Below are 144179 nucleotides of genomic sequence, written 5' to 3' on the forward strand. Positions count from 1 at the left end.
GCCTTCGCCAACATGGCCTCCTTGAGCAAGCAGGCTCCTTCATGAAGCTTCATTTCCTTTACGGGAGTGGAGTAAGTATCCCCTATCTCTCCATCCAGGATTTTGGGGGAAGAGTTACTGCCATGCTGGACAGTGCTTGGACTAGACTTCTATGCAGCGAGTGACCAGTGGATGGGAGTATGTCTTCAGTGGCTAAAGAGGCAGGGAGTGCCCACCTTTCTTTTCTCTGCACCTGACTCAGCAGCAGCAAGGAGGCCACCCTGTTCCCTCCTTTCCACTGATTCCTCCAAACCTGAGCCAGGTTGGGGGGGTCTCCTCAAGCAGCTGCAGAAGTACGTGCCCTACCAGCGTTCTCTCCCAGGCTTCCACCCCCGCTCATCCTACCAATCAGGCCACATGGCCATCCACCCTGCCCGAGGAGCCTGGCTGTGCAGCAGCCTCACAGCACACGCAGGGCTCACACATGCTCACCTGGTAGCCTGGCACGCAGGCCTGTGTGCTACCGTGGCCAAGTGCCCACTCCCGGACACGGTAAGGCCAGTGTGTAAGCCAGCAGATGGCAGAAGGTGGGGGCCAGGCAGGGGCCAGATCTCCTGCTGGTGCTGAAGGTGAGGGCTGGGTGGAGGGAAGGAAGCTTGGCAGGCAGGCAAGAGATGCTGTAATGATTTGTCTGTGGAGTCCTGTACAGAGGATCCTGGATGGGCTTTCCCTCGGCCCTGGTCATGATACTGAGGTTGTCAAAGGTTGAACTGAAGCTTACAGGTGAGGATGACTCTAAGAAGGAGAGCGCAGAGATGCCATATTTTGTTTCCAGGCCTAAAATCCATTTCCGTCCCCAAATAGACTGAATCAAATTTTACATGTGTTCTGCTGTCCCTGGGGCTAGTGGTATCCCATTGGAAAGCTGAATGGAAACTGTAGTGAGCACTTTGGTTTCTTAAAAAACCCAGTTATGTTATGTGAATATGCTTTTTGTTTTGTTTTGTTTTAACCCCAGGTGTGGAATATGGGGCTGCTTCAGATTGACCACAGAAACTATGGGTTTTTGTTTGTTTGTTTGTTTGTTTGTTTTCTTCTTCTCACGCTCCAGGAGAGGCGTGATCTTGCCAGCTGAGGACTGGAATTCTAGCAAGGATAGCTTACATTTGGAATTCTAGGGACTCTTCAGAGGGCATATAACGCTAATGCCCCAGAGGAGCTCTGGTGGATGCTGCGTCCCCTGCTGCTGCCTCTTCAGATACTGGTCCCTGATGCCGCTGGTTCTTGCTGATATTTTTGCTATTGCTCGTTTGCTGTTTGCTGGATTGATAGTTGCTGGTATTCTGACCACAAAGATTGGACTTGCCCCCAAGGAATCTGATACCCCTAATCAACAGGGAGTAGTCTAAAGAGGTCTAATGTTCTTTCTCACCTATTAGTGTTAGGGAGCTGGAAGGGATTGGGGTGAAGAAGGGTGGACAATATAAAAATAAACAAACAAACAAACAAAAACAAAACAAAGCCTGGTCATAAGTGACACCTAACATGGAGCTAGGCAGAATGGGAAATCTGATTACTAATGCAGCTAAGTTCTCTTCCACTTTGCTCCCAGAAGGGTGGCTTCTTCTTCTTCTTCTTCTTCTTCTTCTTCTTCTTCTTCTTCTTCTTCTTCTTCTTCTTCTTCTTCTTCTTCTCCTCCTCCTCCTCCTCCTCCTCCTCCTCCTCCTCCTCCTCCTCTTCCTCCTCCTCCTTCTTCTTCTGCTTCATCTTCCTCTTCTTCCTGTATTCTATCTTAAAAAGGTTTGAAGAATGGCTAAACAGTTTGAAAAATTGCAAGTAGAAATGAAGGTATCTGAGAAAAAAAATGGATGAAAAGGTTGTAGAGTTGACTAGACAACTGGAAAAGTTACAGGTAGAGATGGAAGCACTTAGCATCAGAAAAGAGAGAATAAAAGGGCTTAGACTCAGTGACTAAGCAAAATAACAGTATCATCTTGCAAGATGGAGACAGATCAAGGTTCTGCCTGGCATTCCTGTGCACTTTTGGTTTCAACTGCCTGTTGTACAGCTGGGAGGAGAGGGAGGCAGTGCAGGGTGAATGGACCTGGGGTTGTACATTCCTAGCTTTTGCCAACACAGCCTCCTTGAGCAAGCAGGCTCTCTCATGAAGCTTCATTTCCTTCCTGTTAAAGAAAAACAGCCTCTTTCAAGAGAAAGGGTTAATTTCAAACTAATTGGGACACCTGGGGAGGCGTGGCCTAAGATTACAAATCACCATCAATTTTCCCAGTAATTGTTCAGTACATACCTGCTGATGGTGCTTATCATTATTATGATGAGATAGATAGATAGATAGATAGATAGATAGATAGATAGATAGATGGGATAGAATGATAGATCTGGGACATTTTAAAGATGCTATTGTTTCCTACAGATGCACTTCCCTTTTATTAAACAAATACTAAGTAGCTGGGCTACCCAAAACATAATTATTCCCCAAGACTCTAAATGTCTGGTAACAGCTGTGCTGGAGGCCAGTCAGTAGTTACAATTGATAATGTGGTGAAAGAAGGAAGTCACAAATATTGAATAATGAAATAGAGCACTGAGAATGAATATTGTTAAATATTAAGTGCTTGGTGAAGGGCGGTACTCCGATTTACAAGAACACATTTGATATGATGATGCTATTATGGAACAGTGTTGCTTGGTGGCCGTAAGAACTTGGGATAAAGTTGAGGAGCCCAGGAAAAGGTCTACTTCATTTACTAAGATGTACAAGACTCTGGAGAAGCTTTTGTAGACGTTTTGCAAAGATTAGTTTCATCTGTGAACAAAGCTGTATCAGGCAGGTGTTGATAGAGACCTTGGCATTTGAGAATGCGAATGCTGAGTGTAAAAGAGTTGTTAGAACACAAGCATCTCGTAAGCATCATGCCAACATCATAGGGCAAGCCATACCTAGAGGTCTCAGATATCAAAACGACCAGTGCTTTAGTTATGGTGAATTTTGCCATTTACAATGAAACTATGGGCAAGCTGCTGAAAGTCTCGGATCTCAAAATTCCCAGTGCGATAACTGTGAGAAATACAGTCCTTTTCCCAGAGAAGGGAACAAGTTGTTTCTGATGCCAGTGGGTTCTCAGAAAGAAGACCTAGGCTTCCAGGGGCTTGTAGATGCTGTGGCAAGTGATATCGTTGGACCAATGAATGCAGGTCCAAGAAAGATATTCAAGGTAATCTCTTGCAGTGGTCAGGAAGCAAAATGGGGGAGGTGGCTGCCAGCTTAAGCCCCATAACAAAAATATGAACCATTTCCCTCTGGTCAGCCAGGAGCTACCAAGCAGGCAAAACAAACTACAACTAAGTACTGCTGATCTCATGCACACTACTGAAGGCAGTGCTGCTCAAGGTTTGGTCACAGATAAACTTCCTGCCATATCCCTCAAAATTCAATGTTATCAAAGAACCACCGGCATTTATGGTCCTTTGTCTTCAGGATGAGTAGGAATGAGCTTGGGAAAAAGTAGATTAACTTTCCAAAGATTCATTGTGTATTTAGGTACTATAGATGAAGAGTTTGTGTTACAGTTTGGCTATATAGTCCAAATGGGCTTGTAAAAGTTGACAGATGCCTTTCACCTGCTCAAGAATAGAGCAGAAAATTCTCTTTAGTGGATTTGTGCACAACACTGCACATTTCATACATGTGCTAATGCAGAAACGTATGTTACTTTAAAAGTTTGTGTTTTCAGAACAAAAAGACCAGATACCAACAAAAGCAAATCAAATAGTCCAGGCGATCCAGCCTCGTGGACTGTCTCAGTTCCTGTTTCCTCAAATTTGCCTCTAGGACAATATCAAAGCAGCTATCCCAATTGGTCCAGCCTCACAGACTGTTTCAGTCAGGACTTCAGTTGAGCCCTAAACTTTCCTGTCCCACAGAGCCTGAACAACATGTGAAACAGCCAGCTCTCCTAGGACTTAACCAACATCCCAATTTTCTTAGGGACTCCAAAAGATGTCTTCACCCCAAGACAGCAGGAAGCAACTTTAAGAACATGACACCCTTGGGGCTGAAGAGATGGCTCAGAGGTTAAGAGCACTGTCTGCTCTTCCAAAGGTCCTGAGTTCAATTCCCTGCAACCACATAGTGGCTCACAACCATCTATAATGCGATCTGGTGCCCTCTTCTGGCATGCAGGCAAAACACTATATATGTAATAAATAAATAAATCTGAAAGAAAGAAAGAAAGAAAGAAAGAAAGAAAGAAAGAAAGAAAGAAAAAGAACATGATACCCTCATTCCCAATAGGTGGGGTGAATAGTTTTTGGTCATTCAGTGGGTTAAGGATATTTGTTACCATTTAGAGGGTTGTACCCATTTAGAGATAGGTAGGTGGTCCTCAAACACTTCAGAGTTCTACAGAATATGGCATTTAAGATGTTTTAGTAACAAAAGGCTTTTCTGACGGAGAGACACATTAGTTCCAATCTACTTCAAAAAAGATGATGGGTACCAAAGAACCTCCACATGGAGTTTGACTCAAACGTGGCAAAGCTGACCAATGGGGGAAAATTACCCTTACATTGACTGCTGACAGCATTCTGTCTGAACTGTGGACAGGAAGGAGGACACTGGGAAGCCTAGTGGCCAACTTTGCACAGACAAGGTAGGCCAGTCCTTCAAAATTCCTGCTTTGTTTTTCCAAGCACCCTTGGAAAGTCTGTCCAATATTCTGGGCCTGTCAGCCAAAGATTGGATGCCCCAATGATACAGAGGAACCTTGGGTGACTGCCTAGGCAACCAGCAGTCTCTGTCATTTCTATAGTTTTGAAAGCTGCTTATTGTGCAGTTCCTTTTTACTCAGGTAAAAATGTCCTTTTCAGGTCTCTAATAGGGTTAAAGACTAGAGAGTTATAGTCTTATGGTTTTCTTTATTATCAGATACAAAATAAATCTTATAAAATCTTATAAAAGAGGTATGTATTTGTAAAGACACTAAAAGCTTAAGTTGTGAAGCATCTAAGAAAGTGTTTTAGGGTCTAAGAAGATGTTTTAAAGGTGGTAAATACAAGTTATGATAAGAAAGTGATTTAAGTACAAAACTTTGGAGTCACCACGATAGGATACGTAGTGGAATACATTCTCCAAGGTCGCCAAAAACAAATGGACTGGACATTGTAAATATCATTCCTACTTGATAATTCTCATAATTGTTCCTATGGTATATAGTGTATTGATGTTAGAAAAAAAGGCCATCGTTGGACTAAAAGGAGAAACTGTAGTGAGAATTTTGGCTTCTAAAAAAAACCCAGTTACGTTATGTGAATATGTTTTTGTTTTAATCTCAGGTGTGGGAGATGGGGATGCTTCAGATTGACCACAGCAGCTAACTATGATTTGTCTTGTGCTCCAGGAGGGGTGTGATTTTTTTCCAGATGAGAATAGTTTACATTTGTAATTCTGAGGGCTCTTCAGAGAGTATATAATGCTAGAGCCCAGAGGAGCTCTGGCATCTGCTGCTACCTCTGCTGCTGCTGCTGCCGCTGCTGCCCTTTCTGCTTCTGGTCCCATCTTTCTTCTTCTGACTCTGCTGCTTTTGCTGTTTTCTGGGTTGCTGGTTGCTGGTATTCTGACAACAAAGATTGGATTTGCCCCCAAGGAACCTGATACCCCTAATCAGTAGGAAGCAGAGGTCTATGCTGCTTTTCCCTCTGACCTTTTTTGCCTACCTAGTGTTGGGGTGGTAGTGTAAGGGATTGGGGTAGAGAAGGGTGGAAGATGTAAGAACCCAATAAAGTCACCCAAAAGCCTGGTTACAGGAAACTGGAGCTCCAGGAGCCAGTAGCTCTGCCATGGGATCAGCTTGCTTCATTCTATCAAAGCCTTGGCTGGTGCACTGGGATGAGAAGAGCAGTTACAGTGTTGGCGTTGTGGCAATGGTTAAGATAATTCACTTGACTTTAACAAACTGAAGGGTGCTTGGAAAATAAATGGTGAGATCAGCCCATGTGCCTTTAAGCTAAGAGTAAGGCAATACAAAGGTCAGGGACATGGAAGAGCAGGCTACATGAGCAGAGCCTGGGGAGTTTAATGATAGAGGGAGAGGATTCTCAGGGGCCAGTTAACAATGGGACCTTGAGCTCCAGAGCTGACCTCCCCGTTCCCAGCCATGGGGCTGTTAGAAACTCTGGGCACCACTGTCTTCACTGCAAGAATGGAGTGAGATGTGTTCTTAGCCTTAGACCAGAGAATGGTGCGAGAACAGCAGCCCAGATCTCAGGAACCCTACGATGTTTCAAAGCTGTCATCATCACAAGAGAGTGCAGAAACCAAAACCTACCATCCTCAGGAAACTGCCCTAGTGTGAAACGTAACAAACACCATAGTTACAATCAATGCTACACTAGTTTGGTCCTCAGAATGCTCTACTGCATTGGGAAGGATGGATTGGCTGCTATTTCCCCTTCACAGGTTAAAAAAAAAAAATGGAGGCCACGTTGTATCAGATACTCACCACATAGTTTGAAGTTTGGACACCGACTCTGATGTTCTCACTGTACACTTCATCCCCCATCGCTGAGGCCACTCTTGGCTATGGCTAACCTATCCCCTAACACTAGTAGTAGAGCAGCCTGCTAGACATCTCCTCTCCAGGGGAGGCCAGTGTTCCTTCCTACCCAACGTCTGCCCCTTCTCCATGTGGTTCCTAGTTCATGCTGCTCCAGCCCCTCTGGCCTCCTTGATGTCCCTCAAAGTCCAAACTCATTTTCTAGCTAGCTCTTCCCAGCACAAGGCTTTTTTTTTTTTTCATCATTGTGACCAAAATGGCTACAGGGCAGGATTCTTTATTGTGGCTTATGGTTTCAGAGAGGTCAGTGTCCATAGTCTCCCGGCCCTGCCCAGTCGGACTGAGACCCATGGCAGTGGGAGCCCATGTGGGTACTGTTATCCACTTCTTGGCAGACAGAGATCAGAGAAGAAATGTTGGAGTTTGTGAAAAGTTCTCTGTTGCCCTCCCCCCTTTTTTAATTTTCCATGGACTACCAGCTCATGGGATGCCAATGCCCACATTCAGGATGGATGTACATCCTGTTAATTCTCAGTGGAAACACCCTGTCTAGCTCACAGGTGATTCTGAGAGTCACTGAAAATCAAAGCCAACCATCCCACGGCCCCTTCTACCTAGGAGACCTTCTGCAGTGTCTCATGGTCAGCTCTTCATTGATGCCTTACCCGGCAACCCTTACTTGGAGTGCCTCAAGTAGGTTTCTTTCTTCTTCTTCTTCTTCTTCTTCTTCTTCTTCTTCTTCTTCTTCTTCTTCTTTTTTTTTTTTTTTGGTTTTTCGAGACGGGGTCTCTCTGTAGCCTTGGCTGTCCTGGACTCACTTTGTAGACCAGGCTGGCCTCGAACTCACAGTGATCCGCCCGCCTCTGCCTCCCGAGTGCTGGGATTAAAGGCGTGCGCCACCACGCCCGGCTGGTTTCTTTTTTCTTTAGAGCTGAAAGGATCTTGTTGGTCTAGTCCCCTGGCCTTCTGGCTGCCTGCACAAGAAATGGGGCCAGCCATGGCCACATGGACCTGCAGGCTGAGCATGCTGTTTGCAAACACCTGATGCAGTGCCCAGCCTGAATCCTTGTTTAGACACTGAAGGGACAAAGACCGCAGGTATGGGACACCCCACTCCTAGCCTAGCTAAGGATCCCCAGGGATTGAATGGATGGAACTTTCCAGAAGCCAGTTGCCAGTCCTGCTACTTCCTGTTTTCTCTGACAACAGAGGAGCACACACTGGGTCAGTGAGACCTGCTGTGGCAGCAAGCTCTCTTCTAATTTCAGTTGTCATTGAATCCTTGTTTGTCCTCTGCAGGGTGCCCCAAACTCCAGGTACAAAGTCCCCCAATGACCAGGGCTACTGTCTCTGCCTGGAGCTCCTACTCCATGGCCCACAGAAGCACCAGCAGGAAGGCTCCCCACTGATGTTTCCAGGGACCACCTCCAGGCCCAGGCTCCAAATTACAAAACTGCCTTTTTGGAAGCAGAACAAGGAGGTCTTTGGAGATGTCAGAGTCCTGGAGAGAAGGCTTCCTTACGCTCCCAAGTGTCCAGCTCACACAGCGAGGCAAGCTTGGTGTGGGCAGCATAGCATGGGCCTGCTCTGTTCTTACTGCACCCCAAGTTCACACCCCAGGGAACCACATTTTATTCTATTTTGGATGTTCTCTTCTTCCTTTGATTCTCTTCCCTCCATGTCTCCCCTTCGTTTCAGAGTGACCCTGCTAAACAGTATAGGTCTAACTAGCGGCTGTGCGATATCCGGACCCTGGACTAAACCTCAGTTTTCCTCACTGTTAAGTGGGAACGATAGTGCCTACTTTTCCTCACAGGCCTGTGGTACCTTAACGTGACAACACGTGAATCAGGACCTCACACAGAAAAAAAAAGAACCTAACGCATTTCTGTGGCTGCTGTTGCTACCTTCAACTAAGGAATGGATATTTACTAAACTAAATTCAACCCCAAATCTCAGTGGCTAAGACAGCGAAGGTGTGCTTCTTGGTCACGTCCCAGTTTCTTGCTGGTGTCATTTCTAGAGTGACTGGGTGATCAAGATTCCTTTCACAGCCTCAGAATCACATTGACTCATTTGTTGAAAGAAGAAACAAGAAGCCAAGCCTGAGTCGGGCACCCACCCTTGATTCATTTGCTGGAGCTGTGGCACATGGTCTTGCCTAGCTACAGAGAATTCTGGGAAATGTAGTCCATCTGCTTGTTGGGGTGGGATGGATAATTTGTTTCAGGTTATTACCCCCCACCTTCATTATCAAAGCTGCCCTGGCATCTAGGAAGCAAAAGACAGAAAGGTCCCAGGGTCCTGCTTATCCCCTTCAAAGGCTCCAATGGCCTCTAGGTCTCCCACTAGGCCACACCTCCCAATAGTGCCCCAGGCTAGGGGCTGAGGACTTTTAAGTGACATTCCAGATCCAATTCAGGAAGATGGTCGGGCCTGGAAGGGACTATGGTGAACCCAGGACACAGATATTGGCTGAAAAGGCAGCAGTTACCCCAATCCCAGCTAACCTAAGAGCCAATGTGACCCAAGCAACAGACTGGAATTTTCATGTGCATGTTTCCAGTTCCTTGTATGTAAATTTAACATTGCTTAAGACACAGTGAGCTAAACAAAACAAAATAAAACAACAACGACAACAACAAAAACCACACACAAAAAGACAGTTGGAGAACTCTCACAAGGTGGGCAACACAGAACACCTGTTGTAAAAGTCGCACTAACTCCCAGCTTTCAGCTGTGTCAATGGATGGAGTTGAAAGACATGAGCATAGCCATTTCATTGGCGCCAGCCTCTAAAGCAGTGGTTCCCAGCCTTCCTGATGCTGCGACCCTTCACGCAGCTCCTCGTGTTGTGGTGACCTCCCCCCCCCACCGTAAATTTATTTTCGTTGCTACTTCATAACTGTAAACTTAGCACTGTCCTGAATTGTGATGTAAACATTTTTTGGAGATAGAGGTTTGCCACAGAGGTCGTGACCCACAGGTTGAGAACCACTGCCTGGGACTGTTCAGACGAAAATGACAAGTATTTATTTCTGTTAGTTCCTTCCCTTACCCGTCCAGTTTCTATGACTTGTCTTTGTCCTGGAATATGTGTGCTTGTGGTTTTTGGAGGCGGGTAGCAGGGTGCTCAGGAGTGACTTCTGTAGCTATAGCTATGGAGGCTGAGGGTGCACGGGCTCTGCAATCATCAAGCCAACGACTAAGGCCCAGCATCTCAAGCTAACCCAAAAGCCAGCAGGCTCAAGAGTCAAGGATGGATGGATGGGGTTCTTCTTGGGCGCAGAGGGCCAGAAAAGACTCACATCCCAGACGAAGGCGAGTTGGTGGGAGGGTTCCCCTCATTTAACTTTCTTGTTTATTAGCTGTCAGCTGATTGCTGGAGGCCATCCAGACTATGGAAGACCGTCTGCTTCTGCTTTGCTCAACCAACCGCCTCTAGCAAGGTTTTAGTCACAAAGTTCCCCCACAGCCACGCCCACAACAGTTGGCCTAGATCAGTCTAGATGTCTGGAGAGTCACAGCCCAGACAAGTTGACACAGAAACCAACCAACCAACTAGGCTTTACCTTCTAGTCCTCTGAAGACGGAGATGGTGTGTTTCGGCTGACTGTTCTGAACTCCACTCACCACCAATGTGCTCTGTGACCCCCCCACCCAGCCCAGGTCAGTCCCCCACGTCCACAGCCATGAGGTAAGTGAACTAAATCTCATGTCCCATGAGGCCTATTCCCACTTAGCAGCTTCTGCCTTGGAACGAGAAAGGGCCACGTTTACCAGACGCATCGCTGTGGCTTTATTGAGTAATTTGTAGAAAAGCTCCAAGAATAATTTATTCGCCCAGTGGTGTGAGACAAGGGAGAGAAAATCAATAGCACAGTGTCTCAGTCATTTTTAATTTTCTAAACCGTGAAGAGATCGTATTCCGTTTCAGAGTACTTGCAGGTGACTCAGTCGGCTCTGTGTCTTTATGGCCCACTTTCAAGAGTGCCTGGAGAGATTCATTTGGGGCCCAGAAAACCCTCAGCTCCATAGAAACTGCAGGAAGGGGCCTCCTGAGTGGGAGGGGCCATATCCCCCAGGCTTCTCCTGATGGCTTGGAGGGGCTTCGGAAGGAAAGCTGCACTCTGCCTTATATCAGCTCAGTTATGCTGAAAAGAAATTTAAAGGCTTTTTCTCTCAAATTCAATCGCCACCTCTTCGGAAACACGAAGCTGTTGTGTGGCTCCTCCTCCTCCGTAAAGGTTAATGCACTGGCCAACATCTCGCTCAGTTTGCCTTGCTGGTTGACTGCAACGTGCAGAGGCTCTCCACAGAGACTGTTGTAAGTCACCCATCCTGAAGGGGGAAGTCTGGTTGCTTTGTTTTCTGTCCCCGCCCCCCGCCCCGCCCCCAATCCCCCACAAGCTGGCTGGGAGACAAACGGAAAGGCCTTTCATTCAAGAGGCGAGCATCAGCTCTCACACTCACAAGAAGTTTGGAGAAGGGGCCTCTTCAAGCCTCAGTGGTCTCATCTGTACAATGGGTTAGGTTTTATCTACTTCCTCAGTAGAAGTCAAGGGTCTCGTAAATTACTATCTCGTCTGGTAGATGCTGAGGTTATGAGCAATAGGAGTCAACTCCGGCTGCTTGACAAAAATCAATCCACTGGAAGCTTATAGTCCCCAAGACTCTGACACAAAGACTAGACAGGGCCGGGGCAGGCTAGTCAGTCAGGGCCGAGGCAGGCTAGTCAGTCAGGGCTGAGGCAGGTTCTTGTGCAGCTGTCGTATCTGTCGAGTCTCAGCTCCAGCTTTGGCATTTTCCTCCATGGTGTGGGTCTGTCGTTTCCTGAACTCTGACCTGTTGAACTTTGGTGGTGCAGGTCACCATGGGGGTTCTCCTCCCCCCACCCCACCCCCGCTCATCACTGGTTCCCCAGCTTGCCTCTGCTTAATTTCTAAGGGCATCCACCATTGTCCATGATGATATAATCTTAAGACCCTTTGCCCGGTCACATCCCCAAACTCCCTTTCTCCAAATAAGGCCACGCCCGCAGCTTCTAGATAGACATATGTTCTCTTTGGAGGGAGACACCATTTAACTCACTACAAACAGCAACATTAGCAAAATTGTCACTCACTTTCAAAATTACTAGGGGAAAAAAAAAAACCATACAGCTTCTTCCATCCAAGGCCTCTCCAGAAATCTCAGCAACTTAAGGCATGTCGAGGGAGCGTGTGGCCGGTCCAGGTTTCCATGGAGAAAATGCCAGGAGAGAATCTGGCCCTGCTGACATGGGATCATCCATCAATGCTCCGAGAACAATCATCCTGGGCTCCTGAGCAGCTGCTATTACAGTCGCTCTAGCCTGCATCCCTGCCAGTGTCATCTTGTTCTCGAGGGAGGGACGGCAACACCATACTCTCAGTACCAGACTTGGCCCAGGATGCCCCGGGACAGGGTACGTGGACATGCAGCTCATTTTTTTTTCATCTCCCAACTATTTTTACCTCCAGAGATCCAGGTAGCTTCAGGGATGCTGCGCCACACTGATGACCCATTTCTCGCCGCTCCTCAGAACCAGAGCTTTCAGTTCCATGTCCTAGGAACAGTCCTGCACACGGCAGGCAAGATTTCCTCTTTACCCTCAAGGACTGGGTTTTCTAACCCTTGGTGGTGGTTCCTCTTCATTGCTAATCTGATTGGACTGAGAGACACTTAGATAGCTAAGTCACACCTCTAGGTGTGCCTGTGATTGTGCACCAAAGACATTTAGATCATGTAGGCTTGGACCTACACCATGGATTGGTCCTTTGATAGGTTCATATGCAGTAATGCCATTATGGTGAAGTGGTTAGAGGGGGTGTGGCCTCAATGGAGGATGTCGGTCACTAAGGCATAGCTTTGGGCTATCTCTTTTCGTCCTGGCCCTTTCTTGTGTCTTCTTTTCTGTGTCTGGGCAAACATGATGTCAGCTACTCCAACCCATCATGCCCCTCCCTGCCAAAATACGCTGAATGAGCCTTCTGAAACCATGAGCCAAAACCAAGCCTCTCTTCCTATTGAATGCTGGCAGCAGGAGTGTTGCCATGGCAATGAGAAGGGTGCTTCGTACAGCTGCTTTCCCATACACTGAGCCACAGCCACTCCTCCTAAGGGAAGCTGCTGTGTGAGGCTAAGGCAGCCATACCTAGTGTTTGGGAGATGAGAGAGAACACTTCGAACAACCCCAGGGTCGGCTGACGGCTCCGAATATAGAGAGGAAATCCCCCAAGTTCCATCTCTGGTGGCTGATTACATGTTATTATGTGAAAAATCAGATAGCAAAATAGCACAAAGACTGCCATCCTATTTCAAAGCAAACTGATGTGGATCTCAGAATGAAGCCCATTAGGTGATTTACAGCAGTTGTCCCTAGGCAGTGAGATTATGGACTATTTTTATCTCCACCGTTTTCTTATCTGCGTTGTCTCAGTGGTCTCCAGTAAGCATGTATCACTGTGGTAATAAGATTTTTAAGGTTTTATATATATAAGAAACACACACACACACACACACACACACACACACACACACACACACACAAATACCAGCATCTTGCAGTCACACAGTGCCTTGCCAGGTTTCACATCTCTAATCTGATTTCCTATCTGTGGGGTCAGAAGGGCAGATATTTTTATCCCCGGTTTATAGATGGGGACTCTAGGGAGCAGAAGATGTGAGCTATGATAGGCCCAAGGTCTGAGAGCAACCCTAAGACCCGAACCCAGGCGGGGTTGCCAACTCGCAGCTCCACAGGCCTTGCTCAGGCCTGAAGCAAGCCAGCTATGGGTGGCAGTGCTAAAGAAGGTTCCAGAAACTGAGTCCTTGTAGTGCCATAGGAACAAGCCAAGAAAGAGAAGGGGGCCCTGAGGTTCGGCTGGTGACCCCTAGTCAAGGTGAAGGCTTTATATAAAGGAAGCCCAAGATGTAAGCTGCAAAATGTCACTAAGGAGGGCAGGCACATTGTCACCTAAGTCGGGAAACTGAAGGAGAGATAAACCTGTTTTTTAGGATTCCAAGTGTGGGATTGGAATGATCTCGTGAGAGAACAGGTGATGTTAATCCACTAGAAGACCGACCACCTCGTGCAGGAGCTTGATTGTTGCCAGCTATAAAGATCCTGTGAGCAGACTCTGGGAGGAGATATAGAAATGAGCCCAGAACTGGAGGCGGGGCTTTTTGGAGACTTGGGATAGTTTTGGCTGTTCATTGCTGCAGTTCGAGACGCTCCTAGAGAGAACCGCTTGAGGGAAGGCTTTGGGGCTCCGGTTCCTGCTGAGGTTCTGGGTTCTGGTTACTCCAGGTTCCAACAGAAGAAATCCTGCTGATTGTGCCAGGAGAATCGTTCCTCGGAACTGATATCCTTATGGTTTTGTTATTGTGTCCATTAATCCTCATTTCCTATTGTTTTGGTTAGTTGGGTTATAAGTTGTTAATAAAATTGAGCATACAGGAAACATCGTAAGAGCTCTTCTCCTTTGCTCCATCTGCTGCCTTAGGAAAGGCTGAAAGGAATGCTCTCCTTCTCCAAGTCCACATAGTGGGGACTTTGGAACTATGCCCCTATCTCCTGCCTCAGCATGCTCTCAACAGGGGGCTCTCTTCTAAAGAGTCACTTCAGGGACCCCTGCATTGGGTGTTTTGCTCCTGCATTGTCCTGAGGCAATATCTCATAAATATTACAGGAAACAAGTCCAATTGCACTAATTAACTCCCAGAGACATAGCGCACCCGCCTGCCCCACCCCTACCCCGAGTTCTGAGCCACCTCATGAAGGGAAGAGAAGGTAGGAAAAGTTCAAGGCAGGGTGCAGATGAACAGGAGAAAAGCGGAGGCGCGTGGCTGGCTGCAGTTCTGGTTAGAAAGCGTTGTGTTGTAAACACGAGAAAGCCAACACAAAACCACTGGGACAGAAAGGGCGATTGATGTCAGAGACACATAGAGACATCATCTCAGGTGACCGGATGGGGTCACAGCTGGGTCTCAGGGCCAACTGGGCGAGAGCACTTCCCCACTCTTTTCTCAGTGTGTCTTGTGTTTGTTGGCTGTCTTCTTCCCTCCTGTAGCCCAGCGCCTGCCAGGGCTCCAGGTTCTTAGAGTCTCAGCCCCTGACGCTAGTGAAAGGCTCAACTGCTCTCCGTCCAGTGTTCAAAAAGTATCCCAAGTAAGGGATACAACTAGATGGCCTGGAATCTGGTGTTCAACCCTAGACCTGTCAACACAGCCAGGACAGCTCAGTCTCGAGCCACACCTGGGAGGGAGGCGGAGAGAGTCCAGAGAAGCATCATTGTTTGCTTAAGCTCTTGAATTGATTTCTCATGTCTGAAAACCAGCTTTGGTTCTGATCTCTGCTGAGCTCCTTTTCCGCAGGATCTTTGGCCTTTACAAGCACCCTTATGCAGCGGCCGTCATCACCCCAATTATCAAAAGAGGTTGAGACTCAGACAAGTCAAGTAAATTGCTCAAGTCAAGACCAACAGAGCCACAGTTTAAATCCTTTTTTTTTAAAAAAATCAGAGTATATTTGCTTTCTTATACCATGTTGTGTCTTAATTTAAGAGGCATTTGAAGAAGTCTAACTGCATGCAAAATCCTGAAAACACTCTCTAGAATCCACTTGGGGTGGCCACCCTCATCCTTTAGACAGTGTACAAGCAGAAACAGCTACACACCAGGTACAGGGGCCACACAGCACTCCTCAAGTGCTGACTGTGCGCTGTACTCAGTGCTAAACATTTTCAGATTGACCCTCCAGGCGTGTCTATCTGACGCCACAGCTGTTAGGGGTGCTCGTTTGCATTTCAGTTAACTAAGGTGAAGTAACATCATAAAAAATGGCTACCTTTCAAAAGTGCTCATAATTCCACGAGGTGACTAGTTGTCACGTTGGAAAGCCCAGATAGGGGACAGTACAACGGCCACAGAAGGTTCTGTTGGTTGTCACTGATGCAGAAGCACGGGGCTTCCGGGTTTGCTTTCCATTCCCAGTCCATACTCTGCAATACCTACTTGAGAACCGGCGGGATCTCAGTGGTTATGTGAACAAATGACTGACTGACCGAATGACCATCGTCGCAGATAACTTAGACGAAATTACGTGTTCAATTAGAACTTCCTGCAAAACGCACAAAGTGCAAGAGGCAGTGTGCGATGCCTGGTTCTCCTGAAGGTAGCACGCGTTCAGGTGTCGTTGGCGTAGGGGAGGCACAGAGCCACATAATAACCGCTTTGCCCTGGGCAAAACGTCTTTTTCATTCAAATGTCTACTTTCGAACACTCAGCAACCTTAGAAAACGAGACCGTTAGCCTCGTTTTATAGATAAGGAAATAGGATTTTAAAAGGCCACGCAAACTGCTTTATAATCACAGAGTTAAGTACATTTTGGAACCTTCTCTGTCCATGCCATCACTCTGCCAAGGCTGCATTGCCGTTTCCTCCCTGTGCCACCTCAAACAGCTGCGCTTCTGGCATAGTTTTCAGATTCCGGGTGAACTTGACTCTCTTCCGTCAAGCCGGCAGATGTTTTGTTGCCTTTCAGTTCCCCCAAGCCCAAACAACTCCATCACACCTGGCCCAAAGGTGAGTCTCTACACAGGTCTGCCGCGCCTTACCGAGGAAAATGATGACTCTTTTGCGCCCCCTTGTGGCCAGGTGAGGCATGGGCTGAGACGAACAGGGCGGCCCTTTTGTGACTGCAACCTGGTGGTCTTGCTGTACGGCTCTACCCTTCTAGCACACGGGGCTTGGCGTGATGAGCAGATTTGCAGGGCCTTTGCGGCTCATTAGCTAAGTGTGCGCTTTCGAAAACCCAAATTACCTTTCCATCAAGGGCTCTCATCTTTTAAGTTTCTTGAGTGCTGCTTTGTGGAATAACTCTTTTCTTACTTGTTTATTTATTGCTTATATTTGATCAAAGCATATTATATTATCAGGAGCTCCCCTCCCCCCCCAAAGGTCACTTTCCACAGGCTCAATTTAATTAACGAGTGCTGACTTGAAGATGAGACAAAAGGTCTTCCTTAGCCAATCTGAGCCCAAATAAAATCATATTAACATTTCACCTTTTGTTCCCGTGTAAGAAAAGCCTTTGGTACTTTGTATCAAAAGCTATTGAAATCACTATGAAGGAAAGAAAGAACAGGAGGAGACAGCAAGGAGTCAGGACCCACCCTCCCTGACCTAGCGGGAAAGAAAGAGGAAGAGAAAGAAGAGGAGACAAAGAAAGAAAAGACAGAGGAAGGGAAGGGCTGAGGAGGGAAGCAGGGCACACAGCACTAGACTTTAAAGTCAGTCAGGGAAGGAGCCCAGGCTGGAAGCCTCCTGCAGGCCTCGTGTGTGTGTCATGTTTGCCTATCTGCCTCCCACTGCCCCTGGAAAGACGCCTGGTACTGGGCAGCAACTCCAGTGTTTGTCAAATATTAATAACAGCCCAAGCAAGCGGATCTTTCCTCAGCGCACTCTGGATGCCGCAGCAAATCCCTGCTGCTCCCGTGTGACCCTGAGCAGATTCATCTGCAAGCAGGAGGACAAGGTGCCTTACCTGGCAAGGGGGGGGGGGAGGTTGAGGACAAGAATGCAAAGGTTGGGGCGCGGCAGCAGCGGCACACCCACCTTTGAGGGCGCCTTCTGCAAGCACCTCCAGAGTCCGAGTCACAAGCCCGTCACCTACTCACGCCCTTCACTGACACAGATGAAAAAAACAAAAGGAGTGAAAGCAAGCAAGGAGACTACCATCAATGGAGCAGAGGAAGAGGAGAGGAACGGAGAAAGCCCGGATATGAGAAACAATGCCATCTCTATTATCTGAGGAGAAAATGCGGCTAGGCGGTGTACTTCAACATCTCAAACACCTGTCAAATCCTCACGGCTGGGAATAAATAGCATGTGATACAGGAGAAGCCACCCCACCCCCCGCCCCACCCCCTGCAAAGGGTAAAGGTCACCAGGTGTGAGTGCTGCCCGGAAGAGTTTATTAAAGCCCTGACAGGTGAATCTCCCCCACGGATTTAGGGCTTGTCAACAGAGTTCCCTTCGCAGTGATCCGCCCAGGTGGCCAGACAGCCGGTGCAGGCCCTCCTCCCTTCCCTCGCCACCCCCCCCCACCCCCCCCAGTTCTACTAGAGACAGCGGAAGGAGGCTAATTACAGATGTGTCTTCTGTCTGCAAAAGGGACATGAAGTGCCTTCCTAAGGTCGCGTGTGACGGTGTCTACAGGATGGGAAAGCTGACTCCCCCTGGCTAGGAGCTAGCGAGGACGCCCAGACAGCCTTCCAGCCTGTTCTGCTCTCCCACCCCAGAGGGGCAGAGCAGAGACTGGGTGATTCCATGTGTCTGCATCCATCCTAAGGCCACCAGCTTCCACCTGAATTGTTTGGTCCAAATCCAGTAATCAGACAATCTGTGCTTATATAAGACAAATGCTTCGTCTGTCATTGTTGTGCTGGGCCAACGGCAAAAAGCCCGATCTCTCTCTCCCTTAACGAGCACAGGCGTGTGGGACCAGCAAAGCTGAAGGCAGGTCCTGGGGCCTCCCCCCCCCCCCCCCGGGGGGGGCGGTCTCCACAGCTCTCTGCTCTTCTCCTGCCTCCCTTGTTCATGGCAGCACGCCGTCATCTCCGTCCTCTCTCCTCCTGCTGTGGTCATCTTCACTTCCTGTCAGCATCCTGACAAGACAGTCTGCATGTTTTGTTTTGTTTTGTTTTGTTTTATTTTGTTTTGTTTATGAAGACATGATTTTGTTTTTCTTAGCCTATGTTAATTTCGCAAAACAATTGGTTTCATCGTGGCATTTCCACGCACCTACACAATGTGCTGCCATCTTACTTTCCGACCATGGCACTCTGCTCCACTGTGACACTCTTCAGTGCATGGAAAAACAAAACAACAAAACAAAACAAAAACCATGTCCGGGATCTTTAAGGGTGAAGGGACTATACATCAATACTACACTGGAGATCTGTCACGCCAATCAGAACAAGAGGAAAGAATAATCTTGCACACTGATGCTGGAGACAGAAACTGAGGCAGCCAGTATGAAGTCAGTATGGAAAAAATGCTTAATGATTGACAAATGGAACTACCCCATGAGCCGGCTCTCCCACCCTTCCGGGGATATACCCAGTCAGGAGAGACTCTAGCACACCACGTCACGCTCTTTGTGACTCTGTCTCAACAGCTGAGATGTAGACCCAGTCTAGGTGCTATGGGTTTTTTTGTTTCGTTTTGGTTTGGTTTTTGGGTTTTTTGGGGTTTTTTGCTTTGTTTTGGTTTGGTTTGGTTTTTTTGTCTATTTGTATATTTTGGGAGGTTCATTGCCTCTGAATACAGACATGATAATTCCGACACAGAAGTTTCCGTCCTCTGGTCCAGAGACTTCTGGGAGAAGTTGCTTGTCAGAGAATTTCATCTCTATTGCAGAGGAATAGAACAAAGCACAAAGGAGGGTGTGTGGCATTCATAGGCAATTGCTTTGTATATGCTGTAAATATTTAAATATTTCTTTCTTTTTTGTTTGTTTCGATGGTTGGTTTTTCAAGACAGGGTTTCTATGTGTAGCCTTGGCTGTACTGGACTCGCTTTGTAGACCAGGAGAGGCCTCCTGAGTGCTGGGATTAAAGGCATGTTCCACTACTGCCTGGCTAAATATTTATTTCTTAATGAAAATATAATTAATATCATTTCCCCCTTGTTCATTCTTCCTCAACCCCTTCCATACAACCTCCCCATGCTAGCACTCTCTCTCTCTCTCTCTCTCTCTCAAAGTCATGGCCTCTGTTTCTTTGTTATATGCATGCATACACACATATACATATTTATTTCTAAATACATAAACACAGTTTGCCCATTCCAATTAATGTTACTTGTATTCTATTTTCAGGGCTGATCATTTGATTCTAGATAATGAATGGGTGAGATCTTCCCTGGGGAAGACTATTTCTCCCCTTTCTGCATTTCTTAGTTGCATATAGCTCTTTGTCTAGGGTTAAGGTTCCATGAGATCTCCCCGCATGCCATGGGAGCCATGTTTATTTGTATTACCATTGTTCAAGTCTTGCTTAGGAAGCTATGTTGATGAGATTTCATGGGTGTAGCATCTCTGACATTTCTAGGAGACATAGCAGACACAGTCTCATAGCAAACTCCCTGTTCCTTTAGCTCTTCTAATCTGTCAGTCCCCTGAGTCTTAGATGCTGGAAGAGTATTGCAGGTCTATCTGCTGAGACTAGGAACCATAAAGCTCCTTGTTTCTGCATTTTGATCGGTTGTGGTTTGCTGTGATGGTCTCCATTTATTGAAAGGAGGCATTTCTCTGATGAGGGTTGAGACCTAGACTCATCTGTGGGCGTAAGATTGAACATCTAGAAGGCGGTTAGGAATTATGACACGTTAGTCAAGGAGTGGTTGTGAGTTCTCCAAGATCCATGCCTTCGCCAGCCCTAGGCAGTTGGCTATGTTTCCATCTTACTGAGCAAATCTTAAGTCCAGTTAGAGAGCTGTTGGTTACTGCCAAGGTATGTGTCCCACTATTGCACCCTTAGGGGCTGTCCTGCCAGGCTGGTTGCTGTTTTAGTTCATAGGCATCACAGCTGGGTGGGACTAGCAGTGCCTTCCCTACCTTGGATGCTTGTGTAGAACCTTCTGGTATCATGAAAGCTAGTCCTCACAGGGGAGGCTTTCCAGTCAGATTGTCTCAGAACCTCTAGGTTCTAGGTCTGAAGTATATAGTGTCTTCAGCAATAGGGACTTAACTCCGATCGCTGGGAGCCAACCAAGGGCCACAACAATAGCCTATATTCTGGACGTCTCTTGGATAACCCTGACCAACTACTAAAAAGGGGGCTTTTCATACTTAGTGTTGGAATTACAAATATTTCTTTAGTAAAAGGCAAAAGATTTATATGCTCTGAAGAATGGACAGGACGTTCTCCACAGTTGAGTGGAGAGTGGGGTCTGACTTTCACACGAACTCTGGTGCCCCATATGTGACCACGTCCCCTGGATGGGGAGGCCTGGTGACACTCAGAGGAAAGATAGCAGGCTACCAAGAAGAGACTTGATACCCTATGAGCATATACAGGGGGAGGAGGTCCCCCTTAGTCACAGTCATAGGGGAGGGGAGTAAGGGGAAAATGGGAGGGAGGGAGGAATGGGAGGATACAAGGGATGGGATAACAATTGAGATGTAATATGAATAAATTAATAAAATATAAAAAAAATAAATATTTCTTTACTGCCTGCTATATGTTTAGTCCAAGTCTGGGCATTTGGGAAGCATCAGTAAACAGGGATCTTGACCCCTGTCCTAGAGAGCTGGAGATTCTACAGGAGGGACTGATAAGCAAGCAGTAGGCAGAAGGGCAAGTAACACAGCATATTACACAGTGAGAGACACCATGATGAGAAAGGATAAGCAAGATCTAGGGATCTGAAGTATGAGGAACAGGAGGCATCCATCCTGAGTGCTGTCGGACAAGAGGAGAAAGAGCTGCCTGGGCTGCAGGTGGGGCAGCAAGGCAGGGGCCAGAAAGTTTACCAAAGTGGGAGAAGCCTGTCTCACATGGGCCTGTTCCCATGAAGACAGGCAGTGCTCCAGTGGGTAGAAGCCGGAGAACGGGCAGGCTGAGTGAGGGACTTCGTGACTTAGCCTGGCTACAACAGTGCACCTGCAGCAGTGAGTTAGACACACAGCGGGGCCTGCACGTTACATACCAACAGTTGTCAAAAGGGATCTGCTTTCTGTACCAGGAGGACTAAGGTCACCAATGACTGGGACTGAGTGCTAAGAACAGAAGCCTCGAAGCAAGTGGGGACTATGGTGCTGGCAGGACAGCTCTCCTGGATGAGAAAGAGGTCTGCTTGGCTAATGAATTGAGAACAATGGTGTCACGTGTCACTTACAGTAAGATGTACTTAAGCTGAGGCCCAAGCTTGTTGCACTGCAGTGTGACAGCCTATAGTGACGGCTATAGTTTGGGTATAACTTGTCCACACCAAGCTCAGCTTAAATATGGTAGATTGGTAGAAGAGGTCTTTAGGAGGTGATGCCTGGATTAAGACATGGAATACTGGACTGGTTCTCCCCAGACTGCGTAGCCCTTACTTACCAGCAATGTGTACTGTTACAAAGTAGTCTTCCCTTCAGCCTTTCTTGGCATACCTCTCCTTGGCTGCTTCACCACTCCTGCTATGAGATGCTACCTACCATGTTACCATGGCAGCATGTGGTCTTGGCCAGATGTAGTACCTGACCCTAAGAACCATGGCCCAAATAAACTTCTTAACACAAATGTCCTAATCCTAGTTTTTCATCTATAACCACATGAAATGACAAAGGGCTATGGTAAAGAGCTATGGCCTAGAACCTTCTTGCCATCTGTATATCTTGTGACCCCCTCCTTACACCTAGCCAGCCCCAGTCTAGCTCTAGTTATGAATCTTCTGGAGACTCTCTCTTTGTATCTTCTACCCCGTATGCTGTAGAGGGCAATCACAAGAGCTCCCTCCACCCAGGCAGAAACTGAGGCACAGTAGAACCCCATGACAGAGCGGAAGTCATCCGAGACTACTCAGAGTGAAACCTCAAGGCCAAGGCTTCCTGACCCTTGCTTTTCTGTTCTTGGGCCAGGTAAGAATCTAGGAGGAGCTGAGGAGCAGGGACATTCCGAGTTAAAGGCCACACGTTCTTCACGAGTCTTTGACCATAGGGGCAACCCACCACCTTCTACACTAAATGCACTAAGCCCAAGAGAGACAGAGAGAGAGAGATGCTGGCATGTCCTGGGAGAATCCTTTCCAGCTCCACCTCTCACATCCCACCTCCCTACATTGGCCCAGGCACACAGACCATATGGCAGCTTTTGCTAACAGGCCAGGCTGCCTACCCCCTGCTACACATGGAGTGTTTCCCTGCATGGAAAGTTCTAGCTTGCCCCTGTTACCCGATCAGATCTTGGCCTCGGGTTGTCTCCCCTGATTTCTCAGACAGGTATCCCTGTATGTGGTCCTCTGGATGGGTCCATCTTTCCTTCTGAGCTGTAAGCACCCCCAGGGGAGGGTTTTTGCCCCTCATGCCTTTGAAGCTGGCAAGCCACACTAAGTATTAGTGAACAGTATGAATAAATCGTCAAAAGCTGTACAAAAGGAAGGGCTTTTTGTCGGCCTACATTAAATGGCAAGTCTACCATCTCCAGCTTAGGTGGATTTCGCAGATCCTCTCACCATTGGGGCTTGATTGCATTTTAAATAAAAAGCCCCAGTCCCTAGACACCATGGCAGCCCACAGCAGAGCATTTCTCCCCCGTAATGAACTTCCCTGAGCATTATTGCGGCTTTAAATTGTGTTAATCAAATGGGAAGTGGTAAGCGGTTTCCCTCCCGTGTAATCCTCCCTGAGCCGAACACCCTCGGTGGGGAAACAAGAAGGCTGACAGAGCAGAATACAGGATGGATCAAAGAACAGCAACAGTCGTGATTTGTGTTAATTTTGCATGTACAAGAACGAGCCTTCCACGTGCCTCCTTTATTTGAGAGAGACAGAAGCAGGACAAGGATGATCTGTCCCAGGAGAGATGATCAAGAGACACCACAGAGGCCGAGGGAGTACAGAGGGCCAGATATGATGCCAGTGGCTCCTGCACCTAAGGTAGGAAAAAAAAAGCCCTTGGCCAAACTTCCTTTTGAAGGATCCCTGTTTTCGGGGCCATGGGGGTTGGCCACCGCATCACTTCCTTTGCAAGATGCAGCTACTGGTTTGGGGCTCAGACTACCCATACTCCCCTCCTGCACAGTCACTAGTTTCTGCAGGGCAGTGGTCACGGAGGAAGGCCTCAGTGCAAGGGGAGAGCTCAGGCTCAAGAAGCGCGAGGCAGTTTGTCAAAAGTCCGCTGTTCCCACAGTCCTGCTGCATAGAGTATTGCTGGACACAGCAGAGTCCTGGGCAGACCAAAGAATACCAATAGCTTTGCTCTATTTTCATTTTGCATGTGAAAAAAAAAAAGGCCACGAATTACTACTTCCCAGGCATTCTCTTCACAGTCAATGGCTCTTCCAGTTTCTCGGCCCTTGAGGGATGTCCACAAACAAGGCGTATTGTTTTTGTCATCACTGTGGCCAGGCAGAAGCTACTTAAAGGAGTAAGGGTTTAATTCGTCTCCCCATTTCACGGGTGCGGCCCATCTTGGTGGGGAAAGCAAGGCGCGGTTTATACAACAGAACATGCAGAGTTTCCTCACGCATTGGGAGTGCACAAAGCAGAGGCCTTGGGACAGAACCAGAAGCACCTCTGACCTTCAAGGCTAATCCCAGTGACTTACTTCTGCTATCTAGCCACAGCCCTGAAGGTCCCAGAACCTTCCAGAACAGTGCAGCCAGCTGGGGACTTGGTGGTTACCTATAGGCCACAGGAGACCTTTCATTCACTTGGTGGTGATCAGCATTCTATAGTAACCGCAGCGTCCATTAGTTTGCCTGGTTCTGAGTCACGCAGACTCTTCAGGGAAGATCTGAGGCAGGTTGAAGATCTTAGTTCCATCTCCCATCCCAGGCGTTCCGGAAGTTCCTCTGGAACAGCCCATCTATCTGCAGAGCTCTTGACAAGACATGCCAAGGGCACCGGAGAGGAAGAAGAGACAAGAGAAAAACAAGGCAGCCCAGCAAAGCGACATGGAGCTTAGCCCAACTCCTGCAGAGCCTCCTGCCAAACTGTGGGACACTCAGAAGGGCGCTGAGAGATTCACTGCCCAACGGCCAGGACGGTCATGTCACCCAGCCCCACTGCTGAGCCCTTCCTTCTCTCTTATCTGCACACCGCCATGATGAGTGTACCTGGATGCACCGGAAGGGGAAATGCACATCCCTAAAGAGCGTGTGAGGAACAGGAACGCAACTCACAAAAGCGAGCCAGCCCAGGTAGCCACACACTTGTAGTATCCGCACCCAGGCCAAAGCAGGAGGATCCTACTGGTTTCCAGACCAGCCTGGGCTACTTCTCAGGATCCTTGGACGACATGTAGACTTATGTACAAGCAAATGGTTTCTCATGCACTTCTTTTACAATGAATCTAAGCACTTTCCATTCGCCAAGTGCTACGCTCCTGCACACACTCGTGCACACACCCATGCATGTACACACACGAAAAGCAACAACCTCTTCCCAAAACAACAACAATGAAACAAGTGGCAAATCTTTTTGCGTCGTTAAGGCCACATTTCAGGGGGAAGGGCGTCACGGCCCGTCATCAGCCCCTGCAGGGTTAACAGCTTGCATTATATCCCTACTGCTTGGATTCATGTAATTTATTGCACTAGTTTCATTACTTAGTAGTTAAGGTTTTCTTTTTATGTCAGAGAAAGAGGAAAAATACTTACTTTCTTATGTGAACTTTCATAAATACCTCATTTGGGAAACAAACAAAGTATAGAAATATGGAATAAAAGGGTAGGGTCGTTTTTACCTACAGCCTATGGCCTGAGATTCAAATCTTAAATCTCTTGAAGCAAATTAGAAATCTACAACAAAGATATCTGGGATGGAAGAGTTACCCTCAAATGCTGGTAAATTCACAGCACACTCATAAATCATTGGTGAGTCCCAAGGCAAGCTCAAGGGAAGTAAGAGAGCAGTTGGACAAAGAATTAAATAAATACAAGATACAGTATGCCAAATATATATTCTATAGTTTAAAATCACCAGACAGAGCTTATGGAAAGAAATCCCTATGTTTGAAAAAACAGTAGCTTTATATCAATAACATAGCGTTTATAACTTTAAACTAAAGCATTAAAGAAGAGAAAAATAAATACAAAGCAAACAGAAAAAAAAAAGCTGGAGATCAATGATATTAAAAACAGAAAAATGGAGAAATCAATAAAAACAGAAGGTAGTCCTTTGAAAAGATCAATAAAATTGATAAGTCCTTAGCTCGACTCTCACAGAAATAGAAAATACACAAATTACCATTCTTTGGAAAGAAAAGGTTTTTTGTTTTGTTTTGTTTTGTTTTGACAGATCACAAGCACAGTAACAACTAAGGAGAAGATATCACATACCATCCTACACACCCATCCAGCAGCGGAAATAAAATCTCTCACTTCCTAGAAACCCCCCAAAACTAGTAAATGACCAACTAGGTAGCCTAAATAGCCCTCACCCCCAACAATCTGAAGTTACAGCCACGACTTGTAAAGCAGGAAACTAAAGGTTCAGATGGATGCTCGTCAGATCCTACCACACACTTAGAGACTGAATTCTACCTAGGTTACCCTAGGAAGCACCCCACTTATTTTATAAGGCCAGCATTTCATTGACACCAAACCCAGGAAAAAATATTATAAAACCCAGCATCTTTCATGAATAAAGACACAGAAATCCTTACTCAAATACTAGTGACTAGAACCCAAGAAGTTATACAAATGGTGGTATATTGTTTGTCCCAGGAATGCAAGGCTGGCTCAGCATTTGAGAATGAGTTGTGATCTTAATAAAGTAGAGAAGAAACCACGTGGTCCTATCAATCGACATAGAAACAGCAGCTTTAACACTTAGTCTCAATCTGTGATTTAAACAAACAAACAAACAAACAAACAAACAAAGGGAAAGCCTTGGTAAGCCAGTAATATAAGGATCTTCTTTAAATGGATTTTAAAAATATTCTCGAAAATCCTACAGATAATGTCAGTTTGTTTTTAGAGCTTTCATCCTAAAATGGGGAACAAAGAAAGGACACTCCAATACACCAGATGAAAGGCTTGTTTTTCTATATATCAACTTTCTTTTCAAATTAAGCCATTCAATTCATCCTGTCTCTGTAGAGTCTCTAAAGAGGACACACGTCGCCCACGCTGTGGGTCCCTCAGCACACTGCTATACTCAGAGTAACACACAGTAGCGAGATTTTTTTTTCTCTCCCATGACTAAATCTCTCCTTTAATTACAACTGTATTTTAATTGTGAAACCCTTACTTTCCCATCTTGAAGTTAATCAAGATGTTTCTCTACATCTTCTTCTTCAGTTCCCCAAACTCCTCCTGCAAGATCCCGCTGCTTCTCAGTGGTCCACGGTGTAGGGTTACAGACGCCAGCCTCGCCAAGATGACCTGGAGAGTCCATGATGTCACTGGGGAGTCTGTGATGTCACTGGAACGCAGGTTCAGAATGCCTATATAGTTTTGTGTGCTCACCTGTGCAAGCAAGGCTCTCTTGAGGGAACCCGACACAGGCCAGAGGTGGTGTTTTAGGCAGTAGGTACCTAGCAATACAATGCTTGGTCTCCCTCTTCTTCTGTTCCACCTGCCTCCCATTTGCTTGCAGTTAATCTGCTGTGTTTTGTGGCCTGTAAACAAGCATCCTAAACAGATGTGCTGTCTGGATAAGAAACTGTGCCTCTTAGAATGGAAGTCCCTGGAAGGCAGGCTCATGTCTGATTGCTCATCACTGCACTGCATGCCCAAGCACTCAGACCACTGCCTTTAGCAAAACCGGGATAGAAAACATGATTGGTAGCTGGGTGTGGTAGTGCACACTTGTAGTTCCGTCACACTGGTACTTCAGGCAGAAGGATGCTGGGTTTCAGCTACAGAGCAGGACCCATCTACACAGCCAAAACAAAACCAAACGAAGCTGGCTATCATTAGGAGGACACACCTTTGGTTGGTTGATTGTTGCTAAATTTCCAGAGCCTGAAAAGCATCTAGCTCCTTATTGTCATGCATTCATGCTGCTTAGGCAAATGCACAAATTTTTGTTCTGTGTAGTGGCCTGGCTTTGTACAGGAGTCTGGAAATACAGCTATAAACCAGCCAAACAAGCTCAACTCCCTCGGGGCATTTGGGACACACAAATAATTAGCCTTAAGCTTGCTTCTAACAATCACTTGGAGGAACAGAGAACATTCGTCTGAAAATCCAAGGGCAAAGCAGGCCACTCTCCTCAGCATTGATCTGCCCTTTCTTACTGCCATCTGCTCCCTTCAGGATCTGCCTCCAGAAACAAACTTTAAAAAAAAAAAAAAAGGAGAAGAAACCAAAATAAAATTAAAGATGTCTCCAGATGCTCTGGCAGCAGTGGTGCCTTGGGTGAACATCCCCTGAGCCCCCTGGGACATGCTAGGAGGCTGGGGACATCAGGAAGAGACAGGTAGAGGACCAACAGTTTTCTGGATGTCCTCTTGAAGGGAAGGACTCAAGGCAAATCACAGCATCCCAGCTTGGAACTGGAAAGCATCTTTGCTGCTCTGAAGCTGCTGAGGTGCTACCTCCTGTCTGCCCCACAGCTCTTGCGTTCCTGAAGCCACCCTTCCAATTAATGGGTATCCATGGACCATCCCACCTGGAAGCCTGGGAACTACATCCATGGCCCCAAGTCTGGAGTGTAGCTTCTGCCTTTCCACTCCATCTCACCGGCATCGTGCCCACCTGCGTACCCAACACAGTCGTGGCATCCAGTGTCCCCAATCCTGGTGCGTGTCACAGTTCACTCTACACTGCAAGCTAGAAACTGCAGAGACCCCGCCCCCCAGGCTCTCCTTTCTCTCTGGTCCCCATCTCCTGCATATATTGTGTCATCTACCTCAGCCTCTGAAGGCCTCTGCTTCATGCCTTGCCTCTTCGCCCCACAGCCCCAGCACACCTGAACTGCCTCATCAGTTTCCCATGGATCTCCTTTTCCAATGCCTCTGTTCTGCCCCTTCACTCCTCATGCCATCCAAGACCTGTGGGGGGGGGGGCGGGGGGACAACCCTGATCCCATCACTTCTTTGCTCTAGAACTGGATGGCTCTTCATCTTTCCTTCCCACTCTTAGTTGTCCATCTCTCCTCCTCCTTTTCTGCCACACCCACCCATAACTCCTCCCATCCTTAGATCAGTAGGGTGCAAATGACATTATCAGGCAACGATTCATCTGTCTCCCACCCAGGGCTGAGCCTCTTGACAAAAAGAACCCTAACTGTTCGGTGGGTGACTGTTCTCTCTTTACAGTCTCAAGCTTCCCAGGGCAAACTATCCTGGCCAGCCTGGTGAGCTAGTTTCACAGTCTTTCTCCTATGGTTTTACACCCAGCTCCATCCTATATGGCTGCTATGAGTATGACTATTCGAGGTCCCGCTACTCTTTGTTCCTGACACCCGAGCCCCATGCATTCAGTAAAGCCCACTTCATGAAGGAAGTGCTCCTTAGGAACACTGCCCTTTCCGGTTTGCTCCATGTGTGTGGTCAGTTAACCTTTAGTCTGATTTACCTCCCATCATCGGTGCTTAGGACAATGCTTATGTCATTAAAGGGAATGTAAAAATAAAAGGAAGGAAAGGAGAGCAGGAAGGAGGGAGAGCAGGAAGGAGGGAGAGCAGGAAGGAGGGAGGAAAGAAAGCAAGGGGAGATGCAGGCAGGCTGGCCTCCCCTCTCTGGGGTTGCTGTGTCCGACTCTTTGTACTTCATTTTGGCTGATGTACTTTGTCTGCTCTGTGTTATGTAAGAACTCAGAGAAGGGAGAAAAATCGCTACTGCTCGAAATGATCAGAGCTGGCTTCTGGCCACAGACAGGACCAGGCAGAGAGCAATTCAACATCCTTACTGAGCCTTTCTCCGAGCAGTGGGCACCATGTATAATAATAATCGGGCCATTTATCAGACCAGGTCCAGTAATAACTGAGGTATATGTCTGGATGCTGACAGTACAAGGTTAAAATTCAGCCATGAAGAGTATGAACTGGAGGCAGGGGTGGGGGGTGGGGGGAGCGCTGGGAAGGGTAGACGCACAGCCAGTGTGAGCTGTAGAGTTGGATTGTTGCTAAGATATGAAAATCAGCCCATACTCATTTTGAAATAGTTTTTAACGTCAGCCCCTCTCCCCAAGAGGCCTTTTTGGAACCTCAGCTGCCTCAGGCTATCTTGAGAAAGTCCCAGAAATTGCTGCAGTCCAGCAACTAAAGGGTTAACGTGTGCCACAGCAGGCCCAGAGCCATAACTGACTGTCCTTCCTTCTGACTCCATAGCATCCTCATCACACAGGATTAACTACTTTGGATAATACTCCCAGAAAAGGACAATTGGGATGTCAGAGCGAGATAAGCAAGAGTGGTTTGACTCCAGGCTCGGGGCTTTCCAACCTGAGACAAGGTGTCCAGCCTCCTGTCACACTCACCAACATGTTCCTTAGTGGGGTAGTTATTTTTCTCCATGTTGTGACAAAATGGTTGATGGCATCAGCCTGAGGGACAAAGGGTTGATTCTGGCTGCTGATCACAGAAGTTTTGTGGAGGAGGAGGCACCGTGGAGAGATCCATGGCTCTGAGGATGGTTCAGTTGGTAGCAGCAGGGCCTAGCAGCACACTTTACTCACAACTTGGCTGACCAAGAAGCCTGGGCTGAAACCAGAAGCAGTTGTCACTTCAAAACCTAACTCCAGTGACTCACTTATGCTAGCTTGGCCAACGGTAAAGGTTCCACCATCTACTGTTTAAGAAAAAGAACCCGTGGGAGATACTTCACATCCAAACCATCATGTTCTGCCCTGAGCCCTAGGCAGAGTCTTGTCGCCCCTCCCCCCACCCCACCCCAGCTCCACCCTCATCCCCAAGGCTCCTTTCCTATTGCCCCAATGGAGAATGCACAGCCGCCTCATCATGCAAAGTGCACACAGTCCAATTTTAAGAGTTTCCATAGGTTTAACAAATCCAACAACTGTTCAAAAGTCCAAAGTCTCTTCTCAGATTAAAGGCAGGCTCAAAACAAAACAAAACAAAAAAAACAAAACAAAAAAAAAAACAAAAAACAAAAACAAAAACAAAAAAAGGAAGTCCTAATGGCACCAATAGCGAAGGCTCTCATTTCAGAAGAGAAGGGGAGCGGGATGCTGCCAAGAAACAGAACTGTAGCACTGAATGGCTGGGCCAAAGCAAGACTGAAACCAAGCATGGGGAACAACAGCCCCAACAGCCCCCGGCAGGCCTGCCTTCCAGGGCTTGTTGTGACATCACAAGATCGATCCCCAAACAGGCTCCAGGAAGCCTGTTCTACAGCCCTTCAGTGTGTACACATATGTCTCCCCTCACCCCTTGGGTCCTCTTCAGCCATTGCTTGCTGCTCTATTTAGCGGACATTTCACAATGCTTGTGTCTTTAATAACCTGCGCGTCGCCATCTAACTGAAGCTCTGTGGTACTTCACTCTTTGCCCTCTCAGGGACTCTCTTTAGGGAATCTGATCTAGCTACACGTTGCCCCGCCCCCCCCCCCTCATTAGCTTTTGTTCTTGACCCTGATGCGAGCCTCAGCGACCCTGTTACCCTTGTGTTCTGCATCTTGAGAAATCAATTCCACGTGGATGATGCCAAATTCTTCTGCCAGCACAAGATGTATCCAGCGCCCGCTTTCACTCTGGCTGCAGTGGCTCCTCCATGCCTGTTGCTCCATGCCTGAACCTGGGAAAGTGGTTCCCCAAGGCCAGCTTCAAGCAGGGCGCTCCTACAGTGACACTCAGTCCAGACCCCTCCGCCTGCTTTTTCCCCACCCCCAGGCACACTCCTTTTAAATGTCAGGCTTTCTAATGAACTTGCAGCTTTAGGCCCTGGAGTCTTTGATGCTTCCAGTCTTGCACTGAAGGCACCTTTTCTGTTGCCCCAGTTCAAAACGTACGACTTATTCACACTGGCCCTGATCACTTGACAATTGGAGCCACTTGTCGCTGGCTCTGCACCTTTCCTGCCGGCACCTTTAACTGTGTTCACGTTCCTTCTCTTCTCAAGTTGCAATTTTTTTTTCATGTCCTCCTCCCCTGCCTTCTGCTCGGAATTATCCCTATAAATCGATTTGAATGCATTGAGCAAGAACCCTGCCACAGCCTGAATTCTACGCTATCTAGAAATTTCTTTCACCAAACAAACTAGTTCATTCCTATTGGATTCAACCTCGCTTTAAAGATACAGACTTTTTTTTTTTTTAAAGCCAGGCCCTTTGTCCAAATATACCATTAGTCTCCATGGTACTTTCCCATAAGGATCTTGTTCTCCTATGGAATCTCATAGACCAGACTGCCACAGTCCATATTTCCATTGACATTATGGCTTCCTAAGCTGCCCATGCCTACTGAGCCCTGCCTCCAGCCTCCGAGGCCTTTGGTAGCCTATAGTGCCAAATTCCAACATAAATCAGTTTCTGCAGTTGTTTCATACAGCCATGAAGGAGCGCACTTCTACACACCAATTTTCTGTATTTGTTTTTCATCCCACTGTCATGACAAGTTATCCAAAAAAAAAAAAATCACCTATAAGTGAAGGTTTGCCTCAGCTCAGGGTTCTGTCCCTCACCACAGAGAAGGCATGGGAGCAGAAGCAGCTCGATCTGTTTCAGCAGGGGCCTCCAACACAGCTGCCCACATCTGGGCTGGTCAGGAAGCATAGAGAGATAGGGCTAGAACCAGGAGATGGCCCAGGCCTCAAGACCCACTCTCAGCATCCTATGGCTAAGTAGGCACGATCCTAAAGGTTCTGGTGCTAGCTACCAGCTGGGGACCTATTGGGGACATGCCACACCAAAACTATAACTCTTAGTGCAGCCTACTTGGTCACATCCTAGATTATTCACATTCAAATTCGCTTTCTTTCCAAGTTCAAGGGGAGTGTCTTAGTGATTTGACAGTTTGTTCATCATGATAAGCCACTTCATCTTTGTGCCATGGCTTCTCACAGATAGAGATATGGTGAACAATGTAGCAAAAAGCTCAACTCCAGGGGTTTTATTCATTTTTTCATATTGCCGCCAATTCCCTACATGTGATAGTCCCTAATAGCTTTGCCAAATGTTACCACTGGGGGAGGTCAGGCACAGGGCACACACCATCCCTCTGAGTTATTCCTTACAATGCCTGCGGACCTATAATAACCTCGATGATCATCTCAATTAAAATAACCTAAGCCCAAGACGTTCATTCTGTACTGACTGGTGGAAGTCTGAAAGATTCTCTATGTATTTAGAGGGCAAGGAAGATGGGGAAGACCCAAAGTCTCCCACTGAACGTCAAAAGAACTATTGATAAATACCACAGCATCACTGAACTAAAGGTCCTGGCAACCAGTCAAGGGAGCCAGGGCTGAGGTCTCACGTGTTAGAGCTGCCAGTTCTGTGGTCCCTCTGGAAATCTCCAGTTATCCTTTGGGCTGACACAGCCGTTGATGTTGCCTGTCCGACTGCCTTCTCCCCTGCAGTAGCAATGCACATCAACCAACCCCCACCCCCCCACCCCCGCTTCCCACCCCACCTGCTTCAGCAGCAGCTACCAACCACACAGCCCTCCCTGGTGGGAAACACACATAAGCACCAGCCTGCGAGGAGAGATCCTACTGGTGAATGGCAAGAGAGTTTGAGGCTGATGCAGAGAGACCAAGAGATACAAGACTAAGGAAAGATACAGGGATGGAGAGAAAACAACTTCATTTGAGCATCTGAAGGTCTCTCTTTGCCTTCTGGTTACAGGATACAGGATATCTTTGCATCTAAGCCAGGTCAGGTTGAATTTCTGTCACTCCTCCATAGCTTAACCCTTTATATGACCTCATGCTGTCACCCTGAGCTTATAACTCTAACTGATTAGCCCCAGTAAAAGCATCAAGTTCCTTCCCCAAGACCCAGTATTAAAAACAACATGTTTCTAACAGAGACAAACCGCAGTCCCATGGATGATAAATGGAACAAGGCTGCAGAAGGGTCATGCTGGGCTGAGATGCAGCAGCCTTGTTCTCCTCTACACACAGACCCTGAGCTGAGATCTTTGCAGGTCCCTCTGCTGAGGCAGCTGCCTCTTCCAAAAGATTAATATTGTTTACATGAGCTATTAGTCTCAATGCAGGGAAAGATGAGCCAGGCGGATGTAAACATCTCCATCTCCATCTCAGAGTGTGAGCTGCCACTCTGGAGAGAGCTCAGGGGCAGCTTGCCAAAGTCCTCCTGAGTACCCAGGTGTGGTACGCATGCCTATAACCCTACTATTTAGGGGGCTGAAGTAAAGAGAGTCACAAGGTCAAGGCCGGCCTAGACTATATAGCAAGGCCCTTCCACAAATAAAATAAAATAATGGAAATACCTAGGCACCACGGGAAAGGAGGGCGTGGCCAAGGTCATTCCTCCAGGAACCTAGGCTAGTGAGCATGAAGAACAGACGTGAAACAGTGAGGGTAAAGCACATTTATGGAACCAGGATGTCTGTGTTCAAAGTCTCCACTCGGCCAACCTTTGAACATGCAGGGACCAGAGAGACTGCAGCTGCGTTTCTTGGGCAGGCAACCTAACTTCTATGGCCTTGGTGCTCCATTTTCCCTCTTACAACTTAAGCATAACAATGACTCTTACCTGTGGCAGAGTAAGGGCTGAATCAGGTAACATGCAAACCAAACTCCCGGCAGAGAGTATACAGTTGGCAAATGACCCCAGGTACTGTTATCACCATCAACCTGTTATTGTGATTGTTTACCAATGCTACAGGGAAGACTTCAGAATAACCATGGAGGAGGTCGAAGGTCAAAATTCTATGGGACTATGAGGAGAAAAAGCTTAACTAGGGTTGCCATAGTGCCTTCTTGAGGAAGTCAAAGATGAGTGAGACCTTGATAAAGATGTGGTAGAATTTCTCAGAGCCAGAAGTCAACAGGCCAAAGCAAACCAACCACAGACTTCCTGTTCTAGCCACCCAGAGGCACAGAAACAAGAACGCTGCCCCAAGGGCTGAGGAAGCCAAGAGCTGAAGTGTGTTAAGCAGATGCCCTTGGCCTTGTGACTATGTCTACAACTTGATCCTGGATCCTTCTGACCAGAACTTTGAGTCCAAGAAAGCTAGGATCCCAAGGCCCCTGCCCAAGCCTGTTGTTCAGAGTTGTCACCACCAATCTGGGCAGCCACAGCACAGCACAGCACAACCCTAGCCTCAACGCCTGGTATTGCCTGGCATCCAGCAAGGTCTTGGCACACACATAAATAACCTTGAGCTGTAGCCTCTACAACTGTAACAATAAGTGACACACTGACTTTACACCAGCCAGTCATGGCTAGTTAACTCAAAGAGGTATTCTGCTCTGAGACCCATGCCAGGCTCAAAATGCTGAGTCAGCATACCCAGGATCGCTTTCATATAGGTTCCTCTCTATAGAAAATGTATGCTTAAAAAAAAAAAGTAACTGAAAATTTTCTGTCCTGTTGCTGGCCCCCTGGCAGCAGCAGCAGGAGGAGGTGGCTTCAAGTCTGCCTAGAGAAACTACCCATTTCACACCTGCCCCAGAAGAGGCTCTGGTTCCTGTTCTATCCAGTCTGGGCCCCCAAGGGAATATTCAGAGCCCCGGGAGACAGAAGCAATATAAGACAGTCATTTCTCTCTGAAACAACAATTTGTATTTTCATCTGTTTGATACACAGCCTAATACTTGAATCAATAGGCCAATGGAGATTCGCCCAGTGCAAGTTTAATAAGGAAAAGAGTTTTTAAAAAAGAGAGAGCGAGAGATGTGCAGAGCTAGCACTATTACCTGCAGGTGTGTTAGATGGGAGGGGCGGGAAAGTTGGCTCGTTCTGTTTTCCCCAGTGTAATGAAGCAGAAGCCAAACCTGAGTTGATTATAATCATATAGAAATGGGAGCTTCTGGCTGTTTTCCACCACCCCCTCCTGCCCCTCCCGCCCCTGCCCCAATCAATACAATGAGTTTCATCTTTTCTGACGAGAACTCAACTTCCTGGCTGTTTTTGCCATCTGAGTTTCTCAAGTCTGGTCTGGCTTTGCAGCCAGGCAAACCAGCTCCCAAATTGTAATCTGGTTCGGGAATCCAAAGCAAAGTCCCATTGCAGAAGGTGGGGAGCAAATAGATCAGACACTAAATCCGGAAAATGAGAAAGCCTGACAAAGCTGAGGGTCCAGAGAAGCAGCTCAGTGGGGGGGGGGGGGGGGTAGTGGGGTTAGGGTGGGGTGGGAGGGTCTTGCTCTGGCAGAAGCCCTGGCCTTGCTCATGGTATGTGTGGTCAAGCTCAGCTCAAGGCAAAGGCCCCGGCTCCTTTTCAAAGAGAAGTGTGGCCAGCAAAGCTACATCCCTTCACTAAATATTCAGAGTATCCACTGTGTGCTCAGCACTATCCTGGATCCCGGGGTGGGGGGGTGGGACGGGGATTTAGCTTTGATTCTGCTACTAGGAAGCAGAAAATAAGCAGATAAGCCTAACATCACACAATAGAAGGGCTACACAAGCAAAGCTTCTCAAGGGCTACTAGAAACCGGAAGTTGTGTTTAAGGAAAATAGGGGGCCTGGCTCAGACATTTAAGTGAGTGAGGAAGCAGCTGAGTTGTGCAGAGATCTGGGGGGAGGGGGGGGGCTTCCAAAGCAGAGGAACCTGCAAATACTAAGGCCTGCAGGCGGAAGCAAATTTGTTTAGACAAATGGAGAGGATAGTTTGTAGGGGGTGGACTGGTAGGAGATGGGTAAACAATTATTCTTAAGCCAGACACAGTGGTGGACGCCTGTAGTCCCAGCACTCAGGGGAGGCAGAGGCAGGCCGATCTCGGTGAGTTCAAGGCCAGCCTAGTCTACTAGTCTGGGACAGCCATGACTACACAGAGAGACCCTGTCTCGGGGGAGGGGGAGAGAATTGCTGTCAGTGAGTGTGCTGCAGAAACGTGTAGAGTTTTGAAATAAGGCGCTGGTGAGGGCAGTTGGTCTGACTTGTGTTTTGAAATATTGTCTGGCCAGTGCATACATGATGGGCTGTCGAGGGGTGGGTGAGGTGGCAGTGTAGTCGCTGAGAAGACCCTCAGGAAGCCATGCTGTGGCCCACGTGAGATGGCTGACAGCTAAAAGGAGCCGGGGCAGAGAGCCTGTGTGAAGTACACGGCTCTGAGTGCATGCAGAAGAGAGAGTTAGTGGGACAAGATGCTCTTCAGGAAAGGCATAGACAAAGAGATTCAAAGATGGTGCCAGGGTTTTCACTTGAATGGTTGACTGGTTGTATGCCTTGTCCATCCTTGAGGTAAGGAAGGCAGGAAAGGAAGTGAGTCCTTTTCTGGATGTTGAATGTTTAAGATCTCTGCCTGACACTTAGGCAGAAACATTAGGAAGACACTTAGTAGTAGTTCCAAGAGCTTGGTTGTAGGGTCTTAAGTTCTTGGGAGCCACTATCCACAACTGTGGCCTTAAGAATCTGCCTTCCATCTGGCCAGGGCTCATTTACTCAACAGCATTTCCGAGAATCTGCTGCACCCCATAAGATCTGGGCCAGTGTTGAGTCACACAGTGATGTGGACCAGTGTCAAGGATGACCTGCCTTGTAGGTCAGGCTGCAGGGGAGGGAGGTGGGGGTAGGGGAGGGGGTGAGGGTGGGTTCCTGGTTCTTTGGCATGTGGTAGGAACATGCAAATTCAGTTTCCGGATAAGTGGTCATCTCAGTAGGCATGCATGCTATTGCCTGTGGGGGGTGGGGGGGGATACTAAGTCATGGGTTCTTGTACTCACTTGAGGAAACGCCTTCAAGAGTCCTAACTCAAACCTCCTCTGTGTGTTTTCCCAGTGGGCACCTCCGGTGACATGTGGCTTTCCCTTGTGCTCACTTCCTACCCTCGCTGAGGCTCACTGCCTGTGCCCACTGAGGTGTTCAGGTAACTCTTTGCAATTGCACTGTCTGAGGAAAGGAGGAGTTGGGTCGAATTGCCAAACTTTGCAACTAAATGCCAAATCTGGGGACTGTAAGCAGCCAGCAGCCAGCACCTTTTAAAGGTGCCTTGGAGTCTGCAGCCAGATTGCAAAGTGTCCCTCAAGGGCATTCACTCTGGCCAGCCAGTGGCGCTCGCCCCAGCAGCCACTGTCTCTGGGGGAGAAGCAACAAGGGCAGAAGACACTGTCTAGCAGAGACAAGTTTGCTCATATTGCCAGGGATCTGAGAGGTGGCCCTTGGTTAAGATTTATTATTCCCCCCCTCCCCCCCCCGCCCGCCCGCCAGGCTCTCAAAGCCACACACAATACCTATTGATTGATGGACTCTCTTACCTGGCCAGAAAGACAAACAAAAACAGAAAAAACAAAACAAAACAAACAACAACAAACAGATACCCTCCCTTCTTCCTGGATGAAAAGACAGAAGTATATCTTCAGGACTCCATCTCAGGCTCTCCTCCACCTCTCCACCCCCCACCCCTCCACTCCCCCACCCCCCCACCCCCCCACCCCCCACCCCCCACCCTCCCACCTCCCGCAGCTCACTGGTTCTGTCATCATCCACTCTCCCCTGTCAGCTGCTTGCTGCCCCGCTCCCTGCCTGCCTCTAATCCTCTCCTCCCTGCTGGCAGGCCTCAGCTCTCTCTCCAGTCACCAGAGCTTTCATTTGGGCTAATCTTCACTCCTGACTCAGGTGGGTGTGGTGATGATAAATCAAAATGAGGGCACAGGCTGTCAGTAATGAAACAGGAGGGACCTGACAGGCTAATCAGCTTTATTAGCCTCGAGTCTCCAGCGAGTCTCCAGCAGCGTTTCCCTTTCCTCCCGCACATCCCTTAGGCCTTTGTGATGTCCCCAGCAAAAGCAGAGAGATGCAGCCACACTGGAGACAGACAAGCTGGGTGGCCCAGGGCTCTCTCTGGGTGGCCGCTACCGTTCTGGTAGGGATGGGTGGAAGGCAGAGGCTTTTCCCAACCTACAATCTGAGGGGCTGCTCTGCAGGCACCTCAAGGTTGAGGGGGCGACAGTTGAGGAGGAGTAAAGAAGGGACGACAAGGGAGAGCTGGCTGGGGAGGGAAGGGGGGCAGGTGGGAGGGGCTCGATTGATTCCTTGTGACATCACGGCTCTTGCTTCTAAACTTGTTTGGCAACCCCCTGGCCATGATTGACACCCTGGAGAGTCTCAGCTCTGTGTTCTCAGATGTGTCTTTCTTTTCCTGCAGAAACAGGACTCCGGTTTTCACAGCCAAAGCAGTCTTGACTTTTTAAAAGTTACGAAACATGCCATTTCACAATCGCTACATACGATTTCATCTGCAGTAAGGATTTTTTCCCTGAGCCTCACCAAGGTGCTCGCTATGTCTTCTCCACAGAAGGCTGGCATCAGAAGAGCACTGTCCACAGTTCGTCACGCCCATGCAGGAGGAGACAACCAGGAACTACTTTAAAGACATGCCAACACTAACTCAACACTATGTTAATTTTTATGAGCTTTCTAACATTTGTAGGTTTTCACAGTTTCAAATTTTCTAATTTGTTATGGCTTTTTTTTTTTAAGACTAAATTCACCTGTGTCTTAATTCATGCCTGTGTAAACTGTGTCCAAGGAGCTGACCAAAAACAGTTTAGGGTTTATTTGGGCTCAAGGTCTCAAAGGGTTTTTAGAGCAGGAAAAAAACATGGAAGTTCATGGTGGGAAGGGGGTGTGGGAGAGCCTGCTCACATCATGCCAGGCTAGAGAGCAGTGAGTGACAGGGACCAAAGGCCTGCCTACTGACACCCTCCTGCCAGCCTCATCTCACACCTTCTTAAAGGCTCCAAAGCCTGGGACCAGTGTTCAAACAGGAGCCTGCCGAGGACACTTCAGATTCAAGCATCGCTTGTACGTCTGGCTGTGTTTTGTTGCTGTTGTTGTTTTGAGAGGACCCAGTTGCCTCTGCTTCCCCACACAGCCCCATCCACACATGGATTCGCAGCTGAGCCACCGTAGACAGAGAAACGGGGTCAGGGGACAGGGCACGTAGCTTCAGTACCCAAGCATTCTCCATGGTGGATTGGGCAAAAAGGTTAGCTCTGACCAGGAAAATGGGTCCTGGTTTGCAGACTCGAGCAGCTCTGCCCTCTTTCCAGTACAGATAAACCTCATTCCCCCTGGTCCTCAGTTTGGGCTGAAGCCAAATGAACTCCGGCTGTGCGCTCTCTCTCTCTCTCTCTCTCTCTCTCTCTCTCTCTCTCTCTCTCTCTCTCTCTCTGCTGTATTATTACTGACATGGCAGGAACCACCCACTCAATAAGGCAAAACAAACTCCCACAAACTCACAAACAGCTCTGCGTGTCTGGGGCGGGGGGGGGGGGGGGGGGAGGGGCGCTGATTTTATTCCCTAATTAACAAGTCGTTCCTAGCCAGTCTGATGATCTGCCTGTCATCTTACTTGGATTTGTGGGCAAACAAATCCTCCCCAGGCCTTGGGTAAGAGCTCCACAGAGGGGAGGAGGGGATGTCCTCAGCTTTCTTCCCTGTTCATCCTGCCTGTCTACAGGAGGCTAACAGGCTGGCAGGGCTGTCTGTGTTTGGGCTGTCAAGGCCAAGGTGGCTGGGTCTGGGAAGGTCCTTGTGACTGCAAGTCTGCAGCCACGGTTTCCTGTTCTGTGAGTCGCTGCCAGAGCTCTGGACACGGGGAGATGGTGAGTGCTAGGACTGCTGAGGACTTGAAGGCAGCCTCTCCCGTGAAACCGGGTCAGGTGTCATGACCTAGCTTTCTTGCAGCATCCTGATGTCTCGATAATGAAGCTGCAGGATCCGCTGAGGAGAAGGAAAGGTGGCCAGAAGGCATTGTGACATCCTCTGCCCATTCAAACAACTGCTGTGTCATTGTCACACCTGGGCCTTTCTCACCCTTCCATAAGAAGCAAGGGGAGGAGCCTTGGATCTGCCAGGACAGGTTCTCACTCCAAGCCTGGCATGCTCCGAGACCTCTGCAGGGTTCTTAGGCTGGTCTCGTGCTACTTGGACTAGCTACCAACTTACAAAATAGGGAGATTTCAGGCTTTTTGAGAAACAGAAGATCTCATATCCCTGGACCTAAACTGTGTCTAGGAGAATTAGGAGCTGCCTCTAGGCATGACTGGAGACAAGGAGCAGGTACCCTCCAGCTCAGCACAGCCCTGTAGGTTATTTGTGAAACCTGCGACAGCTGCTAGTCTCTCTTGGATGCTGGCATGTCTCTGGTGGTTTAGTTCACGGTGGTGGCTTTAATCGCTGTTTGTCCCTGCTGAGTGCCAGCCCCTTGCACAGGTGTTTGCTGACTGTTTCTGCCCTTCTGTTAACCACTGAGGGATGCATGGGTGGGCGTGTAGGAAACATGGTCTGTAAGCCAGAGAACTCAGGATTCAGTTCCAGGGCTGCGGGGACTGACTAGGTGAGAATTCATGACATCTAGCTACCTGGGGGGTTGGAGTTGGGGGAGCCGAGCTGAAGCTATTGGTCCTGCCCAGCTGTGAAGTACGCATTTCCTGACATTTTCCTGTCACATCATCGAGTCCTTACCCATCACCTGGGAAGACAATATTATTTCCGGATGTTCAAAGATGCCAAGTGTGTTTGGGCTTTTCTGTTGTGCATTTCTTGTGCATTTCTGTTGATTGTATTTTTAACATTCCGCACAGATTCAGCCAAGCATCCTTTTAAAGCTTGGCACCTGCCCTTCTGGATGGATGGACTGCTTGGACATGGTCACAGGTCCTCTGCTTCAGGAAACAGGCCTGGTTCATGATCAGGGATGGGGCAAGAGTGTGTCAGTTGAAGACACAGTGAAGATTCCCCTTGGATCTCTGCAACTCCTAATGCATGCCTCACCAGTCAGTACTGAGGTCAAGAGTATGACCCATGGGCTGGAGAGATGGCTCAGAGGTTAAGAGCACTGGCTACTCTTCCAGAGGTCCTGAGTTCAATTCTCAGCAACCACATGGTGGCTCACAATCATCTATAATAAGATCTAGTGCTCTCTTCCAGCGTGTAGACATATATTCAGACAGAATACTGTATACATAAAAAATAAAAATTAAAAAATTAAAAAAGAGTGTGGCCCATCTCCTTGCCATCCTACAGTCCAGCAAGCATCCTGCCTCTGACCTTGTATTACTAGGAAATATTTGGGCCAGGAATGTCCCATGTTTTCTGGCCCATCAGAACTGTCCTGACACTGTTTTCCTCTAGCTTATTACCAAGCTCCTTCTATGAGACAACTCTATATGCTTGTGGTAGATCTTACAATTATAGATTAGTGATTTCTTCCATGAGTGTGAGGCCAGCTATCTCCATGCTTGTCTTTATAGGGCAATGACTTTCCTTCTATTCCTTGGGCCTGGCCTTCCAGTACAGAGTGATCTAGCTGATCCTAACAGACTGCAGGGTGTGATTTTTGTCTGGGTCTGGAGATCTGACAATCCAGTCTACCCCCCACGCCCAAAGACAAGACCCCAGCTGTCTTTGGGACTCCACACCAAAGGTCAGAATCCTGTCCATCCCTGGTGACTGACTCTGCCACAGAGGCTTGGATATGGATGCAACTGATGGTGGGCCCGTCACATCTCACCAGTAAGCATGATGCTCCTCTTGGAGTGAGAGTCACCCTGATTGAAAGCCATAAATCTCCTCCGAGTTCCGTGGCTGGCTGTTGGATTGCTTCCCTTGGCTTTTGGCATGAAGAGGAAATGTAAACTCAAAACAATCTGCAGCACATGGAATTTATCAGGCTCAGATCTTCAGGCTGGACAGGACCAGGAGCCCGACCCTGTTGGAGACCCTAGGTCACTCAGCTTCTGGAAAGTGTGGCTAAGCTGCAGTTTGGGTTACCTCTGACCTGTCCTGCTGACCCATTCCTCACTCCTGACCACATGGCCGCCACCTCCACTTGGGTGTGTGCTACCCCATATTACTTGGCCCCAATATCACCCAGCTGAACTGTCATCCTCAGGGCCTCTGACATCAGGTCTTTCCAGATGAGTGGGGTCCCCTTAGAAAACATAGACTGACGTACACCCAGGAGGTGGCTGTCACCTCAGAAAGCCATGCTCGCTCCATCATTTCCTACCCTTCCCACAGAATATAAGCCGGGTACCATTTCCAGACAGACTGAAATAAGGCAAGATGGCGGAGATTTTCAAGCTAGGGACTGGAAGGGACAACAAAGAACACAAAGCTGGAGCTCTTCTTACCCAGTGTCTTACCCTGGGGTAGGTCCTGGATGTATTCGTTTGTGTGTGTGTGTGTGTGTGTGTGTATGTGTGTGTGTGTGTGTGTGTGTGTGTGTGTTGTTTGTTTTGTGATTGGTTCTCAGTAGGTAACCCAGGCTGATGTCAAACTCCCTGGTTTCCTGACTCTGTGTTCCAAACAGAGAGATTCTAGATGTGGACCACCACAGGGTGTGGTGTATTATGCTGAGTAAGTTTTTTAAAAAATGAATTACAGAGTGTCAAATTCCTCCACAGCATAGTGTCACCACTGGTCTAATGTTTTTCTTTTGGGAAGAGCAATGCATTAGGACCCAAACATCCCCATGGGTTCTCATGTTTGCACACCTGGCCCCAGTTAGTTCCACAACAACTAGGAGAGGTTGTGGAGCCTATATGGAGCAAGCCTCACTGGAGGAAGTACATCACTGGGGGCCAGGCTCTGAGGGCTTATAGCCCAGCCCTACTTCCTGTTCCCCCTCCCTGCTTCCTGTTTCTAGTTAAGGTGGATCTCCTAGCTCCCTGCTCCCGCTGACGTGCATGTCTTCCCCATGATTATAGACACTCTATCCCTCTGGGACTGTCTGCTAAAAATAACTCCTTTCTCCTCTGAGTGGCTTTTGCTCGTGGGATTTTTATCCCGCCAACTGATACAGATATGGATCACTCACGTCTCTTCCTTTCTACACGTCTTCCTTTCTACACGTCATTCCTCCGTGTTTCCTCCTTTTCCAGTGTCCTCCCTTCCACGTAATTTCCCTTTGACGTTCATTTCCTTCCGTGTGCCCAGCCTTCCATGTGTTCTACCGCCGATAGATGTGCCCATGTATCACGCGTATCACAGGCCTTCCCTTCCCTGTGCCCTCCCTCTGTAGCCCTCTCTCCCTGCGTCCATCCTTCTTATGCCCTTTCTTCCTTGTTGCCTCCTTTTCACACACCGTCCATTCACCATTCTCCCTCCCATTTCTTCTTCTTCCCCTGCGACCTTCCCTTCCATCCGCGTGTCTTTTCTTTCATGTCCCATCCCTTCCCTGTGTCTGTGCTCCCTGCAGAGCAGACTTCTGTTTGCCTTTAATGTACCACCTCCTTCCTCACTTCTGTGGTCCAGGTGGGAATACTGCTCATGATGGTCCTGGCAAATGGCCACAGGCATCTCTTGCCTTACAAGAGCAGGGTCCCTGAGAGACACAACAGCCACAGCCACTCTGTCTAATGAACCCTTGGGCGCCCTCGTTTCTACACCCAACAGAGCAGCCTGGTTTTGCCTCCTCCGAGCTTGTGGCAAAGCTCTTCCAATGAGCAGTCCCCACATCCTTATCACAACATCTTTTACAGTTGATATCATTTCTGTCATCATCAGTCAGCTACTCTTAAGTCACACAAGACTCAAGGTCAAGAAATTAGGTTGCAGGAGGTTTCCAGGATATCTTCCCCCCAGAAACTGTGGCTTGGTCGCTGGGGCCTGGAGTATTGAATCTGCCTGGTCTTTGAGACCAAGAGACTCTGACACCAACAGGTCTGTCCCAGAGTGCTACTCACACATGTTGAGTCATTGGGAGCTCCCTCCTGGGTGTTTGTCTGTAGTCTCACACCTGCCAGGACTCTTTTCTCCCGGGAGTGGGGCCAGGACACAGCAGCAGCACTGTTGGACTGAGCTCCCTTCTAACAGTACAATTAGAAGTACACTTCATTTAGAAGTTGACAGGTAGTGATCTGACACAGCTAGACAGATCTCTCCTGGAAACTCTCTCTCCCTCTCTCTCTCTCTCTCTCTCTCTCTCTCTCTCTCTCTCTCTCTCTCTCTCTCAAGTAGAATCCTCCCACGGCATTGTCAGACAGCCTTCTGAGGGACCGTGTTGCTTCCTTGTCCCACTCTGGGCAGTTCTGGGGTCTGAGAGACCCCAGTTCTGAGAGAATGAGGAAGACTGGGACAAAGAAGTGAAGTGACGTGAAGACAAGAAGCAGAGACGAGCAGGTGACGGTGATGAGGGGAAGGGGAGATGCTGAGCGTCAGGCTGGGTCCTTTCTGAGGATGACTGGGCAACAAAGGCACCGGAGAATGATGCAGGTGGACGGGTCACCTAATGAGCGGACGTCATTAGGGACTGAGAACCGTGAAAGTATATGCACGTGGGGTTTGGGCTGCCAGAGGCATCTCCAGCCCTTTGTCCTCCAGGACACCTGGGAACAGTCATAGAGTACAAAGCAGAGAAGACAAAGATAGCCACCCCAACTGCAGGTCCCAAGTCAGACAGAAGGCAGGCAGGGGCAACATCTTCCTCTTTTTCCTCCTTTGCCAGCCCCAGGTGTCTCTCTCCAGCCTCACTCTCTCTTCCCACCGCCACAGCTCCCGCCATCTTTTGTCTTCCCTTTATCTTGTATCTGCATGCCTCGGAACTTCCCTCCGTGGTCCCTTGCCTCAGACAGCCCCTCTTTTTCCGACTTTTCAGTCTCTAGAGCTCAGGTCCAGTTCTCAAAAAAGGTCTAGGTGGACCAGCAACTGCCCAGCAATGTGGCAGCCCCAATCATAGATACCAGACTTTTCCGTGGTGACAGGGCCCCACTAGAAAGTTCTCCAGACAGAGGTGAGGCAGGTTGTGGGATAGAGGAACCCGTTGATCCCACAATCACTTCTATGAGTTCCACCTAGGGGAAATCTTGCGGGAACCCTAAAAATGTAGTGGTGGCAACTAGCAGCCGTTTAACGAAAGTGCTTTGAACACCAATGGAGGCTGAACTTCTGAGGTAGCCAGAGGGCCAAGTCTGTCACATCGATCCTCAGAGAATCTGCACCCCGTGGCTCCAGAAACAGGGCATCTCTGTGGTTCCTCCAAACCCTATAGGCTGTCTCTACAGTAGCTGTGTGGAGACTGGGGGTGAGAAGAAGGAAAGCAGAGCATTGTGGGAGTTGGGCTCAGTGGCTGGCCTATTGTGATGCTTTTCCGCTTAGCTCTTTGCAGCTAGTTCTTGGCCATAGTAAGGTAGTTTTTAAAATTAAAATACTTTTCCAAATTTACAATATTTGTTAAGATGGTGACTCTCCTAGGACCCAGCCCCTCCTCCCGGAGAGGCTGATCTGAGCAGGGTGAGGAGAAGCTCTGGGGACAGCGGACTCCCCGTGTTGTTCTACCCAGTCCCCCCGCCCCCAAATATACCTTTATTGTCTATAGATTCTGGCTTATTGGAACCATGCTGGCCTCAAACTTGTGATTCTCCTGCCTCAGCTTCCCAGTGCTGGGATGATATTCATCATGCCTGATTGGGTCTTATAGACATATAGACTGAATTTTGGTCATTTATACTTCCTGTTGTCCTTACTTTTATGTGTTTATTCTGTGGTGCGGGGAGTGGAAGGCAAATAGTCTTCTTCTGAGCTAACCTCAGACCTGTCCACTCCTTTGAATGCACAAATCTCTCTAGGCTAGCAGCACAGGAACCAGGCCATCACCAGAATCATAGTAAAGATTGGAAACACTTCTATTTGTGTTACAAAGTCCAGTCACCCAGGCTGGCAACCTTGGGGTTGGGCTTTCCCACTGCAATGACAATTACATCCCCAGAGCAGTAACCCCAGGCCATAGAAAAGGCATAATCTGAGGGACCAGGGCCCGAGTACTCTGTGCATTGACCAGGGGACAGCAGAGCACATGACTGCTGGGGGTAAGGCCAGGTGAGTAGGAGGGGCAGTGCTGTCAGCAAAACAGGCTGCTAGGAGTGGAAGAACTGTCCAGGTGTGAGCTATGCACTGTATGTGTGGTTTATGTGTGTGGTGTGGTGATGTGATGTGTGCTGTCTGTGTGTGTGGTGCATGTGAGAGTGTGTGTGTGTGTGTGTGTGGTGTATGCGTGTGTGTGTGTGCATGTGGTGTGTGGTGTATGTGTGTATATGCGTGTAGTGTGTGGTGTATTTGTGTGTGCCTGGTGGTGTGTGCTGCCTGTGTGTGTGGTATGTGTGTGTACATGTGCATGTGGTGTGTGTGTGTGTGTGTGTGTGTGTGGTGTGTGTGTATATGTCTGTGTTGTGTGAGTGTGTATATGTGTGTGATGTATATGTGCTTGTAGGTGTGTACATGTGCATGTGGTGTGTGTGTGTGTGTGTGTGTGTGTGTGTGTGTGTGTGTGGTGTGTGTGTATATGTCTGTGTTGTGTGAGTGTGTATATGTGTGTGATGTATATGTGCTTGTGGGTGTGTACATGTGCATGTGGTGTGTGTGTGTGTGTGTGTGTGTGTGTGTGTGTGTGTGTGTGTGTATCCCAGCAAAATCATAGGCCCTGGTGAGGGAAAATGGTCCTGGTATGTTTTTCCTTTTGTTTTTAATCAAAAAAGGGTTCTTTTTTAGAGGTTTGAAATTCTTTGATAATTTCATAATGTGTATACAGAATTTGATTGTTCTTACTTCCATTGCCTTCTGTTGTTCCTCCTGTCTTCTGGATGAAACTTTTCTTTTCCCCTAACAACCCCCTCCTACTCTGAAGCCTTTTGCTTTTTTTTTTTTTTTTTTTTTTCCTCTTGACCAACTGAGCTTAACCATGGTTGCATTAGCACGGGTGGCAACTTCACTGTGGCTACACCACTGAAGAAAGTGACACTCCTCCCCCAGCACCTGTTAACTACCCATAGTTCCTCAGCGAGCCCCTCCCCCATCCTTGATGACCCTGTGATAGGCCCAGTCTTGTGCAGGTAACCACAGCTGTAGTGAGTTTCATGAATGCCGTCGCCCCGTCCAGAAGACACTGTTTCATAGAAGGACCCTCCAACTTCTGGCTCTCCCATTCCTCCCACCTCTTGTTCTGAGCTGTCCCCTGGGCTTTGAAAGGGGTGATACAGATGTCGCACTGAGGGCTCAGCGCTCCACAGTCACTGCTCACGCTTTGTAAGCCTGAGTCTTTATCCTTGTCCCCAGACTGCCCAAAGTCGTCGCCCTGGAAACCCCCCAGCCTCTTCTTCCCCTTCCTCCTCTGCTCAGAGCTTTCTCTCATCCTTGCCCTCCTTTATCCTCTGTTCCACAGAATCACAAGCTCTAAGAGCATCTTCTCATGTGCCTAAGGGGAGCCTGAGCAGGTAAGGAATTTGGCAGTAAACGTGGTAGAGAGGAAAAAATTCTAAGGTTTCTAATTGGTCCCCAACTCTAGGTTTTCGTCCCACAAAAGAGTAGCCCAGGTGAGCCAGGCTTCCCCAGAATAAGATTTCTCGGCCTTCAGCATGCCATAGGCCACAATGGAAGATTTGGGGGGGGGGGGGCGGGGGGAGGGCAGGGGATACAGCCAGTGTTTGCTGAACTTTGTTGGATTTCTTTCTTCTGGTGACCATCTTGCAAGCTGGTGTCCCTGGGACAGGCCTTAGGATGTACTGTGCCGTGCGGTACTCCTGAGCCAGTCCTAGGCGTCCCCTGCCCCACTTCTGAACTGTCTGTCCAGGACGCGAATAGCCGCAGCACCAACAGACTGGCCCGGTCTTCTGAAAACACAAGCCTTAAGACACAGAGAAACAGACAGCACAGAAGACATCCAAAGCAACAAAAATGCTTGTTTTCATCTTTGCTTGGCTCCAAAACTCCGCGTTTAATGAAATATTTCAGGATGGGAGGGGTCAAGCAAGAAGCAATGTTTGTCTTTCCTGCCACACTTCAGCCCAGAGCAAATTAAGCCAGCAGCTTCTAGACGGGGAGACGTGATGAGCTACCCAGCAAGCTCTCAGGCTGGCTCCGGTAGAGCCAACCCAGCTGCTGTAATAAAGCCTGGGCAGGGCCAGTGAGGCTCTGGAGCAAATACCTCCTAGCTGTTATTTTTCTGAGTCTGCCGTCCACACACCCTTCCTATTCTTTTAATCTGGCAAGGCTGGTATTTTCTCACCTTTGTAATATGAGGAACAAGTTAATTAAAATCAATCCTGTCTGTTCTCAGACGGCCTTGCTTTAGCTGCGGCTCTGCCGACAGTGTGTTTGGATAACAGTGCGTGCATGAAGGTGGTTATTCGGAGACGCTGGTAATTACATTAATTTAGGAGGCATTAGCTAAGCCGAGCAATTAATTACAAGGTACTCGGCCTCCAGATAGCTGGAAGAAACAGGTAGAAACACCACCTCTTTTTTTATCTGGCTCTGAACTTGCAGAACACTCTACTAACCAACGCCCTTCCTCTTGCTGAGGTTTCTCTCGTTGTGACAAACACCCCTGACCAGAAGCAAGTCTGGGAGAACCAGTTGTGTTTGTTTTACTGGTTGAAGCCTATCATCAGAGAAGCCACCACATTCTTCTCAGGCAGGAACCTGGAAGCAGGAACTGAGGCAGAGATCATGGAGGGGTGCTGCTTACCGGCTTGCTCCCCAGGGCTTTCTTAAGCCTGATTTCCTACACAACCATGGACTGAGTGTCTAGGGTGGTACCGCCCACCCACAGCAGTCACTAATGAAGAAATGGCCCCACAGGTTTGCCTACCAGCCAGTCAGCTGTGGGCATTTTCTCATTTGAGGATCCCACTGCTCAGATGACTCTGCCAACTTGATTATTCCAAATTGACAAAAACAAACAAACAAAAACAACCTAACCAGCCCACTCACTGATGTTTGAATAGGTGACTGCCAGGGAGAAGCCTGGGGACTTGGAAGGACCTTCCAAGCCCTAAAGCAGGTATTAGAGAGCTGTTTGTACAATGTTAACTTAAGAGAGTTTTGTGGGGCGCTCTGACTTTATGAGAATTGGTCTTTTTGTTCTTATTTTTGAGACGGGGGTTTCTCTGTATAGCCCTGGCTGCCCTGGAACTTGCTCTGTAGACCAGGCTGGCCTTGAACTCAGAGATTCACCTGTCTCTGCCTCCCAAGTGCTGGGATGAAAGGCGTGTGTCACCATCGCTTGGCACAAGATCCAGTCACGTGTAAGGAATACTTGCAATATATCTCATGGCATCAGAATTTCCAGTTAATTGGTTTTTATCCAGTTTCCCCATAGAGTAACCATTCAGAAACAGAAATAGTATCCCATTTTTTCACTGAAGACACACACCAAGAAATTAATGTAGGTTTTCCCTGTAAATACAAAGACTGAATGCAAATACACACATCTGTAAACAGATTTGAAATGGGAAAGCAACCAGGAGCATCCCAGCTCTTGGGATGAAGAAGCAGGAGCTTCGGAGTTTGAGGCTGGCTGATGCTGCATCATGAAAACCTCCAAGAAGTAAACAACAACAACAACAACAACAAAGTCAGATGAAGACATAGCCAGATTTTTAAAAATTCAACACAAAACATCAGAAGTCTATGTGAGGAGCTGGCTGTGTGTTTCTGTCCCCATCATTGCCCATGGACTTTATTTCACCTGCTGAGTTCTGACCCAGACCTTAAGGCCCAACTTGGCCTTTTCTTTCCCAGGCATCTGACTGGGTGCAGAGGTTAGGAATCTGTAAACCTGTTTCTGGTCCAGGATGAACCGTGTGCTAAGATTTCTGTAGGCTGCTGGTCAGGCTCTGGCTTCAGAAGGGGCCTGTCAGATACTGTTGGCAGTACTGCTGCAACAAATGTGAGGCACAGGAGAATGAGGAATGGCCAGTCCTCACAGCTAAGCCTCCAAAGCCTTAGCTCCAGGATACTGTGCCCCCTCCCCCTGGGGGTTCCTGAGGAAAGATGCTCCTCTCTCTTTTAGGTTCTTTCTCCTAGAGTCATTTAGGCCTTCCTGAGACATTCTGGCTTGAACTACATGCCTGCGGCCTCAGCCTGACCATGGGTATAGAAGAAGCAATCCTTATTTTAATTAGCGTCGTTGCATGGGACGGCACTGTCATAAAGGACGTAAGGGATCAGAAGATGCTAGAAAAGAAGAGCTGGGCTTCTGTATGCCTGCTTCCTTTCCCTGCTGCACGTGCTCAGATCATTTACGTGCATTGACTTAAGCCAGAGTTCTGCCCTGCTGGGATCAGGCTGCCCTTTGAATGCTGCTTCAATGTTTAATACTATGTCTTAAAATCATTCCACGGTGGTGTATGGAAAGATACCTCTTCCTTTTTCCACATAGCGTTCTAATTGCTTGTTTGTTGGGGTTTTTTTGTTGTTGCTGTTTTTGTTGTTGTTTGTTTTTATTTTGCTTTGTTTTTCCGAGTAACCTTGGCTGTCCTGGACTAGCTTTGTAGACCAGGCTGGCCTCGAACTCACAGCGGTCCACCTGCCTCTGCCTCCCCGAGTGCTGGGATTAAGGGCATGCGCCACCACCTGCCCAGCTATTGCTTGTTATTTTGAGAGGGTCTAGTGGTCCAGACTGGCTTTTAACTCAAGCTCCTCTTGCCTCTGTTTTTAGATTGCCTGAGATTATGGACGTGTACCACATCATTCAACTTCATAGTATCCCAGCTTGGCTATGGCCACAGCATCTCATAAAGATCTCCTTGGGTAGGCTAGGTCCCTAGAAGTGAAATATCTAGGTGTTATGAAAATTGAACAATTCTCTGTCAAACTTCATACACTGGAGTCCCAACTCCCAGTACCCCAGAATATGAACTTCTTTAGAAAGACAGATGTCATAAACATAATCAGTTAAGAAGAAACTGCTGTGGCAGGCTTTACTCTAGGAAGAAGTTTTTACTCAGCCTTGTTCACAGAGAGAATGGCATATGACGCTAAGGGCCTGCAGGTGCTGCTGTGACAAACTAAGACACCTGAGAAGCTAGAGTGAGGCCCAAGGCAGACATGACTCTTCTGCTCTGAGTGGGACCAACATCTCCAGCACTTCTGCTGCCTGTCAGGTGATAAATGCTAATTTCTTGAAGCACTTCACTGCTTTGCCGGCACAGCAGACTCAACTAACATGGCGTCTGCAGCTAAGCTGGTGCATACTGCGCCTGTCTCCCTGATGCCACTGACTGCTTCCTCGGTCAGTGAGGCTTCAGACGCTATCAGATCCACAAGCTTTGCCTTCCTACTAGCAATGCAAGGAGCCTGGGGCTGAGGATAGAGCTCAGAGGTAGAGCACTTGTCTGGTTAGTTAGGCATTCTCAACATAGGGAAAAAGGAAAAACAGCCTAGCTTGTCACTTTCTCAGTCCCAGTGAGTCCTGGATCCATGTCTGTCCTAATTTTCCTTTTATCCACTTGGTATTTCTTAGCAATAAAATCCAGCCTGCTAGAGTAAGCATGGAGAACCACCACCTTAAAGAGTGTTTGCATTATAGGCAGATGGTGGTTTGAAGGCTCAGAGAGTAGACAACTTAGTTGCCATAATCTGTGGTAACCACTGGACAACTGCACCCTCTCTCCTGGTCACCTGACAGCACAGTGGCCCAGAGCCCAGGCTTTGAGTCAGGGCCTGTGAGGGCTGCACCTTGCCTTCCCACTCTGAGTTCCACTTTCTTGCCCATAGGGCTGGCTAACAGCCAACCTGGTAGACCTCTCTGACAGCATGCCCTGGTCAGGGCTTTGTGCTAGTCTCAACTGGACAAACACATGAACAGTCCTCTCCACTATGTCCCCAGATGCCTATTTGCCTAGCATGACTTTAAGAAATGAAGAAGTAAAAAATGAAGAGGAACAGCAACAAAGGAAAGATGATTTTTTAAAAGATTAATGATCACCATAATGGGCTTAGTATGGAAAGCCCAAGAGCATCGGCATCTCTGTGATGTGTTTTGAGAGAATGACAGAGGGGTGACCAGCCCCAGAGTCATGCACAAAGTAATGAAAGTGAGAGCTGCCGTGTGGGTACTGAGTTCTGTGACTGGTCCACTCCAGTCCACTGAGCCATGAAACAGCTAAGGCTGGAAGCCCAAACTTAGCCCCAAGGTTAACTTGTCCCAGTGGGACATCCAAGGGCCATAGAAACATCTGTGGGGATTGATGGTTTCTGAGTCAAGGTGGAGGTTAAGGGTTGGAGAACATGGTATCAACTTTACAAGTTACAATTGGCTTGATTTTCTGCTGAATCATTGGGAAGAGACACAACTGTGTAAATCAAGACCATCTGGGTGTCACATGATCAAGGCCAGCATCAATTGGCTCCATGCAGACATTTGTGGGTTTTGTCATCTGGTCTTTTCTCCCCTATTCTTGTACCTCTGCTTTCTTCTCTGTATTCTCACTCAGGCAGACTCTTTCTTCTATGTGGTAGAAAGAGGTTTTCTAAGCCTCATTTTATATTTTCCTATGGGCCACCCAGATGGAAACCACAATTTATTGTATCAAAATAACCCAATCAATAACTGTCAATAACATGTTATTGAGTCAACCTAGATCGCGTACCCAGTTCTGAATCAATTGCTATGACCCCAAAGATGGAGTTACTCTTCGTGACTAGGCCTGAGACACAGGTGCAGAGGGCCTAGGAAGCCTGCCCAATGTATGGAAGATGGCAAGGGCATTGCAACTGCAGTCACAGATAAGGCCATTGTCAGTGGTGGCAGAGCTCAGCAGATGGCTTGAAGGAAAAGGAATCAGATGGAGGGACAGAGGTATCAGTGGCTTTGCCGGGCCTGCACCCCTTTCCAGAAGAGTGCTTTCTAATCTGGACAGTTTTGAGAGTCAGACATGGGCACATGGCCTGGGGTGGAGTCTAGGAACCTGTGAGAAGATGCCAGGCCTCGAATCTCAGTTGGCCTCCAGCCTGGGCCAAGAAAGAGCCTCATAAATGTGACATGAATATACCCCGGTCTGGGCACTTGTAAGGCCTTTGTTCACAAGTGAATCCTAATCTGGCTATGTCATGCCAGGCAGGGAGATGAAAGGACCAGGGAAAGTAATCCTACCTCAGCTGTGAGCATGTGAGCATGTGAGCATGCATGGCAACCTGATTGATCTTAGCTGGCAGCCGTCAACCTTGCTTTCCCTGGCTTTGCTATTGGCCAAACATATCCTTGCATTTTCTTAGCAGACTTAAGATTAAACTGGAAGCATGTTTTCTATCCCAGCCTGTGCTTTCTAGAAAGAGGGAAGAACATTCTTTGCCAAGGCCTCCCATCTCCCCAAAGACAGAGGGATATAGATGTTCCCTCTGGCTAGGAGACAGAGTGAGAAGAAATCATTTTTTTAGCACCTGTCCAAATTGTGGTAGACTGTATTCGATGATTTAACTTTGTGGTTTAGCCTACGTTTGATTTTGCTCTAAGATTTATAGTAAAGCTGTAAAGATGAGTCATAGAGGTTCCTTTGCCCAAATAAGGGTAGAAATGACTACACTTGCAGCTCTGCCTTCCCTCCTGGGTCAGTGGCAGACATGGCTAATCAATTAATGATGCTGTTTCCCACTGACCCTAGACGTGGCCTTAGAAGCTTCGCCGTAGCCCTGCAGGCTATCTGAGCTGGCGCAGCAGATGAAAAGCATTTGCTCTTCCTGCCAAGTCAAGAGGACAGCCTGGGAAGAAGAAGAAGAAGAAGAAACAGCAAAAGAGACAGACAAGATTAGGTGCCTGGAAACACACACACACACACACACACAGACACACACACAGACACACACACAGACACACACACACACACACACACACACAGAGTTGCGGGCTCTGGGAGACAAGTGGTAGCAAACAAGTATGGGGAATGTGAAATAGCTGCAGAGAAAGTGTTGCTAGGAGACTTGCCACCTGGACTGTGACTCTCCAACTCTCTAAACAAGTAGGACGGAGAGCTCTGTTAAGGGGCCAGAGACAGCTAGAGATGTTGGGAGGACAGACACAGCCCTTGCTTTGCCTCAACTCAGTGACTAAGGAAACAGACCCACACACGTGACCAGTCCTCTCTGATAATACAAGCAGTAGTTAACCCTTGAGAGGCCAGTGTGTGTCAGGCACTGTGTAGTGTTTCTTCACTTCCTATATAGTACATTTTATATGTGCCCTGGTGGAGGCTCATGCATGCTAGTTAATTTATCAAGATCAAGAAGAATACAATGTCAGCAAGCCTAGTGCTTCTCAGGTCAATTTGTGTCTGCAGTAGAACCCTAGAAAGAAGAGAGAGAAGCTGGTCCACGTCCTTCCCTGTCTGGGAAATGTCTATTCTTTCACACTTATTGTTTGCTTATTATTCATTTATTAATTTCAATTACATATCCAGTGAGTCTTTATTGTGAGCCACTGTATACCAGGCATTTGGTGGGCACTAGAGGTGGCAGATGAACAACACAGGACTCTGAACTCACAAAGGCTTACTGGATATTACAGCTGGGTATGAATGTCTCAAAGACATTCATTGAAGGCAGAGGCAGCCATGTTTAATAGAGATGGTTCCTTGAGCGATGGCTTGAGAGCTGACCTCATCAATTGAGTAACCCACTGATGAGGTCATAGCTGAATGGACTGCTTGGATGTTGCACTTAGCTGTAGAAAGTAGTTCATGGAGTGGGGTGGGGTTGGGGGTGCTTATCTTAAAAAGTGTTTCGGGATCTTGCTTCACCACACTTCTTGTCAAGCACAATGGAGCCAGCCAACCATGAACACACCTCTGAAACTTTTGATTCTAAAGAAACCTTTTCTTCTTTAGTTTTCTTTTCTCGGGTGTTTTGTTATGGCAATAAAATGCTAATTCCCTTACTACGGTGGAAGGATGTGGCAGCTGGAATATCTGTGGAGATGAGGCTAGGACTGAGAAAAGAATAAAACCAGCGTTGACTGGGGCTCACGCTGCACAGCTAGGAGCTCAGCAGTCAGCTCAGCCCACTTTAGGTCTGGATCTTTCCTTTGTTGGTTTCTGTGTGTCCAGATGGGTCTGGTCTGGAGCCCAGGCTAAGGGCCAGTGAGAAGAGCTGAAAACTATGCCACAGTATGAACGGGTGACAGATTTCCACCACCAAGCCTAACATGTGTGGGGTGTGTTAAGCATCAGGTAGGTATCCACTGGGTCATGTGGATGCAGCAGGCAGCATCTTTGAAAGGCCTGACAAGGAAGCCCTTGGGAACTGCACAGGGTCTAGCCCTGGGAGACAGGCCAGAAGTGGGACCAAGGGAACAGCGTGCCTGTCCCAGCACAATAGTTGATTGGGTTTATTTCAGACACTATTTTAAGGATCTGGTTCAAAAGCTTCAGACAGCTTTCAAGTTCATTACAAGTTCAAACTGGCCTTGTGGGTATTAAGGGTCTTCTGCTGATGTTGGGGAAAATGGAAAATTAACTTGGCTTCGTTCGTAAATCTAAAGAGAGAGAGAGAGAGAGAGAGAGAGAGAGAGAGAGAGAGAGAGAGAGAGAGACACTGACTTGGTTTGAATGCAGTTTGGGCTTTTGCAGGTGAGTGAGTGGTTTTACCTCACTGATTCACAAGTTCAAGCCCCTGAGGACAGCACTAATGAGCAACATCAGTCCAGTTGTCCTCCAAACTAAGAGGCTACAACAGCCCAATTACCTCGACTCCCAGACCAAGGAGCAAGGTTCCCAGGGAAGGAGAAAAGGACTCCCGCCCTGAGAGAGCTCTCCCCAGTGACGGAGCAACCCCTGGGTCCCAGGAGCCTGGAGGATAAATGAAGCATGCTTACAAATGTCTCTTAGTGGAAGGTCAGTGCAGACAGTTACAAAATGGTGCCCAGGAATGCAAAAGGTAAGAACCAGGGGACCGGGAACCCCGGAGGCTAACTTGGACAGATGACAAAAGAGAGGTGTATGCTGACCTTCCGGTCCATTGACAACTGGTCATGCTAGCAGGTGACTGACGACAGCTCCTGAGCCAGAGAGTGGGTCCTTCAGAAAGGAGGAGGAGCTGGAAACACTCCAGGGCAGGGACAGTGCATTTAAATTAAGTCCACCTTTCTCTCCCTGCTTATTAAGGCCGGCAGCTCACTCTCCTGCCCCCCCCCCAGGGACTCCCTGCTGACCTGGGGGAGGATGCATGTGTAGGAAGGGCCATCAGGGCGGACGTCAGCAGGCCGAGAGCCCTGGAGGCTGAGGAAGGACTGCTCAAGCCCTGCTTGGGCCCTATCATGTGGCACCGAGGCACATTTGATGACAGGAAATACGTTGCTTTCCTGTGAAGCTGCTTCCCCCAGTTCCCTCATTCATAGCACAGAGGGTGGTCTTTGAGGTGCCTGCCTCCATCTTGCTAGCACAGTGCCTGTAGGTGTTTGTGTTTTTGTCTGTGGTCTGTCTCCCATATGAGGACTTAAGCACCTAAAACTAGAAAGATGGGGGGATGGAGGGGGGAGTCCCTTCTTTGACTTGTTGTTTCATCCCAAAGACATGGAGCAGGGCTGTATCCCTAAAAATGCTCAGAACTTGCTCAGCTAAAGGAAACAAACAGATAAGCAAAGAATCCAAAAGTGGGAATCCAAAAGTGGGTGAGGAGAGAGAGGGACCACCCATGCTGGGGCGTCTGAGCTTTCATGTTCCAGTCACCTGGTTGGGACCCGCCAATGACACAGGGCCTGGAGCAGGAGGTGGGAGGAGACATAGGGGGCACATAGCAGGACGTCACCCGAACTGCTAGAGTTATAGACTAACAAAAGAGGAAGGCAAAATGGAGGTGATGTAAGAGCATCTGCTGGTTGAAGGGTAAGGACAAAGGCCGTTGTGCTAGGACAATCTGCACCTGTAGATGAGGCAAACTTCGAGAGCCTTAGTCTTCTTGTCTGCCCAATGGGATAACAGCTCTGCCTCGGGCTGTCAGGAGAGTTAGGTGACAGTGTGGAGTGCAGCTTGGGTGGAGTCACCTACCTCCAGGAACTTCCTTACTTCCCAGCATAGATGTATCTTCACTCTGCACAAACCCATTTCCTTGGGAAGTGACTCAAATAAGAGGGAGAGTGAGAAATGGCTTTGTTTTGGGAATGCAGGGTCCCTTCTGACCCATCTGATGCCACACACACTAGACCTTGCATAAAAGTAGTTCCCAGCTCTCTTCAGGGGTGGACAATTCCAGAGGGAATTTTTACCAAACATCCAGGGAAGGCTCCCTGGCTGTGGCCACTGTGTCTCTGGTGCCAGGCTGTGGTGCCAGCCTTCAGGGGAGCAGCGTGGGAGAAATTCCCATGCTCTGCCTTCTATGTCATGGAAGCCACCTCCTTCTAGGCTCAGAAGATGCCAATGCCACAAGTTGGAAGATAATGAGGAAGTGTGTGTGTGTGTGTGTGTGTGTGTGTGTGTGTGTGTGTGTGTGTATGTGTGTGTTATCAAATAGAAAGCCTTGGAGAGAAGCTGTCAGTGACTCTGGCCACCTGCCTAGGCCTGGCAAATGGCACTCACAGGTTCATGGTGCTACAGCTGAAGACTTCATAGCCATCTGGAGAAAGTTCTAGGAGCTTGTTTTGCCTAGGACCAGTGGGGGCCAGATTTTCATGCTTTTGCTACCAGTGGGGTGAACTAAAGCAATGCCTACATTTTCATGGGGAAAAAAATTAAGCATCTGTAAACTCTCACTAAAAAGAAATGTCATTCCAAGGCCGGGTATTTAGAAATATTTTTTTGAAGTCAAAGTGACTTCCAATACTCTAGCATCCATCTCCCTGCTCAAAGAAACCTCCAGAATACAGGGAGCTCCTCATCTGGTTGGGCTCTCTTAGTCTGAGGTGGAGAGAGATGCTGTTGTCCTAGCTTGGGGGAAGGCATATGTCAGGGAGGGGGAACGAGCTGGGAAACTGCAGTAAGAAGCATGTTAATCAGCTAGGTCAGAAAAGAGATTGGGGAGGGGTGGCCAAGGCTCGAAACCAGGGACCCCTGGATCCTAAGGGGTCTGGGGCTGAATGGTTGGTATTTAAGAATGCATTTCTGTCTCTCAAGATACAGGCTGTCACTTCTCCTTCAAAAATACCTATCCTATCCCCCTGATGAGAGGAAACTCTGTCTGCCATTTTCTTCTGACCTGTGACTTCTTTGCCCTTCCAGAATGTTCCGCTGTGTGATGGCTTGGCCTGCTTTTCTGCGGAAGTCCCACAGTACACCAACCAAGGCACTGAAGGCTCAGGGTCTGGTACTCCAGGCTCATATTCCTACTCTGCCACTTTCAGACACTGTGATCTTGGGCATGCCTTGCCCTGGCTTCCTCCTCTATAAAGCAGGATTAGCAATGGTTTCATGTCATAAAGCCAGTGAGAAGAATCTATAAGTGAACTCAGGAGGAACACTCAGAACAATGCCTGACAACTGAATGCTTACAAACATCAACTACGACAAAAACCCACAAGGAACGCAAACTCCTACAGATGGGTAGCAGAAGCCTTTGATCCAGATGCTGAATATTACAAGGGGGGCACGGGGACCGATGTCATACAAGGGAATACACGGCTGGCCAATTTATTGGAGTGCGATTTAAAGAGAAAAGCCACTATGCAAGTGAACGCATCTGAGGACCTGCTGACCACATTCAAGAGAAAGAGAAGCTGCTTGGCTCAATAAAGACACCGAATGTGTATTTGAATCAGATCTATCCTTATCTAATCAGGTGTGGGCAGAGTTTGAGGTAAGAGGAAAATGGATTATGACATGGTTCTGACAGGGCTAGGGGAGGGACTGTGTCTAAGGCAGTCTTTTAGAGAAAGGAGTGGGACCAGGCAGCCTGTATTTTATACCTTTCTTCTGCTGTGTTCTCAGCAAATGTGCAGGAGAGCTCTAAGCCAGGCAGCTGCATCATATTTCCCACTAACACATATACATGCTTGCTTATCTATCTATCTATCTATCTATCTATCTATCTATCTATCTATCTATCATCTATCTACCTATCCGTCTATCTAGCATCTGACATCATCTTTTCTCATCTATTCTTCTATATCTCTCATCTATCTATCTCTATATCTATCTATCTATCTCTATATCTATCTATCTATCTATCTATCTATCTAATCTATTATCTATATCTGCTTCTATAAACATCAGAAAGGGACCTAAATCAAAGTAGAATGCTTTTTAGCTTTTCATAAACTCCTTGAATCCCAGTGAAGGAAAAGATCCCAGGAGTCATCTCTGTTTACTTGGACCCTATTCAAGATGCTGTCCCATATTCCCAGACAAATCGCCATTGCATGAGCATATCTGTTACTGTAAGCACCGGTGCACTAGCAGCCAGGGAAGCCCCTGACACCTGCAAAGCTAACCCAGCCCATTGCTGCCAAAAGAAGGGGTGGACGAGACCAGAGAGGTGAAAATAGCAATGTCTACCCCAGGAAGAGCATCCTTCCTGAAGACCACTGCCAGAGAACGCTCTATATTGTTGGTGTACTTTTAACCAACTATTTTTATTTTGCGTTTCTTCAATCTCTTTCTCCCTATTCCTCCCCAATCCCTTCCAATGCCTCAACACCAAGTAGGAAAGAAAGAAGGTTAGTGGGGAGATGGGGCATAGTTTTCCTTAGCTACTTCCTGCTATTTAGGGTCATCGGGCAAAGTCCAATCTTTGTTTCAGGACATCTGTTGACTTCTCATTTCACTGCATCAACAGTGACCAGGAACAGCAGGGGGAAGCATCAGCAGCTTCTTCTTTCTCAGCACACCCCCCCCAGTCTCTACTTGGGTCTAGCTTTTATCCTGACAAAACCCAGCAGGTCCCAGCTGACAAGCATCATGTGCCCTCTCAGGAGGCAGTTATCAGCTGTGTACAAACTGGAGCAGCCCCCATATCCACACCTGGAATTAAAACAAAAACATGTTTACATATAAACCAAAACTTCCACAACACTCTGCTAAAAAAAAAACAAAACAAAACCAACAACTCCAGAATTCAAATTCAAACAAATAAACAAATAAACAAACCTCACTTGGATTTTCCACCCAGTGCTCTTAACTTCATCCTCAAGAACAAGAAAGAAAGATCCTGATGCCAGTGAGGACGTGGGCATCAAGGAGACCTGGATGTGACCAAGCCATTCTCTTGTCCTGTGACATCATGCAAACTGCTCAAGCTTTTTGTTTAGTGTCCATGAAATGGGGGTCATCACACTACTTACCTGCCGTTGTCATGAGGAATGAGCTCGTCCAGCATTTAAGGCTAGACTTCAGCAGCAGCTTCTCTGGTTTCCAGCCTGAACAGCACCAGGATCTTTAGCCATTCCTGGGAAACATCGCATCCAGGGCCCACCCAATTGTAATGGGATTTGTGTTCTTTCTTTCCCCCCACTTACCTAATGTTTTCCTTTCTTTGGGCAATGTACTTTATTTTGTTTAGCGTGAACTGCCTCCCACTGGGTTTGGTTTCGTGGACTGTCACTGATAATTCACTGATTTCTATTCATTCACTAGACTAAGCATACACCAGCAATAGTGAGTCTCATTTGACTGGCGATATGGCCCAGCTCTTCCCTTTCTTCCCTTCCTTCGCACCACCCCCCTTTTCTCTCTCTCCTTCCTTTCCTCCTTAACTTTCCAGGAATGCTAAGAGGCACTAATAAATTCCATTTCTTTTTACTAGAATGCATCCCCATTGTTTACAACTGAAGAACACTAAGGATATTCACCCCCGATGGGATACTTAGGTTCATGGAAGGCTGTGAGTATCAGCATGGGTGAGATCAAGGTGCTGTCTTGGGTCTTAAGAGTGAGAAAGCCGACCAGGTAGTGGTGCTGCATGCTTTTAATCCCTGCACTTGAGAGGCAGTGGCAGGCCAATCTCTATGAGTTTGAGGCCAGCCTGGTCTACAGAGAGAGTTCCAGGACACACAGGAACTCTATCTTGAAAAAAAAAGAAAAGAAAGAGTGAGAAAGCATTATAAGCAAAGACTAAGGTGGGAGGAACTAGGAGAAAAACCCCCATTAAAACCTCTGTGTGGCTGAGGACACCCTGGAGGTGATGAGAAACTAGGAAACGTCCTTCCCACGATGAGTCAGCTGGGCTGTATCCCCATCTATCTGACTCTGACAAATACAACATCATGCCTAGAGTTGAGGGGACGAGAGGAGGTTTTTCTAACTGGCAAAATTCCCAGGTTTTGAGGGAGAAAGGGGATAAATAAATGCTAAAATTTGTTTCCTCAGAATGTTCTGGCCTCTATCCAGGCACACCCATAAAAAAAAAAAGTTGGCACCCACCCTCCAAAAGTGAGGCTATGTATTTCTCCAAACTGCACCCATAATTCCTAATTGAATGTCTCTCTCAAAAATTCATGACACGAAAGACTGAATTATTAAGTAAATAACATCATAAATGAGGAACATAACAGAGCTAATGGCTCCACTAAATAGCTTTCTTTTGTGCGGGAGCTCTCAAACAACTCCCTGAAGGTCCAGTGTAGCTGTATCCATGTATAAACTTCTAGAACGCTCCCTTCCCCTGGCAAAAAGATGGGACCCTTTGCCCTTCAAGTCTTGCTCTTTCTGGACTGGATTTTTCTTCCAATTAGGATGACTCCACAACCAACTTTCTTTTTTCATAAGACAATCAAACTTGGAGATGACCTCTCCTCTTATGCGTGTCTCATTGGGCTGTCACTCAAGGTCCCCTGGCATCAGTTTCTGCATCCTTGACAGCCTCTGACAGCTGTGAGTCAATGCTCCAATCTCCTCTCCCCAAAATCTGATTTTTACTCTTAGCTAGTTTGATCAATGTTTTAGAGAGTTCAGCACATTTCCTCGGCAATCTTTATATTCAAAGCCAGACCTCACAAACTGGGAGTGTTAGGTGTCCCCCATATCTGCCTGCCCCCCCAACCTATCATGTATTCAACAAAAATCTATGGAGCCCAGTTCTGCGCCTGACACTCAGCAGGATCAAGGGCATCCCAAGGCAAATGATAGGTACTACCCACAACCCATTGGCAAGGAAGAGTTAAGCAAACAGGCTTTTACTGACAAAACAGAACAACAAATTTGAATTTGTGGTGTAGAAGAAATGAAATGAGGTGTCCTAGAAAGGAGTAAGTTAAGATATCTTATTGTGGGCAGCGTGGGAACCACACATAGAAAGCTCTTAGGAAGAACAGGACTTGGACCACTAGAGTGCAGAATAGCAGCTAGTGTGCCTACCCTGGAGGCGGCCAAGCTGAGGTGGAGAGGAATGGGGGAAAACTTCTAGTGGATGTAGAATGACGACTCAGCCAGGCTCTTGATGGACATGTAGTGGTGACTCAGCCACGCTCTTGATGGACATGGAATGGTGACTCAGCCACGCTCTTGATGGACATGGAATGGTGACTCAGCCATGCTCTTGATGGACATGGAATGGTGACTCAGCATGTTCCTCAGATAGATATAGTGAGGCTCCTCTGAGAAGGGAGCTCCCACTGCCCTTTAAGAATGGTCCCTGGGAGACATAGAGGTTCAATGTGAGATGTTGTGAAGTCAAGGTCCCAGCTCCCACAGAAACCCTCATAGGGCTGTTGTAGGGGGTGAGTGGGATAAGGTAGGTAAGGTGTGACTATAGGTGTTGCATATGGGACACACTCATTAATGGTGGTCCTAGCTCCATCAGTGACACTTCTGTTAGAGTTTGTAAGCTAAAATAAAACAATTGGTCCCTTAGCCACAGGCCATAAGACTATGGTGTGAGCCCTTTCTGACACTGGGAGCCACATCCCAAATGTCTGCCTGGTTTGCTGGTTTGCCTGGTGGCTGGGCCATTCCTTGATCCTGGCATTGACTCAATGTTAGCTTGGTCCTAAAGACCTTGATTGTTTGATTGACAGGTTTCATTTTGGCCACATGCAGCTCCCTGCTTATGGGCCAAGAGTCTTTTCGGCAAACTAACAGAAACAGAAAGCTCAGGCAGCCAGGCCTCTAGCCAGGGGTTGGGGGGTGGGGGGGTGGGGTTCCGACTCTCTTCCCAGATGATTAGCCATCTAGCTAAATGAAGGTTGGTCCTGCTCAGGAGAAACCTAGGCCTGAGCAAAGGAAGCTCCAGGCTACCCCAGAAACAGAATGACTCAGGTGTTCTAGCACTAAGCATCACAGCCATACAGGAAGCTATGGCCAGGCCCTTAACATCTGATTCCAGTTAGCGTTACCTCACTACTAAAGGCCCTGCTGGGGTTATGTGACCTCTGACGTTTAGTAGAGCAAGCCTCATCTCATCTGACTGGTTTACACTGCACAGTGTGCCAGCGAGAAGAAACAGCAAGGATGGCCGCTCAGAGTCCCTCTGGCTGAGAATTCTAAACACAAAGGAGAGAGAATGCCTCTACTGAGATCACTTTTCAAGAACTTTATTGAAGCATAATTGATCTACAAAGGATGGCAGGTATATGTGTGTACCCTGTGATGTATCTGAACAGAGGCACTCACGACACAGATACGGCCATCACCGTCTCTCAAAGAGCTGTTTTGCTTTTGTTTTTCTGACTCTGTGTGTGTGTGTGCACGCGAGCGTTTATGTACAAAGAACACTTAACATAAGATTTATCCTCTTCACAGATTTTGAAGTAGACATTACAGCATTGTTAGCCGTAGGCTTTCGCCAGTAATCCAATTGTTTGTTTTTTGTTTGTTTGGAAAGGTTTTTTTTTGTTTTGTTTTGTTTCTTTTGCTGTTAGGGTCTGTTTGCTTTTGGTGCAAGGGGTGGAATCCAGGGCCTCATGCAGGCAAAGCAAGTATTCCACCACCGCGCCATACCCCAGCTGGTGGACTTTCAAGTCTTCTGTAAGCTAATGAGGTGACCTTTTCAGAGCTGCTGCACGGGACAGCTTCCTCTGCTAGCGCCTGGCAAGTGCCTTGCTTTGTGTTTTCCTGGCAGACTTCTGTTACTGAGGCTTCCATCCAGCTGCAGTTTATCCCTTCCTTTAGATAGTCAGTTGAGAGCAGTTGAGAAAGATGGAGTTCTGAGGCAGGGCGAATGGCCTCACGGTGGTGTAAGTGGGGGTGGGGCTAACCTCATGCAAACAGAAGCTCTTGGTCTGATTGCTACCTGGCTCCCAGGAAGAAAACTGGGTCTGAGAGGCTCAGCGACTAGTGTAGAGGGCAAGCCTGGAGCACAGGCACAAAATACAGATGCTTTGAGGCAAGGCTGTGTGTCCCTCCAGGAGAGACCCAGCTGCTCCTCACGCAGCAGTAGATGGATCTCTGTTACAGTTTATCTCCACTTTGCGCATGATGAAAAGGAGGCACCCTACCCATTAGGGAGCACGGTCAGAAGATGTCAGAGTGAAGACAACCCCAAGACTCCCAGGTCTGCCCTTCTTCCTGAGTTGCTTCTCTGAGTCGGCCTGGATCTCTCACTAGCACACATGAATATTCATATCTCTAGCCCCAGCCGCACCCCAGCGGCCAGCCAAGGGACTTCCGAAGCCTTACCTACGGGATGTTGGAGATGATGTGCAGGGTGGCTGTCTCTCTGCTCACCTGTCTCACACCTGCACGACGTTCTCCCTGCTTTGAGACTTGTAGAACAGCCATCTACCATCCTATCCTGTGTGTCTGGAGTCCTGCAGGGCATCCAAGATGAGTCCCAGAGGCCTCCAACCAGATCAAAGACTTCACTGCAATGAACATTTGCAAGAAAAGCTGTTTGGGCAAAAGGGTGTACTATGTGACACACTGTGACACACTGTGACACACTGTGACACACTGTGACACACCCCAGCTTTCATGGACAGATTTGTTTGTTTTCTTTCTGTGGGGGAGATCGCAAGGGCAGAAGGCAGATATGGAGAGACAGGGAGACGAGTGGGATTGGGGTGCATGATGTGAAATTCACAGAGAACCAATAAAAAAGTTAAGAAAAAAAAAAGAGAGAGAGAGAGAGAGAAGAGAACAGATCTCACTAACCCTGTTTAGTAGCAGGAAGGCTGGACAAGGCAAGTATGGTGGCCTGCAGTCACCACAGCCATCGTCTAGAGGGAGATTTAGGGACATGGGAAAATCCTCAGGAGGCAACAGCACGACTGTCATGAAGATTATTATTTAAAATCCAAATCTGGCTGGGCATGGTGGTGCACGCCTTTAATCCCAGCCCTTCAGAAGCAAAAGCAGGCAGATGTTTGTGAGTTCAAGGCCAGTGTGGTCTATATAGCAAGTTCCAGGACTACATACCGAGATTCAGTCTCAAAAAGATAAATAAAATAGAAGGCAAATCTATATAGACGAGTCTCCTTACAGTGTATTTATAACCCAGCGGCACAAAAGCGACACACCTCCAATAGAAACCATACTTCAGGTTTTGATTTTTGACCATTTCCTGGGCCAGCAAGATGCAATATGCTTTTACGAGATGTTCGTCAGCGAGGCGAGGCTCCCAGTCAATCTCGAATCACCAGGGAGAACAAGACCTCCGCCCACAGCTGCTGCATAGTGAAGCTGGACTTTGGGCAGGTTAGGTATCTTCAAGGCATTCCAACAAAATGTCCTCAATTCACAATGCGCTCTCAGGAAACAGACTGTCATAAGTTGAGCAGCAGTTGTGCCTGCAGACAAAGCTGATCACACACCAACACTTTATAAAAGCTTACCTCTGGGCTGTGGCCTCATAGATGACCCTCCCCCCCCCACCCTTTTATTATTTTTCCCCTTCTTTTCCATATCTTTCAAATTTTATACAGTAAACTAGTTGGAGATGAGTAGACAGTGTCCTCCAACAGGAGGTCGTCTTTGGGAAAAGTGTGGATGCTCAATCTTTATAAAACTATACATTTGAACCCTTTAGCATGACACGAGGAAGTGCATCAAAAAGCATCGGTGATCCTTCTGCTTCCACCGCCTTATTAGCCACAGAAAACCCCTTTCAGCCACAAATGAAGCTGTTAGCATGAGCAAAGCATATCCACACAGGAGCTGACTGAAACTGTTCGGATGTTTGTGCCAAATAATCCCCAGTGGGCTCTGGAGTCAGGCCAGAGACCGCTCCCAGGGACAGTGTGCTTGTTCCAGGTTCCTAGGTCAGGAAACTGACGCCTGAGGACAAATATGATGTATCAGGGTGGGTCTGCCGGAGAGCCCTCTGCCTGGGCTCTGTGTAAGCTGAAGCCTTGGAGTCTTGGAGTCTCGGTCTAGTCCGTCTCCTCAAGTGCGTGAGTGTTGGGAGGTGTGGGTACCCGGGCCTCCTGGGAATAAAGACAAAGATGATGAAGGAAACAGACCATGAATGGAGTCTGGGCCACGGGTCCTCAGGGAAATACTTGTGTTCTATCCATGAGGGTTCCTACAGGGACCCTTCATTACCCCAAGAGTAAATTTTAAATATCTTCACTGTAAAAAAAAGATGGGGGACGTGCTGGTTATATTTGATCATTCCATAATGTACACTGTGAAGACACCACACTGTACCCTATACATAGATACACTTGTGCATTATCACATAATTTTAACCCATCATATGTCCTACGACTGTATATGATTATTGCCGATTAAAAATTTAAAAGAAAAGCAAAGCTGTGTTTCAGATGTTAACTCGTTTACTAATGGCTCAATTCTGTCATCCTTCCTTGGCTGTGTCTCTCTCCTTTTAGTTGCCCTAAAGACAAGGGCATCTTGGTTTGTCTGTTAATATCTGAATATCCTATGATAAGACAGAAGGATCTTGTTCAACAGGAGAAAGAATGCGAAGACAACTTACTAAGAGACAGAGATGTGTACCCAGACCCTCATGGTCTGTGTGGTGCTGGTTGCTCTCATAACAATTTCCAAATGATGGTCCTAGCTCCCAGTCTGTTCTGTCTAGACCCTGCCTCTCCCTTGTCAGCTCTGTTTATCCAAATCCCAGCTATCCGTGAGGAGTGGGTCAGTTCTCCCTCCCCCAAGAAGACCTCTCTGACAGCTCTGGACTTGGAAGTGACTTCTGGAAAATTGTTTCATTTTGTCTTAGAGAAGTTATAGGCCCCCAAGGGGAACACAATTTCCCCCTGGTCATCCAACAAGGTCCTTTGTCAAGCAAGGGGAAAAGGAACACTCGGAACCCAGTATAATGTATGACAAACTGGTGTGTTCTCTGGATGCCCCCATGGAGTCCAGTCATTGGGGTGGACACAGTCACCTTGTCCAGGCTGCCGAGAACCACAGCTGTCAGAGTCTAGTAACTGGATCCTTTCTGGGGACCTGAGGATTCATCCTCAGAGCCAGGGACCTGTTTACCCAAGATTTTGCTTTTTCCGTGGCCAATGACTGGTGGGTGTGGTGATAGAAAAAAAAAAAGGCCACCCACTCTCTTATCTCTAACTTGGGTGGTTCTAAAAATCACCCTGCTTCCAGGGAGCTGGCCAAGTTAACTTCCCTCCCTGGCCCTGGCTGCCTTCGTCTACTGTTCACACCTGTGTCTCGCAGGAGCACTCACAAGCAAGTTTCTACCAGCTCCCATCTCAAGAGTCTGCTGCAGAGCCCAAAGGGAGACTCGTGGGCAATCCTGCCAGTTTCAGCAAGTGTGACAATGCGCTCAACAAGTCCTGGCTCCAAGCATGCTTTTGAAAGGTCAGCAGACCTTGGGTGCAATCCATTGCTGGAACCTGTGCTTACCTTCCTCGCCTCTACCTCACAGGTAACCAGAAAGATGTTATGATGTCGCTTGTCACATAGAGGGGAAAGCCCACGGATATGGCGATTCTTGCTATGGGTCCCACAGCTCATGAGCAAATGGGAGAGTCGGGAGGCTTGCAGGATACGGCAGATGGGAACCTTGTGCTTGGTCATTGGTCTGTGCGGACACTGCCCTTCCTGAAGAGCCACGCCATGCCTGTGCTGTGACACATGCTCACTAGACACTGGGGCTACAGGAGGGTGGATGAGCAAACCGAAGTCAGAGCAGTGCTGTGACTTGCAAGGCCAGTCCTCAGGGACTGTGTAGTTCCAGCTAAGAACTTCTCCTCTCCAGGCAGCTCTGTGCTGTTTACCTGCAGGCATTTAAAGGTCAGGGCAGTAATATTAAGCCACGAACTTATTATTTCTGCAGGAATGGCAGACTTTAAGGAAGCAGTGTGTGGGTGTGTGGGTGTGCGCATGCATGCACGTACTTGCACAAGAGGGAGACAGAGGGAGAGAGAGTTTCCTCCCAGCCACCTTGGGAATTGTCTATCCAGGTCTCAACCACCAGATCCCTGTGGTCCTATGGCCTTTAGATATGTAAATATGTCCATCCTTGAAGTGGATTTTGGTTTCTCCTTATCCCACTTACTGCTTATTTCTAGCAAGTCTTGACTTTGTCAATATGCCAGTCTCCCTCTGAAGTGGGCAAAGACCTAAAAACCCGTTCCCAAAAAGTACACAGCCTGCAGCACTGTGCTGGACATGAGACAGGCTTGAGAGCTGATGATGGGGTGTGGGGGTTGACCCTCCTTCCTCAGGGGATTTACATACCCTGCCACAGTCACCACAATGCAAACTCCAAACTATAACATGGAATTGGAAGAGGAGAGGAACAGGCAGGAGTGAGCCTAACCCCCAGGAGCAGGTATTGGTGTGGCCTGGAAGATTGCTTAAAATGCCACAAAACATCACTAGAGGAAGCAACAAAAGCACAGCTGTTAGCTTGGCCAAATCGGCAATGCCAGCATCCCATTCCACAAGCTTTGGGGTTCTCCAGTGACAGCACAGGGGGGCCTGGCACCTCATTCTGGCCCAAAATTGGTACCAGCTCTGGCTCTCTGACTTGTCTCATATTCCAGCCTTGAGACTTCTTCCTATTCTGAAGGAGAGATAAACCTGTTTTTTAGGATTCCAAGTGTGGGATTGGAATGGTCTCATGAGAGAACAGGTGAGGTTAATCCACTAGAAGACCAACCACCTCGTGTGGGAGCTTGATTGTTGCCAGCTGTAAAGATCCCATGACCAGACTCTGGGAGGAGATATATAAATGAGCCCAGAGCTGGAGGCGGGGCTTTTTGGAGACTTGGGATAGTTTTGGCTGTTAATCGCTGCACTTCAAGATGCTCCTAGAGAGAACCACTCGAGGGAAGGCTTTGGGACTCTGGCTCCTGCTGAGGTTCTGGGTCCTGGTTACCCCATGTTTCAGCGGAAGAAATCCTGCAGATTGTGCCAGGAGAATCGTTCCTTGGATCTGATATCCTTACGGTTTTGTTATTGTGTCCATTAATCCTCATATCCTATTGTTTTGGTTAGTCGGGTTATAAGTGACGTATGCTCGGTCACTAAGTTGTTAATAAAATATATTGGTTAAGAAAATTGAGCCTACACTGTTCCCCTTTCACACAAGACACCTCCCACAGTGCCTTCTGGTTCTATGCATGCCAGCACATAGATGCATGTATACATGCATGTGTGTATACATGGTCATCAACCATCAACAAACAGAACATTCCTATCATCTTAAAACATTCCTTCCCCTATGAGCATATACAGGGTGAAGAATTCCCCCTCAGTCACAGTCATGGGGGCGGGGAGTAAGGGGAAAATAGGAGGGAGGGAGGAATGGGAAGATACAAGGGATGGGATAACAATTGAGATGTAATATGAATAAATTAATAAAATATATTTTTAAAAAAACATTCCTTCATGCCAAGCATGGGGCACACACCTGTAAACCCAGCGCTAAGGTCATGCAGTAGGGTCATGAATTTCAGGCCAGCCTGAGCTATGTATTAAGACTGTGTCTCAAAAAACAATTCCTTCATGATCGTGGCCAATGAATCTTTCAATACATAGCTGTCCAAAATGTAGATGACCCTGGCCTGAGAACAAAATACACAAGGAAGAAACTGACAGAAACAAGAGAAGTCCCTAGCTACAGGTTAACTCTCTCTTAATAATTAATAGACTAATAGACAGAAGAGCTGTAAAGACACAAAACACTTGCGGAAAAGCCCTCAATAAGCTTGACTGGCTGACATTTATAGAACCCTGCAACCAGAACATGATGTTACAGTCCTTTAAACATTTACCAAGACACTCATATGTTAGATCATGGTGGTGGTGGGGGGAAGGCTTCAGCAAATTCAAATGGATTTAAACCATATCGCATCTGCACCATGATCACGGGGAAAACAAATTTAAAGTAGGTATTGAGTAAATATTTGGGAAATGCCCAAATATTTGGAAACTAAACAGTACACTCTAAAGGGTTTATGAGTCAAAAATTTGAAACTCAGAGGGGAAAACAGAAAATGCATCTGAAGTAAATTATAGTGAAAATGTAATGTCAAGCTTTGTATGATGTTGTTAAAGTGGAGGTTATGAGGAAATTCATATTCCTAATGTTTATATTAGGAAAGAGGAAAAAGTTTAAATCACTGAAACCATCAGAAGTCACTTGTTTAAAAAAAAAAAACACATTTGATAATTTTTTGGTGACGACAGAGAGGAAGGAGTGGGGAATGCATAGGCGAGGCCGGGAGGGGAAAGTCCAACACGAAGAGAATGAATGTTGGTCAAACATGCCAGAAGAGGCAGTACTACAGATCCCACAGAAAGCAAATAAAAAGGCACTGTGGGAAATTCTATGAACTAAATTTAAAAGCACAGAGCCAGCCTAAGAATGGGGGCACACACCTGCAGTCCAAGCACACGGAAGACTGAGGAGAGAAGATCCCAAGTTCGAGGTTATCTTCAGCTATAACGTGAACATTGTTCAAAAACAGAACAAAACAAACCAATAGTGGAAACGGACGAATTTCGCGAATTATCAAAACGTTGGGGCTGGAAAGATGGCTCAGCAGTTAAGAGCACTAGCTGCCCTTCCAAAGGACCCCAAGTTTAGTTCCCAGTACCCTCATGGAGGCGCACAACCATCTGTAACCCTAGTTCTGGAAGATCTGACACCGCTGGCCTTCAGAGGCACTGCCTGTGCGTGATGCATAGACACACATGTAGATAAAACACCTGCACACATAAAATAAAAATTAAAAAAATCTCAAAAACATCAAAACTCATGGAAAATGGAAAATGAGGATAATCTATCTTTTTTTTTATTTTTTTATTTTTTTAGGATAATCTATCTAACAGGAATAGAAGTTTAACTCTTTCCCTCAAGCCAGATGTGGTGTCTTATGACTGGAATCCCAGGCACTTGGGAGGTCAAAGCAGGGGAGATCAGAATGAGTTTAAGGCCAGCCTGGTTTGCACAGCAAGTTCAAGGCCAGTCCAAACTGCAGAGTGAGACCTTGCCTCAAAAAACAACCCAAATCCCCAAACACAAAAACAAACAAACCAACAACTTTCCCACCAGCTCAGTGTGACGAGTAATTGTTACAGTTGACATGACAGATCCTAAAGTCACTTAGGAAACCCATAGTTAGTGTTACAGTGAGCTTCACCTGTCTACTTGACACAGCCCAGAGAACTACATGAGAAAAGGAAACCTCACTTAGGGAGTTGCTTAGGCCACACTGGCCAATGGTTATGCATGTGAGGCAGTTTCTTAACTGCTAATTGCTGTAGGAAGGCCCAGCCCACTGTGGGCAGAACCATCCCTGGATATGTGAGCCTGGAATGTCTAAGTAAGGTAGCTGAGCAAACCAGAAGGAATGAGCTAGCAAGCAGTGTCCTTCCTGGGTATCTGTTTGAATTCCTGCCCTGATTCCCTCGAAGGACTGTCATGTGGAAATGTAAACCTTTTTATCCTCCAAGTTGCTTTTGATCAGCGTTTTATCACAGCAACAAGAGGTAAACTAGGATAATAACACATTAAACGATAAAATGTTCATGCGGCTGTTTACAGTTCTTGAGAGAAGCCACTACACGTAGATGGACAATATAAGGTACTCTTATTGAGGAGATATATTGATTAACCCTTAAAAGCCAGCATCCCACTATCAAAAAGAAAAATTCGAGGTACCTGGCACAGTGATACATGCCTGTAATCTCAGCACTCAGGAGTGGAGGCAAGAGAATTGAAGGTTTAAGGTCAGCCTGAATTACATAGTGAAACCCTGTCTCACAAAACAAACAAATACGGAGATTTGTGGAGAGATTTCGTGGGTCTAGTGTGGCCTCCAGGGAAAGGTCAAGGCTGACACCAGATGTGTCTCCCATGGAGATGCAGCTATCAGGGGAAATAGTGGGCCGGGGCCAGGAACTCAACCCCACGGGGTGCTTGTGAATGCAGTGTTGCAGAAATGATTTAATTATCATCACAGCCTTCCTACCCAAACCAGCTTGTGAAAGACGGGGAAGGTCTCCTTGGCCCTGATACCTTGGGGTCATCTTGAAGAGACTCGTTTTTGTCCATGGAGATGAAATTTCTAAATTGGAACTGCCCAGCGCACCCCCCCATCCTCCCACCCCCATTCCTGAGCCACGTCTCAGAGCGAGAATTCTTTAAGAGGAGACCAGCTCCTCACTGACACCTCTATAGAGAGCTCCATCAAAATCCTGCACTAGCCCAGTGTCCTTTCCTTGGCCACCCGTAACCAAGGAAACAAGATTCTATGGTAACAGGGAGGAGAGGAAGAGAGAGGCCTCTAGAGCCCTTTCGTGCATTCTTTCTCTCCTCTCCTGGAATCAAGGCAGTTTCAGGGCAGAGAGAACATGTTAGGGTTGGTGGCGGGGGTGGGGGGGGGTGGGGGTGGGAGCAGGGGACTGCTATCGCTTTCCAGGAGGAAGAGACCAAGGCACATGCATGGTTTAGTGTTGAACACCCACTTACAACCTGAAGGCTGGTGTGGCAGGAATTCTCAACCATGCCTGCCCAGGTGGAAGAACCTCCAGGATCTATAATAGAATGTCTCAAATACCTCACTGTAAGGGATGCAGACATTTTACTTAGATGCAGATTAATTCATATATAAGCAAAGCCCCAAACACTGAAATTATGGTATATGACCGAATTACAATTGTGTTGGTGTTTGTTGATGGCGTGTCGGGCTTGGTTTTGCCCTGCCTTTCTGCTTCCAACCCTCCCTCCTCTCATTAGCCCTGCTAGCCGGCTCTTTGGGTCTCTACTTCTCCAGCACCCTGCTTCTGTGGATTTCTCCTGAGATCTGCTTTCCTGCCTCCTCCCGACCCAGTGCACCTGCTATCTCAGGCTGCAGAAGCTTTAGAGAGTAAAAACTGTTTCTGGGGCCAGAGTACAGGTCTCACCCAGGCTGACTGCAATCCCCTCCATATAGATCACTTGTTCCTTCCTTCCAGTGACCTGGGTGTGGACAGGCAGGCTGGGCAGAGGACCTCCTGGCAGGACAAAGGAGACCTCCCTGTAGGAAGTCAGAGCATTAGAAACCACGATACACGTGATGATGTCGTAAATAATAAACTAGATAGGGCTCCCGCAAGTGTAAGGACAGCTGTCTTTGTGAAGTTTTGTTCTCTGGGTCTTGTTTCAGATTCTCGAGAATTCTCATCCGAGTCTAAAAACCTCATCACTTGATTTTCGCCAAGATGGTGCCAAAAGTGAAGAAGGAAGCTCCTACCCTTCCCAAAGCCAAAGGCAAAGCAAAGGCATTGAAAGCGAAGAAGGCAGTGCTGAAAGGAGGCCACAGCCACAAAAAGAACATCCACATGTCACTCACCTTTCGGCAGCCTAAGACCTTGTGGCTCCAAGGCAGCCCAAATACCCTCGAAAGAGCATAGCCAGGAGAAACAAGCATGACCACTATGCCATCATCAAATTCCCCCTGACCACCGAGTCAGCCATGAAGAAAGTAGAGGACAACAACACGCTGTGTTCACTGTGGATGTCAAGGCTAACAAGCACCAGATCAAACAGGCCATGAAGAAACTATGACATTGATGTGGTCAAAGGCCCTGATAAGGCCTGATGGAGAAGGAGTATGTTCGGCTGGCTCCTGATTATGATGCTCTCTGGATGTTGCCAACAAGATTGGGATCATCATTGGCCGGGCATGGTGGTGCACACCTTTAGTCCCAGCACTTGGGAGGCAGAGGCAGGCGGATCGCTGTGAGTTCGAGGCCAGCCTAGTCTACAAAGCAAGTCCAGGACAGCCAAGGCTAACACAGACAGATCCTGTCTTGAAAAACCAAACCAAAACAAAACAAAAGATTGGGATCATCTAAACTGAGTCCAGCTGGCTAATTCTAAATACACATTTTTCACCATTTAAAAACAAAAACAGAGCCGGGTGTGGTGGCGCATGCCTTTAATCTCAGCACTCGGGAGGCAGAGGTAGGCGGATCTCTGTAAGTTCGAGGCCAGCCTGGTCTACAAAGCAAGTCCGGGACAGCCAAGGCTACACAGAGAAACCCTGTCTCGAAAAACCAAAATAAATAAATAAATAAATTAATTAATTAAAAACAAGAACAAAAAAAAACACAAAAAAATCGTTACTCTTTTCTTTCCTTAAATGGGCATCAAAAAAATTTGTTCTTGGCCAGCCTGCCTTCTTGCCTGCCATTGTTGTTTGTTGGCTTTGTTTGAGACAGAGTATCACTTTGTAGCCAGCTAGCCTGGTTCTCAAAATCCACCTGCCTCAGCCTCCCAAGTGTTGGGAATAGAGCTCTCCAACATTTGTTTTGGTTGTCTCTTTGTAGTCCATGTGATGCAAGTGCTCTACCAGGAAGGGGCCTGCAGCAGACACAAGTGTTCACTTCACACCCACCAGTCAAAATACACTGAACGTGAGCCTCCCACTCAATGCCACTATTCAATCATGATAAAATAAACACACTACACACGAAGAAAATCCTAAGGATCCTCTGTAATCTCGTGTGAGTTCACTCAATCATTTCAAGTGACCAAGATCTTCCTCAGCTCCTCAGTCCCATTGGTCAAGTTTGCCTGCAAACCCAAGAAGAATTAATATTCGAGGACAAAGGTGTGACCTCCTATGGAGGTCTGTTTGTACGCTGTGGTAAGGAGAGTCCACCAGCAGGCATGTGGTAGCCGCAGAAATGTTTAGCTACCCAGCTCTGGAGGCTAAGGGCTGGGCTGCACGGCTCTCTTGAGATTGCGCCCTGTTCCTGGTCTTTGCCAGCCTCAGGAACTGGCTGGCTCTCCTCACATCCCAGGGCTACAGTGCATGGCCGACCAAAGCCTTCACCTTCCCACAGTGCTCCTCTTTGTTCGTATCTGTCTCCCAGTCTCCAAAGTCTCTCTTTTATTATGAGTCATGTTAGATCAGGGCCCCCACCCTAATGATCTCATTTCAATTCCAAAGCAGGTCACACTCACAGGTCCTGGTGTTAAGACTTTGACAAGTTTGGAGTCATAGATGTATAACTGGGGCTTACAGTAGAGAGGAGCTAGCAAGCAGGACACAGATGGGGAGCTTCTTCGGGACAGGTTGACAGGCAGCTCAGAGAAGCAGGGAGGGTCCGGTGGCCAGGACTGTCTTGTTCGGGGTTGAGAGACTCCGCTCCGAGCACGGACGGCTCTCTGCTGGCTGTGGCCTTCTGGTAGCTGCTGGTTCTGAGAAGTCCATCATCAAAGCGGTTCCGCGTTGTTGTTGTTTTTTTTTTACTCTGTGGTTCTCAACACACTTTGTTGTTTCTAGAAAAGAACCTACTGCTGTGGGTAGCAGGGAACCTCTGCGCTGGAACAGCGACCCCACTGGACTGTTCCTGGAAGAACAAGGACACGCCCTCCTGTCGCCGGGATTTTGAAAGCCACACAGTGATGTTTTGTTTCCTCAACAAGAATCGAATGTTTTGTCACTTGCGCTATTTAATTATGACCCGAGAGATTTGCTTCCATTACACATTCCGTCTGCAGTGCTTATTTAATTTTGGGATTAAAGAGACAGGGTGGCTATACAGTCAGCAAGTAACAAGTGTTAAACCTCAATAAATAGCATTTTAGTAATCGGGTTCTCAAATGCATAGATCACCTCTCCCTGCTCATTCTCTAAGAGAAACATTTTAATTATCTATTGACACGTATTGCACATGGAACAACCTTCTTTTTAGAAGATAAATGGGCTTATGGGCGAGCTGGGTTAATTAAAAGCCAGTGGAGTATTACAAGTGTATTTACTGGGGGAACGTTCACTGTAGGAGGGGAGGGAACAGCTCTTAACAGTTGTCAGAATTCTGTGAATGTATTGTTTAATAACCACTTGGCACTTAATTATTTCAGGGTGGTGATCACTTAAATCTAAACCAAGTACTGCTCCAGTTAGCTTTTCTAAATGGCTCCTTCTCAGTGGTGTTGATTTTCCAGGTCAGAACCGCACTAAGTGGCAAAATGTAGGCGATTGGATCAGAGGGGCTCAGGACCATGGGCCTGTCCCAAACAAGTTCTGTTCTCATGATGAGTGCCAGGAGGAAAAGTTCAATTCTTGAGGTGAGGACAAGTCTGAAAATGTCTATCACCAAAATGGCTCATAGTTCTAGAGGCTCCAGCAGAGCCTCGGGTACAGGTCACATATCATAAATAAATCAGTAGAGCCAAGCAAACCTCGTCAACCAGAAAGCGGAAGAGAGGATGAGAGGCCACAGTCCCACAGTCTCCAGTGAGTTAAGGACTTCCACTTAGGTCTCAAGTCCTAACAGTGCCATCATCTCTGATCTCACCATTCTGGGGACCCAATCCTTAAGATGTGGACCTTTAGGGAATATGCTTCCAGATGTTAGGGTCCCCCTTCTCCTTTCCCCACCTGACTCATTCTTCTAAGGCCCGTGGTGTGCCTCACTGGCTCTCTTTCCCCTGTCACAAGGGGAAGCCATGCATGAACTTGATACCATAAGAAGCATTAGCAAAAAGCACCAACCGGCCCTGTGATGAATACACAGTCAGCTCTTGCTGCTTGAAGTTGTGGTACCCAGGGGATGTTTGTTACGCCAGCACAACAAGACTCGTCCTGACCGCTGCATTCCTACGGCCAATCAAAGAAAGGGCTTATGTGAACACTTGACGATGCATGAGTACATGAATCGCCCAATGGACCTTCCTTCCCTGCAACCCCCTTTATAATATATACGAACATGAAGAACTTCTCCCTAGACGGGAAGGAGACCCAACCCTGGGCGTGCACTGGCGCATCACTAGTACTTGGAACAACTTTTGTCAAGGGATTGAAAAGATTCACAGGAGCAGGAGCCGCTGAACAAACATCGCGAGGGTGCTGGCCTTGCCACTATTCGCTCTCTTTCCTACCCCCTGATAAAAGCACACCAATTTCCCTCAAAGAACCCACCTCAGCCTGCACTCACAGGTCCTGTGGTATGGCCAGCATGGGTAGACTCTCGCTTCTAAGGGTGGATGTAGAGTCTCAAGGCCACAAAGTTAACATAATGATAGAGCCAAAAAAATAGTGCCTGAACCTCTGGCCTCTAGCCTCACCCCCTTCAAAACTCTGTAGTGGCTCCTGCTGTGACCCACAAAACAGGAATACTGGATGGATGCGCTCTGTCAGCACACACAAGGGTTAGTCTCCCTTCCTCCACCATGACACGTCTCCTTCACTCTCCGGCCTTCCCACAGCTTCCTCACTATGTAGGCATGCTCCCCAAAAGCATCTCTTTACCAACACCTCCTCTTTGTTCTGATCTCTCTCAGCCACCGCCATCAGCATGTGGAGAGAAATGTGACAAGTCACACAGAGGAGGAGCCAGTTAGGGCTGAAGGCTTTCTTGTCTAGAAGTAGCAGGACCAGATACTCTGGGGACCAGATGGGCCTTGGCTGAGTCCCACAAATGCCACCAATGGTGCTGATGGGGAGCTTGTGAGGGCCCAGTTTAGGAGCCCCTTCGGTGACTGTGGCTCTGACCAGATGCTAAGCTGTAGCCCCCCCACCCCCACCCCCCACCTCTAGGGAAGGAAGTGTGAGGGTTTAGCTGCTCGGTTGTGAGCAGAGTCCTTGGGCACCACAGGACAAGGACAAGCAAGAAGCTGATTGCATTGCCCTTGGCAACCACACGTCCCAGCAGGTGGAGTCAATACAGCAGGCTCTGGGATGTGGCTTCCTGTAGCTTTGCGAAAGCTAAAGAAATCTATAATGTTCTTGGGAACGACCAATCTTTCTCCAGGAAACATGAGTTCCCTCCCATCTGTGGGCAGCTTAAAGGGAGCCAGAGACCAAGCTCAGGGGGTCATTAATGTGTAGACCCCCCCAATCAATAGCCTATAACAGGGCACTTTCCAATTGCCTTAACTCTCCCGCACCAGCGCCTCTTGGTCCCATCTTCCAATGGACTCCAAAAAAATACATGTTTTCTTTGTTTGATTTTTTTGTCTCTTCTTTCCAGCCCAGCATAACAATGGTAATCGCACCTTTATAATGTGCTCGTGTGTCTGGAAATTACTTGGCATGTATTAACTCAGAAGACCTCACCTCATGGAGAAGACAATCAGCATTGTCTCTCTTTTTCCTTGAGAAACAGTCACAGAGTATTTAAACAATTCTCCCAGCATCACACAGCTCTTCATGGGTACAGACAGCATAGCCTGTGCCCGTTAATGTACTTTCCCACTCCGCCAGGGGCAAAGCAAATAAAAGGTTCAGGGCTAGGCCAACCTCCCTGATAGGGCAATGCTAGGCTGACTGTTTCTCAGTGATGGGATGGAACATGGACCCTCAAGGATGCTAAACTTGGCTTTGTCCTGAGCTGTGCTCCCAGCCCCAAGGTTTCCTTTCGATGAGCCGCCAGCTTTTCTGTCAGCACTGTCCATCCTCACGCTTGCCCCGCTCTGTCCACACTGAATCATGTGCTCTCCTGACCTCATTTCTAGCTAGCTCGATTGACTATGGGGTCTCAGCTAGATTCTGTCTCCTTGGAAAAGCCACCCTTCCCAGCTGTGCACTCTCTGTTGTTTTAGTGGTCTCCCACATGCCTACACAGCCCACTGTGGTCATCGTTACACTAGAGGGTTGTTGGGGCGTGTCTATAGGCACACCCACCTCACCCACCAGGCTGAGCTTCACGAGAGCAATGCCTGGGACCCTCCTCTGCCCTGTATCCATAGTCTCCGACAAGGTACCCGGAATAAAGATCGGTAAATATTTGGTGTACAAATAACCAAATGAAAAAAACATTTTTAATATGCGTGCTGTTGCTTAGTACCTCCTAAAAGATGGTAAGTGTCTTTAAGACATGTCTTGCTGTTGGTTTATTAATTTCTCACCATATCCCAGTGCCATCTAAGCAGAGCTGGGGTGTGGATGAAGTGAATGGAGTGGGTGAGCAGGACACCTAAAGAGGGACCAGCAGGCCAGGCACGGAAGGTCCTCAGTTCACGCTATCTGACTGAAAATATTAAGTGCCGCAATAGTTGTCATGATGCCTGCATCCAACTAAAACCCAGGTATGGCTGGGCATACCTGTGAGGGTTTGTTTTTAGACAGGGTCTCTCTGTGTAGCCTTGGATGTCCCAGACTCGCTTTGTAGACCATGCTGGCCTCGAACTCACAGTGCCTCTGCTTCCTTGAGTTCTGGGATTAAAGGGATATTTTTCTTCATCTAATCATTTGAAGTAGTAAGACCTACTTCTAAGCTGGATCTTTGAGGTAGAACACACACACTTACACCAGATCTTTTGAGGTGGGAAGATGCGTCTTTAGTCTGGGCCACACCTGCTGACAGCCAATATAAAGGACACAGAAGAAGGAAGCGCCACTCTTTGCCTGTTTGCTCTCACTCTCACTGGCAAGTCTGTTCCTTCACTACCATTAGAGCCTATTCCTGGATTTTGGAGCTTACTGAAGACCAGCTGAGATATCCAGCCTTGTAGACTGAACAACTATTGGATTCTTGGACCTTTTGTTGGTAGACAGCCATTGTTGGACTAGCTGGACCATAGCCTGTAATTCATTCCAAAAAAAAAATATATATATATATATATATATACACACACACACATATATATACACATACATATATATATATACACATACATATATATACATACACACATATATATAATGGATATATATAAAATGTATATATATAAAATATATATATATATATATAAAATGTGTGTGTGTGTGTGTATATATATATATATAAAATGACTTGACTAGGGCACCAAGGAAATGAAGAAAAGACAAACAACAGATACACGGACACAGAAAAGCTGGGATAGGGTGGACTGGGCTCTCTGATGGAGACGCTGCAGAACCCAAGAAGCTCAATGTACTTATTATATGCAACTGAAAAAATAAGACGGCTATTGCATACAGCTTAAAAAGGAGACAAGGTCATTATATACAGCTGAACAAGGAAGCCAGGTTATTATATACCACTGAACAAGGAGTGAGGTTTGTCTAATGTTGGTAGAGGCGATCTCTAGGCTGCACATAGGCAGGATGAGAAAGGTAATGGTGGACATTTTCTATGCACACTGTCAACATTTAAATACAGAGCCTGGCTTCGGAGGGAGTTTGCCATTTTCTCATGGGTCTGAGGCATTGGGGTCCTTGATATTGCTGTGCCCATGTCAACAGCACACACTCACTCAGGACTACACTCATCAGGGATTCCTATGTCCCAATATCTGATGCAGAGCTTGGTCCCATGAAAACGGTAGTTGCTGCTGGGCTTAGTGCCACCACACCAAACGAGGCCTGTAGCGGGGAAAGCGATTAGGAATCAGAGACCGAGCAAGGCCCAGTTGCATGAAGACCAAGGAAATGCAAAGGACAACCCAAGATGGGTCGTACGAAAATCAATTGGGTGAAGAAGACAGAGCATTCCAGATGGAGAATTGGATAAACAAAGCCAGAAAAAAAACCTAGTTTTTTGGGGTTCGGGAAACTCATCTGATTGGAATCCAGCCCATATCCAGTGAGTTTGCATGAAGTCTAAAATTCATGATCCCATCCATCGTTTCATTTAATCCCTGAGACAAGAAGATGACAGTTATTCCTAAATCATTGTTGAGGAAACTGAGTGTTGAAATCAGTGGGCTTTGGCAGTGTCTACACTCAGGTGGGCTTGCTGTTGGCACCCTTTGTTGGGTCTCCTGGTGTCATCCCCCACTTCCTGTTGGCCCATAGCTTCCTGTAGCCCGGATTCCATGAGGTTGTTTTGAGACTCTTTGAAAGTCTCAGGTTTCAATTGTCTTAAGCAGTGAGACTGAGAGGTCTGGGGTGGGGGATGGGGAGCGTGCGGGGTGATGGAATTTGTTCTATCTCTCTTGTCCAGCCAGCTATGGAAGCAAAATAACTAAGGCCTCAAAAGGAGGGCTTTGGCTTAAGTAAAAACAGAAATTCAAAGGCCCTGGGCAAACAATGTGGACAGCATGTCACTGCTTTCTGATGTGTCACCCACACCAGGCTGCATTCAGCCAGGGAGGAGAGTGGCTGCCTCCTTTGTCTGTGTGGACGAGAACAAAGCAGGAGGATTAGCTAGCCCCCTGCGGACAAAGATACAAGCCTGAAATGCAGCTCAGGACTCCTGAGCTAGGGGGTCAAGAAGGTAGCAGTGTCCAGTGCAGCCCTGCATGGCTCCCCATTGCCCACAGCTACCTGAGTAACCTAAAGGGCTGGTGGGAGGTCACAGCAGGGGCGGCTCCATTTTAACCCCATTGTTTAGCCAAATGAAGCCAAGATGTTCCTGCCCCCCCACTGGAGAAGTCAGCCCAGCTTCAATAATTTCTGAGTGCTGACAGATAATTCAGAGATATTGGATATTTTGCCACCTGGGGACTGCCCTTCACCAACACAGCAATCCGTTACTGGCCGCCAACCAGGGGCCATGCAGAGGCCCCGGGCCCCCTCACGCCTTTACGATCAAGCTCCCCGTGTCTTGAAAAATATTGCTTGAATTTATTTATATAATCAGGTTAGGAAGGCGGTGAGTTATTGTGAAGTCAGCATTCCTCTATCTTCCTTCCCACTAATCCTTTGTTTGAGATTCTACTCAAAGGATTCCGATTACTAATGCAATTACACGCTACCTGGTAAAGGGTAATCCAAAAGAAATTAAGCCCCTTTCCATATTGTATTTTTTCACTCAGAGCACCCTTCTCCTAAAACTGAGTGCTGACATAAGTCAATTAGCTACTGATTTTATGACCACCTACATTTAAGGAAAACATAGAGAGACTCTTGACATTAGCCTCACAAGCATATATGTCACCTCAAGGAGAAAGGCTGTCCCCTCAGTTGGTGTACCAGGCTTTGGGGGACCTGAGACAAAGACTGAGCTCTGTGTTCTTTGAAGGAAAGAGCAGGCTTCGGAGTCTATAAGGGAAAGACCGGGTTTCGAGGGGGCTCTGAGGCAAACGGACACTCAGAGCAGGGTTGGTTTTAATAACAGCAGAGCACAAGGGCTAACACCCATCCAAGCAATGTACACAGTCTTTATGCCGGTCTCGCTAAAGCCAGAGGCTTCACACTGTACTGCCGGTCCTCACAGGTTCTTCTCCACTCATTTTAGGACAAATGTGAACAAGAGCCTATCTGTTGCATTTGTGTCCCTGTGACCACAATCGCTGACAGACCAAAAAAAAAAAAAAAAAAAAAAAAAAAAAAAAAAGCTTAAGAGATAAAAGGTCTGGGCTCAGAGTTTCTGGTGCCATCTCAGTGTGGCAGAGACTCCATGACAGCAGGCAGCGTGGCAAAGGCTCCTCATATCATATCGGAATAGAAATCATAGTGTATGACGCAAGGGTCTGTTATAATCCTCCAAGTCTCACCACCAGTGACCTACTTACGCCAGCTAGGCCCTACTCCCTAAAGACCCTACTTCCAAAACTAGCATCACCAGACTGGGTGTAAGCTTTCAGAACCCGAGTCTGAAGGATTCGAATTTAAACCCATCACAATGAATACGATGGCTGCAGAATCTAAGCATATGGTCCTAATGTGGCACAGGGGTTCTAGCACCGAGAACCTGTCATCCAGGGTTGCTACTGATTTCTGCCACGAACCAACCATGCTCTGTGGTAGATGGAGGGGGAGGCAGGGGCTTCATGATGTGGCTGAACTTGCACAGGTAACCAATGCATTATACAAGGGGCTTGTACACAGTGTACACAAGGGAAAAGAAAGGTATGACTTAGTCATACTTGGAAGAGTGGAAAAGGGGAGAGGATGCTATGAAGAAGCCAAACCTTCTGCCATAGGAGCAAGTCACTTGTCAAGAAGATGTAGGACTCTACTTCAAACAGACGACATTAGCAAAGGACAAAGCGGCTGCGTGCTAACCATCGAAGAGGCAGAGGTCAGGAATCTCTAACTTTGGGGGTAAGGGTGGCTCTCAGGGTACTGAGGACCCTCTCCTTCTTGATCTGGGTTACAGGAGAATCGGTTTTCTAAAACCCATCAAGAGTATACTATGAGGGGGGTGTGTTTTCTATCTGTGGGTTATACTTCAATTTAAAATGTCCCTAAATGAAAGTGGCTGCCACTGAGGACCAGGGAAAAGGAGATAGGAGAGGGGCCACTATCGGTTCCCCACAGCCAGCCCTAGCTGATGGCTCTATTATTTTTAGCCACATGTGTGTATTGCTTGGATAAAAATTAATTATCTTCATGCTGCTTCATTTGGACTGTTGGGTGACTTCCTGCGTATAGAGCGATCCATGGGCCCTAGAGGCAAATTGCCTGGGTCGTGTTTAAGTTCTAGGAAGATGGGTATCGGCTGACTTAGGGAAGTTTCTTTCTAAGCATCCTCCCTTCAGTACCTTGGCTAGTTCCAGGAGATTGCAACAGGTTTTGCCAGCAGGTGCGAAGGTGGTGTGTCTCAGACAGGGCTCTCTCTTCTGTGCACCTGAAGACAGAGGCACCTGATTTTTCTCTACCTGGTTTTGATTACTGGTTTTCTACAATTAAATTAATTAACAATAGTAATAATTATAATGATTAAATAACTTCTTCTGTCCAGAAGTAAATAGTTAGAAATGAAAAATCCAAGAACCCAATGAGAAATATACTCCTCAAAGATTAGGGCAAGATTCAAACTGGAAAAAGAGTCAAAGGGAGTCTCTTCCCCACATTGAAGTTAAAGGGAAGCAGCCAGTGGGGGACCCTGGGGAAGAGAACACATCTGAGCAACCATGCCAACATGGCCACCCACTGATGTTGCCATTATAGAAATGAATATGCTATTGCTCCAAAAATTAAAAACAAAAGTGTCTACAATCTTGCAGATCCACTACTAGGTCTCCCCAAAGGATGAGAAGTCAGTACGTTGAAGAAAAACTGCATTCAAAATCACTGTAGCAGAATCAAATTATAGAGTCAAATGAAGGGCACCTGATGAGTGGATAAGGCAAACAAGACGCACACTACAGGCTGCTGTGACGCGGCCATAGGAAAGGAAGCAGTTCAGCCATTCACACCAACAGGGACATACTTCAGACACAGAAAAGCCCGTAACACATGATCTCAATTTTTTTTTAATTAAAAAAGTTGATGTCATAGAGATTGAGATTAAAGTGGCTGAAGAATGGAGAGGAAGTGTGGTACGCAGTTCAGCGGGCGCCAAGCTACCTTGGACAGGGGAGGGATGGCTGTGGTGCTCTGACAGCGACTAGAGTAATAACTGCTACAAGTATTTATTCATGTTTTAAAATAACTGGAGGAGGATTTTGAACAATCTCACCACAAAGGAATGGTGAATGTTTAAGATGGTCAAATATGCCAACAATTACCCTGGTTTGGTTGTTATACTATATATACTGTATCGAAGAAGAAGAAGAAGAAGAAGGAGGAGGAGGAGGAGGAGGAGGAAGAGGAGGAGGAGGAGGAGAAGGAGAAATACATTTGTAGTCTTGGAGTAGAGAGATGCCTTCATTTGCAGTTACCTTATTCTACACAGGGAAAACCACAGAGAATCTCCGTGGCCACTTTTACTGAGGTCACTGTAAAGTGAGTAAGGTCCATGTATTATTTCACTCCCCCTCTCAACAGACATTGCCGGTGGGGGGGGGGGGCAGGTGTTGGATCCCCTGCAAATGTGATGGAATGGTCCTGCCTCCACTCATCCTTTTGAAGTGTTATTTTGGAAATGATGATGCCTCCTTCTCAGTCCTCCTGTTGTTTCTAAAAGCAAGCAGAGGGAGCCTGCCCTACAGTAAGGTTGGCATGACAGCCCGGGCAGAAGCCGGAATCTTCTCAGCCCTCTCACGCTCCTCAGACACTGGGGATTAGCAACCAGAGTGGTGCTTGACAGTGTGATTCTCCACGATTGACTCCTGCCAGCTTCTACACTCTCAAACCCTATGGTAGTGCGGGGATGGGAGGTTGGGGGATGGGGGTGGGAGGTAGGGGTGGAGGGGGTTCAACTGTCTGAGAGGTCTCTCGGTAGTTGCTGGAGCAAGGAGCAGAGCTGGGCCCCTCCCCAAGGCCCAGTGGGCTGCAGGGCTCGGCTGGTGGCCTGTGCCTGAGTGTAACCTCTTGAAGCCCAATGGAGGCTCCTCTCCTCTCTGGTGGTTGTCATGGAGACCAAGAACCCTGGAAAGCACTGGGGTGCTTCCAGCTTCCCTGGGCTTCCCTGGGAGAAAGGCAGATTTAATCAAAGGACAAGTCTTTGTGCCCAAACAAGAGTTTTCTTCATTGCACAAGGAACAACTTTGCCATGTATGTTCCTTCCTTTGTTTTTGAAATTTTCATAAATGTATACAATGCATCTTGGTCCTATCCACACACACACACACACCCCATTCCTTTCCTCCAGTTCTTTGGACCCACCCAACCCCACTCAACATAGCTCCCAACTCCCTTCCAATTCCGTGCCTTTTTTGTTTTAACCCACTAACTCCAATAAATGCCTCCTGTACGTGCATGTGTGCAGTCATTCATTGGGACACAGGCGACCTACCAATGGCTGCCCATGCCCCCCACCAAATGTGACTCTCCCCTTCTCCATAGCCATCAGTGATGACAAGAGTGGGATAGTGGAAAATCCTCCCCTCTCCCCGGTGGAGGTCTTATGCAAGCAACTACAGCTGCAGTGAGCTCGTGTGTGTGACAGCCATGTCACATCCCAAGGACAGCCTTGCAGAGCACTCTTTCCCATCCCCCAGCTTCCACATTCTTCCTGCCCCTTCTCACTCTATATTCCCCGAGCCTCGGAGACAGTGATAACATGGACGGTCCATCCGTGGCTGAGCACTCTCGCTTGCTTTTGCTTGGCATGTTGAACAGCTCCAAGTGTTTGCACTACCCACTGAACTAAGACTCTAATCAAGGTGGAGAGTGGCACACATCTATGGTCTAATCATAGATATTTAGGAGAAGGTTTCACAACAGGACCATTTATCAAGACATCAGTAGGTTCTCCAGTGGGACCTATGGTTTCCCTAGCTGTGGCTTTAAAGGCAGGGTATGAATTCTCTCCTGTGCAATTTCTTTCTTAAATTTCTTTTTTAACTTTTTAAGTACGGTGCTAGGCATTGAACCCAGGACCTCAAGCCTGCTAGGCAAATCCTCTGTCACTGAGTCATATCACCAGCCCTCTTTTTACTTTTTATATTGAGAGGAAGTTTCACTAAGTTGACCAGATTGGCCTTGAATTCTGTGTAGCTCAGCTAGGACTTCATCCCCTCGTTTTAGCCCTTCCAGAAGTGGAGGATCACAGAACTTTCCCACCAGGCTTTGCTGTGATACATTCTTCTTAGGGACCTTGTTTGAAGAAATTTGGAACCCTAGACCGTAGGGTAGCGGGAACAAAGCTTGAGCAATACAATGTAACAGTTTTCCTTCGAGATTGAAACATTCCATCCCACAGAGAAGGTTTTTAAGCAGGGAGGCGAACAACTCAAAATAGTTTCAGGAAGTTCCCTGAAACTGACTAGACTGATTAGGCTCCTTTCTCCAAGAGTAAGCAATTAAGTTACAAAAAGGACTCTCAAACAAGCCAAGCTGCAAAGAAGACTCTGAGACCACACTAGCACAACCTATGTAAAAGAAGCAGAAACCAGCCAAGCTGTCTGGAAGAGAGAATTGGAAGAAACCAGTTGAGGCACCTGGAAAGAACCCTAACCTGTTGCGCTGCCTTCAGGCTGTGCAGTGCGCTCCAGTTTTGTGTCCTGTTACCCACTCTGAGTGGGCTTAAGTAACACCTCATCCAAATAATATCTGTAAATAATCCCAATAAAAGTCATAGTTCACCAAGTTGGACTTTGGTGGTATCCTTACTTTGGTCTGTCATGGGCTTTCTCTCTAGCGTGAGTAGACGTGTACTATCTCTCTAGGAACAGTTTTGTCCCACAAGAAGCAGAAAGCTAGGAGCAGCTGGCCACTTTCTCTCCTCACCTGTTAATTCTAATTCTTAAATCAAGCTATCTGCATTAACATCCTTAATTCCTGCATGACGCCTGTGTCACCTGAGAGGTCTCAGTCTGTAAGGCCCAATTCATATGTGAAAATATGCCCCCCACATCTCCTACCTCAACAGGTATTGAGGGTTTGCCCAAACAGTAAGTATAGAGCAGTCAGAACTGAATGTGGCCCAGAGAAGTGAGAAATGTGATTCTGCCAATCCTCCCACATGGGGAGGAATCTGTCCAGGGTATGAGGAGCTTTTGGCATAGGGCAGAGCTAGGTCCCTGGGCTAACCACACCAACCCAGAGGGCAGGGGATGGTTGTTTTCTTGGCCCGTCCAAATGACTTATTACACCCTCCCTGGCAAGGGAGTAGGAAGGAAGAAGATAAAAAATCATAACATCGATTTTTTTTCCAGCATGTGAAACCAGCAATGTTATTTCCAGATCCATCCTTTTTGAAATTAAATTAAATAAAGTTTAGCTTCAGTTTGTCAATTTGCTGAAAACCATCTCTGTCCAATTCTCTCCTTGGTGGTGAAGGAGTGCACAGGATGTTTTTTTTTTCCTGGGGAGGCATTATTGCATTAGGAGAAGCACAAGACTGTTATGATGTGCCAGAATTCTAAGAGCCTTTTCTGCCCAGTGAGGTGTCAATTTGCAAGTTCCTTTCTCCATAGCCATTAGGTGGGCGCTTTAACAAATGAGGGCTGTGGCAGAACAGCACTCCATGAAAGAGTTGTGGCTGAAGGGCTTGGTTCTTCTGCAGAAATCCAGCCCCTCCAGTGGGCGCTAGAATTGTCCCTCTGCCTCAAAGACACACTTTCAGAAAAACAGAAGCATATTCCTCGTTTACTTCAATTATGAGATTTTTTTTCTTTCAAAAACAATAAATGTGCCAGTTATTTCAGGTGAGAAAACATAATCTTGAAAGCTGCCTCAAGGAGAATGTTTGCCAAGCCCCAACTCACCCAGGTGAGGGGCTAATAAAAGCCTCTGGAGGGGACAGGCAGGGGCAGACAGGAGTAATAAGTGGCCTGTCAGTCATCCTAACCAGCCGGAACCACTGGCAGGACCTGGGGAGAGATTTCCCACTGTTAACAGGCTGTGAGTGGGGTTAATAAAAGCTGGTTCTATTGCCCAAGCTCAACCAGAGGGGGGCTCAGTAGGTGGCTACGGTTGCCTTGTCTTCAGTTTGCCCCTGAGACCGGTGATCCCTGAAAGGTCAGGATCACAGAATCAAGGACGAGGACAGGATGGCCAAGGGATCGTTTCTTAATCAGAAGTCATGGTCCAAGGGCTGAACCATTCCATAAAGTCTGAGCTGTTAGCAGTAATGTCAATTGTCCAGGAGGCTGCCCAGGGTGGCTTCAATGGGGTCAGTGGCCCATGTCAGTTCCTCAGAAGTAGGTGCTTGCTTATTCTTCAACGCCTGAGCTGAGTGGCCCCACCTCCCAGCTCCCAGGACATGTCCCATGTTCCTCAGCCAACACCCTCCAGCATCCAGCACTCTCATCTACATGGCTCCAGTATCCACACAGTCTACCCAATGGAGAGAGGACTGAACGTGGCTTGATTCAGTGAAGAGAAGGACCCCAAGGGGAGCCCCTGAGATCCTGACGGCACAGCCTCTTTCAAAATGACTTGACAGTCAAAGTGAATGGCAGCACACCCACTCAATAGGCCATTGCGCAACCGCCAACAAAGAGACAGCAGGTGCATATTTACTGCTTTGGAAGAGTGCACCGGACATATGATTCAGAGGGAAGAAGGAAGCTCCATTCCTGTTAGGGGGAGGATGATAAAGATGGTCAGAGTGAGCCTCCTTTTCTCTCAGCATCTCTGTTTGTGTGTCTCTCTATCTATGGGTGGGTGGGTGTGTGTGTGTGTGTGTGTGTGTGTGTGTGTGTGTGTGTGTGTACATCGGTTTCTCTCATATGAGTAGATGCATAGAGTCAGGTCCTGTCCACAGAAGTGCAGTATTGCTGAAGAGATGCCACCAAAGCACCAAATTGCTACAGAACCTTGAATGCGTAATCTGTACTTGGAGGAAGGTGACAGAAAGGAAGGACCTATCATGTCGTTGGCATGGGGACTGAATGGACTGAGAGTCCTAACAGAGATGAGAGCTGCTCTGGTGTGGCTGAAGGATGGAGCCAATAGCATCACTCACAGCGCTGGTTCAACACTCTCCATGTGCAGGAAGAGGGAGAACGGCTGCAGGGGGTAGGGGTGGCTCCTCAGCAGAAGGCAAAGCCCCACCATACACAAAAAGAAGGCAGTTCCCCTGTGTATAGAGGAGCTATGGTAAGCATCCAAATGCTGTTAAAGACAAACCAAACTCCTTCCTGGCAGGAATTCTATCCAGGACAGAGATGAGGACAAGGAAACCAACCTGTTCTCCCACCAGTGCTCCCATGACCACCCTGAGCAAGGGGCAATCTACTGCCCACACAGCGGTGAAGACAGGACAGATTCAGGCCCATGGAGCTGGAGATAGGCAAGGCTGGCACCATTGGCACGAACCTGTCTCATATCACACACCATAGAGGAGGTGGAGGTGATTTCTCATTATAATCGTATTCTGGTTGGTTTCTGCACTCTCACCATATATTATTCATTTGGAACAAAAGACATATTTTCATGCATATACATACAAATCCTTGGACAATATTTTAAAAAGCAAGTGGTCTGGATATAGTTGAGAAAGAAGGCTTTGGTATCAAGGTACCATGGGGCCAGACCGTTACCTATCACAGTCATGTGGTCTTAAGGAAAAGTGTTAGCCTCCGAAGCCTCTAAGTTCTCATTTGTAGAAAGTGCATAGGAGCAGCCATCACATTGGGTTATAGAACATATTAACAGGCCCTCTGCCCTACCCAGCATCCAGTGACTTGTGATGGCACCATGTCTTCTGTCTTGGATTCTTTAAATATGCTATCAAAAGTCACTAGTCCCAAACTAGGTGTGCTGGCACGCTCCTGTCACTTGGGCAGCTGAGGCAGGAGGATCTTGAATTTCAGGCCAGCCTTGGCTACATAGCAAGGCACTGTCTCAAAAACTGACTAACCTGACTAACTAACTAATTAGCTGGATAACTAACTAACTACTAACTAACTAACTAACTCACTAACTAACACACACCACTAGATCCCACTCCTGAAGTCAGATGAAAGCACATACAAGTCAAGAACAGTTTAATGTGTCTGTCAGGCTGTTTTGTCTTTGTCATTCTCATGACCAAAGCATATTTTGTGCCATTAATTACATGTATCCAATAGACTGTTCTCTTGCCAGCTCTTCATTTTAATAAGATAACAATCTGAATATTCCTATTGCTAGAAGAAAAAAAAAGATAGATGCATTAAACTACAGGTCTGGAACTCCCCTGCCTCAGCTGCCCAAATGCTAAGGTGGCAGGCATGTGGCACTACACCCAGTTTAGAACAAAGACCCTTGGGTGGCAAAATTATTCTTCATCCCTGAGACTGTGAACCTGTTAATGTGTGGGTTCCCAAGGATTTGCTGTGTATTCCCAACTCCAATACACGCACATAGGAAGTACCCTGGCACTAAAGGGCCTTCCCCACCAAGAAGAGTCCAAGCCACACCATTGGATGAAGAGCCCCAAAGAGAGGAAATGTGTCTGTTGATTTTCATCTCTTTAATACGACCCTAGCAACACCCATAGGAGTTGGTACATCTCGCTTTTAAAGGCTGTTGTCGATTGACAAGGGCACAAGCAAAGGTGCGAATGAGTGTTAGTTAGCTTCTGAAGTGTGCCTTCCCCCTGACCTTAAACACATGATGTATCTGTTTTCCTCTCTGCATGCCTGGCGTGGCTCCATCATCCTCTACCCCTCCATCATCCAGGGCAGCTTTCTAACGATAGGCAGAAGGATCCTGCAGGATGCTCATTCCTCACTCATTAACAGTGATCAGTAAACCCTATGGTGTTCATTAAAATGTTGCTCCGCAACACTGCAATATTGTTTTTCACTGAAAGCCAATTTTTGCCGCTGTGAGGTCAAAAAAAAAAAAAAAAAAACAGAACAATTACAGAGAAGGTAATCTTGCCATACTTTTTTTGAGTGCATCCTGGGGTTGAGTAAGCTGTTTTGATTTATTGCTACTTGGACCCATGGCTCTCATTTGAAGACTGTTTGCTAGGGCTCTGTCCATCCCCACTAAGGCCACGCAAACTTGATACAGGGTAAAGAGCCAAAAAGTGACAACCCTCTGCACACAAGAGCTAGTGACTTCTGACCTCACCTGGGTTTGCTTTTTATGACTTTCATATCCCTGAAGTTATTTAAAAGAAGATGAAATATGACAGGTGCTGGCGTTGGCAAATGCAGCCAGTTGATTGCATTCAGGGCTGCCAGTGGGAACCCCTCCCTGATCATCGTCAGCACATTTGACAATGCACTGTGCACTGTCGTCCTCTGCATTTCTCTCCTGACCTGCAGAGCAAAACTGCTGTGCTCACAGGTGGACAAACATTTGCTTTCTGCTGGCCGGCTTCTCGTTTAGGTCTGTCCGGCCCCAACCAAGAGTTCAGGTGAGCTTATCAGAATCCAGGGAGATGTGTATGGTAGCTGACTCTAGCTGGCCAGATCACCACTTTCACTGGCCATGGTGACAGCTTTCAAGACAGGCATGTGACTTTAAGGGGGTCGATGAACACAATCCCCGGGACTTTCAAAGAAACTATAAGAGGATGTGGCGTGATATAAGCCCTAGAGCCATCATGTGGGGAGAACCTGTATTGGTAGAAAATACAGACCACAACAGAGAAAGCTGACTTCAGGGGACACTGAATGACAACTGGGTGCAGCCATGCCTGAACCTAACCATAGAATTCTTAGATGGACGCAGTCGTTTCCTTAGTACCGAGATATACCAACTTTGGTCTCTGTCTCAATCAAATGATGCCCAAGTAGCAAAGATACATTTTTTACTAAGTCTTGAGAAGCACAAAGAATATTTTTAGCCTGTAATCTGTAATCTCACCAGCTTCTTACAATTAGAATATCATTATTATTGGCACTCACTTTCTCCAGGAAAAGCAAAAGATACCATATGTCCATAAAGCCTCGCCCTAATGCCAGCTTCTTGAGAGGCAGAAGGTGAAGCTGGGTAAGTCATGGGAATTAATCTCATCTCACTTACTGACTATGTGTACAGTCAACAGGTGTTGAGTATTCCTGTGCTGGTAGAAGAGCTGGAAGCACACTGTCATCTCCTGAAATCCCAACTAACATTCAACTATGGCTACCTAACAAGTAAACGCCTGTACTACAGCTGATCTACAAGGAGATTTTAATGCTCAGGGACTTTACTATCTTCCCAAGCTATGACTTAGTCATGACTCATGAAATGCTTACCACAATAGTCATGAAGCCTCAAGTGTCTTGAGATTCTAAATACAAGTTGACGTTTAAGCCGAGAGTATCCTAAGCATTACGTGTGTACCAAGAATACTGCGAATGAGCAGAAAATTCTTATTTGACAAACTATAGGAATGATCCCTGAAAGTATAGTCCTATCAAATTCATATTTGAGTGAGGTAGCCCAGATCCTGAAAGACATCAAATGTTCTCTCTTATCAGCAGCTTTTAGCTCCAAATAGTCAGATGTGAGTACATGTCCTATAGTAACAAGGAACCATTGCCAATGTAGGAAGGTAGGGGAGCAATAGAGAGGGAATATGTGGTCAAGGAAAGGGGGAAGGTGCTTTCTAATTAAAGGTAAGAGATAAATACAGGAGAAAGGAGGGGAAATAACACTAAGGTTGTCTAAAGAGGTCATAAGTAATCAAAGTATTAACTAAAAAACTATAATATGCATAAATATGTATATAAATGCACATGTATAATCTAAATTAAAAGTTCTCTTTCTCCAAGAACCAAAGACCATGTAACAAAAACCCCATCACCAAGCATGAGAAGCCACCTTTTGAGTTGTTGGTCAGAGTTCTCCAAGAGACTCCCAAAATGTTATAGGCTACTGCTATTACCCTTGGTTTCCCTCAAGCGGTGGAACGTAAGTCCATATTGCTGAAGACACCATGCACCTCAAACTCATGACCCAAAGGTCCCTGAGCTGACATTGACCTGAAGGTTTTCTCCCTAGGAACTATATTTCACGGTACCAGAAGGTGACAAGCAAGGTTCCCAAACAGGGAAGCAACCAACAGTCCTAGTCACCTATGATGCCTATGAACCACCACAACAACCAACATAGTACAATAACACTATGGGTGTAGTAGTGGCACACATGCCTTGGAAGTAACCAACAACTCTCTCATTGTACTAAAGGTCTGGTCAACAAGAGGAAAACCATACTGTAAATCTAGGCAATTTCCCAAGGCTAATAAAGTCATAGATCTCAGAGTAGAACCTATAGCCACTTTACTAAACCAGTACCAATCCCAGTCTACCTTCTAAGTAACTGTCCTTTTACCGACGGAGACATGATGTACTCACCCCTCATCAAGAAAACTTTCCTTAAAAACAAATAAACAAAAACTTTTCTTTGCAGTAGATGGAGACCATTACTAAAAACTATGGCCAATCAAAATGCATAGGTGTGGATCCCTGTGCCAAAAACATTCACCTACAACAACTCCTGCACCTAAGGCTCAGGAACCATTGTGGAAGAGGGAGCAGAAAGATTGTGAAAGCCAGAGGATCAACGGTTTTCTGGGAGATTGTCTCTTGCTAATGTCTCACCGACATGACTGCCTAAACATGAGCTGGACAAAGGCTACAACAATAGACATGCTAAGGCAGACAAGGGCAACTGTATGAGTCCTCAACTCTACACGAAGAACTACAGGAATGCTTAGTTAAGGAATCCTGAGAACAGGAGAAATAGTCTCACTCAGAGAAGAACACCCCAAATGGTGTCTGATACTGAATTGTCAGTCCTGAGAACACACATGTGAGTAACATTAAATAGACTGAGCAGGTTATAGCTATGTATTTAGGAGTATATATTTATAGATGTATGTATGTATGTATGTATATATGTATATATGTATTGCATACATGCATGTAACAATAATTAATGAAAAAATAGATCATGAATTTAAAAGAAAGGAAAGATATATGGGATGGGACTAGAGGGAATAATACAGTTATATTCTCAAAATTAAATACCTTTTAAAATAAAAAAAAAAGAACAGTGAGTGTCAAGTTGACAAGGGATTGTCTTGAGATGAATGATATCTGTCTCAGGGTGACTGTTGCTGTGATGAAACCCAATGGCCAAAAAGCAAGTTGGGGAGGAAAGGGTTTATTTGGTTTACACTTCCATGTTGTAGCCCATTATTATCAAAGGAAGTCAGGACAGAAACTCAAACAGAACAGGAACCTGGAGGCAGGAGCTGATGCAGAGGTCAAGGAGGAGTGCTGCTTATTGGCTTGCTTCTCCTGGCTTGCTCAGCCTGCTTTCTTATAGTTGCCAGGACCACCAGCCTAGGAATGGCACCACCCATAAAGGGCTGGACCCTTCCCCATCAAGAAAATGCCTCACAGCTAGATCTCATGGAGGCATTTACTCAACCCAGGCTCTTTCCTCACTGATGACTCTAGCTTGTTTCAATTTAATACTTCTGAGTCTCTGTTCCAAGTATCATGTGTACAGCAGACCCTGGTTCTAGTCTGGCATGGAAACTCCCTCCTCCAATGAATCAGAGTTGTGTTAAACAGACATGCCAAGTCAAGTCTCCCTTGGGATTAAGTACCAATGCTAAAGCAGAAGCCTAACCTGAGGGTACCTCCCTGTGTTTGCATACACAGCTTGAAGCACAGATGCTACCTGACCCCCAGGGTCAAACCTGTTGCCACAGTCCCAACGTGCCATGGGTTTGATCCCTATCCTCCACGGCATGGACCCCAAAGCTTGACTAGTATGGCCCCAGTGATCCATGGCCGTGCTCCCCAGTGTCCCAAAGTGTAATCCCAGTGCTCCATGGGTGTGTGACCCCAGTATTCCATGCAGGTGGGATGCTGGAGAATTCCACTCCTTCATGAGTGTGGCTCCATTTCTCAGGCTGCCCTGCGGTTTGTCACTGGGACCTTAACTCTGACGTTGGTTCTCTCCTTGGTGTCCTGATTCTTTTCTACTGCAGTGACAGGGGCAGCTACGGCATTTTCAAGAACTGATGCTAACCTGCTGCACACTCGCTGTTTGGCTTCCGTTTCCCCCCACAGTCACATTCACACTCATCATTTCATCGGGTCTTGTTGCCAAGGACAAAAATGGCATCCCCCGCTGGGGTGCTAAGCTGCAGATGGAACCTGTGGTCCCCTAAGGCAGGGAGCTGTGTGAGATTAAAGCCACACAAATGAAAGCAGAGGGAAGTGATGGAGAGACAGTGTCCTGGGGTTATTGTCTGAGCCTCGCTCTCTTCAGCCAATTTCCTTTAGAGTATTCAGGTGCGTGTGTGTGTGTGTGTGTGTGTGTGTGTGTGTGTGTGTGTGCTAGCAGAAGCATGCATTGTCAATATGAGTTGTTTCTGTCTTTTCCAACTTGAGAGGCCCATATAACAAAATACCCATTCATCTGATATCCTAAGGCCCCTTCCATCCCAATTTAGAACCAATGACTAGATAAGCCACTGAAGTGGGGAACAGGTAGAGTGCAGCCAAAGTATCTAAGGACACACCACGATTCTTCCATGATTACCAGCTGACCTTGAGAAGCGAATGGGCACTCTGACGTGAGTCCTTGATTAGAATAGGGTAGGCTATGCTTTAATTGACAATCCCATAACATCACTGACCTACACTAATTAGCTGTCAATGGACATATGCTAATAAGAACATAAAAAGATAGATAAAATAATAAGCTTTGCCCACTTGCACTCCCCATGGCTCACAGATTGTCTAGAGGTTCAGTTGTTTGTCCTCACTTTGAGACCCTGACTGACACAGTAATTGGTGTATGGCATGTGTCCCGGTCTCTGTGCCATAACAGGAAAGAAGCCAATCATAGGCTAGCTCTAAACCCTGGAAGAGATGCATGCTAACATTTCATTGACCAAAGCAAGTCATATGACCATACCTAACTTCATAGCTGAAACTAATATACTTAGGAGAAAACCAAGAAAATTCCACTAAAGTTCACTGGTAACTCATAACTGCCACGCTGCACTAATGTTTACAAGAGTTTTGACAAGAATTGTGTCTGACACATGTAGGCAAGTGATTTTTTTTTTTGCATTTACCACTACACATCATGGCCCTGACAGAGGCCTCACATCTGCCAGATGCATCCTCTGAGAAGCTCCTACTGCTGCAGGTGACAGTTCCTACCCAGGAACTAAATGAGTGTGGCTATGTTGCAACTGGAGCCAGATACCAGCTGCACAGTGGCACAGAGCACAATCATGGGTCAATTACAAGCTTCAGGATGGACTTGCCCTCCAGCACCAAAAGGTGTCAATATTTCTACTGGAGAGTCAAGAATCAGGGACAGATGCTACCTCAGAATGCATAACTGTATGGGTTGACCACATCATCTCTTGTCTCTGAAACACCATTACAGGGATGTAGTAGTTGAATGAGATGCCCCCATGGTCCCAAGCATCCGTATACTTGGTCCCCAGTTAGTGGAGTCGTTTTGGCAGTTTAGGGGGTCTAGCCTTGATGGAGTAGGTGTGTCACTGGAGGCAGGATCTGAGCTTTCAAAGCCTTGCACCCCTCCCAGTTGGCTCTCTCTGCTTCCTGTTTGTGCAAACAGAGATGTGAACTCTCAGCTTGCTGCTTCAGTTGCTGTCATTCTCTGCCAAAAGGGTGATGGGGGAGGTGTTCTTCCTTTTCTAAATTGCCTTGGTCATGGTTTTTTATCAAACCAGCTGGAACACAGATTAATACAGGGGACATGAGACAGGACTCAGCAAGCACTTCCTCACCGCACTGATAGGATGATCTCATCCACACATACTTCTCAGCAAGAGACAGTCCTCAGACAAAACACTTCCCCATCTTAAGAGTAAAGGCACTTGATGATGGAATGTATTCATTTATTTATTGTTTGTTTGTATGTTTTGCAACAGAGTCTCATATGCCCTAAGAACACCTGCTCCTCCTGTCTCAGATTCCTGAGTGTTGTAATTATTATAAGTGTGCATTACCACATCCAGCTGGAATCTTTTTCATTATTTTATTTTTTTGTAGATTTACTTTAGTATTTTATGGGTAAGAGTGTTCTGTCTTTGTGCTGGCTAGTTCTATGTCAACTTGACACAAGCTAGAGTAATCGGGGAGGAGGGAGCCTCAGTTGAGAAAATGTCTTATAAGACCAGGCTATAGGCCTATTAATTAGTGATTGGTGGAAGAGGACCCAGCCCTACTCTGGGTGGAGCTATTCCTGGGCTGGTCATCCTGGCTTCTAGAAGAAAGGAGGCTGAGCAAACCATGGGAAGCAAGCCAGTAAGCAGCACCTCTCCATGGCCTCTGCATCAGCTCCTGCCTCCAGATTCCTGCTCTGTTTGAGTTCCTGTCCTGACTTCCTTTGATGATGAACAGTGATGTGGAAGTGTAGGCCAAATAAACCCTTTCCTCACCCAAGTTGCTCATGTTCATGGCGTTTTAGCACAGCAATAGTAACCCTAACACAGCTTGTGTATATAGAACATCAAAAGAGAGGATAAGAAGAGGGCACCGGGTTACCTGGGAACAGAGTTAAGGACAATTACGAGCTGCCTTATGGGTACTGGGAACTGAAACTGGGTCCTTTGCAAGAGCAAGAAGTGTTCTTAACCACTGAGCCATCTTTCCAGCCCTGGAAACTCACTTTTTAAGTCCGGTTGAACTTTAAAATACAGCTTCTAGTAGGCCCTGAACCTCACCTGGGCAGCACAGTAGAGGGGGCCTTATTGGCAGAGGCAAGGCTGGGCTGTCCTAGAAAAGAGTGGGAGCGTGGGAGGGCTGGCCCCACAACCTGTCTGCCAAGTAGCAGCACAAGCAAGGAAGAGATGTTCTCCGCCACCTTTGCTCCTTGCCACCTAAGGCAAGTGGGAGAACTGGCCCTGCGGTACTGAGATCAGGAGGGCGATCCCTGTCTCTCCCTTGCCGTAGCCCTTGGGAGAGTAGGCCTTGTACCTTGTCTGGAAAGCAGGGTGGAGCTGGCCCTGTGCCTAGGGTAAGCCATCCCTAAGGATGTAAGAGCAGGAGAGTTGATGAACAGACCAGATCCAGAGTTTTAAATTAGCCCACTCCAACATTCACCCCATCGATGAACTGCTGGGGTGTATGAAGGAGCTGGTCCTATAGATGCAAAACTACAGGATCTCCATGACGCGGGACAATAACAGGATGTCTGAGAAGAGTCCCAGTGAGGATCCAGTATTGATGAAGTCCCAGAAGCCAGAGGCCTCGTGCCAGACTAATGACTCATTTGCAATGAACATTTGCAAGCAAAGAAGTGTGAATAAAATGGAATACTGTGAGACACTCTGTGATACGCTACAGTTTCCACAATGAGATTTTTTTTCTCTGTTGTTGGGGAGGTTGCAAGGGCGGAGGGCGGGTTTGAGGCAAGGGGCAGATGAGTAGGATTGGGTACAGGATACAAAATTCACAAAGAACTAATAAAAAGTGAAACAACAACAAAAACAAAACCAGATAAAATACAGCTCTCTCTAGAAATACTGTGAGACACTCTGTGATACGCTACAGTTTCCACAGAGAGATTTTTTCTCGCTGTTGTTGGGGAGGTTGCAAGGGCGGAGGAGGGCAGGTTCGGGGCGAGAAGCAGATGAGTAGGATTGGGTGCAAGATGCGAAATTCACAAAGAGTGAATAAAAAGTGAAACAACAACAAAAACAAAAACAGATAAAATACAGCTCTCTCTAGAAGCCGATGCTAAGGTTATGGGCCTAAAGGCATACGTGCAGAAGTGTTCTCCTCAGCATTGCTCACACTGCTGAGAGCTAAGATGACTTTCAAGGGCCATATGGCCAAATAAGCATGATGAATGCATTAGGGAGATTAAATTTAAACACACGTTTAAGAATTAGAAGTTAATAGTAACCATTAAAATAATCAGAACAATAATACTCTAATTAAGTAGCCCTACATAGGCTAATACTTGGGCATCTATCCAATATTAAGTGCAAGGATGTGGTTGGACTTGTGCATGTTCTAACTGTCTATATGCATTTTTAAGAATATGTGCATATGCATCCTGATAGAGACCACAGGAAATAAGAAGAATTCTATACCTCTCCTAGGCTCTGTCATGAAGGCTCTTTAAAATCACCTCCGCATGCACGCTCTTTCTATGAATGAACGAACATAACCCAAGATAATGGGCTGAACCACCGTTTCAGATGTGGGATGAACCGATTGATAATGGCGTGCTAGTCAAACTTGAAAGGACAAACCTGTGATCTCAGCTACTCTGGAGTCTGAGGCAGGAGGATCTTAAAGTTCCAGATTAACCTTGGCTATGGAAGGGGTTCTAGGCCAGCATGGACAAACTAGACAGACCTGGTCTCAAACACAAAGTGAAAAGGAAGCTGTTTGTATAGCTCGGGGTAAAGTACTCACACTCGCCTGGTGTGCATGAGACCCTCAGTTCAGCCCTTGGTTCTGTATACTAATCATCCACATTATCAAATATTTAGGCAAGAACTAAAGAGAAGGAAAGATTACAGCCCCAAACATCCATTCTAAGCAACCCCAGCACTGTGCTAGTGAATGTCGAGGCAGCAGACAGCCCTTCCCCCACAGTTTGCTTTCCGACTTTTACTCTTTATTTCTTGTTTATGTTTCCATAAAATTATAATCAAGCAACTTTATACATACAGCTATTTCCATTCTGCTGGGTGTTGCTCAGCATCTGTGGGTGGTGGTGTTATTTGAACACAACGAAACCTTTTAAAAACAGTTTTGTAATAATCATTCTGTTATTGCTAGCAATCTTTGTCCAACTTGTATGTGTTTGATTTGATTCAAGAAGTTAAATTACAAATTATGCAGTGATAAGTGCATCAGGGCTGGAGGTTTTCCTCATTAGATATATAGAATTATTTCCTTGTACTAGGGTGGCAAATATGATGTAATTAAGTGGAACTCTAGCATATGTCAGATGGTTTCTGTTTGTTGATTTAAACAATGGCTAGCTCCCTTTGACATAAAACCAGGACAGCTGACTTAACCTAAGTTTCTGCTAAGTTTTTGGCTTTGTGGTTTTTAGACAACTTACCCAGTGTGTCTGGACCTGTTTTCCATCTGGGAAGTGCAGAGCCTTGGGAGGAAAAGGAGCAAGCTTACAGAGAGACTTTCATAGGGGCATAGGAACCAGCCAGGCCCCCTCCCAAGAGTCTCACCTGTAGGGAAGCAAGAGCAAGACTTCCCACCTCATGGCCTGGCTCTAGTGCATTCTCCTCTGTCCTTCCAAGTCACTGGATTTATAGTTGTATTAATGCTGTTATGAATTGAATTAAACAAGGCCTTCCTTCCCCCAGGACTCCAAACAGTGGAAATCAGACTTGAAATCCTCAGCCACATACAGCAGCTTTATTAAAATCCAGCCTAGACAAGAGAGGCAGAGCCGACGGTGCAAGGGGTGGGGCCCAGGAGGAAAGTCAGGTGCAGAGAGGAGCACCCAGAAGCAGGCTCGTGTGTCTGTAATCGGACAACATTAACAAACTGTCTTTGTTTGTCTTCTGTTGCCGTGATAAAACACCATGACCAAAGGCAACGTGGGGGAGGAAAGGGTTTATTTTGCTTATACTTGCAGATTGCATACATCATGAAGGAAAGTCAGGGTTGCAACTCAAGGTAGGAACCCGGAGGCAGAAAAGGATGCAGAGGCCCGTGGGGGGACACTATGTACTTAGTGGCTTGCTCCCTGTGCCTTGCTCAGCCTGTTTTTTTTTTAAATAGCACTCAGAACTACCTGCCCAGAGGCAGCACCATCCAAGTGAGCTGGACTCTCCTACAGCAATCATCAATCAAGAAAATGCCCCACAGGCTTACCTGCAGGCTAATCTGATGGAGGCAGTTTCTCTATTGAAACTCCCTCTTAGATGACCTGAGCTGTGTCAGATATATATATCTCCAGGACATAAATACAACATTTGATTTGGATGAAGCAAAGTCTTTGCATCAGAATCCTAAATCTGGGATTCTCCATCAGGGAATTGCATGTGACAACAAGTGACCAAGGATTGTCCATTTCATATGTAGTTTCGGGCCATTATCTTTCACCATGATACAAATATAGATAAGCCCACACTCAATAAGAGAACACCAAATTTATAATCAGCTATATGCCATTTATTTATATATTTATAGTATATGTTTATCAAATATATATTACATATATGGTCAACTAGACATGTACAGTCAAATATCTGACACATGACTCATGTGTTTGAATGGTTTCCAGGATACAGACTCAAAGAGGCATATACAACAACAGCCAAGCATGCAAAGTGATAATCGTGAATGCTATCCTGACATGTGTAGTCTTACTACATTAGATCTTTTATCTTTAATAGTATAGTGCTCTACCTGTGGTACTGTGCCATGTCACTCTGTTTACTATGTCCTTTGACTGCATTGAGGTCATATCAAGTGGCTGATCCATCACTTCTAGGATGTGTAAACACAGTATGATGGTCACATAGCAATACAGTGGTCTAGTGATACATTGCTCAGAACACAGCCCCATCACCAAGCAAGATTGCGAGTGCTTGTATATAGACATATCTTCATACATACATTGTGTGTACTTATATAGAGACATATCTGAATATATACATATTGTGTGCTTGTATATAGACTTATCTACATATATAGATATATATAATAGAGAGAGGGTTTTCCATGGAGAAACTTATGGCATTTTTCATATCAAGCTCTTGCCGTAAGTGAGCCCTAAGTCAATTTCACATCTGCTTGGATCCCTGCTTTTGGAGGAGCTCATTTTCCTCAGCTCACTCCCTATCCCTTGGCTGAGGTTGTATGCTGTCCTTTGCTGATAATGCCACAGTGCAAAGAGCATCCTGGGTCTTGTGTTCACGTGTACTACCACTCCAGAGTAAACAGTCACTGAATTCTGAGGCCTGGCATTTCTCAGGCCTCTAGGGAGTCCAGAGCACAGCAAACAGCCAATTTTTTTTTCAGATCCATGCTCTCTAGCTCCTGGCCAGCTCACTGACTTCAGCAGGCAGAATGGGTGAGTAGGTAACTGTGTTCATGTCATCCAGAAGCAGGAGGATCTGCCTAGATTTATTCCCACCAGTGGTGCTTGGGACCAAGACAGGAAGGGTGTGGTCAGAGGAGGTAGGCAGAAGGGCTGCACTAGCTAGGTAGAGGCTGGTGTTATCTCTGGTTCCCCTAAATCCATCCTCTGTGCTGTCTAAACACTCCCAGCACCCATCAGAAAGCACTTTAACAGACCTTTGTGAATTGCTAGGGTCGGAATGAAGTGATTCATACTCCTTTGGCCGTACATAATTAGTTAATAAACTACAAATGAATAATCGACTCTCAGGAGACAGCAGGGAGAAGAGACAGCATCACACACAGACCCTAGTTTTCCTCGGGGACTGTGGCTAAGTCACCATTTTGTCTGGAATTTCAGGCAGTTTCCCCTGTCAGTGTTACAAGGCTGTTCTTAGCTTTGGCATACAGCCAAGCACTTGTTCCCCCAACTACCTGGGAAGGATTGCCTCTGTAGGGCATACGGCCGGTTTGCAGAGTGGCCTTCAGCTGCCCTACGAAAGACAGGACAGGAAAACTGCAGGCTCAGTCCAGCCTGCTCCAGGCCTGAGAAATCTGGAAAGGTACTGGGTTCCAAGCTCTAGGGAAAATGCTAGCTTCAACCTCTGCACCAGGGACTGTCCACACTAGTGGACTCTAGGTGTGTCTTAGGAGAAATCCCCTGCCCTGCCAAGAAAGACCAAAGGCTGGGCATCTGAGCACCCAGTCAGTGCCCACAGGATGCCAGGCTTGCAGTCAAGTGACTCAAAGAATGAAAGCGTTTTTGTTTAGCTGAAATACATTTCTCCACAATATTGGAGCATCCCTCATCTCCCAGGACTTCATCTCTGAAGTCCTTTGGCACAGCTTTCTCTGGCGTGCCAATATCTGCTCACTGACACATGAGGCCACACCAGGAAGGCTCGGCTTACATTTCTCTCTCCAGGAAGCTGGTATGCTCTATGCTGAGAGCTGTGACTATGACACTGTCAGTGCAAATGTTGGACACCCAAGCCACGTGGTCTAAGCTTTTTGCAGGATGGACAGCTCTGGATGCCAGGCACACAACAATGGGACAATACTTGACCCTGCTGAACTGTGTGTGCGGAAAGGGTAGAGATGGGGTGGAGACACAAGTCAACTGAGACTCCAGCGCACTGTTGATGTGTCAGATGGCACAGCTGCCACAGAAAACAGTGTGAAGATTCCTCAAAGAGATTAAAACTAGAATTACCATATGGTCTGGCCATCCCACCTTGGTGTACGTCTACCCCCTGGAATTGGAAACAGGATTCAACTAGATACTTGCGTAGTCATGACCACTGAAGCATCAATCTCAACAACCAAAAGGTGATCATAGCCTAAATGTTCAGAGATTAAAAAAAGAAAAACGGCAAATATGCAAATGGAATAGAATTAAGCCTTAAAAAAAAAAAAGAAAGAAAGAAGGAAAATCTGCTAAGAGAAATTAAGTCAGTCACAAATAAGCAATTGCTGCACAACTCAGTTTCCATGAGTTATCTAAAGGACTGTGTTCACAGTGTAGACGCTGAACAGGGATTGCCCGGGGCTGCAGGCGGCCATCCAGTGGCTGGGAACTGTCTGGCAGAAGAGGGGCCTTCTACGGGGTCTACAGCTTAGCCAGTGCATGAGGCTGACAGTGCTCTATTTTATACCTGGGAATCGTTGAGAAAATGAATTCGTGTTATTTTTGCCACAATAGGAAATAGAGAATACAAGACATAAATATTTCCGTGCCAATAAACACCACACAAACCACATAATTTTCTGTTGTGTCTTCTACCATGGTTTGAAATGTTTATAAATGGTTTTAGCCAAAAGGAAAAATTTTAAAGGCTCCTGTAGGTGAAAAGAATGCTGGAAGAATGATACAGTTGGAGAACTCATCTTGTGAGGTACCAGCCTCCTTCCCCTCTGGTCTCAGGCCCTCAAGTCTTCATTCCTTACTGTGCCCACGAGGCTGGGGCATTTGTGAAGCCCCATTCGGAATCTTCATCAGTAACCCTTGCATGATCCTTTCCCTAGGTTTCGCATTTTTCTTTTTTCCTTTTTTTCTCCTTCTTTTGTTTTGAAGTCCTGAGAAGAAAAAAAAATCGACACACTTTCCATATGGTGCCCTTCCTGGAGGCTGTCCAAGTCCCCAGCTCCCCAAGGCCTGGGTCATGCATATGCATGGCCAAGAAGGTTGCTCAGACACCCGCTGCGCCATCACAGCCTGTCTGCTCAATGTGTCCATGTTGGCCAGCCCAGCGCCCCACCCCATCTGTCCCCAAATCTCCACCACACTATCAGGCCTCTGATTTAGTGTCACTTAGTAATTCTCCAGGCCCATGTGATCACACATGCTGCAGGTGTGGGCGGGAGAAGGAAAGGATGGTAGGAGAAAATACTTGGCAAGCCACACGTTCCTGGATGGCCTGAAACCCAAGACAGGACCCTTTCACTAGAGGAGGTCATACATAAAACACAGCAGCGTGTGAGAGAGAGCTGGGAAGAGAAACCGTGGGTTTCAACATCAAACATGGGGCCACCGATGGGGCGGGCGAGATGGTTCAGGTGGCAAATCCACCTGCCTCACCAGCCTGGTGACCCGAGTTCAAGCCCCTTTCCACAGCAGATGGAGAGGACCGACTCCTAAAAGTTGTTCTCTGACTTCAGTATGAGCGAGGTAGCAAGTGTGTGCAGGTCTGTGCTCACGCACATACAATAATAATAAATAAAAAGTTGCTGGGTATGCCTTTAATCCCAGGGCTTGGGAGGCAGAGACAGGTGGATCTTTGTTAAGTTCAAGGCCAGCCAGAGACACATGAAAACTTGCCTTGCTCCAGGTGTGGTGGCACTTGGCTTTAATCCCAGCACTCGGAAGGCAGAAGCAGGTGGAACCGCTGTGAGTTTGAGGCCAGCCTGGTCTATAAAGCAAGTCTAGGACAGCCAAGGCTACACAGGGAAACCCTGTCTCAAAAAAAAAAATAATAATTTAATTAATTAATTAAGACACCTGCGACTGCCTTGTGGCTTAGCAAACTGCATTGTGGGACATTGCCTATGGTAGAACCCAAACCAGAACTCAGGCTGCAGATAGGTGTAGTAAGCATCCAAATCATACTTAGCATGCCATGGTCCGGTCTTACAGGAAGTTCCGAATTGTGAGGCATTTACCATAAAACGTTCTGGCATCTTGAACCCATGAAAATCGCTCAACAGAGTAAATCACTACTATATCTGCCCTCAAGTTGCAGAACTAGCCTCTTCAAGTACAGTGTGGCTCAGTTCCATTCTTGTTTTGGTTTCTGTTGCTGCGGTCAACATCAGGACTAAGACAAGTCGGGGGAGGAAAGAGTTTATCTCATCTTCTGCTTCCGGGTCATAATGCACCAGTAAAGGAAGTCAGGGTATGGACCAAAGCAGGAACAGAGGCAGGAACAGTCGAGCGATGCTGCTTACTAGCCTGCTCAGCTACCTGTCTTATCCATCAGGCCGGCAGGCCAACCTACTGCAAGCAATTCCTCAGAGTCCTTCTTTTTTATTTATGTATTTATTTTTGGTTGTGAGCCTTGCCTTTAACAGCTGAGCCATCTCTCCAGCCTGAGAGTCCCTCTTGCTGTCTATGTTTGTATCAAGTTAACTACAGCTAGCCAGGACAAATCTGTTGTGGTGTTTCAGCATCTCCCTATTCCCCGGTGTATGGGAGGGGTAGGAGGTATTACTCCTGGGTCTTCCCAACCCTATAGCATAGGATGCCCCTGGGAAGGAAGGACACAGCACGTGGACATGAGTAGCCAGTTAGGTGTCTGCAGGCAACGGAGCTCTGCTGGCCAGAGGGTAGTCGCTGAAGGAGATGGCAATTTGTCTGAGCACTTCAGGAAGGAGCTGGATGCAGCATTCAGAATCTGGAAGGAAGCGGGGGCGAACGACTCTAACCTTTCTGTGTGTGTAAACAGATGAAGGGTAGAACGGGGGAAGGATCTCTTCAAACAGTACAGTGGCATCAAATTAATGTCATCAGAACAGAAGGAGGAGGAGGCCCACGGAGAAGCAGCCTGGGCAAAGATGCTTGACCACTCAGATGTCTCTCTTCCCTTTTATTGGGCAATTGCTTCCTGCCCACACCAAGACACTAAGATTGAGGCCTTCCTGGGCTGCATAGTGAGTCCTAGGCCAGCCTAAGCTATATAACAAGACCCTGTCTACTAACAATCAATAACTCATTTCCCTGAGAGAAGGGAAGGACTGTCTTTATTTATCCCACCAGCTCTGACACACCATGTGTGCCAGGTTATCAGGAAGTTACCTGTTTCATAGGACTCACAAGAGAACCCCCACAGGATGTTTGTTGTAAGTCTCCACAGGCCAGCTGATCCCCTCTCCACGGGGCCTGTGATGGCAGATGGTTGTATCCTGCCTCACTCTTGACTCTACCTGTGAGTCCTTTAAGACTGTTGGGAAGAAACAAAATAAACTTGTCCTAAGTGCTGCCATTTTGTTTTCAGACTCCATTTTAATCATGGGGTGAAACTAAGTTCTAATTCTCAGGCACTAGGGGAGCTAGGGACTCCCCAGTAGCTGACAGGTTTTCATTATTCTTTTGATCCCCCCAAAACATGACTATTCCTGACCAGCTTCTGTTATTCATCTTTTGTTCCCCCAAATATAATGACTTTTCCAAAAACATAATGACTGTTCCTGACCACTTTTTCATATTCATCTTTTGTTCCCCAAGACATGACTGTTCCCAACCAAAAAAAAAAAAAAAAAAAAAAAAAAAAAGAATGGATTTGATTGGTTGGACTGTAAAATCTACATTTTGTATCAGTTGACATAGATCAACCACATAAGTAAAGCCCTTATCCTGAATCCTGATTGATGGGAAAAATGTAACTGTAACTTGGCACAGATGTTTATGATTTTTCAAGCTTAAAGACTCTATAAGATTCTGGCTTGAGGTTGCCGTTCGCCTCCCAAGTCTGTTCTGTGGCCCTGATCAATTAGTAATGGCTTGAGTCTAATAAATTGTTGTCATCTGCATTGACCTGGTGTTTGAGTTGTGTTGGATCTAAGCAGACGCCGTAACAATGGAAGACAGAGACCCAGGTGACCCACATACACAGCTAACCTGGGAAATGCCATGGGGAGAGTAATCTGCAGACCCTTGTCCCTGTTAGTCCTGTCCACTCTTTCCCTTCTCTCAACCCTCCAGTGGCCTCTGTCTCCAGTGGCCATAGCTACAGAGGACTAAACACTTCCCCAGAGATTTACTCCTATTCGGACGGCAGAACAAAGCAGAACAGACTGGCAGTGACTCATCATTCAGAGAAACATCTACAAAGCCTTCAGTCCCCAGACCCAGTATCCTGGGAGCCCACTGTGCACAACTGAGCCTACAGGAAATACCTAGGAGAGAAATGTTAGGAATGAAGGGCCCTTAAGGCCCAAGGGGAGGCCTTTGAAGCAATGAGGCCTTGCCCTATGGTCCAGTGTGATCTGGCAGGAAGAGATGCCATCTGCAGGGACCCCCTTCCAGGATTACATCCATGTGGGCAGCCCTGGTGCTGAGAGCACAAGGAAACTAAGGACGGGGCCAGGGAATTAGGGAGCAGTCGTACTTTCTTTTCTTGTTGCTATAATAAAATTCCTTCACATAAGCTGCTTAAGGAAGGCTAGATTAATATTGGGACACAATTCTTCAGGTTGCAGTCTATTCCAGTGGGGGAAGTCACAGCACCAGAAGGAAGCTGGTCAGGTCACATGCATAATCAGGAACAGAGAACAGTGAACGGTCGCAGGCTGCTCAGCACCTTGTCTCCACTTAGAGCCCAGGGCCAACAAGAGAAGTCTGCTGCCCACAATGGGTGCCTCTTCTATCCTTAATTAATGCAGTCGAGATAACCCCTACAGGCCCATCTCCGTAGATTCTGTCATGTTGACAATTAGCCATCACGGGAGCCTAGCAGAAATGAATGTGCTCAAAGGGGGATGTGGGGAATGAGGGAAGGGATGAGCTAGAGGTTTGGAGAACCGGAGGACCATTGAAATGGGAAGCGAAATCCTCCGAGCCTACCAGCCACAACACAGTGGGCAGGAACCGTCTCCACTCCCATCCGCCCTGGACACTGGCCATCGCTTAGCACAAGGTTACCCCTCTTGACCAGGAGAGCAGGAGAAGGAGTAGCCAGATGAGATGGCCTCACTCCTCTCCCCTGAGGGGCAGGCCAGACCATAGCTTCCAGCTGTGGATCAAAAAACTGATCTCACACTCTTGGTCCACTCCTGGCCTCTCATGTCATGTATTCCACCCCAGGGGGCCCTGGAAGAGAGGGGGCCATGCATCACACTGGGAGGAAGCCAGGCTGTGCTCAGGCACTAGGGATAGAACGCTGAGCCAACTGCACCATTTCATACCAAGCAGCCCTCTACCTCTTGGGGGCGGTCCTCCATGCCAGCATTTTCTCCAAAGCATTCTGTCTAGAGGAAGTCTGATGATGACCATAGGCTTGGCTATCGACTCAAGTTCCATGAGGCTCACTCTACCCTTGTAAAGCTGCACAACTCACCCTCAAATGTCAGAAGGGATCCTGGGGGGCCAGCGGGAGTGTGCATCATCAGCCCTTTGTTCCCGAATAACCCTCTAAAATGTCTTTTCATTCTTGTCGGCATCCTACAGACAAGAACAGTCAGGCTGGCTGAAGAATTCATTCCTCCAAACTCAAAATGGCAGACCCCTGCCTCGAAGGGACACCTAGCAAGCATCTGCCCTCCTTTATGCCTCTTATTGGCTCGATGTGTTCGGCAGACATGGAGGCCCAGCTTCTAAACCTTTCGTGATCCTGTGCTTATGTCTAGTTTCCCCCCACTGGGTTCCAGGCCACCTCAGCCTACCCACAGCCTCCAGTGCTGAAACTTTCCAGAAGGAAGCAGCCACACCTTCTTTCCCCCTCCCCGCCCCGCCCCACCCCAAGCTGATACACCTGTCAGTCCGGCTACTTGACAAGTAAATCCAGCCTATAGGAGTGTGAATGGAAAGCCACCCAGGCAACCCCATTCTGCGCATGCCCACTCCGACCTCGGGCCTTTCTGTAGAACCTAGTTGAGAAATTGAGATTTAATCCCTGGCCGACCAAAGTACACCCCCCTCCCTGCCGCCACCGCCCGCCACTGCCCACCCCCGCCGCCCCAATTCACTCTCCTGCTCGTCCCCAGTCTGTGCTAGGGCTGAGGAGAAAGAACAAGGTACAACCATATGGAGTGCGTAATGCTGACAGCACCTACAGGGCTCGCTCATATTTAAAACTTCCTTCCGTATATTTTTAATAAAACAACTGATACAAATTCAAAACCAACTTCATAAATCAAACATTATTTCATGTTGGCGGCTTCAAGGTTTCCCCGGCGCTTGGCTGGGAGCACCGGTCTCCCACACGGGCTTTGCACTCCAGCGCTCCAGGTTTTCTGAAAGGTTTATTGGATTTCATGGTCCCTTAAGGGGAAACCCTTTAAATGTCTTTGCAATTATAAGTCTAATAACACTCCCAGCCCTTGGACACAGCCTTGACTTGACAGAGATAAGGAACTCCGAGTTGCTCAGTCAATACCAGGCTATTAATCTCTGTCACCTCGCTGTCACCGAGGCTCAGGAAAACAATGTCGTTTCTTGACCTAGGTGAAGGCATGGAGTGATTTTATTCAGAATGTCGGCATTCATCAAGCCGGATTTTGTCAGCCCCTCAGCTTCTAAAAGAGGAGTTCTTCATCCCACTGGTGTTGACGCCCTCTTCGAATGCAAGAGTTTCTTTCTGTCTCGGCCCATTATTATTATTTAGCACTTACTCAAGTGTAAAAAAAAAAGCCTTTAAGAATAAAGTTTTCCCTGCCGTAAAGAGACCTGGCAGATAAATCACATCCTGCCGCTCTTGAGCAGGCCAAGGACAGCTGGAAATTACCAAAAGGCCCTGTTTGTTTACATATTCAAATGAAGGTTAATTTTTATCCTGTCTCTGCTCAAATTTGATTAGGGTGGGGCTCTCCCCCTTCCTCAGTGGTCTATTTATATCAGCAGCCTCCCTCTTGACCTTGAAAGAAACCTAAGAAATTGTGTAAAAGAAAAGCTGACAAAATTCCTAATGAGAAGCTAACAAGGACAAGCAAATGTTTCTCAGTAGGGCAGCCAGCCTCTCTATGGGCCATAGTCAGAACTGGCAACCTATGTTGGGGCTGTCTTCTCAGGGGTGGGTGGATGGGTGAAGCCTGCTGTACCCCAGCATAGCCAAGGATAGACGGAACCCCTGGCTTGCCCTCTCAGGCCAGGAATCAGGTAGAGTAATGCCAGTGGTGGCTACTCTAGTTTTGCATATGAAATATGTCCCCCCCCCCCCCCAACTTACACACCATCCACAGCCTTAATGCCTTTGAGCTCTTGGCCAGCAGCTGGTGCCACTGATTTAGAAGGTTGTAGAGCCTTCGGGAAGTAGGGCCTTGACAGGGAAAGTGGGTCACTGCCAGGCAGGGCTTGAGATTTTATAGCCTGGCCCTACTTTCTGTATTCCTGAATAGGGATGCAATGTGACCAGGTGCCTTACACACCTGCAGCCATGACTCCCTTGCGACAACAGACTGTATTACTTCGTGAACCACGTGCCAAGATAAGCAGTTCCTCATTTAAGTTGCTTTTACCGGATATTTTGTCACATGGAGGGCGAAGGTCACTAGCACAGGTGCCACCCTAGGGCACATGGTGCCAGAGGTGAGGGGATGCCAGTCAAGCAGCCTCTAGAGACAAAGAGCCGCCTCAGGCATGTGGGAGGCAGGCTTGGAGAATTGCCAGACCAGAGCTGCTGTGGCTCCATGGGAGAGATGGGGTTTAGAAGCAAAGAGGGCAGGGTCCGCCAGGACTCTGGCCCCCAGCATTTCAGATGCAGCTGTTTCTTAGGATTCATTTCAGGATCACTTCCTTTGGATTATGTTGGAGCCCTCTGAAGTCCCAAGTTGGTTAAGGAACGGCAAGAAAGCATGCTTCTGAGGACCAGGTGCTTCCCGGAAGATTGAGTGGGAAGAGCTGAAGCCAGGACTTACATGATGAGACTCGGTCTCAAACCTCAGCAAAGAAAAGAGAATATACTTCTGCTGTTGCTAAAAACTAACACTCAGCACGTTCCACTGGTAGCAGTGAGGGTCATCCCTGTCCAAGGCTCTTGAATGGATGGTGAAACCAACCAAAAAGTAATGGTAAAGAGCTACTGCAACCCCTCTCTCCCTCTCTCCCTCTCTCTCTCTCTCTCTCTCTCTCTCTCTCTCTCTCTCTCTCTCTCTCTCTCCTCTGTTTGTCTCTCTGTCTGTCTGTCTCTGTCTCTGTCTCTGTCTGTCTCTGTCTCTGTCTGTCTCTGTCTCTCTCTCTCTCTCTCTCTCTCTCTCTCTCTCTCTCTCTCTCTCCCTGTCTGTCTGTCTCTCTCTCTCTCTGTCTGTCTCTCTCTCAGTCCCAGGAGGCTCAAGCCCAAGTTTCCCATCAAAGAGGACATGTTTGCATTCAAATTTGGTCTCAATTCTCTTTTGTTGGTCATATTTTTGGAATTTGGTTCTTTTGTGTCCCTTCCTATAAGTCTCCCTGAAGCCCCATCCCATAATAGCAAGGTTTGAGTGAAGACTCAAGTGTCTAGGGCTAGAACGGAGAGGCTAGAACTGTGAGGGAGGAGTGAGAACCAGCCCGGCCTCTGTTTCCTTATCCATAAAATGAAGGGTTGGGGTAAAGCTAACTCTCACCCACTCCCCTCCTGCTGACTTGGGGCTCACAAGTGGGCAAAACATGGAGGCAAAGAGCTGAACTCATAGCCAGACCCATTTGCTTGGAACTTGTTCATCGTGCCCCAAGACAGCCCTCAGTTCCACGTGAGCCACAGTGTTCAGTCACCTAACAGGTCAACCTGCCAACTTGCCACTGACAAAACTGTGCCCACTTGGAAAAGCTTCCTGAGTTACCTTCCGGTACCTTGATTTCCTCCACTTTCATCTAGGATTATAAACAAAGCCTTTTCCAGTGTTGGTAAAAGTCCTCAGCATGCTCGTACTTGACAAGGGTACACATTTGTACTATGTAAAATATACCACACGTGTTTCTTAAAGTTTGCTGGCAGATGGGCCTGGCCATGAGTTTCTGCTCAAGATGGAAGAATGCCCCCACCTTTTCAAAATGTCATCCTTTCTTGAGACAGGGTTTCTTCTATGTCATGGCGGGCCTCGAGCTTCCTACAAAGCTGAGGAGGGCTTTGAACTTCTGATCCTCCGGCCTCTACTTCCCAAGTGCTGGGGTCATAGATATGCACCACCTTGTCCAGTTTACATGATGCTGGAGTTCAAGTTCAGGGCTTTGTGCATGCCAGGCACTCTACCGTCAGAGCTATGTCCTCAGCCTGGAATTTATCACTTAGAAACGAAACTACTCCAAGACAGAAGGAAACACCCTGAGAAAGGAAACTGTTACGGAGCCGTTTTGGGATATATTGAAGGCAGAGTCACTGGGAAGAACCAAGGTTGTGTGGGATGCAGGGACCCTCTCATCCCAGTCAGGGAGACAGGACCACCATCTAGGTTATCAGCGAAAGAGGCTGCTCTGTATGGAATTTTAGCTGGATCCACCATGGAACTGAGAGCCAAGTTCAGGCATCACTACCAGGTTCTTCTGGAAGCCAGGACAGGGGATGCTGGTAAGTGGAGGGGATATCTTGGAGTTCCTCTGACGATGAGCTGACATCCCCACCAGAACCTTGCTCCTCACTTGGAATAGGACCAGAGATCACCTCTGCAGAGCCAAGCCTGGGCATCACTACCTTGCACAGTTTACCAGCCCTGCCAGGCTATCCTTACAGACCTGACAAAAGATAAGGCGGTGTTTCCATTAGACAAATCCTAACTGCATAACTGACAGGACACATGATATAGCGCACTGCCCATTGGTCACCCACATCACAGAGCACCTGTTCAAAAAAACCACAAAGTGCCATCCCACTGCCACTGTTCAACAGCCACAGGTGGCCAGAGGCACCTACGCAACACAACCCAGTATAAAACCTTTATGCTGACACAGAACATTCTATTTAAGGTTGCTGACCTAGAACATAGAGAAAGGAGGTAGTCCAACAGTACCACCTCTTCAAAACTGTCACCTCAGGGTCCCAGGGTCTTAGAAGACTGTGTTGATCTTGTTCTGTATCTTAGAAGTTATGCCAGGAAAGACTGGCACACTGGGAGAGGGCCTTTCACAAGGATGTACTATTCTGAGTGACCCAAGCCAATAAAATCTAGTCTGTCACTCCCCCACTAAGGGGTGATCCTGTGGTGATCCCATCAGAAGATGATGGGAGAGAGAAGCAGCTGACACACAGTGAGCTCTTCCCAGGGATTCCTGAATGAGGCATCCAGGGGTCCCTGAACATAGCATCTTCAGCATCCTCCAAGGCACCAAGCATGCATAATGGCCTGTCCTCAGCTATATGTGTATAGTCTAGGCTTCAGCCTAGAAAGAAGGCAGAATGTCATACCAGGGAAATAATTTAAGTTGGTCTGGTAGCTCTGACTCTTAAGTGGGGAGTCCCTGTAGATTCCCCAACATACTCAAGTCATCTGACCAAGGAGAAAGCCCCAGATTCAATGCCTATAGAATCCATCTAGGGAACACAGATTGGCAAGAGAGGAGACTCAGCCATGAACAATCATCATAAAACCACCAGGAAGAGAGCCAGGCCCAGGGGAGAAGACAGAGAGCTGTGAGAAGCCCATGTCTTCTGCCCTAGTTCCATCCTGAAGATCCGTTCAGGCTTCACACAGAAAGGGATGCTACACACAGTGTTCCATCTCAGAAGCGGTAGGAGGCCAGTGCTCTCCCCATGTCAGCCATATGCTATGGGTGTCACTCTGGATAGACTACCCATCCTTGGGTCACCCAGGCAGCAGCTAGCTAGTCCCTTTCTATCCCAAACCACAGCTAAATCAGCACAAGCTTGGGCTCTGGGCAAAAACAAAAACAAAACAAACAAACTCAAACAGTATTTTGAGCAATAGCACTAGCAAGTGGCATTTCTTGACTGATTTTTTTTTTTAGATCTAGGATGGGAATCACCTCATTTTATCTCACCATAATCCTCAGAGAAAAACACTAAGCTGCCCCATTTTACAGATGGAGAAACTTAGGCTCAGAGAAGAGCAACAACTTCCCTATGTAACAGAAAGGATGAGGATTTGTTCCGATTTGTGTTACAATGTAGCCTTACAGGTCGCATGATGGGGGTCACGAGCTCTTCAAGTTTGAGTAAGTGAACTGAAAATCCAATAGAGAACTTCAAAGAACAAATTATCTTCTATAATAACTTCCAAATGACCAAAGCCAGTAGTGCAGTGGTGATTAAAGAGGCGCTGAGCACTCCCTGTGGCAGAAGGAAATCGCTGTGGCCTTGGGGAACATTTTCTGTGCCCTGATCCCTGGGGTGAAGCCGTGGTTGAGGGAAGAGACTTCACTGCAGACATGAGATCGAACAAGGAAGAGGCCTCTCTGACCAGGTGACCGATCAGCACCTATGACTCCTGTCCCCCAACAGCAGACTGCAAGAGCAGAACCAGGCAGTGCTCCATTCTGCCAGCTTCAGAGATGGGCAGGGGCCTGGGCCTACTTCCCAAGGCACATAGACCATAAATCAGCCAGAGCCGGCTGCACAATTGCAGTGCGCCTCTTTCAAGCAGCTCTGAGGAAAAATGGCTCCATCTGCTCACTGCTAGGTCATAAATAAAACCGAATTGGAGCAAAATGGATGGAAAGCAATTTTTGGAAGATGAATTTCCAAGAGTTTGGCTCCCGTTCGTGCACCTCTTCTGCTTCTGGAAATGGCCGGCTGCGGTCCTGCCAAGCCGCAGCTGGAGCTGACTCGGTATGGGAATGTGGGTAAGGGCTGCCCATCACAGGTTTCTTGCAAAGCCTTCTTTGATGAGTCCTTCTCTTCCGTGTTCTCCTCACCATCACCATCACCATCACTATCACCACCATCACCACCATCACCATCATCACCATCATCGTCATTGTTGCCCTCCCTATGTTCAGACGCTGAGCTGGAATCTGTAAACCTACCCCCTGTAAGTCTTGATCTATCCTGACTGCACATATGTTTAAGGCTGCAAAGCCCTTCCCCATAACAGTCTCTGTGACCTGTACTTCGCTTTTCTTTATCACTTCTGAAATGGTCCTTTCGTTGAACACATGCAATTGTACATATTCATAGGGTACAATGTGACACTTGTGTGCAAAGTGTAATGATCCTCTCAGGGTCATGGGAAGAGCGCCTCTTTAAGATCTAGCATTTGTATTGGGAACATTCAGAATTCTCAAGTTTGTATAGCTAAAATACACAGCAATTCTTAGTTACCAGTTGTCTTCCTCCTGATCTAGAGCAGGCACTTTTTTTTTCTTTTTTGGTTTTTCGAGACAGAGTTTCTCTGTGTAGCTCTCTGGCTGTCCTGGAATCACTTTGTAAACCAGGCTGGCCTCGATCTCACAGAGATCCACCTGCCTCTGGCTCCCTATCTGCTGGGTTAAAGGTGTGCCCCACCATGCCGGCTAGCAGGCACTTCTTAGAACAGGGAGCTCACCAGCTTTTCTACCCCTCTATCTCTGAGCTGAGTACAATTCCTAACCAGTAGAAACGATTCAATAAATGCTTTTGGATCATTGAATGGATGGATGAATTGGGAATCCCACCATCTGTGCAACATACCCAGCCTGTGCCAAACTCTCCACACCCATTTCTTGCCTCTGACCATAGAACATTTTGTAGACCTCTAGTGTGGTCATAGACCCTCCCCCACTGCAACCTCCGGCCTCTGTCCTTGGCACTTCCTGCCCCTTTCCCCTGATAGCCCTCTGCAGATCTTCCTTGACTCTTCCCTCTGGTTTTGTTCCTGGTGGCCAGAGCCGCGGCATATGTTAATCCTGTAGTTCTTTGTCAGTGCTCATGGAGTATTTCTCACACTGTCATTAGATATACTCATTTATGACCTTGCAATGGTCCAAGGTCCATGGGACATAACTCACCCCAGGGCAAGGTGTGGCACTGTCAGAAATCTGAGGACTTGGGAGTTGATGCTGAGTGTGAGCACCCCGCTATGCTTTCTAGGGCTTTCTTTAGTTTTAGTAAAGTCACCATGTCCATTGCGTGCTCTGTTGCCCTGGTGATTGACTTCAGTGGCCTTTTAGCCTATTACATCTCTACTCACCTTTTAGTGACTTTGCATCCACCTCCTCTGGCCACACAGTTCCAGAAGGCATGATCAAGACCAAGGAGATTCTGGTCCTCATAGAGCCTCATCCCAGTGAAGGTACAGACAAGAGCACGTGAGAAAGCAAAGGAGAAAGGATTTCAGAGCAGGGCAAATGCTGTGATGCCAGTAGAGATGAGGGAGGCAGCGTGGCAGAGGAAGTGGCCACCTCATGTCTTCACATGTTATTCTCCATGTTGTTACCCTGGTTACCTTCAGAGCTTATTCATACTGCTCCAGATGCCAATTTTTAGTGGCCCTGACTGCTCAAGCCAATCTTTTGCATCAGGCCCATGGATATATGAACTAGCACATGACACAGAAGAGAAATGAAATCCCTTGCTGCTCTGGCCAGCCTTCAGAGCCAGGTCTCATGTCTGCCTCAGAGGCAGGAAAATTTAAGTAGCTATGACAGGTGAAGCCTAGCGGCTACCCACAACTAAGTTACTGGACTCACAGGGACCTGCCCCTTCCAATCTCTCATGGGTAACTTAGAATTACTAAGTCCTACCTACAATGACAATGTCAAGTCCTGTATCAGAACTGAGTCTTCCTTGAAGCGTTTCAAATAAAGGCACAAGGTCAGAATGAAGATTCACTGAGAGGGGCTGTGTCAATACATTGTAAAGAAGGGTGCCCAACGGCCAAGAGACATGTGCCAAGGGTCTCTCTGGAAATGGAGATCCAGTCATCTGCCCCGCCCCTTCTTAGCTACTTCTGCTACACACTTGCCTTGTGACTTTGGCACATCTTCCTCCTCACTTGACCCTCCTCACTTGTACATATTTTCTTCATGTACAAGAACAAAATAAGATTTCTCTCAGCAGTGACTGGAACACTATGAATATTGTCTCCATATAACTTCTCCATCCTTTCCTCCACAGTAGCCCACCCTATAGAGTGTGGTGTGTGCATAGTAAAGGCATTAATGATTGTTGTCAAATAAATGGATGTATGGATGGATGGGTGAGTGGGTGGATGGATGGATGAGTGGGTGGGTGGATAGATGGATGGGTGGGTGGATAGATGGATGGGTGTGTGGGTGGATGGATGGATGGATGAGTGGGTGGGTAGGTGGATGGATGGATGGATGAGTGGGTGGGTAGGTGGATGGGTGGGTGAGTGTATGGGTGAATGGATGCATGGATGCATGGGTAGATGGGTGGGTGGGTGAGTGGATGGATGGATGGATGGATGGATGGATGGATGGATGGATGGATAGGTGGATGGATGGGTGGGTGAGAGGGTGGATGGATGGATAAATCAGTGGATGACTCAAAATAACCTTAGAATGTTTCAGAGTGGAAAACCAAAAGAAAATGGTTAAAAGAGTCAAGGAAAAGCTGGAGATGTAGATAAGCTATAATGGGTCATCTCCCTTCTTTGTATCACTCTAGCCAAATGAAAGAGACACAAAGCTGACTTGAGTGGAGTCTTTGACAGCAAACTAAAGGATTATAAATATTACAAAATATGGATCTAAGATGAGAAGGGTAACGATGGCTGCTATTGACGTGAGGTGAGATGCTTTTCATTTAAAGCAATCACATGTATTCACACCAAATGGGGCTAGTAAGCAAGTGGGGGGTTGAAATAGGAAGCCTGCCAGCGGAGACCATTGAAATAATTCAGGGACAGAGCTGAAAGGTAGCTCAGCTGGTAAGATGATGGCCTAGCATGGAAGAGGCAGTGCGTGTCTTCTGGTGGTGCATGTCTGTTATCCCAGCACTTAAGAGGTAGAGGCAAAAAATCAGAAGTTCAGGACCATCCTGGGCTACAGATTGAGTTCAAGGTTATCCTAAGCTACATGAGAGCCTGCCTTACAAGAAAACAAAAAGGATGTAGGGAGGAGCTAGTGGTGCATGATGGTTGATGGTAGCAGAGATGGGGGAAGACTTGGCCGCTGGCCTAGTGTGGACAATGTAAGTTGAAGATCTGAATGTAGGTAGTGAAGCACAGAAAGCAAGAAACCCAAGCACTGTAACCTGCAGAGTGACAAGCACTGAACTGAGACGGGGAAGGCTTGGGGAAACAGGTTCATAAGAAATGGGGTTTGGCTTAGGACAAAAATGAGTTTATGTTGTCTGTTCAGCATGTCTTCTAATCATGCTTGCTGTGGCTTCCCACTTTGTAGGATTAGCCATGGGGCTTGCTGTGAGCGAGCAACAAAGTGTGAGCAGGCGTTCCTGAGTCAGTTTACAGTTTGCCGCTTTCATTTTCTGTCGCACTGTGACCAGTGGAGTTCTAGAAAGGGAGCTGGTCCATCAGGCAGAGTGAGGGTGACATGGACAGTACATGGTGGACAGACGGCACAAGTGTAAACCTGTTGGTGTCGGGCCATTAGGTTTTGAGGTTTGATACAGCCTCCTGTTGGCGTGTCAATAGGCAGCTGTGTGTGTGGCTGGCTGGGAGAGAGAATCCCAGCAGGAGACAGAACCTGTGGAGTCCCTGACAAAAAGAACAGCAAAGAGAAACCAGCAAGGATGAATGGGGAAAACCTGTGGTCTGAGCTCTGCCCTGGAACATTCCAGAAGAAGAGGCAGCAGGGATCTGAGGAGTGGGCAGTGTGTGTCCTGGAAGCCTAGGGGGAAAATACATCAAGAAGTGACTAGCTGTGGCCAGCACTGCTGACAACTCAAGACAAGGACTTAGAACAGACCCCTGGGCTTGGCTACATGGAAGTCATTGATAATTCTGCCAGTGGCAGTGGCCATGGACTAGTGGGTATGCATGGGCAAATGTCAGTTTGGATTTCATTTAAAAGAAAACAAAAGGGAAGCAAATGGAGACAGCAATTATAGATAGCATTGGAAGACGTGCTAGTACTACAGGAGTGCGCAGGAAAGTGGACAGGAACTGATGGAATAACTAGAGTCAAGCTATTGTGAGTGAGGAGAGATACGAGCATGGCTTGTGAGCTCTAGGGAAAGATTCAGAAGAAAGGACAGTGTTGAAGTATAGGAGACGGTGGGCAGGATGGCTGCAGATACTACGTTCTTTAAGAAGCAGGAAGGGAGCTGGGCTTGGTGGCGCACGCCTTTAGTCTCAGCACTCAGGAGGCAGAGGCAGGTGGATCTCTGTGAGTTTGAGGCCTGGTCTACAAAGTGAGTCCAGGACAGCCAGAGCTACACAGAGAAACCCTGTCTCAAAAACCGAAAAAGAAGAGGAGGAGGAGGAAGAGGAAGAGGAGGAGGAGGAAGAGGAGGAGGAGGAAAAGGAGGAGGAGGAAGAGGAGGAAGAGGAGGAGGAGGAGGAGGAGGAAGAGGAAGAATCAGGAAGAGATGGGATCCCATATACAAGAGAAGAACAGACCTTACACGCGACCTGCCTGGTCTCTGTGGTAGCCCATGGGAAGGCAGCTTGAGCAGACACTGAGTCAGCCTCATTCTAAACTCGGCCACTGGCAATTCTTGGCGCAGTTGTGTAACTTCAGCCTCTTCCAGTGGCTGCTACCACAGTGATCCAGTCATGAGCTCTCATCCCTCTAAATCCTCCTCTCCTCCAGCTTGATTCAAATCTCCTCTCCCTCCCTCCCCAGTCAGGCTCAGTCTGTAGGGGGGGGGGAGAGGGGAGGGGGGAGAAGGCAGGACAAGTGTCAGTCAGAGACATGGCTACTCTTTTCAGGGCTCTGGCTCTTCTACCTTGGGCACAGAGCACTCCCCGGATTTGCTATCCAAAGGGTGCTATTGAGGGTCCAAGTCAAGACTAATTAGTTCTCTCTACAACTAATTAGTCCATGTAGATGTTCAGAGAGCCAAGTTCAGCTCCAACCCGAACTCTAGATGACAGAGGACCTTCCTCACAAAAACTGTACCAGTTTCTGGTCCATGGAAATCATGGTTCATTGTTGGTTGTGGGTTGTTCAGAACACATGAAAACCCTTCATAAGAGAAGTGGTGGCAGAAGTTTTCCCTGTTTGGACAGAGAAGGCAGACAAGGTGATGTCGAGGTTGCAGCTCATAAAAAATTATTTCGAGGGGCCGGAAAGATGCTGTTCTTGCAGAGGACCCTCGATCAGTTTGCAGCACTCATCTCAGAAATCTCACAGACACCTGTCATTACTCCAATTCCAGGAGATCTGATGCTTCTGTCTTCTTCTAGTACAGCACATATGTGCACATACCCCCACATAGACCTACACACGTGCACATACTCCCACATAGACCTACACACGTGCACATACCCCCACATAGACCTACACACGTGCACATACCCCCACATAAACCTACACACGTGCACATACTCCCACATAGACCTACACACGTGCACATACCCCCACATAGACCTACACACGTGCACATACCCCCACATAGACCTACACACGTGCACATACCCCCACATAGACCTAGACATGTGCACATACCCCCACATAGACCTACACACGTGCACATACCCCCACATAGACCTACACACACAAACATTATATAAAACAGTTTAAAAACTTTAAAAAAATGATTTTGAATAAACTTTAAAACGGATATCATCAAAGTGTTTTGCAGGGTAATGCCCCAAAGTTCTGTGAACCCTAGGCCTGAGGACACGTGTGTGGCTGATGAAAATGGTGACCTGACAGGAGAACTTGGTGAACAAGGTGGGATTGGGGTGGCTGAACGCACGCAGCCTCAGTGGTTAATTACTTACAATTTCCTCACATTTCAAAGGGCAGGATCACCTTGACCCCAAACACCTAGATGAGTTGTCCTAGGAGCAGTCACAATTTCTGGAAAAGCATCATTGCTAAGTCAGGTTTCTCACAGGAAGCCTGTGAGTACAGGCTGCATCACAGGACTAGAGCCTGGCCTTGGCGTGGGGCATGCACAGGGACTGCAGGTGTCAGAGATGAGCTCCTGGCTTTGATGCACAGAATATCACAGGAAAGGACCACGCACTCTCATGCGCCCTGAAGGACTTGATAGCTACTTTTGTTCTTGATATTTCTGGGCTTCAACATGCTTCCCCAACGCCATACAGTTACCGTGCCCTCAAGCCCCCTGCACCCCAATACTACTTCCAAGGAAGTTAGGATTCTACAGAGAATTGCCAAACAAAACCCACACATCTGCTGGTTAATAAAAAGCAACCTGCCTGGTGGACTGATAAATTGACTCCAAAATTCTGAAGGTTCTCTGCGTTTATTTGAAAAAACAAAAACTAGAAGCAAAATCCATGATCCTATAGAAGACATAGAATTCCAATATGTCACCCCATCTTTGCAGTCACTGGAGAAAGAAGTAAGTTAATGAACTATCTAAGAAAGTCACCAAATGAAAAAAAAATGACCCATAGCATAAGAAACAAGGGGTTACTTTCTGGCTTTCGAACGCAACATCTTACACTGAGCTGTCACCAAAAGCGTGTTGCTATTTCCAGAAAACATGGCTCAAAACTACTAAAACCAGACTAGACATAGTGCTGCTTCATTCTAATAAGAAAGGCAATCATACGATCTTTGACAACACAGCAAAACCAGCCACTGAAAGACATCTACCGTATGATCCCACGTGTGGACGCCATAAAAAAACATTTTCTAAACTCATAGGATGCAGGTTGCCAGAGATGGGGAAATGAAGGCTGAAGAGATGTCGGTCAAAAGATGTAGAGTTTCAGCCAATATGGACGAGCTCCAGAGAGTTTAGTGCACTGCAGGATGTCTGTACCTGTGCACCATATTTTTTTTCACATTTTTTTCCTTTATTAATTTATTCTTGTTACATCTCAATGGTTATCCCATCCCTTGTATCCTCCCATTCTTCCCTCCTTCCTCTTTTCCCCTTATTCCCCTCCCCTATGACTGTTCCTGAGGGGGATTATCTCCCCCTGTATCTGTGCATCATATTTTGAAACTTGGTAAGAAAGAGGCTTTAAGTGTTCTATGCAAGCAGTAAGTACCTGAGGAAATGCATATGTTAATGGCCTTTGTCGAACCACTTCATTCAGAATACATATTTCAAAAACACGGTGCATAAGTGTATACAATCTTTATATGTCATTTCAAAGCAGCACTGACATTATGTTAATTTAAAACTTCACACCGTTCAGACCTCCTAGTAAGCTCTTATGCCTGTACATCAGGTAAGAGTGAGAACATCTTATAATTATTTAATAATTGTACAAACAATAAAAGTTACCAAGGACTAGCTCTTGTGCCTCAGAAACCTCAGTGGCCACCCCCCTGTGACACACTTCCTCCAAGGCCACACCAAACCAACAAGGCCACATATCCTAACCCTTTCACATAGCTCCACTCTCTATGGGCCTACAGGGGCCATTTTCATTCAAACCACCACAGACAACATTCTCTGATATTTTTTTCCTCGATGTTTTTGCTATTGAGAACATTCTTAAGAATTGTATCCTAGGAAGCTGGATATGATGACCACTGATCCTAGCTGTGAGAAGCAGAGGCGGGGGGGGGGGGGGTCTGAGGTAGAGGACAGCCTGGACCATATATCAAGTTCCAGGCAGTCAGAGCCACATGGTAAGACATTGTCTCAACAGAAGAAAATTGCATCAGAGGGTTCCCTAGATGAAACCTTGACTGAACAACTAGGGTCTTCTTGCTCTCATGTCCTCTTAGGCCTGTCCTGCACCTGGCAGAATTAATTATCTAATAGTCCTATCTCATGGAAAGCCTGAGTGTGACCACGCATTCGATGATAATGAAGACCACTGCAGGCCAATCAGAGGCCAATGCTTGTGGTTGGATTGGGGGAGCATTTTCTTTCCTATAAAAGGAGTTTTTCCTGCAGTGGAGGTAAATGATCAGTAGTCTCGTTTTGAGGGATTTTTTTTTTATGGTGTGTGTGCAGCACACACATGAGGGCAACCTTGACTGTCATTCCTCAAGAACACTACCCATCTTGCTTATTGAGACAGGGTCTCCCACTGGCCAGCCGGTCCCAGACATCTGCCAGTTCAGCCTCCCCAGTACTGGGATTACATGTGCACACCACCAGTCCAGCTTTTTCCACATGGGCTCTGGGTACCATACCCAGGTCATCATGTTTTCATGACAATCACATTACTACTGAGCTAGCTTCCCAGCCTACTAGACTGTATTTGTTGTGTGTATTGCACAGTGACTGACTTCCACAAACAATTGTGTTTTAAACCCAGGAGAGCAGAACGCTGGTGATGTTTGACTCACTGTGAAATCTCTGCCACAAGTGCCTGTCACCTAGCTGTTGCCCAGTAAATATTTGTTAAATATAGACGAAGGTGTGAAATATAAATTGAGGGGCTGGAAAGATGGCTTAGAACTAAGAACTGTTCTACCACAGGATCCAAGTCCAGTCCCTGGCACCCTCATCAGTGGCTCACAGCCTCCCACAATTCCAACTCCAGGGGAGCCTCTGTGGGCACGCACACTCAAGCTCACATACCCACACACTCACCCCACTTATGCACAATTGGTTTTTTTTTTAAGTCTTTTTTGTTTTTTTAAGTATAGCTTGCAGTCACAGCTCATTGTGGGAGGGGAGCCGCCTCAGCAGGACAGCTTCTGTGGTCAGGAGCAAGGAGAGATGAACATCTGTGCTCCGCTCACTTCCCTCTTTTTCTCCAGTGCAGGATCTCAGCCCAAGGGATGGTTCCCACCCCAGTGCAGTCAAGGCACTCCCCCACTGGCATGCCCAGAGGCCCGTCTCCCAGGTGATCGAGATTATCAAGTTGACAGACCCCGTGACCCATAGAACCACGAATAGGTGAAGGGTCATCTCTTGATATCACTGTTTAGAGGCTGCTCCTCGGGCAGCTGCTGCTGTCACAGCAGACCATGTTGTCCCTCCAATACCACCAACAAAGGTTTCTCACAAGCTAGCTTCCCAAACACCACCTTTCCCTCTCAGCAATGCCCAAAGCTAAAGGTCCAGAGGCTTCATTTCAACAAAGCCTAAATTCTGCCTCTGTCCTCAGTGTGGCAGCTGCCACGAATTGGGTTTCAGGGACAATACCCATCACGCAAGCCATGCGAGCTCATTAGCCAGAAATAACCAGGGCTGCTCAACCACTCACTCCTCCTGGAGACAGAAAAGGGCACTTGTCAATTTTTCACTTGTGTGCGTGTGTGTGTGTGTGTGTGTGTGTGTGTGTGTGTGTGTGTGTGTGTGTGTGTCACATGCACATGCTTGTGCCACAGCATACATGTAGAGATCAGACAACAACCTACAGGTGATGCCTCTTTCACTCACAGGTGAGTCCAGGGGACTGAACTCGGGCTATCAGGCTTGCAAGCAGGTGTCTTTACAGATTTAGCCATCTCACCAGCCCTGGTCAATCTTTCTGAGGAGTGAGAAAAATATGCAGTCGGTTTTATATTGTAAGCCACTGACCAACGCTCCAGGCCTCGCTCACACCTAGCCACCCTCTGGCTTTTGTAGGCCGTGCCCAGAGAGCACGGCTGGGTTTTGTTGAGCTCTGTCATGCATCTATCTCTCCTCAGCCCCCAGGTCTGCCCTGCTCCTCTTACCAAGCAGCTATCCACCTTGCAGTACTCAGCAGGGAAATCATCCACCAGAATCCTGACCCCATGGAATTAAAAACCTGGCCTGTTGCACTAGCAAGAGTGATTAGTCAGGACCCGCCATGCCACCTCAGATACCTGCAGTCCCACGCCCCCAGCCCCAGGGAAGATGTAATTACGGTGTGCAAGAGAAGACGTGGCCTCATTTTTCACAGGCCACTGAACCACAAGACTTAGTCACCAAGAGCTCTGCAGCTCTGTGGGACCTAGACAGGAAAACCTCAAACTTTCTCCTGCTCCTGGACTCCCCAGGATACACACTAGCCTGGAGTTCAGAGATTGTGTCCTATAGGAATCTAAATGTGTTGTATTGGGCTATTTAAGAATCGGAGATGTTACAGAAAACAGCATTCCCGATGACTTGAGTTTGGGCAGCAGTGCAAGCGAGGCACCAGTCACCTGGAATGGAATAGTAAAAGGGAAAATTGTGTTCGAGATGTTATTAAGTACTGGCTACAGAACAGGAGCGGAGCCAAAGGTGGGGTTGAGGGGGATGGCAACTAGACCAGATACCCAACACCATCCTAAAGAATAATATTGTATTAATTGTCCAGTAGTAAAGCATTGCTTTCATCAAACAGGTTGTAGGAGTTTTAGTGTGTACAGAGATTCACATAATCTCATAACCTATAGTCACATCCTCCCTCCGTTCCTAAGGATCGCCATTCTGCTGGCACGGCTGTTTTGTTTTGTTATTTTACTTTCTGTAAATGTCACATAAATGGAATAATGTGCTATGTAATCTCGTAAGACTGTGATTTCAGTCAGCATAATACATTAAGTGTAACCACGTGGCACCCTGTATCGGTAGTAGTTACTCATTTGTATTGCGGTGTTGTATCCCTTTGTATGGATGTCCACGTGTTTCCCTGACGGGAGTCCTTTGGTTTGCTGCAAGTCGGGGACAGTGATTCATAGAGTTGCCGTAAACGTTTGTATGTAAATCTCACGAGCAGGTTGGGTTCTTTAAGGAACACACAGGAGTGAGAGTGCCAGGTCGGGTGTTAAATGCACGTTTAACTTTTTAGGGAATCGTCCGGCTATTTTCCAGAATTGCTGACTCACTCTGGACTCTCACCTGCAGTGTCTGAGAACTGCAGTGGCTCCCCGTGCTCGGCAGTGCTTGGATGGACGTCTAAATCAGCCTCTCACAACAGTTTGCACAACAGGTTTGATCAAGGGACTAACACAATTGGGTTTGGGAGAAAATTTAAGGCAGAAGAGCCAGGTAGGAGTGTGATATAGCAATGAAGATGAGGGACACTGGTGGCCTGAGCAGGGCCACAGCAATGGGGACAAATCATCAGGGAGATCAGTGGTTCTCTGTTGTTCCTAACAAAATCTCAAATGTTTGTTTTTACCAATAAAGACTGGAGATCCAGATGCTGGGGTGAAAGCCTGCTAGCTCAGAGAGGCAGAGAAAGCACCCAGCTGGCCTTCCTCCTCAGCCAAAGTCCCAAAAGGGAGCAGTGCCCCTTTCTCCATGCCGGCTCAAAAACTCCAAGATGAATGTCCCTCCCTTCTACTTCCTGTGCGTCTCTCTATCTGTTCTCCTGACTTCCTCTTGTTTTTTTTTTTTTCTCCCTATGTTCTCTTTCTGTCAACTGGTTGTTTGCTCCATCTCTTGACCTAGGGTTAACTTGATTTAATCCTCTTTACAAGACTCATGCAGAAAACTCTTGGATTAAAAGTGTGCGCTAGGGCTGAGCACATAGGCTCATCCAGTAACCAACACAATCCCAGGGTTCACAGTGTGATTCAAATATCCTGCAACAGTTCTCAGCCTATGAGCCACAATCCCTTTGGGGAATTGAATGATCCTTTCACAGGGGTCACATATCAAATACCCTCCATATCAGATATTAAGTTGCAATTCATAGTAATAGCAGTTTTATTCATAATAGCAGCATAATAGCTAGGAAGTAGCAACAAAATAATTTTATGGTTGAGGGTCACCACGACATGAGGAACTGCATTAGATGGTCGCAGAATTAGCAAGGTTGAGACCCACTGCGCTAGAAGACGAGTAAGCTTTTGTTAAGGTATCAAGTCATGGCTGATTAGATAGCTCAGAGAGTAAAGCACTTGGCTTAAAAGCTGGATAGCCTCAGTTCGGTCTCTAAAACCCATGAGAAAGCTGGACACACAAACATAATACTGTAGTCCCAGGGTGTCCCCAGAGGGACAAAGGAGGCAGGGACAGGAAAATCTCCAGAAGCTTGAAAGTTAGCCTGGTTCATACAACAGCTAAGAGAACCTGCCTCAAAGGAGGTAGTAAGTCAAAGACTGACACCTGAAGGTTGCCCTCTGTCCTCCACACGTGTGCGGTGGCAAGTGTGTGCCGAGAGAGAGAGAGAGAGAGAGAGAAAGAGAGAGAGAGAGAGAGAGAAGGGGGGAGGGTAGAGACAGAGACACAGAGGGACAGAGACTCAGAGAGGCACAGAGAGAGGGAGGGAGACTGAGAGGGAAAGAGAGGGTAACAAAGACAGACAGACAGACAGACAGAGAGGGCGGGGTCAGAAATTACCTTCAAGTTTCTGCTTCTTCAAGACCCAGAGTGTCATTTGGAACAAAAGTTGAAATCCACTGTGAGGAGATGGGTGGCTGGTGGCTTCTAGGCTCAATTTTCTTAACCAATATATTTTATTAACAACTTAGTGACCGAGCATACATCACTTATAACTCGACTAAGCAAAACAATAGGAAATGAGGATTAATGGACACAATAACAAAACTGTAAGGATATCAGTTCTAAGGAACGATTCTCCTGGCCCAATCTGCAGGATTTCTTCTGCTGGAACCTAGAATAACCAGAACTCAGAACCTCAACAGGAGCCGGAGCCCCAGAGTTGAGCAGTTCTCTGTAGGAGCGTCTGGAAGTGCGGCAACGACAGCCAAACTATCCCAAGTTTCTAAAAAGCCCCGCCTCCAGTTCTGGGCTCATTTATATATCTCCTCCCAGAGTCTGGTCATGGGATCTTTACAGCTGGCAACAATTAAGCTCCTGCATGAGGTGGTTGGTCTTCTAGTATATTAACCTCACCTGTTCTCTCACGAGACCATTCCGAGCCCACACTTGGGATCCTAAAAACCAGGTTTATCTCTCCTTCAGTGGCTGGTGGCTGGTGGCTGGTGACAGGAGCAGCCTCCCTCCTCTGCACTGACTCTGGATCCCAGGCAATGATTGCAGCAAATGGCTTGGCTCCATTTCCCAAGGAAAGCTTTATACACCCTGCCAGGTGAAGAGAGACTGGCCGATCTACCAGCCTAGGTCCACAGAGTTATAAAGCCAGCAGCAGCATTCTGGAATTGGCCTCTGCCAAAGTTCTAGCTGTCCTCAGAACTCTGGCAGAAGCAGCTCCTTCTGAAGTCCCATCTGAGCTAGCAGGTGGCTGAGAGGTACTGTCAGAGCTCTGAGCCTCTGCATTCTTCTCGGGCCTGGGTGAGTGAGTGCCAAAGGCCCGCAGTCAGGACAGGCGACCCTGTAGAAGGTTCCCAGGCCTCCCTCCAGAAAGGGCCCATAGGCTCCTAGGACCAGGACCGCCTGCCTGGTTAGCATGAAGGAGGAATTCTGCAGAGCTCTGCAATGAGCTCCTTCCTGTGAGGTCTGCATCACTTATGCCAGAATCCCCACCTTTCCATTGGAGAAGTTGAGGCCCAGTGTGGCTGATGGCTTAGGTATCCAGACTTCATTAAGTTCCTCAGTCAGGCCTTCCATGCGTATTGAGCCTTCAGCCTGTTTCAGACTATCTTCTCCCAGAGAGCGACACGTCCAGACAATCTGTGGGTCTCTGTACTGCACCCCTGGGATGGCTGGTCCCATCTCTGCTTCCCTCATGGTACAGTAGCCATGTTTGCAGTGGCACAAACATTGCTCAGCTCAGCTTATAGCGGGTTGGACACAAGTTACCCCACACAGAATGAACCAATCAAAATCCCTGCCCTCTGAACTGAGGCTTGTGGTGAGAAAGAACAGGTTCTCTGGAAGGCCTACCCCATGTGAGCTGTGCCCATACCTTCCACACAGAATGAAAAATAACCTACAAGGAAAAAGAACCCCATACTGCAGTGCAGAACAGGTTAGAGAGATAGATGGTTAGCTGGTTAACGGAAAAAGGAGTCATAGGGTCACGGATGTTGTTTTTTTGGTTGACTGATATTTCTGTCTGTCTGTCTCTGATTCTCTGTCTCTGTCTCTGTGTCTCTGTCTCTCTCTCTCTCTGTGTGTATGTGTGTCTCTGTCTGTCTGTCTGTCTATCTGTCTGTCTCTCTATGTGTGCGCATTCCTACCTGCCTACGTGTCTGTCTGTCTCTCTCTGTGTATGTGTGTGTGTGTGTGTGTATGTGTGTGTGTGTGTGTGTGTGAGAGAGAGAGAGAGAGAGAGAGAGAGAGAGAGAGAGAGAGAGAGACTCACACTCTGAAGTGGAGGCCTTTGGACCTGGTACACCCCAGACCATGCTTGCTTGCTCTAGCTATACAAGTTATCAGCTTGTTCACTGACACAGGAAAGAGCAGAGAAGGAAATCAGTAAACAGGTGCATTAGCTCTAAAGAAAAAGCAATAGACTGGGATTCAAGGCCCAACACCACCCTTAGCATTGTGACTTTGAATGAGCTGATATTCTTCCATGACAGCCACAAAGTGTTTAGAAGGAGAGCATAGACAGGCATTACAGGAGAGTGGTACTGCAAAGCTCTTGGAATAGAAAAGATGTAAGAACTAGGCCTGCAGATGTGGAGCCTTGGTTCGCAGGCACTCACTCAGGCCAGGATCCAGGCAGGGGCAGAGGTGGAGCCCCAGCAGCCTGCCATCTTTTCCAGATGTTCCAGCAAAGGCAGAGCCTAGTGCTTCGCTTCCCCGTCCTGTTTGAGGACTGAAAGGTCCTGCCAGCAAAGGTTAATCGCTTAAATTCCTTAAGCACTAGAAGGGGAATTTCCACTCGGCAATTAAGTTTGCAAATATTGTACAACCTTATAGAGCACATTTCTCCAAATAGATGTGTTCTTTTTCATATACTAATCAATTCGTGGGTGTTTTGCCTGCCTAATTAGCTCTGTGTGTTAATTAATCTCTGCATATTGAAATTGCAAACCCTGCCTTGTATCCTGGATAAATCAACTTACCGTGGCCCCAGCAAAGGTTTTGGGTTCTGAGCATTGCCCAAAGGCAGCAGGTCCCTTAACACTGGGGGGGGTGGGGTCGGAGCTTAGCGGGGGGGGGGGGGGGGCAGGAGGAAGGGGGAAGGGGGAAGGGGCTGGCCTGAAATCCAGGCTACTTACATTTACCCACAGAGAGGACCCATGCCAGTTCCTCTTCTGCTGCTAGGCAAAGTGGCAGTGGTTGCATTCTCTGAGCCATTTGGGTCTCCTGCCTTGGTCTCAGTGTTACTGGAGAAGAAAAGGCCTCAGGGAGGGCTGCGGTGGATTCATTCCTGTTTCACTTAGGCTGCTGAGACGAGAGGGGATGGGTAAACTCAGGTCCAGTTCAGATTCCATAGCCCCAAGCTTCCTGCAAGAAGCCATTTTTGCCTAAGCCAAGCCACAGAGCCCTCGCCCCACTGCCAAAGTACCTCCAGGACTGGGTGGGCCCTCGGGTGTAACAGGCGAGGCTCCCCGTCCATAGGCACCCACACATATTTGGAATCAAACAGTCCTGGGTTCAAGCCATGGGTCTACTCTCTTTAATGGGGGGGGGGGGTTGATTGAACGAGAGTGCCCCCCATAGGCTCGCATGTTTGAATACTTGGTCTCCAGTTGGTGGGACTGTTTGGGAAGGATTAAGAGGTGTGGCTTAGTTTGAAAGAGGCGCGTTGCCGGCAGTGGGCTTTGGGGTTTCAATAGACTCAGGCCATTCTCGAGAGTGTTCTCTCTATTTTCTGCATGGACGTTGAGATGTGAGCTCTTGGCTGTTCTTGCGGCCATGCCTTTGCTCCACTGTCATGGACTCTAATCCCCTGGAGCCATATGCCCAATTGAACACTCCCTTCTCTAAGCTGACTTGGTCATAGTGTTTTATGGTCACAGCACTAGAAAAGTAACTATAGTCATAGGTTGACTCTCCTCATTTGTGAGTGAAAGTCATGGAGTCCCACCTCCACACTTAGCCTGAGGGAGGTGACGAAGGGAGCTGCGTTTTAAACAACTTTGGTAGATGCTAAGGCCCTATGCGATGGCAGACAAGTGTCGGTTGGGTTTGTGTTTCCTGTTACTCTTTGGTGCGCCAACAACAAGGAGGCAGAGCTGTTGCTTTTTCTCCCACTAAAGTGTTGGCTCACACACAGTGCCTCATCCAAGACCAGCTTTTAGGCTGGCTGAGACCCAGCAGAGCATGGATGATAGGGGACTGCCCTGGGCAAGCTGTCCTTGGAAGATGTTTCTGTGGTCACTAAAAACTTCCCTCTGGGCTGGTTTCCTTAGCTTGTTTTGAGAAACCTGGAAGAAAATAATTTTTTTCTATAGCCTTTATAACACTGGAGCTCCCTAGACATGGCTACCTCTACATTCATGCCCCATTTGTCTCGACCGTTACCCTATACCAAGGCCAATGCAAATAAGAATTGGAGATTTGATTTTTCCCATAGCTGCAGCCAGGAGAACACCTACTTTGAGGCCAGACTATCTTACAGGCCTCCCACAGGGCCTGGGCCCCCATGGGACAGCCAAAAGGACCATAGACTCTTGACAAAGTGCCTAGAACTTTCATGGAGATGCAGTGCACTGTGTTTGCAGTTAGATGACACAGCACACAAGTCAGAATGTGATGCGCCACATATAGACTGAGATTCTGTCATCTCAACCGCTGAAGCACTCCATGAGACAGACACCACCCATAGTCTAGAACACATCATGAAAACATAGTAGAATTCAGAAAGACATGAACACAGCTAAAACACGCACATTCATGTGTGTCCACGAGTATGTAAAAATAACAAGTCAGGAGGTGAATAAAGAAATGATGAAAGGGTGCAGATTTGAAAGCAGTATGTTGAAGACTGCAGAGCCGGGCACAGTTACCTATGCTGTAAAATCGACCCAAGTGCCCATCAAGGGATGAATTATTTAAAAATGTCAGTCTGCACACCCATGTTCATTGCTGCTCTGTTCACAATAGCAAGGTTACAGAGCCAGCCTAGATGTCCATCAACAGATTAATAAATGAAAATAAAGGCACATATATAGACAATGGAGTAGTCTTTCTGTCATAAAGAGAAAACAATGTTTCCAGGAAGCTAGATAGAACTCACAACCATAGTGTTAAGGGAAATAAGCCAGACACTGAAGGACAAGGGTCATGTGTTTTTCCTCACATGTAGAAATGGGAAAGGCTGTGAAAGTGCTATCAGTGTTGTTAAGGAGGAAGGGGGTGTGGTGAGGACAGGAGGGAGAGAATAGAGTAAGGGCAGAGGGGAGTGAGCATGATGGAATGTGGATAAAGCTATCATACACTTGTACAATTAACACACACTGATATTTGAAAATGGGTAAGAGATTCTGTTATTTGCAAGAATATAAATGGGACTGGAAAGCCCATGCCTGTGTGATCCCAGCACTCTGAGAGGCAGAGGTAGGTGGATCTCTGTGAGTTCCAGGCCAGCCTGATCTACAAAGTGAGTCCAGGACAGCCAGGGCTACACAGAGACACTCTATCTCAAAAAACCAATTAATAACAACAACAACAACAACAACAACAACAATAATAATAATAATAATAATAATAATAACAATAATAAATGGAACTGGAGAACTTTGTCTGAATGAAATAAGCCAAATACAGAAAGACATACTATCTATTCTTATTTATACACATGGAGTCTACAACTGTCTCCTTTGTTTTCTCTTTTTCAGATCAGCTGCAAAGCATGGTAAATTTATCAAGATGCTGGATATTTTAATTTAAATGTCAAATCTTCTGGTCAAAAAAGTTTAGAGATCTGAGACAAATGTTAATAGCCTTGAGTAAACCATCCCAGTACGGTGGGATCTGAGGATACTCCTGTCATCCTCTGGGACTGCTCACGTGTTAGTCGGCTTTGTATCGCTGTGACCAGACACCTGAGGTAAATATATTAAGTGGAAACGTTGATTTGGTTCGTAGAGTTTTCAGTCCATCGTTGGCTGGCTCCACTGCTGTGGGTCTGGGAGGGCGCAGGGGCAGAAGCCTACTCAGATCGTAGCAGCATTTGGCACTACCTAAACGTACACGAGTACAATTTGTCAGTTACAAAATGAAAGATGTGAGTGCAGGGGTAGTAGTGCTCGTAGTCCCAGCGTTGAGACTCAGAAGAAGAGTGCCAATCTGGGTTATACAGAGAGATTCTGAGCAGGTGTGTTAGTGTGTGCATGCATGCGTTTGTGCGTGCGTGCCTGTGTGCATGTGTGCGTGTGTCTGTGTGTCTGTGTGTCTGTGTGTCTGTGTGTCTGTGAAGAGAGGGACCTTAATGTGGGAAAACTAAGGAGAAAGGGCTGTCTTTCTTGGTCCCACTTCCCCTCTAGGCAAAACCTCCTGAAAACTGAGAGCTCCAAGAGCCCAGGTTTTGTTTTATGTAGGAATCCACCCCATCCCCTCCCACCACTCTCAAGACCCCAGATTGGCCATTGAGATTTTGGTTTTCAGGTTCTGCCTGGGGTCACAGGGTGTTTCTGCAGCCGAGAGGACCTATGTTTAGACTCTTCTACCAGAGCCACAGGACCTTCATTCCCGATGCTGCAAGTGACCATAGCAACTCAAGAAACTGCAAGTCCCTCCACTGGTGCACGCCTGTAATCCCAGCACTCTAGGATGCAGAGGTGGGTGGATCTCTGAGAGTTCGAGGCCAGCCTGGTCTACAAAGTGAATCCAGGACAGCCAAGACTACACAGAGAAACTCTGTCTGAAAAAAACAAGAATAAGGAGGAGGAGAGAGGGGAAGGGAAGGACCAAAGTGGGAAAGAGAGGCAGGGATAGAGAGGAGGGGAGGGAGGGAAGGAGGGAGGGGGAAGGCAGGCAGGAAGGAAAGAAGGAAGGAAGGAAGGAAGGAAAGAAGGAAGGAAGGAAGGAAACTGCAAGTTTCCAAAAGAATCAACCAGAGCCTTCACGAGCAACCCACAGTAACATCTCCTTGGGGCAGGATGCTAAGGGCTGGACCTTCCTGTCTGGAGAAGTCTTTAAGTTTTAAGACTAGATCCTGGGGAGATGAGGACCTTGCCATGTAATTTTCCCCTCCTCTAGAGCTAGGTGGTCCCAAAGCCTGGGGCTCACGTTGTCCAGTAGTCCACCAGGAGCCCTGACAAGGGAAGTAGTGAGGATCTGCATAAGTCACACGGAAATACTGATCCAGCCAGCATATCCTGAAACAGATGCTGCACCGTGCGTAGCTCAAGGCTTCTGGGCAAACTACGGCAAATGAAAGTGTCTTCTGTAGCAACCCTCTCTGATCTACACAGCCTAATCTTGTTTCTTCAACACACAGACACACACACACACACACACACACACACACACACACACACACACGTGTATTCCAGCCCCTGACAAATGCAAGCATAATTCATCAGTCCTAGACTCCTTGCTGTGTTTTCATCTCCCACTTCTCTCCTATATCCTATTTCTTGGCCCGCAGCCCACTGACTCTTCCCCTCACTTCAGGACTAACCACCCCATTTGGATGAGCTGTAAGGTCTGTTCCTGGACTGCTGCATTTTCAGTTTTAAGACTAGACAGTCTCCAGCAAACCATGACAGACCAGTCACCTTGTCATTTGCATGTGAGAAAAATCTATGTGAGAAATAACTATCTCAGTCAGGTCTTGAAATTACCATGTGATGTACTTGAGACGTTATGGGAGCTCCTTCCATAGCACGTGTGCTGTAAGTAGAGCAACGTGAAGGAGATTAGCATGGTCCCCTGTGTCAACTTGACACAACCTAAAGTCATCTGAGAGGAGGGAACCTCGACTAAAAAAAAAAAAAAAAAAAAAAAAAAAAAAAAAAAAAGCCTCCATGAGATCGGGCTGCAGGCAAACCTGTAGGATATTTTTCTAATTAGTGGTTGATGGGGAGGGCCCAGCCCTCACCCCTTTGTGGATGGTGCCATCCTTGGCCTGGTGGTCCTAGGTTCTATGAGAAAGCCAGCTGTGCAAGCCATGGGAAGCAAGGCAGTAAATACCTCTCTTCCATGACCTCTACATCAGCTCCTGCCTCCAGGTTCCTGCCCTGCTTGAGATCCAGTCCTGATTTCCTTCAGTGATGGACTGCAATGTGGAAGCGTAAACCAAATAAACCCTTTCCTCTGTAGCTTGCTTTGGCCATAGCAATAGTAACCCAAACTACGACAGTCCCTATGGAAGGAAGACAGGCAAATTTGTGAAGCATTATATATTTTTAAAAAAACCAAACATATGGGAACATATACAGGCTTAATAAGTACTAGCTACAGTCACACTGCTGTCACGGTTACATTCAGATGGCCCCCGTGTGGTGGGATCTGAAGGCATTCCTCCCATCCGCTGGGACTGCACGCATGTTAGTCAGCTTCCTGTCACCGTGGCAAAACACCTGAGATGAGTGGAAAAGTTGGCTTGGTTCATAGTGTTCTAACTTTCAGTCCATGGTTGGCTGGCTTTGCTGCTGTGGGTCTACACGGAGGCAGAGCACAGTGGTGGCAGAAGCCTATGGCAGTAGGTAGGGGAGGAGCAACAAGGGAGGGGCAATGGAATAGAGAAAAAGAGGGACGCGCCGATATAAATTATGAACCCATCCCTGATGGGTCAGACTCTGCGTGATCCAGTCACCTTATTTGTGAACACTGCGTTAGGCACCGGGCTTTCAATACATGAACCTCAAACCATAACAGTTTCTCATGGGTCATTGCCTCGTTTCTCTAAAAATAAACACTAGAGGCTAGATCCCAGGGCTTAAGGTACAGTAAACAAATGCTTTATCACTGACTTACAACCCAACCCTTGTCAAACTTTATCATTTTAATTTAACATAATTCACTGAGGCCCTCTTATATCCCAAAATACCATTTCAGGGGCTCAGAAAATAGATGCTAAAGGTAGCATTTGATGTGCGGACTGCTTTCGACTCAAAACTCAGCCTCAAGATCTTTCCGACCTCACCTGGGCTATCCTCCCAACTCTCCACCCTCCTTTTCTCCAAAGCAAAGGACAGGGAAGGACTTTCGATGAAGTCCTTCATCCGACCTTCAAGGACCAATGGAGGCCAGAGAGTCCTGTCTGAGATATGACTCTATCAGAAAAGCCACACCATAAAAAGCCTCTGGGTTTGTTTTTTCGAGCGGGGGAGGTGGGGGGGATGGGGGGATCCGGGTGTGTGTATATTGTGGTGGCCTCCCTTCATGTACGTGTATTTACATATGTGTGAAAGTACCTGTATACGGGTACACCTACATGTATGTGCACATAGTCTTTCTTGATCAGTCTCTACCTTATTATTTGAGGCAGGGTCTCAATTGAACCTGGAGCTTGCTGGCACAACTAGTCCTGCCTGTTTCATGAACCGCTTCCTTTAAAGGATGGAGTTACATTGGGCTGCTGTGCCTCCCATGCGTGTATGTGGGTTCTGGGAGTTCGAACTGCAGCCTCCCACTTACATGACAGGCACCTTACCCACTGAGGAAGCTGATTTCATCTGTCCTGGTCAGAGCTGACAAGGTCAGTCACAGAGGGTATGCAGGGTGGGGGAGTGGGGGGGGGCATCCAATTCAGGACCAAAAGTCAGAAAAGTCCTCTCTGAAGCAGTCATGTTTAAACAAAAGCTAACTGGCGAGTAGACTGGGTAAATGCTGGAAGACCAGTCACTCACTTTGAGAGACATACCCGGGCCTGCAAATTCCAGCTGTCTCTCAAGTTTTTAAGAGTAATGAACCAGAAAGTCTAGTTATTTAAATGAAGCTAATAGTGGAAACTGAGAAGTTAAAGTCTCTGATGCATCTTAAATATTCCCTACTCAGCTGTTAGGCAAGAACTTTCATAGACACGTGCACCCCCAACTTGAGTGATTTAGAAAAGCCAAAGTGCCCTAAAGCTGAGTTATAAAAAGATACTAACTCTGGAGAGCACACTCAGCCTTCCTGACTGTTGGGACTCTAGAGCAACACCAGCAGAGGAAAGACCGAGAATCAGGACCCTAGGGTCAGCATCTCACTGTGTCTCTTATGGCAATGCCCCAGGGCTAGCTGTTCCTCATCTCTGAGCTTTGCCTTTCGTGTGGCACCTACCAAGTGGTTGAGCAAAGTCACGTGATATTACTAAGCTGACCCATCCACTGCATCCATAGGCAGAGACATCTTGGTTTGAATCTAAGCCTTGCCCCTTCCCAGCTTTGTGGCCTCAGCCCTGGCTAATGACTAAAAGTCGCCATGGTGCTCTTGACAATGCGACAGGGTTCTGATGCCTGCTTTTTAAGGCTAAGTTGAGGAATAATGACAGGGAGTAAACAATACCGGCAGAGTACGCAGGCTCCTTTCCTAGCTCAACCCTTCTTCGAATGAGCCACCTTTTTACTGCCTCAACTTCCCGACACCCAGGCTGCCCTCTTTGTTTGAATGTTGTTCCTCCAGCTTTACTGGTGGCTGGTCTTTCACGGAGAGCAGTGAGGCCTCCCTCCTTTGAGTCACTTGTCCTTAAGTCTTTAGTAGAAAAGTCCATCTGATGCCTGCATTCCGTTCCCGGGTGAAAACTTCACTGGGAGTCAGATGACTTATGAATAAATATCATCCAGCTTCTGTGGCAAGGAGGGTTCCCACCACAGCTTCCCTGAGGCCCCTGTCCCCACTGGGCTGAGCTCAGTGTCTCTCAGGAGGGAGACAAGCATTGACTGGGCTTGTGGTCTTGCTCCAAGCTCACTGATGAAGCTGGCCCCAGGCCCCAGGGCCTCCCCTGCAGTTGGCTGCCAACTTTAGCTGCCCCACATGGGCCTCTCCTGGGGCAGCTGGCTGCCAGCAGTGACACAAGAGGGAGGGAGACTAGTGACAAGACACAAATCACTCTTCTCATCTTGGTGACAGTGCCCATCACATTCACCACATTGTGTATATCCATCCCACACTGAAGGGAGCAAGCATTCCTAAAGGGCGTGGCTACCAAGGAGGCAGAATTACCTGAGGCCATATAAGAGGCTTCCCACAAGTATAACCTTTGTAAGGCTTCCTCGGTTTCTTTCCTGCTTATTTAGCTCACTTTTAAAAAATCATCCCATACCTGGACCAATAGCAGGATCTTAGCAAGAAATACACAGTACACACACTCATGAGGAGTGGCAGCCACAGGCCTCGGCTAGTAGAAAACAAAGGCCCGGCCCGGCTCGTTACTGTCCATGCCAGACAGAATGGACAAGCACAGCAGGCAGTGTCTTTGCTATTCTCTCTCTCTCTCTCTCTCTCTCTCTCTCTCTTTTTTTAAACCTTCTGAGGCATTGTGATGCTTGCCTTATAAAATAACTGAAATTTTTCCTTTTTTTTTTTTCTTCCTCCAAAAGATTTGTTTTGCCTTCTGGTACCTGTCATCATTTCTGATATTGTGCCAACTCATCCTTTGCGTTGGAGGCTGGGGATAACAGGGCAGGCTCAGACAGAGAGCGAAAGGAGAAAAGTTCCACTGGGCACAAGAAGCCGCAGAAAGGTCTTGAGGAGCGGGGTGGCCAGAGGCTCAAGAGCTCACTGTCGGCTGTGCACTGTCCTGTTTGAGGTATCATTTGCCAAAAAGCCTGGCCAGCAGGAGCTTTGACCTTGGAGGGAGAGCGATCTGTCTTCATGGAGACACGCTGTCATAAGCACATGTCTCAATTTCACCTGGGAAGGTGCTGAGGCTGCGCGAGATGAGAGCCTTGGACACGGCTAAGGAGGAAAAATGTGTGGTTCTTCCGTGGGCATGGAAGCAGCTAAGATTAACCCAGAGTGACCCTGAGGGACAGGCTGAAATTCATATTCCTCTCCAGTGGCCAAGAATTCTCCACAAGGCCAGCAGCACGGTCAGCCCTTCCTTGGGGAGCCAAGTGTCCCTCACCTCCCAGCTTCCAATGCCAGACTCTTCATCCACACCAAGGACAAAGGGTACAGATCTTTTCATTTGTCACCAAAGATAAAGGAGAGAAAGGATCTTTGGAGGCAACACCTTTAGCATCTAGGTCTCTTATAGGAAAAACAAAACCAAGCCAAACCAACCAAATAAATAAATTAAGAAGCCCACATGCCGACCTGCTCTCCACTCTGAAGGTCAGGGTGGCACCCTAGGGGCCAAGTTGGGTGATAAATCTAGTGTCTGCAGTTGTTTCTCTGAGGACTCAGCCCAGCCGCTCCTCTCTGCCTGTGCTGACAGCTCCACAGAGATTTATCTGGCAAGATCTGGAGCTGTTGCACAAGCAGCCGACTCATGAATCTGGAGGAAGCTCTGACCAGAGCTGGGGATGTGCTAACTGCAGGAGAGAAAGGGACAGGCAGAAGAGCCCAGAGCCCCTGCCAGCCCTGTTTTGACTGACCAGGAGTAGGTATTACCAGATGGTTGGGCCTGGCTATTTTAGGATGCACTGGACAATAATGTTCATAGGAAGAAAATAAAAACCAGAGATGCTCTGAGTCACTGATAAAGAGCAGCAGCAGGGAGCGGAAAAGGATTGGGGCAGCGGGGCACTTCTGAAGGGCCAGCTGAGGCTCACCACCCAGAGGTAGCAGAGGACTATGCTACCCAAGGGATGTGGCCTGCCTGCCATATCCACAGAAACCCTGGCACAGGAGGCTGGGAAACAGGCTTAGCTAAGAGAGCAGGTTCCCACAGGGCGAAGAAGGGCCAGAGCCCATCTTCCTGAAACTAGGGGCTAGACATGTCCTTCAGTGCATAAGCTCCCTCCAGGAGAGATGCAGTCTAGTAGCATTTATTTGAGATTCCAACAGATGTTATCTTCTCTGTGTTGATGACTTTTGCCAGAGCCACTTTTACGATACCAAATGTCAGAGAGCCAATGGCCCCGCCCTGGGTTTTTATTCATTTTTTTCCCTTAAGAGACTATGTTGTCCACACTGGGCCCAAACTCCCACACTCAAGTGACCCTCCTGCCTCAGCATCACCACTCATGAGAGCTACAAGTGAATGCCACTGCACCCAGCTCTATCCCCGAGTTTCTAAAAGGTGATGCTTTCGCATTTGTTGTCATTTTGCCTGCATATTCTATGATGTAGGGAAAGTCATGGGAACCTATATGTCTGGCCTCAACATTAACTGCTCAGCTCCTCCCCAACCAAAGACATGGTGGCATCCAAGCTAGTTGCACAGGCATCCAAAGCCCTAGAGCCCTGTGGAGGCTGAGAAAGGGAGAACCCTGTGACAAATGCTGAAGATGGGTCACCTGCTTCCAAACCTGCAGGCCATGGCCCCAGATGGAGACAAGTCACTGAATGGAGGGATTATGAAGAACAAGGATGGCTCGATGGCTCAGCAGATAAAGGCGCCTACCACCAAGACTGACCTGAGTGCTACCCAGAGTCTCACAGGCCAGCCTGGTCTACATAGCAAATTCTACTCTAGGCTGGGCTACATACTGAGACTCTGTCTCAAAAAAAAAAAAAAGAAAAAGAAAGAAAGAAAGATCTGTCACTTGATCTTCACGCGTGCATTGTGGCACACATGTCTACATACATGTTTGTACTCACGCAGTAATGAAATGTAATGATTTTTATATATTCCTAGGTACTTTATTATATTTGATATTATTAAAATCTGTTTTTTAAGTTTACTTTTCTCTCATATATTGCATCCTAACTGCAAGTATCCCCTCCCTCCTCTTCTCCAAGTCCTACCCCGAATCCACTTCTCCTCCACTTCTGTTCAGAAGAAGGCAGGCCTCCCAGGGATAGCAAGCAAGCACGGCACGGCAAGTTGCAATAAGACTAGGCACCTCCCTTCGTATTAGGGCTGGACAAGGTGACCCGGGAAGAGGAAAAGGACCTCCAAAGCAGACAACCACAACAGGGACATCCCTCTGCTCCCACTGTTAGAAGTCGCGTAAGAAAACCAAGTTACACGGCCATAACATATACGCAGAGGACCTAGGTCGTTCCCTCCCTGGCCCCTGGCTGCCACTTCTGTGAGTCCCTGGGAGCCCAGGTTAGTTAATTCTGGGGATTTTCTTGCAGTATCCTTGTCTCCTCTGGCTCCTTCGTCCCTCTCTTCTGCAGGATTCCCTGAGATCTGCCTAACGTTTGGCTGTGAGTCTCTGCATCTCTTTCCATCAGTTGCTGAGTGAAGCCTCTCTGATGACAGTTATGCTAGACTCCCATATAAATGTACTAATTTAAGAAAAAAAAAAGGCAACTGTAAGTTTTCTGAGCACACAATAGCCAAAAATTAACTCAAAACCAAAGGTGTCCTGAACTCAAAGTGCTTCTGGTAGTGTTGACTCATGGTGTATCGCAAGACTTCACTGGCAGCATAGGTTCTGAACACACAACAGGCTCACTTTGCACCACGCATGTCACTCCATGCAGAGGCAACAGACAGTTCCTGAACACCTGGCTCAAATTCCAGACTGTTGTATGCTGCGACTTACAGTGTTTCTACTGCACATACAAAGTTCTGTGCTCTTAAACCAGATGGTTTAATGACAGAAAACAAATGTTTTTCTACCATCATTCCTCACCATGTAGGTATCAAATCAATGTCTCTTTTGGATTATATTGTGCTAGAATGTTTGATTTTAAAACTTGTCTGGCATGGTGGCATAGATTTAGTTTCACCATTTAAGAAGCTGAGGCTTGCCTGAACAACAGAGTAAATTCAGGATCAGCCTGGGAAACTCAGTGAGACCCTGTCTCAAAAATAAAAAGGTTAAAAAAAAAAAGAAGTGGGGATGGGATAGTTCAGTAGTAGAGTTCTTGCCAGCATGGGTAAGGTCCTGAGTTCAATTCCTAACGTGTGAACACACACACACACACACACACACACACACACACACACAGGGGAGGGGGTGGAGGGAGAGGAGAGAGAGAGAGAGAGATTTGACTTTCTGACATGAATGTCTTTCTTTTTTTTTTCTCATTAAATGGAAATTATTTTAATTATTGTTAACTTGGCATGAAAACATACATACATATAACACATTTTGGGTGCACTTTTGAGAAATTTTTCTCTTTTATTTTTTATTTATTTTGTTTGGTTTTAATATATTTTATTAATTTATTCATATTACATTTCAATTGTTATCCCATCCCTTGTATCCTCCCATTCCTCCCTCCCTCCAATTTTCCCTTTACTCCCCTCCCCTATGACTATGACTGAGGGGGACTTCTTACCCCTGTATATGCTCATAGGGTATCAAGTCTCTTCTTGGTAGCCTACTGTCCTTCCTCTGAGTGCCACTAGGCTCTGACATGAATTTCATTTTTTAAAATTGTTAAATGAATTTTGACTTGAGATTAGGACAAAATGTCCAACCATTTCTGAAATGGCCCCAAACACACTCCTGTCATTTTGTTCTACATATTTATGTGAATTGACATTGACACTCATAAAATCAAAATAATCATCAACCTGAAAACTGTTGTAGATGCTCTGGGTCTTACAATATAAACTGTTTAGCCAATATTTTGTTCTTTATGTAAAAACAAAGACGCTCATTCATTACTAAGCAAATTTGTTTTCATCTCTCTAATAAACAGAAAAGTTATAGGCATACCAAAGAATTATTTTAAAATAAATCTTCTTATGATTTATTACAAGCAAGGATTTGATTCATATGCCCATTTAAGACACAGACCCAGGGTTAGATAAACATTTCTCAGGTGAAAGTGGGTTGTGGGTAAAAAGAGTAATCCCAGAACCTGGGAGACTGAGGCAGGAAAATCAGAAATCCAATGCCATCCTTAGCTACATAGCAAGTTCAAGGCCAGTTTGAGCACATGAGACCCTATCTCAAAAAAAATGCTTTCAGACAAAAGATGAAAAGGACTTGGGAGTGTCCCCAAACTCCATGTGAATGGTCCAACACACAATGACAAAGTTCTCAGATACCAGCTGATAGTCTCATCCAATAGCTAACAATGATCAAAAGCACTATTTCATGTCTCCATTGGTGCCGGGTACCACAGGCTAGCCCACGGAAGCTTGCCTGATCAAATGTGTCTGCCCCACCCAAGACTATTCTCAACTTGATTGTATCCCACAGTCTGAGGTGACATTAACCTAGTCGCTCTACTACAGACTGGAAATTATTTCCATTTTCTACTCTTTGAATAGGAGTGTTCTTATTTTCTGTGCAGGTTCAAGACTGGAGTAATGAACGACCCGTGACCCTGCTGAAGCATTTCAAAAGGAAATAACATTTTGAAGATGAATGCCTTGAGAAATGACGTTGTGCGAATCCCAATTACAGTTATAACAAAATCTGTCAAGTTCTGAATCTGCCTGCTTTTTGGCATCAGGAAATAGTATACAATGGTGATTTTGTTTATTTTCTTCTTTCTTTCTCTTTTGTGTTCAATTTCACTGTGGAAAAAAAACATTGAGAAAAGCAACACAGTAACAGCTAAGCTTCTACCTGGCAATTGTCTGTCTGTGGCGTTTGGGATCTGCAAATATGTCAGGAGAAGCCTCTGATGCTGAATCCTGTCACATCTCAGATTTTAATGTATAGGCAACTAAAGCGATGTCTTTAGTCACACGGAGGTTACTGCTCAGCATGAGAAAAACAAAGCCTGACTTTTCCTTGCCCTGTAACATGTGTACGGTCTCTGATTGAGTTGCTGGATGATTGAATATAACTTTAGTTTCTAGTTACTTGATTTTTTAAAAATTAATACCATATAGCTACGGCGATGGGCAGGGAGGAAGAAATGGCTAGGAAAGCTGCAGAATCTCATATC

The sequence above is a fragment of the Acomys minous genome (genome assembly GCF_964271855.1).
Source record: "Acomys minous genome assembly, chromosome: 14".
NCBI lineage: Eukaryota > Metazoa > Chordata > Mammalia > Rodentia > Muridae > Acomys > Acomys minous.